This window comes from Talpa europaea (assembly GCF_964194135.1).
Source record: "Talpa europaea genome assembly, chromosome: 4".
Taxonomy (NCBI): Eukaryota; Metazoa; Chordata; class Mammalia; order Eulipotyphla; family Talpidae; genus Talpa; species Talpa europaea.
In genome coordinates, this window is record NC_140070.1 from 33,845,349 (window position 1) to 33,989,527 (window position 144,179).

The 144,179-nt window shown below is 44.2% G+C and overlaps 2 protein-coding genes across 7 annotated transcripts; one reads left to right on the forward strand and one right to left on the reverse strand.

Moving 5' to 3' along the window:
* Positions 1 to 58,347: 58,347 nt before the first annotated feature.
* FGFR1 (fibroblast growth factor receptor 1) lies at positions 58,348 to 96,636 on the forward strand (the record flags this gene model as incomplete). Of its 5 annotated transcripts, none has more annotated exons than XM_084232457.1 (17): positions 58,348 to 58,458; positions 81,461 to 81,722; positions 82,896 to 82,985; positions 83,238 to 83,410; positions 85,951 to 86,074; positions 87,368 to 87,558; positions 89,462 to 89,606; positions 91,552 to 91,748; positions 92,512 to 92,657; positions 93,180 to 93,301; positions 93,749 to 93,859; positions 94,364 to 94,554; positions 95,217 to 95,339; positions 95,578 to 95,648; positions 95,948 to 96,085; positions 96,237 to 96,342; positions 96,460 to 96,636. In XM_084232457.1, 17 exons carry the CDS (start codon positions 58,348 to 58,350, stop codon positions 96,634 to 96,636), a joined length of 2,478 nt encoding a protein of 825 aa, XP_084088583.1. The 5 variants fall into 5 exon arrangements, with proteins under 5 accessions (XP_084088583.1, XP_084088584.1, XP_084088585.1 ...); XM_084232458.1 differs by having other exon boundaries at positions 58,348 to 58,441; positions 81,456 to 81,722; XM_084232459.1 differs by having other exon boundaries at positions 58,348 to 58,441; positions 81,456 to 81,722; positions 82,896 to 82,979.
* A 4,989-nt stretch (positions 96,637 to 101,625) lies between these two features.
* LETM2 (leucine zipper and EF-hand containing transmembrane protein 2) lies at positions 101,626 to 118,769 on the reverse strand (the record flags this gene model as incomplete). 2 transcript variants are annotated; one of them, XM_084232181.1, is made up of 10 exons in its annotated part: positions 101,626 to 101,688; positions 102,391 to 102,492; positions 102,802 to 102,894; positions 104,907 to 105,020; positions 108,321 to 108,440; positions 109,599 to 109,799; positions 110,845 to 110,982; positions 115,846 to 115,989; positions 116,927 to 117,380; positions 118,723 to 118,769. In XM_084232181.1, the coding sequence occupies 10 exons, from the start codon at positions 118,767 to 118,769 to the stop codon at positions 101,626 to 101,628; spliced, it is 1,476 nt and encodes a 491-aa protein (XP_084088307.1). The 2 variants fall into 2 exon arrangements, with proteins under 2 accessions (XP_084088307.1, XP_084088308.1); XM_084232182.1 differs by lacking the exon at positions 115,846 to 115,989.
* Between the last annotated feature and the right edge of the window lie 25,410 nt (positions 118,770 to 144,179).

Here is a 144,179-nt window from a genome sequence, read left to right on the forward strand (position 1 = left end):
TATGGCTCTTCTTCATTCCACCCTTTGTAGTTTAGCCAGAGAAATATTTCTAAAATGCCTATGTGAAAAATCATTTCACTTGCCTGCATGCAATTTTCATTGTCCATTCACTCCCCAGAGGACAAAGTCTGGTGCGTGAGTGTGCAAAGCTTTCCATCAGCTGAACCCAGCCTGTCTACTCTCATTTCACTGGTCTCCAGCCAGAACTAGTGACAGTTCCCTAAACAGGTACTGCTAGACTTCGAGTCGAGATGGAAGGACATGATTGGTGAAGTCATTATGGAAAACAGTATAGCGATTTCTCAAAAAAAATAAAAATAGAACTACCATATGATCCACCAATTCCACTTCTGGATATATATCTAAAGGAAACAAAAGGTCTCTCTTTATCTGCTCTCCTCATATTCATTATAACACTATTTACAATAGCCAAGACATGGAAGCAACCTAAATGTTGACCAACAAATGACTAGTTTAAAAAAAAAGTGATATATATGTAAATATAAAGACATGTAAATTGGAATATTTTTCAGTCACAAAAAAAAAAAAAAACATTTAAGACAGCATGGTTAGACCTAGAGCAAGTACCTTGAATGAAATAAATCAAACAAAGACAAATACCATATGATCTCACTTGTATGTGTGGAATCTAAAAAAAAAAATTGAACTCATACATACAAGAACAGATTAGCAGTTGTCATCAGCAGATGGAGGGGGTAAGCAAAATGGGTGAAGATGGTCAAAAAGAGAAACTTCCAGCTATAAGATAAGAAATCCTGGAGATATAATGTATAGCATGGTGCCTGTAATTAGCAATATTGTATATTTGAAAATGCTAAAAGAGTAGATCTTAGAAATTCTCATCATAAGAGAAAATGTAGTTCTATGATGTGGTAGATGTTAAATAGACTTCTGGTGATCCTTTCTTTATATATAAATATCAAGTTATTATGTTATACACCTGAAACTAACATAATGTTATATGTCAAATACGTTTCCATTTGAAAAATAAAGAACTCAGAAACCCATGTATCTTTGGAAATTTGCTATATGACAAAGATACCCCTATCAGTAGGGAAAGAATGAATTATTTGGTAAATGATGCTAGAACACTGGCTATTTGCCCAGAAAAAAATTAGAGGTCCACTTTATACCACATAGAAATCACAAACTTTTGGTGTTCAGAGATATAAATATATTTTAAAAAACTTTTGGAAGAAAATGTAAAGGGGGGAGAAAATATAGGAGGATACCTTTATGACTTCAAGGTTGAAAATAGCTTAATCCATAAGGAAATGATTGAAAAATCTGACTGTTATACAATGTAAAACTTCAGCTTAAATAAGAGATAACTTCTAAAAATATAAAGACAAGGACCAGGAGAAGATCTATGCAGCATACACAATGACAAAGAGATTAGTATCCATATTTTATAAGGCCCTCTTAAGAATCAATTTAAGAAATGTTCCAGTTTCAGCAAGACAGAATAAGCATCCCTGCCTGTCTCTCGCATTGAATGTGACTATAAATCCTACACAAACTGTGTAAAGCAGCTAGTGTCCTATCTGAGGACACTGAAAGGAAGATGGTAAAAGGCTGACTAGGGAAAGATATCAGAAGTCAAAGATCTACCCAACCAGAGGTGAGGTCGCCATTGTTTTCCCTTCAATATCACATGGCCTGAAGGAAAACCAAAACCCAGAATTACACATCAGGTGAGCAAGAAAAAACCAAGAGAAACCTTCTTTTTGTGGTTTGAAGAAGGGAAAAGCTAGAAAGAGTTCCCTATTTTGTTGTTGTTGTTGTTTTGGGGGGGGGTTTTAAAGACTTATTTTTATTTATACATACAAGAACTGGGGTGTAGGCCAGAGGTGGAGAGGGGAGTGAGGATTCACCAGAGATAGAGTGGGGAACAGAACAGGCAGATTGACTGAAATACACTGCTGAGGGGAGCAGTGAGCTAGACAGGGGATGTCTGCTACACCATGTGGCTTAGCTCCCTGGCTGGGTTAGCTCCCTGGTGATAGTTTGATAGTGCTGAGACTTTAACCCCTGTGCTACCAGGGAGAACCAAACGTTCCCTATTTTGCTTTTTATTTTGTTCTCATTTTTTGCATGTTTCCACTCCTGCCCCCAGGCAATACCAAAGTGGAGTCACACATTGACAGGTGCCAAACCTGTGCATTGCTGGTGGGAATGCAAAGTGTTGCAATGTTATAATGTAACTAACATTATGAATATACTAAAAACCACTGTATACTTTAAAATGGTTACAATGGAAAATTATATATTATGTGAATTTTACTTCAATTTTTTAAAAAAGAATTCTTCATCCAGTGAATATATTCTTTCGTACTGATAGTGAAATAAAGATATTCTCAAATAAGGAAAAATGAAGAATATTTGTCATCTATAGACTTGTTCTAAAATAGATGTTAAAGAAAGTTCTTCAGATGGAAAGAAAAATGATACCTTAAAGAAACTTTGAACATCAGGAATAAAGAAAGAGACACCAAAAAATGGTAAAAATATAAGACTATTCTCCTTGAGTTCTTTAAAATATGTGTAACAATTGAAAGCAAAAGTATAATATGTCTCAGTGAATTTTCAGTGTATATAGATATAATACATATGACAACTACAAAATGAAGGAAAGGGTGGTAAAGTTTCTACATTCTACTTAAAGTAGTAAAATATTAATTCTAAGTAGACTGTGAAATTATTTATATATATATATATATTATAATCCCTGGAGAAACCACTGAATCTTTTTTTCACATATTAAGAGATACAGTTAAAAACTCAACAGATAAATAGGGATACAAAATGCTAAAAAAAAAAAAAAATAAGTAGATCTAATTTAAAACATACCAATACTTTTATGAAAGTATTCTAAAAGACAGGAAATTGACAAATTAGATTTAAAAACAAACAATAAGACCTATATGCTGTCTATACTTTAAAAAAAAAAAAAAAAGATTTATTTATTTATTTATACAAGCACTGGGTACAGTCAGAAGCGCGGGAGGGTGAGAGAATTCACCAGAGCCAGAGCGGGGAGCAGAACAGGCAGAAGGACCAAAGGACACTGCTGAGGGGAGCAGCGGTAGCAGCAGGAGAGGTCTGCGCGCCATATGGGACCCTCGCCGGTGTCCGGGGATGGAACCGGTGCTGCAGAGGCTGCAGGCAGCTTCGCAGCCCAGCGCTCAAACGCTGCGCCAAGGGGGAGGCCCTGCTGTCTATACTTTTATGATTAAAAGTAGATTAAAAGAATGGAAAAATATATACCATGTGAAAACTAATCAAAAGAAAGCTAGAGTTTATATAGTAATATTAAACAAAAGAGGCCGCATAAAGGGAATAATTTCTTAGAATAAAGAGGGAGCAATACATGATAATAACAGTCAATTCACTAAGAAAACCTGAAACTTTTAAATGTCTATGCATCTAACTAAAAAAGCTTCAAAACACATTCAGCAAATGCTGATAGGACTGAAAAGAAATTGGAAAAATCCACAATTGTAGTTGGAGACTTTAATACTCTTTTCTCAGTAACTGATAGGATAACCCAACAGAAAATCATCAAATATATGGAAGAACTGAGGTATTCAATCCACCAACTGGATTCGATTAACATTTACAGAAACTCCACGTAGCAAGAACAAAATATACATTCTTTTCAACTGTACATAGAACATTCACTATGATAGATTATAACCAGAGTCATAAAACAAACCTTAATAAATTTAATAGACTTGAAATCATACAACGTATGTTCTCTGACCATAATGGAATTAAACTAGTAATCAATAACAGAAAGATAACTGGAAAACCTCCAAACACTTGGAAATTAAACATCATAATAATCTATAGGTCAAAGAGGAAGTCACAAAGGAAATTAGAAAAAACTTTGAACTGAATGAAAAAAATACAACAGATCAAAACTTGTGGAATGCAGCTAAATAAAGTAGTGCTTAAAGGAAAATATATACTATTAAACTTATATTTGAAATGAAGAAAGATCCCAAGTTAATAATCTAAGCTCCCACTTAAAGAAACTAGAAAAAGAGAGTAAAGTAAATCCAAAACAATCAGGACAGACTAGAAAGAAACTAAATGAAATTTAAAATAAAAATAATGGAGACTCTCCATGGGCCTCCCTGGAGGCGCAAGGGGTTAAGCGCAGCGCTGTGAAGCTTTTCACAGTCTCTGCAGCACAAGTTCGATCTGGGTGGGCGAGGTAGCTACCCACAAGGCACAGCAGACCTCTCCTGCCTCGCCTGCTGCTCCACTCAGCAGTGTATTTCAGCCAGTCTGCCTGTTCTTTTACCTGCTGTGTCTCTGCAACTCTAGCCTGTACCCCAGTTCTTATATGCATAAATAAATAAATCTTTGAAAAAAATAAAGACTATCAATTATAAAACTGAAACCTAAATTTTTGAAAATTTCCATAAAATTAATCTCTAGCCAAGCTAACAAAAAAGTAGGGGAGGGGTGAAAGAGAGGACACGAATTGCCAGCATTGGAGTAAAAGAGGATATCACTATAGACCTCACAGATATTAAGAGAATCCTATGAACAACTCTACACAAATACAATTTTTGACCTATATAAAATGAACTAATTCCTTAAAAGCCAGGAACTACCTAAGAAGAGATAAATAACCCAAACAGTTCCATATCTATAAAGAAATTGAATTCACTCCTAAAGTACTTTGATTTTGGGATGATGAAACTGTGTTGTACCCCAATTGTGGTGGTGCTTACTTGTATCTACACGTGTGTTAAAACTCAGAACTGCAAACCTCCTTACTCAAAAAAGGAAATTTTACTTTGCTAATTCTTAAAATAATCATTTAAGAAAAAGTCAAATGAATCCATATCAAAGTAGACAAAAATAAATAGGAAATTCACAGAAGAAACAAATGAAAATAATAAAGATGTTCAACTTTCCTAGTAATTGGGTGGAAGGTAGGGGAGGATGCAACTGACATAACAAGAAGTTTTTGGTACCCAATTTTGATCATAGAAATATTGAAGTCTGTCAATCAACAGGACTCTCACAACTGGTAGTGGTTCAGCTGGCCAGTCACTCTACAGTGGAATTCATAAAATGACACTAACCTGTCCTTCCTCCTAGCGATACCCCTTCTAAAATTCTCACAGGAGCACAGAAAAGGAGAGGTACAGGAAAACACATTGCAGCATGTCTATAATAGCAAAACATTTTTTAAAACTAGAGAATTAATACATGGTGTAGTATTCATACAATGAAATCCTATATGACATTTTAATATTTTATAATATGCTATTTTAAATAAATAAACTAAGACCTATGTGGAACCAACATAGATAAAATCTCAAAGATAGAAGGTTGAATGCAAAAGCAAGTTGTAATATGACATTATATAAAGTTTGAAGACATGCTAAACAATGTTATATTTTATTCATGGATATATACAAATGCTTTAATAGTATAAAAACATGCCTGGGGAAAATAAACACAAATTCAGGATAGGTACTACTTCAAGGAAAGGAGGAGGAAGTGTTCAGGGTAGAAGGCACAAGGGGACTTCAACAGTATCTGTAATTTTTCTTATTTTAAGAAAAATGAATATGTTGCAAATTAGGCAAAATGTTGGAGTTGAATGGAGATAGATGTTGGACTGATGCAACTTCAGTATGCTATTCTTTGTGTTTTTCTACCTATTTGAAATAGTTCCTAATCTAAATAATTACTGCTGCTTACAGCAAGACATCTTGGTGGTTAGAGCCACAGCCATGAGCACTGCAGGCTGCCTCCTGGGCTCTGATCCCACTTCTACTGCTTTCTAGCTTGGAGCTTAGAAAAATTACTTAACTTCTCTGAGCTTCAGTCTCCTTACCAGTAAAATAAGGATGATGATGACAACAATACTTTCCTTACAGTGTTTTTTGTGTTACATGAGTTAAAATCTAAGATGTTTAATAAAACTTGGCACATAACAAACACACTGTGTTAGTTATTTATTATTCTTCCTTTGAAACTCAACTGTCATCTCTCTGTGAAAGCTTCCCCAGCAGTGACTCCGTGTCTAATCCATCTATCAAGCCTGGTCCAAGAAGAACTGGTCATGCCATCTTCTTGTGAATTCTTTATTAAAGACTGTATAGCTTAATTATTTGTCTTTCCAACTATATTATTTTTTTCCTTTGTGTCCTCAATATTTGGTAATGGTAGGAATATAAGAATCACTCTATGATTAAAAGAACAAACATATGAACAAGTGACTATCCCTCCTGTCTTCCAATAGACCCACTAGTGTTTTCTTCCCTCTCTTCCCCGTCTCCCACTTCCCAAGAATTCTGAACTTTTTAGAGACCGGCTCAAGTCTTTCTAATTACAGGGGGAAAAACAAAGAGTCATTACTCTGAACAAATATTCCTCTTGGGTTTTACAGGAAACCTATACGTAGAAGCAAACTTACGGAGTCCAAATTCTAGTACACACACACACACACACACACACACACAATCTCTGTTCAGAGAGGGACTGTGTCGACGAGTGAGAAATAATGAAAGATAATATGAGAACAGAGCTCCCAGAAAAAAAATTGTGAATGTTCTCTTGAAAAATTGTGAGTCATATTTTTTAAAATCACAAATCATATTCTTAGTGAATAAGAGAATGTTTTTCATTTACTGAAGAAACTGGTTAGTTAGATCTTCTTGTGAATTCTTTATTAAAGACTGGAGTGAGGAATTCTTTTGTTAAGTAAATATTCAGGCCCTTCCTTGCCAAATAGCTTTTGAAATCTTTGCTGTAATTATGCTGATGTTTTCTGTGTTTATATGTTAAATGCTTAGAGCTTAATTGTTAATGGGTAAGTAAGAGAAGCCGCAGGGTCGTTGCCAAAAGAGGCCCAAGGGCTGGGACTGGGTAACAGTGACTCCACCGCTCCCCAGTGAGTAGAGGCTGTTAGGAAAAAACAGCAGACTGTGTTCTAGCTCTGTAGAGGCAGCTCCTGGTGGAGTCAAGGGAGGTCAGTGACAGGCCTGGGGGTGGGAACAAGGGTGACCAGTCGTGGACCCGGACCTGAACAAAGGTGCTGCTGGGGCTCTATTCTTAGTCTGTTTTTTCCTCACCGCTAATAAGTCAAGAATTTCTGCTGCTTGCAAGAAACCAACCTGAGTATTAGGGTGCTGTCAGCATACCAGTCTACCAAACAGTGAGGCCAGAGCTAGGGTCACGGGTTTATTTCCCAAGGCAGGTGACCTGGGCTGGAATTCCTCACCCACCACTAGCAACCCATATTATTTAAGCTTAGACACATTGTTTAACCTCTTTTCTCAGGGTCCCCATCAGCAAAATGGGGAGAGGAGTACCTACCTCATAGAGTTTAATGATAAATAAATTAATATCATAGAAATTGCTTAGGACTATGTCTGACCCAGATATGAGTGCTATGTTAGTTAAATACTTAACTGAGAGTTAAATAAACATAGATTTTGGTTTCCACATATCAAATTTATCAGGAACAGAGGTGCACGTAACACCTTACAGTGTGGATCTGTCACCATGTCACCTGACTTGCCATGCATATTTGATTGGTCCTCTATATCAATGCATATTTAAATATAGTGTAGTCTTTCTAGTGACTGCTACATATCCTCTGGAAGATTATATGCTTCTGTTGAAAATCCACTATGGCAGCATCTCTGTTCTGGGAATTGGGGTCTTGGTTGAATCAGTGAGCTTCTGAGCCTGCCAGGGTAGCTCCAAGACAATCTTAGATATTCCAGACAAAGTAAAGCAGATCAGTTGTAAGGAAGGAGTTCAGTGGAAATGTCTCTAGGTATGTTTGCTGAGTGCCTTTTCCAGCATTGAAGTGGGGAGTGGAAGCTATGGGCTTGTGGGAAGGTACAGGCTTAAGGCAGACTAGGTCAGGTAAGACAAGGTAGATCCCTCCAGAATCTAGTCTTTCAGATAGATAGAATGTGGTCAGAAACAAGGTTATCATACAAGTAAAAGGAAAATATGCTCTCAAGGCTTACCAAACTCAAAATGCCAGAGATGCAAAGGAGTATCCACCATCAGTTAGAAGCAGCTGACAGGAGCCTAAGTTTTCCCTGTTTTGAGGCACAGAATGTCCCTCAATTCTCAACATCACAGAACGAGCACCAACTTGGGTATGAGCTCCTCAGAGCACAACTACCTAGATCAGTCACATGGAAGGACCCTCCTGTACACTCACTGGAAGGGAGGACATCGTCAGAGCAAGTCAAAACTGCAATCTCACCATATCCCACAGCACTTCTTTGGAGGAGACAGAGAAGTGTGGTGAGGATACTGGTCAGGTGAGTACATAAATGCACCCAGAGGTTAATGACGCACCTAGGGAGATATAGCTACAGGCCATGACAGGTGCCAGAGGTCCTGCTGTGTTCCTCACTGAACTCTACTATACTCCTTGGTTTTTTGAGGGATCTTCTAAGGGAAAGAGGGAAAACAAGTCTCTCTCCTGGTGGAACACCCAGGCTTGTTCCCCTACCTTCCCATTAGAACTATGGCCATTCAAGTGAAGGCAGGTGCCCTTTGGTGTCCTTTTGCACACACCCCCCCCCCCACACACACTTGTTTCCACATATCTAGGGGAGGTCGAAAAGTCAAGCCCTAGCAGCCCCAGTATCTGCCTTCAGGTGTGCAGCACCTTCTTTTCTCTGCATCTTCAGAAACAGCTGGTTCTGCTCACATCCCATAGATGGGCTCTCCAGGTGTCCCAACATTTCCATTTGTCCAAGTGCTGGGAAGAGAGAGTATGCTCACATAGGGGTGTGCTCACATAGATGTGAAGGTCACACTTCAGAAGGTGCCAGCATGTTCTATCTTGTGACCATCGCTCAGTTGCAGTTCCCTTTGTCTTAAGAAGTCTGGTTCAAATGGCGCAGGCATTGGAGACCTTCCTGCCAAGACCCCCTAAGAAAGTCAGGAAGCTATCTCCAGGTCAGAGAGGGGATGAGACCCTGAGGGGAGAGGACTCTTCATGCTAAGGGGGTTATTAGAAACAAAGAATCTTGGACTGGGAAGGGGCCTTGGAGATGGTGGGGTTCAGTCCAAGAAATTAGCTGAAGAGTATTGGAGCAAGAACCCAAAACCAGCCAAGTAGGGGACAGAAGGGAAGGAAAGGGTTGAAGAGCAAACAAAAAGACAAAGAACAGGCCATTCCAAAGAGCCAAGAACGCAAATCATTTGCAGACGCCGGTGCAATGCTCAACCATGGCTCCTGTGGGAGGCCTGTCACTGTGGGCTCAGACCCGTCCACACGTCACAGTGAGTGTGAGCCTGTGTGTGCAAGCATCCCGAATGAATCATCCCGTGTGTGTAATGATCATGTCAGTCGGTGAATCACTCTGTGAGTGTGTATGTGTGTGTGTGTTTTCCAGTGCCCAAGCCTGTGAAGACTGCCCAGGCCTGTGTGACTCCGGAATGTGAATGAAAGCCAGAGCTCAGCGGCGTGCAGAGAGCTCCCAGGGTGAAGCTGTGTTTAAAGGGCACCACGCTTCATTCACACCGTACATCACACACCACATTTCTGAACTTGTTCCAGAGAAAGCCATCTGTCCCCCCTTCCTGCTGAAACCCCCCCATGGAGCAGCAGTGTTAAATTCTACAGGCTTTTGGGGTTGTTTTCAGAGTCAGAGATGGCCACGATCTTAGGATCCTAAATTTCAACCCCTTTGTTTTAAAGAAGGGGACTGTGGCAGGTAAAACAGATACGGTGGTCCCAGAGTCACTGAACTGTCTTGTGGCAAAGGCAGCTGCCAACCCAGGTGTCCTGACCACTGTCCCCACCTGCTGCCCAGTCTTTGGTCCACCTGCGCAGAGTGGGTCTTTTTTTCTTTTCCCTCAGGGATGCGATGAGATCACTTCTTTCTATTAAATACACATGAACTCTCCCATGGAATGAAACACTGATGTTATGTCCTAGAGGCTGGAGTCCTCAAGTAACCTCAGAACAAAGTTGGGCATCTCTGGCCAGTGGCCATTACACTCAGAATCTTTTGACCGCTCCTCCACCAGCCTCATTCTCATCCCACCCAGGTCAGCAGGAGCTCTTAGGTCTCCGTGTCCGTAACTGGCAAGGCCCTTTGGCAGCTATGACACCTTGTGATTCAGAAGTTGCTTATGAGACATCTATGAATATCTCACTCAGGATTCCTTATTCCTTCTCCTTTCACCTTCCTGGTAGCCATTTCAAGACAAAATTTTATTTGCCCCACAAGAATGAAAAATAAAGGAGAAGATTTATTTTACCAGTTCTGAGGAAGGGTTTAATAGGTAAAGAACCTGGACCTATTAACTATTAAGATGAGGTTTGGGAATTATCTATGAATTTCAATTATCCATTCCATTCATTCTTGTCAGATGGCTCAGAGCTGACCTGAACTTCAAAGGGATCACTTCAGCCACTGGATTTATTGTTCTTATTTCATATTAATTAAGTACTTACTATATACACAGTGTTGCTGAGGCCATTCAGCAAATGCAGGCGCTGCCCCACATCCCTAGAGAGTAGAGATTGATTATCTCATTTATCCAAACTTCAAAGGCCTTTAACTCCAATAGCATCTTGTCACTGACTGTGGAGGCAGCCAGGGCACAGCAGGGCAGGAAAGGGACAGAAAAATCACTGCAGCAGGACAGGTCTGGAGTGAGGCTGGCTTACATCTGGGTCTAGGTCCTGCCTTCATGGAGTGATGTCTTCCAAACAGGTTTCTGCCAAAAATATCCCATGGGATGACTTCTTGTAGCGGACAGATTGACACAGCAAGTAAATGTTCATAGTTAGTATCGCTCAATGTAGCACATGGGTCACAAGAGAATAACCAAATATTCTCTTGATATATATATATATACACACAAGGGTATTCATGTCAGCATTTTATGTAATAACCGAAAGCTGTAAGCAATCTGAAAATACATTAGTAGTATATTTGTTAAATAGATCATTTCCGGGCCTCCCTGGTGGCACAAGGGGTTAAGATGCAACCTACCAAGCTATCCAACCTATAAGGCTGTCTGTGGCCGCTGCAGAGTGAGTTCAATTCCCGGGCAGGGAGCTGCCCACGTGATGCAGCAGACCTCTCCAGTTTCACATGCTGCTCCCCTCAGCGGTGTATTTCAATCTGCCTAGTCTGTTCCCCACTCTGTCTCTGGTGAATCCTCTCACCCCACCACACCTCTGGTCTGTACTCTAGTTCTTGTACGCATAAATAAATAAATCTTTAAAAAAAAAAAACTAAAGATCATCATTTCCATCATTCAATGGAAAACAATGCAACTGTGAAGAAGAATGAGTTATATCTGCATATATTGACCTGAAAAGAGATTTATGGTCATTAAATTAAAAAAAAAGTAAGTTACAGAATATAATCTTTTATTATAAAAAATTAAAATGAGTATGCTATAAGTAATGTTGTATGTGTAAAAGAATGTGGGGGAAATGTATATGGAAAACATGTGGAAGGATATACACGTGAATCTGGTTACCTTGTTCACTTCAAAGGGTTAAGTTGGAATGGATAAGAAAATTAATTTTTATATACTCTGTTTGATTTGTTGTATTAATTATTTTGCTACTTTAATAAAGTAGAATCAAATGTATTACAAAAATAAAGAATAAAAAAGGACTTGTCAATGATAACCGACCATACCCAGCATTGGAGCTTGCCCCTATGTGTAGTGCCTCATCTATTATGACATTTGGAGAGCTGGCAGCCATCACTTGGGAAAACATGCCACATTTGGCCTCCGCTGCAACATCATGGAACAAAACAAGGACGTCAGCTGTCAGCTCAAAAGAAAAATACTGATTTGCATAAACATATGTGACATAAATTTATTCAATGACTTTGAGACATCTCACTCTAAACAGATAAAATTAATTAAAACTAGTGCAAGTTTCTGGCAACTATATTCTAACTTCCCATTTTTTATCCAGGACATTGAATACTGGAATACATCACAGATTCTTAAATCACATCCTGAATCAGGAGGAGGGAAGGGGAAGGGAAAGAGGACTTGCTGTATGTGCCAGACACTGGGTTGGGCACCATGCCTATATCATACCATTTGGTCCCTACAAAATCCAGCAAGGTAGGAGGAAAGGACACACACACTCACGCATACACACACACGTGCACACACACACATTCAAGCATACACTAGAAACTATATAAAACAGGCAAGAGGAGGAGACCAACAGGGAGAATGTAAGACTCAGAGAAGCACAATCCTATGACCTTCCAGCAGGCAGGGGACAGGTTATTCGTCAGCATAGGGTAGTAGTATTTCTGGTGTCCCTTGGACACCGTGGCCAGGAGACTAACTTTATGTTGTCTGGGTCCACTTTATCTCCCTGGAGGATCTGAAATTCCGGGGGCTGGAGCCTAAGCATGAAAGGAAGCTGTATTAGTCAGGACTCTTTTTATTGTTAAGTGACTAAAACCTAACTCAAAACAGCTTAAGCAAAACATTGACTTATTTGGCTCTCACACTAAAAATGTCCATGAGTAGATTGCTCAGTGGAACTGAGATTCAACTGTGTCAGTTGGGGCTCATTCTCTCTCTTTATTTTCTTGGTTTTGTTTTCCCATGTTTGGGTTCCATTTTTCAGCAAAATTTCTTGTAATATGGCAGCAAGTATGGGCCCATAATCTACATCTTACTTGGTTCTTTCCAACTTGCTATTCCAATGAAAATAAAGGACTTTTCTCACAAGTTTCAGCAAAAGTGCCAGAGATGACACTAGGGTCCCATGCCCATTCCTGATTTAATTACTACAGTAACCTGACAGTCCAGACTGAGCCAACACTTCTCAGATAGCATGGACTAGGAATGGGGCAGTGGTTTCTCTCTCCAAAATTGGAGGGATATCCCCAAAGAAAGAAGGCAGGCAAGTTGGACAGCTATCTATCACAACTTTATGTAAAATCTTACCCAAAAAATTATAAACTGAGAGGTATTGATAGGTGTTGGTTATTTTTATAACTCTCCTCTCTTGGCAACCACAAATTGCTATCAGAATTTGCTCCACAGCTCATGGAAATTGCTTACTACAATGAAAACATCCTGAAGATTCTAAGGACCCTATCCTCCCATTGCCAAGCTTAAGGGCTTGGGAAAATGACCAAGAGTTCTCTGATAACTCTATTTTGTCAGTCAGCACTGGAACCATCAGGTCCTAAAGCTCTACACAGATTGTGGGGAATCAGTTGTCTAAAGAACTGTAATGACAGAAAGCCCTGATGATAAGGAAGCTGGAAATGTCCTGGGAAAAGCTTTGGCCTAGTCACTAGGTGCCCAGGTTCTCACCCAACGTCTGCTTCTAATAAGACATATGTCCTGGAATACATGCCCTAAGTTCTCTGATGTCAGAATCTCATAGGTAAAATACAGAACAAAGCAAAATGACATCTAAAGTTATTTACAACTTTAAAATTTTGATTCCAGGTCAGGGTTACAACTTGGAATAAACTTATGGGTGTCCATGAATAAATGAGGTAATACTAGGCTGAAAAAACTTACCACGCCCATGGGTCAAATCTGTGACAATTTGAACAACAAAATAAATGATGATAGTAATGGAATATAACTCATAAACAAAATTAGAAGACATGAGTTCATAGTGATATCCATCCATCCATCCATCCATCCATCCATCCATCCATCCATCCATCCATGAGAAAGAAAACTCCCTTCTTTACAGTAAAATGTCCACTAGAAGGAGTAAGGAAGTTAGAAAAACATCAATGGGTGTCAAAACTAGCAGGTAGAAGTTTAAAGAGAAACAGAATATTTAAAGTCTCAAGACAGGGCCTCTCTGGTGGCACAGGGCTTAAGTCTCAGTCCTATGAAGCTATTGTCAGTCACTGCAGCATGAGTTTGATCCCCAGCCAGAGTTCTACCCACATGGTGGAGCAGACCTCTTCTGTTTCATCTGATACTCTCTTCAGCAGTATATTTCAGTAGATCTATCTGTTCTGCTCCCCAGTCTGTCTCTGGGGTGTCCTCTCACCCCCCATACCTCTGGCCTATACCCCAGTTCTTGTATGCATAAATAAATAAATCTTTAAAAAATAAAGGCTCAAGATATCTCTCCATAGATTACTTATTAATTACAAAGGAGAAAAATAGTAACTTTATAGTAATAAAATTTGGAGATTACCACATTAACCAATAATCAAAGTTAGCATCATCAGTTTTGGAGCAAACCAACTTTTCTTTCTGACATGGTGTGCTGAGAAGGCCATAGCACCCCTTTGGTGTCTTTCTGCCCAAAATGCATAATCTGAATCTAATCATGAAAAGCAACAGAAAAATAGATTTGAAGTCAATTTTACTTAATGATAGACTAGCTTAAAATGCCAAGGTTTCATTTGAACTCCTTTAAAAACAAAAGTCAAGGTCATACAACTCAAAGTCTAAGGAACTGTCCAGTATAAGAGACTAGAGAGATAATATATTGGAAAAAAATAGCCTTAATTATCTCTCCCATGTTATATAGAGTCTTGAACAAGGTCCTCTTGGATGGAGGACAGGGGAAGGGTAATTTGAGAATTTTAATGATTTTCTGTGATTGGAAGGGGAGTAGGAAATGCCAGTTTGCAAGGTGGTGTTTCAACAGGGTCATGAAGGATGAGTAGGAGTTCCCAGAGCCAAAAAAAGTAACAGCATTATCAGCAATGGAAAACAATGGAAGAAGCCACTTTCAGTGGTAAATGTTAGCTCAAACATAAGCACCTTCTTGCACATAACTCTGATTTACAGCAACAGCCAGGGAAAAGACCCCAAATCAAAAATAGTAGGTTAGAAGAGAGAAAGGTGCACAGGTCTGGGCATCCATCAGTCTCTCATACTTGGGCTCTGACACTAGCGTTTACATACTGTTCATTTAAGGGTATTTGGAGATTTTAAAATTATGCATATTATTATTTTCCATTATCTATTCAGGAACTGTTTTTAAAGCTAAAGACCAAAAGTTATAAACGCCCCTCCCTGCCCCCCAAATCCCTGCCCTCTGCCCCAGGAACTTCTTTGAAACCTAGGAATTTCCCCAAAGCCTGGAATTTGGTGTCTGGGTTCCAGATTTTGGGGTAATTTTTGGACTCCTTCCTCAGACCCATGTGTGTCTTCTGGCTTCCCCACCCCCTCCCACACCATCTGCTCAGCAGGGCACAGCTTCCCAAAGCCCCAGGTCAGACCTCTTTTGGTAACTCTACCTGGGGAGAAAAGAAACTCTGATGACCCACCAGATCAAAGATAAAACTCAAAGTGTTTACAGTATCCACTTTCACTCCCTGGAGAGAAGGACTATATCTTTCTCTATGACTGAAAAACTGAACTGTAGCTTTTTGAATGACTGACCCTCTTGGCACCTCCAGGGCCAGGAACCCAGCTGCTGCCCTAGCACAGTCCAGAGAGAGGGAAAGATAGAAGGGGATGGAGGCCACTGACAGGACACCCATGATGAGAACAAAGCTATCAACCCCATCTTTGCAGGGTACCAGCCTGGCCCTCACACCTGCCAGGCGGAACATTCTCTTTCTTGGCAGACTTCTTTGTCCACCTAGTTCAGCACCGGGCACAAGGGAGAATCTCAATGAAGGTTTGTGGTTCACTAGCAGCCCAGTTTTGTGACAAGAATTTGAGATCTGGAATCAGGAGATCTAAGTCACACTCTTCTTCCACCTGCGACCAGTTACCACATTCTGAGCCTTGTTTTGCTCATTTTAAAATGGCACTGATAAACATGTTTGACCTAGCTGTCCATCAAGGTTATTTACTCACTTATAAAAATGACAGCATGGAGCAGAGGAGACAAAGGCCTCAGGTCTGGCCTTAGCAGCCAGGCTGTTATTGCCTAGTTATGTAACTCTAGGCAAGCTACATTACTTTTCTGATGACTTAGTGTTGCTCATCTGTAAAGTGGGATTATAATAGTTACTACTTGACAGGGTCGTTAGGAGGAATAAATGAGTTAATACTTATAAGGAGCTTAGTACAGTGTTGGGTACATAATAAAGTTTATCCAGTGCTGATTTTGGTCTCAGTGCCGTGGAAAGTGCTGGGGTTCTAAGCTTCAAAGACTTGCACTGTGATCACTAATGTGAAGGCAAATCAAGTCATCAGTCTGTGTGTGTGCCCTCACTACATGACCTCAGCCTGCAGACTCCATTCTCATCCTTCAACCTATCACCTATCACACTCTTTCTGTTTCTTCCCTCTGCCTTGAACAGTGGTCTCTCATCTGGAAACATCAGTGTCTTCTGGAAACTTTTTGGAAAAGCAAATACTTCAACTTCATGTGGGGCCCTCAGGAATCAGTGTGTTCTGGTGCACATGAAATTCTAGAAGTCACTAGACTAGAATATTCTTCTTTCTGTTCTTCTTGGACTGGCCCCTTCTCTGGAGGAATTCCTCATTATTCCTCACAGAAGACCACCTGCAGCCAGCGAGGTTGTTGAGGTAGCTGTGGCTTTGTTTTCTTTGTTGATTTATCATTTACTTTAGAGGAAATTAGAAGTCTCTTTAAGAAGCCAGTTTGGTACATCCACCCCATGGGAACAGTTCTGGATGGATGAAGTCAATTGCTGGGGGCAGGTGCAATGACACATGTTGATTTCCTGACCATACCACGCATTTCAGAAAAAGGGCAGAGGCCTGGAACAGGTGAACTGGCTTAAGTGGAGAGAAATGAAGTCACTTGGGGATCTTTAGCACCTAGTGTAAAAGCGGAAATGTTAAAGAGGTAATTAACACCTATGTTCTAGTCTCAGTGGTAGCTAAGTACAGACTTAAACATGAGCTTGAAAATAACAAAATAGTCCCAGGAGAACAAAAGAAAATCTAGAAGGATGTTGCTAAAAACAGTGATGTTAGTGATACCTACAAAATGGGGATTTTTTTCCCATTTTAATATAGCATCTCATTGTGATTTCCCCAAAAGATCAAAGTTCACCAACAGTCTATGTTGTTATCTAAATACTTCTAGATACATTTTCTTAACATATCTTGGGTCTGCGGGCACCTCCACACTCACCTGACAAATGGCAGCTCCCTCACTGCAAAAGTAGGGAGAGGCTCTGGAAGGACTGGGAAGCCCTGTCCAACCCCCTCAACCTCCCCTCCCCCATGCTGTTTCAGCATGGAGAAGCAAGGAGGTGGTGGGCAGAAGAACTGCACAGGCCAGTGAGCACAGAGCAGGGACCTGCCGCTGGTGTGCACGCACTGACCTCCTCATCCAGTGCACTTCTGAAGAAATAATGCAATTGTGAGAGGCCAAGAAGCCGCAAATAGAACAAAGGAAGGAAAGGAAAAATCAATACGCAGTAAAGGAGGAAGGGAGCCAGGCGTGATGTCTGAATCTTCTGGCAAGAAAGGGAACAGGCAGTCCAGGTCTGCTCCTCACCCCACATCACAGAGCCTGGACAGAACGCTGTGGACAGCGTTCCCAGGTCATTGACAGGACAACTGCACAAACCCCCTCAAAGAGGACACAAGTGACCATCTTCCACACAAGGAGAACTGAGAGTCAGAAAGATTGCATAACATGTTCAAATTCACATTATGAATAAAAGCATTGAGATTTGAATCCAGGATCCCAACCCCTGATCCCAAGTTCTTTCTTAGCAACCCCAGCAATTCAGTCTATGAGGGCACTCAGGAAACATGAGCTAAAGTGAATTTGGAAGGAAAGAGGGCCACTTTATCTGGGTTTATGGAGCTGGCTTCCCAAGGCTGATTCACCTGGGAAACAGCCTCTGGGGAAATTTGATTCCTTCCCTCCCTCTGCGCTGTGTAAACCGATGTCTATCTCTGAAATCAGCCAGTGTGAGACTTCGCCAGGGCCTCAGCAGAGGCACACCTTGCTCCTTGGAAGTGGCAACTTACACACACACACACCCCACCCCCACCACCACCTCCTAGAGGAGATATAACAGAGACAGGGACACTCAGAGAAGGGGGAAGGCATGGGGCTCCAGAAACTGAATTTGCCATACTTTCCTGGTCAGGCTTTCCCCAGGGGGATGTAGAGACTTCCCTTCACTGAGCCACACCCTGAGCCTCCCGGACCTGGGATCATCCGCGCCATCCCTCCCACTCTGTGGTGTTTTAGTTCGAGAGTCAGACAGAACTGGCTAAATCAAAGTGGTTTCCCCAGCAACTGTAGGAGAAGCAGGTTTACTTATGCCAGGTAAATAATGCATGAGCTCAGGCTGAGAAATACGGCAACCAAGTTCATGTTACTAACAGGTTCACTGAACCTGGAGGGTTGGCTCCTGAGCCAGAGTCCCAGGGGATAAGGTTGCAATTCCCCGCCTGCCCCTCCTTTCCAAAGGAATCTTTTCTGCATTCACATTGTATTTTAGTGCCCCCACCCCTGCTATTTCCCTAAATCAAACCGCCTTTCCTTCAAGAACCAAGGGACTAGGCACCCATCCTCCATGTGCTTTCTCCCATCTTTAAAGACAGGATGTTGGCAAAGGCTCCATTTTGCAAAGTCAGGCAAGGCAGCACAGACCTGGGCTCCCCAGCCTGCCAGAAGGTAGTTCATTTTCAAATTCAGTCAGTATACCTGACAGGTCTGCCAGGTCCCCACGCTCCCTGGTACAGATGCACCCTGCCAAGAAGAAATGTAAACGGAACCAAATTGTGAAAGAACAACTTGTGATAAAGACCAAGTTCTCCTCCCTCCCCCTGAGAATAACTGACACTGAGCTACATCCCTCCACCCTCCTGGGAGATGTGCTTTCTCTGGTTTGCTCTCTGAAAGTAGCGAGTTCCTTTTTTTATTTTACAAATAGGAAATGACAGTATAATACAGGAAAATCTTTTCCCAATTACACAGAACCCTCCCAATGTGACATCCCCATACCCTCACTCCAAAGAGAATCTACTCATTCAATCATTTAGATGATTGGAAATTCAGTAAAAGAAGTAATTTTTAAAAAAGATTTATTTATTTATGCATACAAGAGCTGGGGTGTAGGCCAGAGGAGGTGGGGGGTGGAGGTTTGAGAGGATTCACGGGAGAAAGTGGGGAGCAGAACAGGCAGATCTACGGAAATACACTGCTGAGGGGATTAGTGGGTGAGACAGGGGAGGTCTGCTGGGTCATGTGGGTTAGCTCCCTGGCCAGGGATCAAACTAGTGCTGCAATGGCTGGCAAACGCTTGAGAATGCTGTGTTTAACCCCTGCCACCAGGGAGGCCCCTATAAGAAGACATTTTAAGACACCAATCATGGGCCTCCCTGGTGGCACAAGAGGTTAAGACACAACCTATGAAGCAATCCACAGGTTCTGCAGCACAAGTTTGATCCCCAGCCGACCAGGGAGCAAACCACATGGCGCAGTAGACCTCTCCTGACTTGCCCGCTGCTCCCCTCAACAGTGTATTTCAGTCAATCTACCTGTTCTGTTCCCCACTTTGTCTCTGGTGAATTCTCTCACCTCCCCCTCACACCTCTGGCCTGTACCCCAGCTCTTGTATGCATAAATAAATATATCTTTAAAAAAAAAAAGACACCAATCATAACAAAGTAAGAGGTTTTATTGGGGGGGGGAGTGAAAATTTAGCCAGTACCCAAAAGGACATATGGGGTTCCCAAATGACAGTTACTGGGACTCCAAATTTGGGTAAGATGCACTGCTTGCAGGTGTGTATAGCAACTGACATGTCGTATCCATTTTCCTCAGGAGATAATGAGAAAGGAGCTGGACTCTATTTTCTTTATATTCTTGGCACTTGGCATTCTGCCTTGCACACTACAGGTCCTATCTAGATGAGTATGAGTAAAAAAAAAAAGGTTGATGACAGCATCTATTTCCCATAAAAAAAAATTAAGAACTTGCCTCAACACAAGCCAGAAGAGTTTGGCAACTGTTGCCATTTGCTGTGTCTGTTCTAACATAGTCATGGTACTATAAAATGGTCTGATGCAGGGACCTCCTTGGTGGTGCAAGGGGTTAAGTTTCAGCACTATAAATCTATCTGTAGCCACTGCAGCACAAGTTCGATCCCCAGCCAGTAAGCTAAACCACATGGCCCAGCAGACCTCTCCTGTCTCTCCTGCTGCTCCCCTCAGCAGTGTATTTCAGTCAATCGGCCTGTTCTGTTCCCTACTCTATCTCTGGTGAATCCTCTCACTTACCCCCACATCTTTGGCCTACACCCCAGCTCTCGTGTGCATAAATAAATAAATCTTTAAAATAAAAAGTTCTGATGCAGACATTGTATAGAACATCAGAGTGTTAAAGAATAACTATCTGTAGAAAAGCCCCTATGGAAAGCCTCCCTGTTTCTCAGGTGGAAGGAAGTAATTCACACTGACAATAGATTCCGCTCTGTGATTGCAAAATGAGGCAAGTCTTCAGTGAGTATCATAGCAACCTAGTTGGTCTGTGAAAATTATGGCAGCTTTGCATTAAAACCTGAAAACTGAACATCCAGCTCTGTTAGAAAACTATTTTTTAAAGAAGATCCAGGAGGAAGGAAATGTGACATATGCTGCAATGTGGATGAACCTTGAGGACATTATGCTAAGTGAAATGTCAGTCACAAAAAGACAAATACTGTATGATTGCACATATATAAGGTACTCAGAGTTGTCAAATTCAAAGAGTCAGGAAGTAAAATGGTGGTTGCCATGCATGGGGGAAGGAGTAAATGAGTAGTGTTTAATGAATATAGATTTTCAGTTTTAGATGATGAAAAGAATTATGGACATGGATGGTGGTGTCCACAGAACATTACAAATGTACTTAATACCATTAATGGGCCTCTCTGGTGGTGCAAAGAGTTAAGTCGCAGCGCTGTGAAGCTATCTGCAGTCACTGCAGCACAAGTTCGATCCCCAGCTGGCCAGGGAGCTGCCCACATGGGGCAACAGACCTCTCCTGTCTTTCCCGCTGTTACCCTCAGCAGTGTATTTCAATCAATCCACCTGTTCTGTTCCCCACTCTGTCTCTGGTAAATCCTTTCACTCCTGCACCTCTGGCCTGTACCCCAGTTCTATGCATAAATCAATAAACCTTTAAAAAAATACCATTGAACTGAATACTTAAAAGTGGCTAATATGTGACATTTTATATTATGCATATTTTTATCATAATTTTTAAATGAGGGGAGATCAAATAGCAAATGTAAACAGGACAACTGAAACACCTTCCAGTAACTATTGAAGTAGCTTAGGCAAAAATCATACAGATAAAAGCAGTTTGACTTGTTATTGAAATAAAGTGAGGTGTTTGGTCTGGACTGAAAATTTGTTTAGTTGATCCGGGATCATGCATTCACTAAACATTATGACAGGTAAATCAAAAATGAAAACTTGCTCAATAACAACCAACTGAGGAAATGATTGAAGGTATAATTGGAGGGCAGGCACCTTGTCTGCCGCAGATCATGCAACAGGTATATAATGATTACACAGCAGCCGTCAGCCTCAAATGTGGGCTGATAAATGGATTGTGCAATACGATAGCACACACTGAAGAATGCTTTGGAAAATAACCACCACAAAATGTACTGGAATTGGGCTGTAACAGCACATCAACAAATCCTGTCCAACTGAGCAAACAGTCTGTCTGTTGGAGAAAATGAATAATCACTGTGGAAGTTATTGACAGAAGCACAAAAGTCTTGGTGGAAACATCACAAAACCTATTTAAAAGAGAAAACAATGTGTGTCCCTGGCAGAAGCACTCTGGAGGAACTGTGGAACCTGAGAAACTCGGGTATAAAATCTGCACTCTTTTAGGAGACTGGGGAGGCATTCAGACACTCTGCCCATCTTTCAAGTATCAGGACCTTACATGCTTTGGCATCAATTCAAAAGGCAGCACATCGAAACAACTGCCACCTCAGTATGACATCCCTGTCCCAACAACAGATTATTTTCACAACGGGGACTGGCTAATACAGCGGGGTCTGTTAGATTAAGTTATATAAACATGTTTATAGAATGTTATACTTTACATTTCACACTGTATCATACTTTCAAAGCACCATTGGGCCTTTGATCAAATTTATATTTTTGTTTTTTATCTCCCTATTTTATTAAGAGAAATTCTTCCATTTCTCTCAAGGAAACTGTGGGACTCAAAGTAGCATTTTATAAAAAAGAAAACTAAAGTCCAGCTGGGTCTTCCAGCGCTCTTTGTGCCAGGTCCATCATGCTAGCTACACTGGAACATTCAGCCCCCCGTTGGCATGTCCCTCCAGGTCAGGGTATATTGATTATGATTGTCCAGATGATATCCTTCAACACTTCACATGCCTCCCCCTGTGCTATGCACATCGCTGAGAGGAAAACACACAAGTGTTTGGGGCTCTATGTCACCAGACAATTGCCAAACCTCCATCTACCCCACTCAGTGTCGTGCACCCTGAACAATGTGCATGGTTCTGAAAGTTGAGAGGTGAGGCACTCCCTTGCACCCCATGCTCTCCTTGCCACATCACCAATGGCACGAACATCCCTCCTGATGACCCTGCCCTGGGCTCTGACTCACCTAATCACAGCCCTGTGCCTCTCCATGAACTATAGGGAGTAATTTAGGAGCTTGGATCTACAGCGTGCCAATCAACCGGCCACCCAGAGGGGAGGGCCCACAGAACCCCTGAGGCCTCAATTCAGGACAGCAGTAGCTTGTGGAGAAAAGGGAACGCCATGGCCAGCTAAGCTGAGGGTCAAACAGGAACTGCGCAGTGCTCACACCAGGACTCTATCCTGTGGCACAGAGACCCCAGCCCACAAGTACATTCCTTTCACGGTTAAGGACCAGGGGGAGACCTCTTTGGAAGACAATGGGTGTGGCCTGTGTCCTAAGCCATTGATGCCTTTCCAGGGGTTCTGGGGAATCCCCAGTTACTGTCAGAAGGAATGCCCACTTTGCTGTATGGCCATAGAGCTCAGGCCTTCCTCTACTGGACCAGAGTTCATTCTGCCCACCCTCAAGTCTGGTCTTTTGCCAGTTTTTCCAGAATTCTTTTCAGCTCTTAAAATATCTTTAAAAGAGCTCCAATTTAACTGCACTAACTCCCCTTCCTCCTTCCCCCATGATCCTCCTTTGTCTCTGAAAGGAAAACCAAACCACAATGTCAGATTAGGTTGCCATTCCTTAGACTCACACTGCCTGCACCTAGCCTGCCCCCCAACCTTCAGAGGAAGCCTGAGGCCTGATGGGAAGAGGATGCAGGAGACTGAGATTTCTAGACTCCAGGGCGAGGAATTATATTCCATCTTTCCCAACCCCTTCCAATTCCAACACATTTTCACACACACTCTCATATCCCACTCCTGCTGCAGCTGGTAGTGTAGAAAGCACCCCCAGTTCTGTGGACCTGTGAAGTCTCAAGTGTACTTTTCCATACTCACAAAAGCCCTGCAGGGCAGGTAATAGTATCTCATCCACAGATAAAGAAATTGAGGCTCAAAGGGGTTAAGTGCATGGGAAGACAAACACAAAACCACTAATTCCAAGGGAAACCTGCACTATGGTCGTTGCAGCACTGTTTGCAATAGCCAAGAGATAGAAACAGCCTAAATCCCTCAAAGCAGAGGAGTGGATCGAGGAATACTACTCAGCAATCAAAAATGATGAACTCGTGCCATTGCAGCAACACAGATGGAGCTGGAAGGGATTACACTAAGTGAAATAAGCCAGAAAGAGAAAGATAAATGCTGGATGGTGTTACTTGTATGTGGGATAGAGGGAAACCAAACAAAGGGTTAAACTAAGACAGACTTTAAAACTAACCCTTGAAAACTGACAGGAGATCAGAGGAATCCAAGAGGGGAGGCATGAAAAATGAAGGACGGGATGGAGAGAGTGCAAAGGACGATGGGTGCTTTGGTGGTGGGAGAGCTGCAGTGACTAACACCTAAGGGGAGATATCTTATATTGCTGCAATATTAACAAGATGTAAAAGTGCATGTGTAGAAAGGTGGTTGCAGAGCAGGAACTGAGGTGGGTTCACAGAGCTGCAGCTGAGAGCCCTCTGTGACATCATCAGAACCACCAGAGCTCCTCTCACTGCCTTTGCCAGGTGGGCCCCTGTTCATCTTCAAGCTTCTTTTATCCTTTGGAAACTGGGGCCCTCTATACTTCCCTCCATATTCTTGGCTTACAGCAGTGCAGTGACTGTAAATTACAGCAATCCCAGGAAACCAGCTCTCCTCTGATCATGCTTGTAAAGAGCATAGGGAGACACAGACTATCAGAAGAGCTGCGCAGAGCTCTTGGCCTAGGGACATCACCCAGGGACAGCACTGGGGTGGGAGCAACCCCTTCCATGATGTCAGGTCCTATGATTAGGGCCCTGTGGCCCTGACGGAATCCCACCCCTGCTGGCAGGGCACCCATGCTCTGAGTTCCTTAGGAAGGAAGGTTGGAGAGGCACTCCAGGGCCTTTGAGACTTCCGTGGCCTAATGGGATGCAAATTGGAATTTGCTCCCATAAAGATGTATTATGCATGGACTTTCTATTAGATTTCACTTGGAAACTCGTCATCCATCACCCCAGCAGGGCCTGCACAACCTCGGGCCTGTGTCAGCAGTTTCTTGTCATCTGGTGTCTGATGCCAAATTCATCTCCTTCTAGGGGGCCTGGGGGAAATCCAAAGATTTGGAACATGGCCTAGGTGCAGCAGGAAAACATTGCCTGTCATCCTTTGAGGTTGTCCTGCCCTTGCTAGAAGAGGGCGGACCAAGAAGAGGAGGGTCCTGACCGGCACAAGCAGGGCTATGGAGTCTGGAGCAACTTAACCTCCTGTAAAAATGCCCCAGGGACCACTGGAGCACAGAGTATTCTTGGGAGAGTTTCAGGCTGGGAGGAAAAGAGGGACTGCAGGTGCTCGTCAACCTCAGGCAAGAAAGGCCAGAACTATAGTCTTTGATCGTGGGGGTAAATAAAGTCCTGAGTCTCCCAGCAGGATTAGTCTGGAAAACTCACACATACGTGCTCACATATATACACACAATCCACATTTCTATGCCTCTCCCAATACACTCTCACAATCTCCACGCATACACATATCAACCTATCTATGCCCCCCACATTCATCATATATGTACCACATACAACCCAGACCCATACAAATGCTCACTCTCATTCACATACGTAAATGCACACACATACTTGCACACTGTGTTCATAAGGCACACGTAGATGCTCACAGACCCCATTCCCACACACACACACACATACAAACATGCAACACAGCCCATACATACCTACAATCACATACATATAACAAACAACCCCCTAACTCACTGCCCACATACACACATGCAACAACCACACCCTCACACACTCACACACTCTTTTACACATAGTTATGCACACACATACATATTCACATCCTGTATTGCCTCTGAAGCCACAGAAGGGAGTTTTTCCTCATTCATGAATGGCTGGGGATGCAACTTTCCAGAGTTGCTAGGATACAGACTCTGTGGGTGTGAGCAGAGCAACGGCAGACAAGTTCCCAGGCTCCTGAGGAGCAATGACTGAGGAAGTGGGAGTCCCGTGCCTTTCTGTAGTGTCTTCCTTCCCATGCAAGAGCAGATGGGTAATGAGGCCCAACAAACCCAAAAGGAGGAATCAACGGGGCACTGGAGATTGATAAACCGCTGGATGAGAAGGAAAGGTCTCAGCCCCTGAAGACTGTGAAAACAATAAACTCAGCAGCCACTGTTGAAGAGCATCTACTATGTGCCAGGGGTGAGCTAGGGAGCCTGAGACCCAGACTCAGCTTGCCAGGAGAAGATAACAGGTGAACCCATAATCCTGGGCAGTCTGCCATATGCCAAGCAAAGGTTTTGGTGTCACAAGTGCTAGTCTGGAGTCACTGAAGGGACTAAGTCACTGTAGGCTGGAGTGATCAGGGAAGGAAAAGAAAAGAATATTTCAGGTAGAGAGACAGGTGGGAGCTAAAACTTAAAGGTAGGGCTATGGAAAATCTTCAATGAGAAGGCAGCCTTGAAAAATTGCTTGTTATGGGGGACTCCCTGGTGGCACAAGGAGTTAAACACCACACTATGAAGCGATCTGCAGCCTCTGCAGCACGAGTTCAATCCCCAGCTGGGCAGGGAACAACCCACATGGTGCAGCAGACCTCTCCAGTCTCACATGCTGCTCCCCTCAGCAGTGTATTTCAGCCAGTCTGCCTGTTCTGTTCCCCACTCTGTCTCTGGTGAATCCTCTCACCCCCTGCACCTCTCACCCCCTGCACCTCCCAGCTCCTGTATGCATAAATAAATAAATCTTTTTTTAAAAAATTGCTTGTTATGGGTCTGGTCCCAGGGTTGCATTGAGGTTAGGAGCCTGATTTTAAAGTCACTCTTGCCGCTACTTGTCCTTAAATGATGCTTCCAGGCTCACTTCCTCCAGGAAGCTGCCCAAATCTCTCCCTTCTAAGGGTCCAGCAAATCTGTTGTCTCTATAACTTTAATTTTAAGGTCTCAGATTTAGACCTGTTTACTTACATAGTTGGTGAGATTTCCTGATAACACCCTGATGTAAAAAATAGAATCCCTGTCTACCAGGGTAAGTCATATAAACTAACAGCTATACTAGCAATCTCTTGGAGGCAAATGTCATTTCTTAACATAGACTCTTAGATGGGTTCAAAGCAGGGAGACCAAAAATTCAGGTAGGGCAATCAGATAAGGCCTTAGGGAGGAAATTATGTTCAAGGACAGGCTGAATATGTAATTTCATTATTCATCAATTTACATCTTGTCCCGCACACTAAAGTTTGCTTATTATGTCTTATACCACTTTATCCCCTATCATGCCTAGCACAGAACTAGACATTAAATTTCTTAATACATTTATTATGTTGTTCAGCCTATCAACATTTGCTTGCTTATAAGTAGAGCTTCTGGAATGCTAGAAAAGTGGGGTTCCAAGTCCAGTCTGCTCTCAGCTATATGAGGGTGACATTTCTAGGGAAGGTTGAATGCTACCCTTGTCAGTCTTGTGGCTGCTGCCTCTAGCCTGTAGCTCAGAATGTAGCAAGAGAGTAAAACAGAATCCTGGAACTAGGACCTCAGAGATGCCAAGGTCTAGAGATACTTAGTGTTGTGCAAAGATCCAAAGGTGATTAGATGAGATACCTACATTTTAAAATGTGTTTCAAAGCAACTTGACTGTGGAGCATCCTAACAAATACTATCCCAGTCAGGTGATCAAGGTCAACACCAGCAGTGATAAGTCATGTTGATAGCATATATCTTGATATCATGTGCTAAAAATGGCACTTGGCTTCTGTGTTCTTCCTCCCCAAACTCATAACTTCACTCTAATCATAAGAAAAACTTCAGCCAAATGCCCGTGGAGAACCTGCTATAAAATACCTGGCCAATATTCACAAAACTGCCCAAGTCATCAAAAACAAGGATAGTCTGAGAAAATTATCACAGTCAAGAGGAGGTTAAGGAGACATCAGAACCCAAATGTAATATGGGATCCTGGAACAGAAAAAGAACTTGAAGGAAATCTGAATAAAGTTTAGACCTTAAATAATAAGAATGTGTCAATATTGACTTATTAACAAATGTAACCAATGTAAAATGTTAATGGTAGGGGACAGAGTAAGGATATATGGGCATTTCCTCTATTCATTTGCATTTTTCTGTCAGTCTAAAACTGTTCTAAAAAATTTTTTTATTGAAAGAAAATTGTGCTTCTGTTAATGCTTTCTGCCATCTTGGTTCTTGCTAGTGTTAATAATACGCCCTCAGGCCAGGGTTCATCCTAAACAGGACATGGTTGCTGAACATATTAATGTCTTTTTAGGCTCCTCTTGGCTATAATAGTTTCTCCAACTGTCCCTGTGCTTGATGACGTTGACAGTGTTGACCAGTACTGGTCAGGTATTTTGTAGAATCCCTCGGTTATGATTTGCCTGCTGTTTTTCTCTCAGCTTCATTTCAGGTCATTAGAGCCATGCAGCTGAAACCACGTCTTTTTCCTACTCACGTAAGAGAATGTGGCACCGCGGCCTTTTCTATTATGAAAACTCTGTGTTCAGGGTGACCAAGGGGTCAGTGCATGTGGGTAAAACCACCTGCAGGGAAGCACGTGGGCTGTTCAGAAACCACCCTGGCATCCTCACCCCAGAAGCACTGGGCCTAATGTTCCAGCCTGGCTTCATGTGGGAGGTTCAGCAAGGGTGGGTCCAAGAGGGCAGAGTCTTCCTGAAGGCTGGCTATTCCAGAGGTTAGTCTCTGCTTCTTTCTTTCCGGAGCCAGTCCAAGAGACAGACTTCTTCAGTGGACCTCAGGGGGTCCACGGGGACTGATGGACCTGTGGATACTGGCGCCCACAAGAAGTTGCCTTGACAACCCATTCCTTCCAGGTGTGGGGGAGAGAGGGAGAGTGCCTGTGTGAGCTCTGAAAGGACAGGATTCCAGGATGCTGAGCTGCCTTGAAGGGCGTTGTCATTTTTATCCTCCCCTGGGTCCTTTCATTATACAATTTCTTAGCCTCAATCCTCCTCAGACTCAGTGCTGGTGAGGAGGAGGCAGTCACCGGGCATTGAACTGTGTGGGCTTGACAGAGCTGGCAGGCAAACTCAGCATGCTAAATCCAGTGGACCATTCGAGATGTCTAGACAGGAAGCCAGACTGAGAGAAAAGCAAGGACACTCCCCTCACACCAGAGCCCAGGGGCTGCCAGGCAGGCTGCTGTCACCACTCACAAGCCTGGAGGGCCAGTCCTCTGGGGTCTGGGTGCCAGTTCAGGGCACTGCCTTGTGAAAGTAAATGCTGTGTCTTTCCCAGATCAAGTGCAGCAGGGAAATGTCAGGCGCAGCAGTGGGTGGCACCGAGGTGGAAATGACCCAGCATGATCTTGAAGTTGAAGCTGGGAAGGTGGACCTGTCATTCCCTGATGCCAGCATGGGGCATGCTCTGATCATCACTCAACATCCAAGTGAGGGTAGCAGAGATAATAGAGAGCCCCAGAGATTTAGCTCAGCTCATCCAGTGCCAGCCAGTAGCTAGTACTGGGAGCTCAAACAAGTTAATCCGTCTCTGTTTCCCTACTTGTAAAATGGGGTTAATTGTATACCTACCCAAACTGTCGCATAGCTCATTGTGAGGTGCAGATGAAATGGCATGGAAAAGACCTGTGTGTAAAGTACGTGGAGGCATGATTATTTAAAATGGTGTTTATATATTTGAAGCTATTGAGTTATTCAATTCCATTGAACTGGGAGACTTGGCTTCTTCAGGTTGTCAGTCACCAAGTTGCTTAGACCAGTAAGTCTTACAGGTCATTAAGCCCAACTCACCCAGCTTGTCCTTGAGAAAAGCTAGTGCATGTGATTCTGTGACCTTCCCAGCTCCCAGAGCAGGTTAGTATCAGAGCTGGGCCTACAGCCCAGTGCTGCTGATTCCCATACAGGGATTGTGCATCAAGCTCCTCAGCTCTGTCGCTGCCAGACTGATTCTCTGGAGCTAAACATCTACATCTCACCCTGGCACCAAGAACTCGTCCCAGTAGCCTTCATTTGCATTTCAGTGCATACCCACTTTCACAGCTTATCATATAACCAACCCTCACCTCCCCTCTACCCCCGCCCGCCCCACCTCCCAGATTCTGGGATCTTTAAGGAAATACAAGAGAGTGGAAGACACAACAGAAAGATGATAACCAAGTGTTCTTTTGGAGCTTTGCCAGTGTTGGTCGGCAGTATGCCTGAAACTCCCGCCCTCAATCTGTTCACCAACCTGTTTCTCTCCTCATTCAAGCTGTTCCTGAAAGCCTTTTCCTCTGGGAAGTCTTCCCAGATCAACTAAGCTACTGGCAGCTTCCGTAGGTTGGCCCCATCTGAACCTAGTACTTCCCTGGTGTCCCTCACCCACCTTCCACCTCAGTGGGCACTTTGTCCTCCACTCCCAGCTGCAGGCCAAGCTTTCACCTCTTCTCTTGGCGCCTGTGCAGGAACACTTCCCAATCACTCCCGCTCTCCAGGCTGTCCGCATTCCTGCCATGCGCTTGACATATATTTGATGTTGATGCTTTATTGCCTCTTGATGTATTCACTTCCTGCTTTGATTTGGTCATTAGCCTGCCCTCTTCTCATTCTTTCCATCTCTGTTGTTTGTCTGAGACACTGATAAGTCAGAGGGTCTCATTGTCAAGGGAGAATTGCTTGCCTCTGCCCTTTTGTTGAGTCAATTGGGGCACTAGCCTCCATTCCTCAGGTCCAAATTCCATGTCTCATCAGCCTCAGCTATGTATCTGAATTCCTTCTATTCAGACACTCTCTTGAGTCCTTGTGACAATTGTGTCTCTGGGTTTTATTATTATTATTATTATTATTATTATTATCTAATTTATAGGATAGAGAAGTTTATCTTTTTCTTTCTCAGACTTTCTACTTACCCTGACCTTTTATTATCTAATGATAGTGCTTTTTGAAAAGGGTCTGCAGAAATGCTTCCATTGCCAAAAAGGAAGGGTGGTCACATACAAACACATACCCGTGTGTGTGCATATATGTATGCACGCTTTGTTGTCAAATATAATTTATCTCTGAATGGCGCCAGTATAAATTGCTTCTATCAGTTTATATTATCTCTGAATAATGCACAAAACCCTAAAAATATGAGTTGCCTTTTGTTATATACCTCTTTCTACCTTTAGAATTTTCAAACTTTTAAAATATGAATTATTTCATAGAGACCAAAAAATAACTGAAATGAATTATAAATTGAAGTATAATAATAAATCAGTCTCCCCTGTGGATCCACCATTGAAAATAAGACATCAACCATTACCAGAGTTGTAACTACCTGCACGATCTTCTTGATTCTACGGAGGTGGTTGCTGCCCTCACTCTTAGGGCCCTGCAGGCCTCTCGAGTTTTCACACAGATGTCTGCAGCCCTAAACAATACATTATTTCATTTGACTTGTTTTGAACTTTTAGTGGGGCCATACTATATGCAATTTTCTGTGGCTAACAACCTAGTTCTCAGAATCATCCATGCTGATGCTTACAATTTTAACTCAAGTGTTTTTATTGTTACTTACCATTCCATTGTATAACATTGAGTATAACCATTCCAGTGATAAACATTGAGTTATTTCCCATTTTTGTACCTCTAAATTTCCTTATGCCTGTTTCCAGGTACACATGTATACAAATACCACTGGTCTAGAAGGCAGACACAACTTCAGTCCAAAAACCATTTGCTAAATGGTTTCCAAATTACATTCACCAATTTACATTCCCAACAGCTGCTTGAAGGGCTTTTGTTCTTCAAAGTTCTCACCATCACTGGATAGTAATTGACTTTTGTGGGTCTGCTAGACTTAAGCGGCCTGTTCGGCTACTATTATTGTTACCTGCAGTTCTGCATTCCTATACAAAGGTCACTACTGCCCTTCAGAAACCAGTCAACCAGTCATAGGAGCCAAACCTTACAAGGTGCCTTTCAAGTCAATCAAGAGCAGAAAGCTTGATCACCCTGGGAAGGGTATGCATCAAGAGATATGACTGGGGGGTAGGGGTGAGAATTGTATGGGGACTATAATCAAGATGAAAATGCATACATTGTGCAAAAATGAAAAATGATGTAGCAAATATAGAAAATAAAATTTTTAAAAAAGAGAGAGAGATGACTGGGAACACCCAGTGGGGCGAGGGGAGTGTGGGGGAGTGGTGGTGCTGATGACAGAATGGGTAAACTTACTCCTGACTCATACATCACATCACGAGGTATGGTCGGGAACGCCCAGGGGGCTGAGAACTGATGTATGACAAAGGACCCCAGAAGTTGATCAGAGGAATGCCTTGTTGATAAGATTAAAACCATGGCCTGGGGTTTGGGGTATGGTTTCAATTACAACACTTGGTCATCAAGCAGATAAGAATTATCTGGTCAGCAAACTCATGTCCTCCCGAAGCCCTAGATGACAAAAACACATTCTTTAGTTTCACCCATCTTTTTCTCCTTGTCCTCCTACCCCACATAACTGATGTTGTACGACTATTCTATCAATAAGGCCAGGATCTTGCTTGTTCAATAGCATCCTGCATTGCACAGCCTGCTCCATGACTCCTATTTCTTTATCAGTATGATGTTGCCGATGCAACAGACTTTATTGTTTGCCAATCTAGTGGGTATAAAATTATGTGATATAGTTCGAGCTTAACTTACATTTGTTTGGTTACTTATAACATCAAGAACATCCACTTAGGTTTATTGTTCAATCAGGTTTCCACTCCTTTGAATTTTTTTTTTTTTTAAAGATTTATTTATTTATTTATACAAGCACTGGGTACAGTCAGAGACACAGGAGGGTGAGAGAATTCACCAGAGCCAGAGCGGAGAGTAGAACAGGCAGAATGACGAAGTACACTGCTGAGGGCAGCAGCGGGCGGCTGGAGAGGTCTGCTGGCCATGTGGGACCCTCACCCGGCGGCTGGGGATCCAACCGGTGCTGCAGAGGCTGCGGACAGCTTAGGAACCCAGCGCTCAACCTCTGCGCCACCAGGGAGGCCCTCCTTTGAATTTTGTTTTTTGAAAAATGTAATTTGAAACATATTGCCTACACAAGAATATATATTTACTAAAACTGGTCTACACTATCTCATTTCTCATACACAAAAGACCCTCCTACTCTTCCCTAAAGCACACAAATACCATCTCTAAAGAGTTTACAATAAATGCAATTGCTAACAATACATGGGTGAGTATTTGTAAAGGGCAGGACTGGCCACTGAGCAGGTTTTCTGATCCAGCAGACCGGGTAATGGAGGAGTCAGAGTCCTCAGTGGTTTTGCAGGCTTTTATTGGGATTACCAGGTACAGGGCAGGCAGGGGTGCTGGGGGGCCGGGAGGCTGGCAGTCCTCCCAGCCCCCAGCAAATCCGCACTCTCTCTGGGCTCTCCGGAGTTCTCTGCTTCTGCTTCTGCTTCTTGGCTTCTCTTCGGCTTCTCCTGGCATCCCTGTGATGCTGCCCTTAAAAAGCACAGTCTTAGCCCAGGTGAATCCCATCTACCTATGCCCACACCCTATTCCAGGTGCCCCCCATCAGGCATGCATTCAGGACCTCAAGGATCCATCATCTATCCTGATGGCGGGAGGGCAGAAAAGCCTGACATTTTCTTTACCCTACAGTATTATTGACTAAATTGTGTCACCCCCAAAATTCATAACTCCCAGTACCTCAGAATGTAACCATATTTGGAGATAAGGTCTTGGAAGAGGTGATTAAGTTAAAATGGCATCTTTGGATGCTATCTAATCCCATATGACGGTTGTCCTTGTAAGACTAGGAGATTAAGCACAAAGGGTCGACCATGTGAGGACACAGTGAAAAGGTAGCCATCTGCCGGCCCAAGGGATGAGGCCTCAGAAGAAATTCACCTGCCAACATCATGATCTTAGATTTCCAGCCTCCAGAACAATGAGAAAAGACATTTCCGTTGCTTAACCAGCAGCCCTTCCCCTCCTTTCCCCTACCCCTGCCCCAGGACTTTATTATAGTGACCCAAGTTGACTCCTACAGTTTACACAGAGCTGCTTCATCTACTCATTCACCATCAAATATTAATCAAGCACATCCTGGGTCCACGAACGCATTTCATTATGAAACCTTCACTGCAATCTCATAAGTCAGGAATAACTATTAAAATGAGGGAAGGAAGGCTCACTGTATTGGGGTGAGTTCAGAAAAGGATAGCTAGGATGGCAAAGGAACTGAAGACCGGAGAAAGACTGGAGAAGAGGAAATGTAGGCGTCATATTTAAATGAGAGCAAACCATTCTGTGGGAGAGGGACCCATTCTCCCTTATGGTTCTCAGGGTCAGAATTTTGATGAATAGGAGGAAATATCAGAAGACATATTTTGCTGGCGTTTAATAAAAAAAACCACTGTTACAGTCAAAATTGTCTAAAGGGGTAGTGAGATGATTTGGATATAGTGAGTTGTCCCTATAGAAGCTAGACAGCCACCTTGTGAAGGATGTGTGTATATGGGGGAGAGAGAGAGAGAGAGAGAGAGGACGGTTCAGATGTGTGGTTAGAGGACACAACATTGAAAGTCCCTCCCTATCCAGAGAATCAATGATATGTCCAAGACCAGGAACAGAACCTGTCTTGATTCTGATCCTCTAGTCTCCCCACCAGGCCAAGCTGCCTCTAAACAGATTAGTGGCTGGAGTCCTAATGGTGACTGCATTCACGCAGCTGCCTGGGGACTGCACACAGTGACAGGGAGTCTATATAGCTTTTAAAAGCAGAGAATTAATTGCTTGCTTTTCCCACTCCAGAAGTCTGATTATAGCCAAGTAGGTAACAGAAAACAGGAGGGAGCAGGCAATTTTGAGAACCTACTAAGCACTGTGCCTTATCATGATTTAATCCTTTTCATTAGCTCCAGCTGTAATATTATTCTTCATCTCCATTTTAAATACATCGAAGCTGAGTCTCAAAGAGACTAGGCAATTGTCTAAGCTCATGAAGCTAAATCACAGCAGTGACCTTGACCATATTCCCTCAGAATGTGAGCCAACGACTGCCTGATTCCAAAACCCATTGCATCTTGTTACCTAATGGCCAGTGGAATGCAAAAAATTTGGTTTTTATTTCTGTAAATCCAGACTACTGTCCTTTAGTACTAAACCCAGGATAAATAAATGTCTTGAATAGGACTTACATGCCAGGGAGGGGATAGGGGGCGGGACAACTTTTATATTCTTGGATTTGGACACATGACATTTTCTCAGCCTCATATAATGCTGCAAGCCCTGACTTCTGACCAAATTGCAGCCTTTGTGTTCCTCCAAAATTAAGCTCATTTCTGATATAATGAATGTTTTCCTTCTGCAGTGGGTATTCTCTCATTCTTCCCTCTCGGAACCCTTTTTTTTTTTTAAGATTTATTTATATATGCATACAAGTACTGGGGTGTAAGCCAGAGGTGGAGGGAGGGGTGAAAGGATTCACCAGAAATAGAGTGGGGAGCAGAACAGGCAGATCTACTGAAATACACTGCTGAGGGGAGCAGCAGGGGAGGCAGGAGAGGTCTGCTGGGCCATGTGGGTAGCTCCCTGGCCGGGGATCCAACTCGTGCTGTGGTGGCTGGCAGTAGCTTGATAGTGCTATCTTTAACCTCTGCACCAACAGGGAGACCCTCTGAACACTTTTATACCAGGAGATAGCAAGGACTGCATCTAGCATAATCTCTCCACAGAAAAAGGAGAGATTACCACTGGCAAAAAGGCCTGAATGGGCCTCATTTCAAGCTGAATGATCTATTCAGTACTCATTGATCTGCAAACTGGGCTGAGAGCCCTTTAAGCTGGCCAGGAATGAGGCCTCAGAGCTGGGAGTGCTCTGTGTTCATCTTTACAAAAAAAAAATTTGTTGCCCATGGCAAAATGTAACTTCTGTTTTAGACTGAGCCCCACCTTCCTTGGTTAGGACTCATAAACAGACAGCTGGTGGTGGTTACTCCAGACAGTAACAATGATGAGGGGGGCAGAACAGGATCATTGCTTTTGCTTAGGAGCTGGAGCACTGGATGAATCCGCTCCTCTTTTCAGTAGTCTGCCAGAGGGGAAAAACTGGGGAAGTTCCAGAATACAAAGGAACTCTCTCCACTCTCAACCAACCTTTGTCGGACTTGTGGACACTTCAAACAGCCTCCTCCATGTCCAGTTGCATTAGAACCTGGGTCTTTCCCAATGCGACCCTAACCTGGAACTGAAGAATGGGGTCTCCTTAAACTCCGAGATTTGCTAGGACTGGGCTTTCCTCTCATCTCAAGCATTGACTCCAGAATCCCTCCCTGTACTATCCGCTTCTACTTTCCCCCATCCACCTTCTATCCCTGCCCCCTCCATTTCTAATCCAGCATATTATTCAATCCATCTGACCTTTATGGAACTGAGAACTGAGTACACAGCATTGTTATAGATAATAGGCCCAAAGGGGTGGAGAGTCACAGAACAAAGAGAAGAAATGGGTTTTTCCCCTCAGGAAGTTTAATTAGATCAGATGAACACAAAGTTAAGCTGGTTAAATACAGAATTTATGAGCCAGTGCATGGCACAGCACACACCCAAAGCAGGTTAGCCCAAGGACTGCTGTTGAGTATGACTTTCATTCCTGCTTTTTGGGATAAATTTGCAGAAGAGGCCAGCTATTAGCTGTCGTAAAGGGAAGCACCAGGTTGATGTCTAGTTTACAAGGAGAGAAGAGGCACACCCTGCCTGGGGGCCCCAGAAGCAAATGCAGAGAGCTGGTGCAGCTGGTTAAAAGAGAGAAACTGAGGTTCTGAAACCAGACCCATAGAGAGAAGAGGAGGTCATCATATTGTCAGGGAACATTTCCGTGTTCCAGGGAACAGACAGTATTTGTCATACACTCAACAGGCTCAGTTACACAAAATTCCCAGTGTAGCAAAGACTGCATGTACCTGCCATGTGATCCTGCATAAATCCCTGAGCTTGTTGGGCCTCGGTTTTTGTTTTCTCACCTACGTTAGGGAAGGTTTGGATCTGATCAATGATTCCTAAATTTTCAACCAGTCCAACTTTCAAAAAGTTTTGGGGACAAACTTTATATTGCTGAATAATAGTGTTGTGTGTTTTTTTTTTAAATACTGCCATCAATTTAAAAAATAAAAGCACATTTCAGTGTTAAGAACATAGACAAGACATAACTTAGAATACTAAGGACAATCCCATAAGGAAATATGGAAAATCTACTATGATATTACTTTTCCCTTCTCATTGCAGACTGTTGAAAAACTTCATCAGGGAAGGAAAGGAATTCTAGAATTTGGAAATTAAGAGATGACTCCAAAGGTGTTTTCTAGCTCCTAAGATTTTATGATTTGAATCTGAAACTGGGCCAGTTTCCTAACCCCACTTTGATCCACATTTGGTACTTTCTAGACTCAGAAGCATCGTGATGCTAAGTGAATGCTGGCCTCCTCGGTGATCTGTGCAAGTGACTGATACCTGCAATGCAAATCACCATTCCCTTTCAATTTTCTCCTGTTTCCTGTGATACAGAAGATGTTGCCTGTTGAGGTTTTGTCACTGGCACATGACTTGGTGGGGTGTTGCAGGCAGAAAACTAAGAGGTGCTTCTTTCCCTCTTCTATTACAGGCAACAGGTCACTCAGGAGAGAAATGTACTCACCCATTTTGGGCATCCTCGCAGCACTTGAACATAAAGTCCTTGCATTAATATAACACTGAGGTTAACTTCCATACTCCAAGGTCCAGAGAATCTAGGGTCCACACAAATGAGAGCAGATTGTATGTGCACAATTTTAAAAGACACCCCCACTCCCTTAAGGTGGCTACAAGTTCTGGAATTTAGCACCAGATCAGCCTGGGCTAAGGGAGGTTCTCTTCTGCAGATGTATAATTTTGGTAACAGAAACAACTTGGGGAGCAACTCCCCACACAGCCCCCAGAGTCTGGAACCAGAAAATGGACAGCTGCCCTGGCTGCACAGTCCTTGGTGGGACTGCCTAGCACAACTGCTGTCTGGAGACAATGCAGCCCATGTGACAGGCCCTAATGAGGCCCTTCTGGAATCCCACAATGGCCAAGCGCAGAGGCTCCCTGAATAGGTCTCTCTTTTCCTGGAATAACAGTGGCTCCTTTCTCATTCTCCTCCCATGTTTCTCTCCCTTCTTTTCCTTTCTTGTCACCTTTTTTCTCTTAGTTCCTTTAACTCCCCTGTTCCCTTTTGACCTTTTTCTCCTCCTCCACACACCCCATCTCTTTTCTTTCTTCTGGCATACCCTCTTAGTCACAAAATCACCCCTCACTCTGCCATGGGGCACCCCACTCCAGGATCTCAGAGCTGAACAGCCCCTCCTCCATGCCATGCTCTTCCTCTCCACCCCAAGAAGGCTACTTTTAAATCACGTTTCCCCTGCTGCTGCTGTGAGTTTGGGGGAGTTGGCAAGGTTTAGCGATTGAAAACAAAAATTATCTGTAATGTAAATTAATTGTAAGTACTGCCATTCTTCCCAGTTATTTTAAAGTTCCTGCCTGCACAAGACAGCTTCTTTTTCTCTGCCATTCAGAAAAATTGGGAAGGGGGCCTCCCTGGTGGTGCAAGGGGTTAAGCACCGCACTATGTAGCAGTCCGCAGCCTCTGCAGCAAGAGTTCGATTCCAGGCCCGCCAGGGAGCAGCCCACATGGCGCAGCAGACCTCTCCTGTCTCACCGGCTGCTCCCCTCAGCGGTGTATTTCAGTCAGTCTGCCTGTTCTGTTCCCCACTCTGTCTCTGGTGAATCCTCTCACCCCCCCACCCCCAACCCCACCCCGCATCTCTGGTCTGTACTCCAGCTCTTGTATGCATAAATAAATAAATCTTTTTAAAAAAGAAAAAGAAAAAATGGGAAGGTCAGATCCAGAAGGAGCATAGAGGAGTGTGTTTGCTTCCCTCTCTCACTTTCTCACATACACTGAAAGGAGCCATGTTCAGCTGCCCAACTTACAGCTCGACTGGCTGGCTTGGGGCTGCCCAACAGTTGGTAAGAGATCCTGTTAGTGAGGTTGGAGGGTGCCCCTGTCAGGCTATGTTGCCCTCAGCCCTCACTCCCACCAGGACACCCCACTCCATGGGGACCAGAGCTGACAGAAGGTGGGCCAGAGCTGACGGAAGGGAGATGGTGGAGCTCTGGTTTTTACAAGATGTGGTCAGGAAGTACTCAGGGGCCTTCCTAGCTCACTACTAGAACTCTGAAAAAAGGGTAATACAATAGAGGAAGGCTTGAAAGGGGTCTTCTGAAAGAAGAAAGATAGTAATTTATCTCCAGGAGGAGAGAGGTGAGCAGAGGGCAGAAACCAGGGCTGGGAACATTGTGGACACTCCATAAATCATTAGTTTTACAGTGTTCATTTAAAATCTAACTGTGAAGCACAAAGAAGGAGAATCTGAGGGGCGGGAGGAGAGAGAGGTTGCCAAGGAGGTTATAGAGAAAGAGGAATTCGAGACTCACCGATCTGTTTCATTCACCTTGATTGCTCACCATTTATTCTCTGTCACAATCACTTTTTCTTTGATATCTGTTTTTCCGAAACTTGTATGTTGTGAGAAGCAGCATTTTAGCATAAACTGCTGGGGGGGAGTTGAGGGAGGAGAGGGGAGTGTGGCGTTGAAGACCACTGATAGTGATAAATAAGAATTGGAAAGCCTTTGCTTCTTTAGACACTCCCTGGGATAAATCTTGGTGATGTGCTAGCTCTAGAATAGTTCCCTGGGGTGGTAAGCCTAACACCACCACCATCCCTCTACCTATTCCCCCTGCCACACCCCCACCACCACCACATACACACAAATGTCTGAATTTCAAGCTAGAACATTGTTCAGGCCTTCTTGTCAATTGTGACTTCTGGACATGGTCCAGTAGCTCAGGTAAAGGCAGCCCACATTAAATGAGTACCTACTATGTGTCAGACACTAGGCACAAAGCATAAAATGGACTATTTTTTTACATCCTCACATCCCTGTATGCCCACTTCACAGTTCAGGAAATTGAGGGACAGAGAGGCTGCTAAACTTGCTAAGGTAACAAAAGAAAATCATATGCTGGTCAGATTAATGCTTACCTAGACCCCAGGGAACGTTGGAAAGTCAGTGAAACCAATGATGCTAAAGGGGTCTTTGGTCTGTAATTTTTATCAAAGTTAAGGAACGTTACACTTAAATGCAGTGAGCTTTACAGTTTAAACAAAAGGCCTCTGGAAGCAGAAACAGAAAAAGGAGGGTAGGCAGAGGACATAACTGCTCACCCATCCCAGGACTGAGCACCTCCTGCCAGACTCGGGCAAAGCATACCACTGTCTGGATGAAGTCAGCCTTGTGTTCATTGTCCCAGTGTGTTTCCCAACAACATCCTCCCTCCTAACAAACCAATAGTCTGTTTTTGATGCCAACAACCCATGATAATCTGATCTGGAAGGAAAAAAAGGGAGTGAAGTATCTATAGAAATAAACATCATCAAATGTCCTGGCTCCCTTCCCAGAGCATCACTAGAAATGCAGGAAGGAAGAAGCCACAGAGCAGAGCTACAGCAGGTCTTCCGGAGCCTCCATTAAGTCACTGAGAGAGGACTTGGCATCTTCTATGCTGATTGCCAGGTGACGGATAAGGATGTGAAGTATGAGCCAGGTGCTAATCTTCTGGTTTATTCTCTTCCTTCACCTCCATATTCAACTTTTTGCCATGACAAACTTTCTCCTGATGGTTTAGTGCATTTAAAACCTTGGTTTAGAATCATAGTACTAAGCACAGCACTGATTTGAGCATCTAGTGACCAACATACTCACGGGAAGAAGGAGGTGATGGATGGGAGGGCTGGTTCTGGGCTCCTTCACAGAGGTACAAATAATAAGGTTTCTTTTCTTTTTTTTTTTAAGATTTATTTATTTATGCATACAAGAACTGGGGTGTAAGCCAGAGGTGTGGGGGAGTGAGAGGATTCACCAGAGACAGAGTGGGGAGCAGAACAGGCAGACTGACTGAAATACACTGCTGAGGGGAGCAGCAGGTGAGGCAGGAGAGATCTGCTGAGCCATGTGTGCTGCTCCCTGGCCAGCTGTGGATCGAACTCATGCTGCAGTGGCTGGTGACAGCTTAATAGCGGTGTCTTTAACCCCTGTGCCACCAGGGAGGCCCCACAAATAATAAGGTTTCTGGTGAAGGAAAGCTGACAGTGAAATAAAAGAGCAAATCATTTCACTCATCAGAATACAGTCCCTTACATCTCTCTTCAAAACTCTGAAGACAGAAGGAGATGATATTATAAGGGGGGTGGGGGGGAGGGTAAGGGAAGGACATGTAATGGAAAAAGATAAAAGTGAAAAATAAACTTGAAACATACCTGGCAGAAAGCACATTTGATTTGAATGATTCTTTCCATCTCAATTCTCTGTGGGCCTGTTCATAACAGAGATATGGTTACTTAAAATACAGTTTCTGCACTGAATGGTTGAGTCTCCTGAAAAATGCCTTTCATGTTTTTACTAGCCCCTGCATTAACTCATAATTCCTGAACACCACCTCCAACAGGACCAGTTGAACTTGAGCAGACAGAGTGATTCTGAAACCTAGTGACACCTCGAAGTGACACTGAGTCTTAAGCCCAAAGGTGTCATATTTCAGCTCTTTTTTCTACCAGCCCACTCTCTACCTTCAACACACACGCACACAGTGTCAAGATCCAAGGCAGAACTATTTTAGAAAAATGGCACTGCTGTTGATTCAAGCAGAGTAGTAACAAGTTCTCTTTAAAACACACACTCAGACTGTTCCAATTCTGTTTAGTATGGCTTAAACTTTCTTTGAATAATTGAATTTTTAAAGAAGCAGTGGTTTTAAATTCTCTTCTGCAGACACCATTAATCAAGAGCAGCCTCTTTTCCTGAAGTAAAATGGCTGGCAATGAAGGTTCCGAATCAGACTTTTTGGATTTGTGGACTTCCTTCCTTCCTCACTTTTGAGTCTATGTAACTTCTTTAAGCCTCAGTTTCCTCACCTCTGACATGAGGGCTAACAATGGTATCTATCTCATTGTCGCGAGGTTTAAATAAGATAACCCGTCTTAAAGTGTTTAGCACGGTGCCTGCTCACAGTAAGCTTTCATTAAATATTAGCTATTATGGCCTCAAAAGAAAACATCTTTTTAAAAAGGCTTTAATCCAAGAGATCAAATCTAACACTGCTATTTGTATTTTCTAAATATTTCTTAGAAAATAAGCTCACATGCTCGGACGCCTATCAGAGTCAATCAGCGGCTTTAGGAACACAACAGTGAATTATTAGGCACTATTTAGCCTTAGTAAAACTTCCTGGAAGATGAAGACATAAGCAAACCTGACACCCATTGAGATTGCTTTTTAAAAAGAAAATCTACCCCAGCTGATCTGGCAAAGAAATGCCTTCAGAACCCCTGCAGCTGCTGCCCAAACCACACACGGGTTACAGGGCACTTGTGGCTTCTGGCTGGGGTAGGCCTCACAGATGTGCTTTGTGGGACTCTGCACTGACCAGTATGGAAGAAGGCAGGTTTCAGTAAAGACTTAAGGTCAGAAGGATCTCCAACCTTTCCTGAACCCAAAGCACCATCATCTGAGATTTCCGATAGGTTTTCATGTTGTCTCTCTTTCTCTTCAGATGAGGGGTCATTTCTCTTCAGATGGTTGGGTTTATGGTCACGATGTGTCTTGGGTTTAGGAGTGTCTTGTGAAGGTCTTAGAGTGGACACTTAAACGTTGTGCAAATGGTCTTGGATCTGGCAGGGTATTTCTTCATGATCTCTCTTCTAAAGATAAAAATCTTGGGGCCTCCCTGGTCATGCAAGGGGATAGGTCTGAAGCTGTCCACAGCCACTGCAGCATGAGTTCAATCCCTGGCCAGGGAGCTGACCCACATGGCGCAGCAGACCTCTCCTGCCTCTCCTGCTGCTCCCCTCAGCAGTGTATTTCAGTCAGTCCACCTGTTCTGTTCCCCACTCTGTCTCTGGTGAATCCTCCTACCCCACACCTCTAGCCTGTACCCCAGTTCTTATATGCATAAATAAATCTTTAAAAAAAAACGATAAAATCATCACACTAAGTATGTGTTTGCTTTTCTAAATATGACTTCTTGTTATTAATATTATGACTATTAATAATATTATTTTGCTGGGCCTCCCCTGGTGGTGCAGCGGTAGAGTGCTGGGCTTTGAAGCTGCCCGCAGCCTCTGCAGCGCCAGTTCAATCCTGGCTGCCAGCAAGGGTCCCACATGGCGCAGACCTCTCCTGCTGCCCGCTGCTCCCCTCAGCGGTGTATTTCATCGTCTGCCTGTTCTGTTCCCCGCTATGGCTCTGGTGAATTCTTTCACCCTCCCACGCTTCTGACTGTACCCAGTGCTTGTATAAATAAATAAATAAATCTTTAAAAAAATAATAATATTATTATTTTGCTGACTGTTAAAGTAGGACATGATCAGGGCCAAGGTACTTTTGTGCAAGCTATGAAGACGGTGGTGTCCTAGTTTAAATCTCCCCTTTTCATCCCTGTTGCCCTAGTCATTTAATTCACCAGTTGTGTATATATGTTTCCTTCCTGATAATCTACATACAGATTAGCATATATGCATAATGATATCTGTACATGTGTATATGTGGCCTAATTTTTTTAATACAAATGATCTCTTAAATACACAGTACAAAACTTCTTACTCTTTCCTCTTCATATTAGTGCATACAGAGCCATTTTATTCCTTTTAACAGATGTGCAATTTTGCAATTACCCATGTACCATGATTTATTTCACCAAATCCCCCATGGACCAGTAAGATAATGAAAAGTAGTACATTGTTTTCAGTGTTTTTCAACCACAGACAATGCTGCAATGATTGTCATTGTAGATAGAGTCTCTCTGTGTCCATATGTGTTTAAAATACACATACAGTCTCTACACATATGTAAAGACATCTCTTAAATTAAGTTTCTAGAGGAAGAATTATTGGGTCTAAGAGTATGTAAGGTACCTATCAAATGTTGATAAATATTATCAAATGGCCCCCAAGAGGCTCTCTGACCAGCCCTCCCACCACTTATCGTTTTGGGTGTTTATTTTCCCACACTCTCACAAACACCTTTTTCTTTCCTATATTCATCCTTCAGAGAAAAATAATACAGAAGTCTTTTAAAATGTACATCCATCTTTCCTAATCTGAGAGAAAACTATCTTTAAATTCTTTTTATCTCTGATATGGTCCATCCTTGTATCACCACAAGTTTGTGATAACCCAGGAGAAGTCATCTGCACCTTTGTTAGCATATCCTTGGATGAAATCCACTTCAAAGTTGAGTCCTCAAGAATCCCAGTCTAACTCTGAAACTTTGATCTTTGCCCCTAGCAGGGCAGCAGCCTAAAGAACCAGGTCCTCTATCCTGGGGAGACCTCAGAAATGCAAATAGTTCACTGTTCTGCTCCTACCACCACTGCCACCTCCCAGTCCCCAGCACAGTACTTTGGATGAGTGATTTTTACTGGGAGAAGACTTGTAAGTGGGGGCCAGAAAGAAGAGTTTTGGGAGCTCCAAATTAAATGGACAAAAGAAGGCCTGCTAGTCGGCAATGAGCATTTTGAAGGGAGTCTGAAATCTAGACCAGGGACCATGGTTGTTAGGATCCGCTGGGGTTTTATAAGCCTTGTTAGCTTCTCCATTTGTGGTCTTGTGGTTTTCTTTTGATTTCACAGTAAAACCTATCACAAAAAGGGTTTCTTGTCTTGGGGGGCAAGGGGAAAGGGGGGGGCAGGGAGATTGCATAACAGCAAGGAAGGAAGAAATTAATGAGGAAAAGATATCCTTTTCTGCAACTGGTCTTGGGAGACAGAGATTCTGAAGGATGGTGATGGTGAATGGATAGCAACACTATGAAAAAAAAAAAAAAACCTAGAAAATAGGCAACAAAAATAGCGTCTTTAGACAATGGAGTGTTCCTTGGCTAAAATATAACAACTACCCTTTGAGTACATACTATGTGTCAAGTGCTTTACATGCATGATGAACTCATTTAATCCTTTCTTTTAAAAAAAAGATTTATTTTATTTATTTATGCATACAAGAGCTGGGGTGTAGACCAGCGGTGTGGGGGTGAGGGGTGGGTCTGAGAGGATTCATGAGAGACAGAGTGGAGAGCAGAACAGGCAGATTGAAATACACTGCTGAGGGGAGCAGCGGGTGAGACAGGAGAGGTCTGCTGCGCCATGTGGGTAGCTCCCTGGCCAGGACTTGAACTTGTGCTGCAGTAGCTGCTATCTTCATACTACTGAGACTTAACCCCTTGCGCCACTAGAGAGGCCCCTCATTTGACCCTTTAAATAGTGCTGCGAAAAACACATACTATTGTTATCTTTATTTTATGACCCACATGGCATAAAATATTATTTATTTTATCAGTGAAGAAATGGATAGTTAAGGGACTTGTCCAAGATCAAGGTCAGAAAGAAGTGGCCAAATAAGGACCAACCTCCAGATCTGTTTGAGCCCAGAGGTTATGTTCATCCCTTCAGATCAAGATAATACAGAACCTTCAAAGTATCCTCCCACCACCACCACCCTCCTGCTCCCCCCCACCCCAGCCCTCTGTACTCTCCAGCCTTGCTTTCCTCGAGTATCCCAGAAGAGTGTGCAGATTTTCACATGTTGTTCATGGTTTTAGATTTAGGCATCACATTCACCAAGTGGTCTCCTTTCCTGGTTTCTACTCTCCAGACAACTTGCAGGTACCCCTGGTATGACACTACTTATAATGTTTGGTCTCCCCCAAATGGTTGTGAGCTCCTCCCAGAGACTGAGCCTCATCTCTTTGTTCTTCAGACCCACTGTGCCCAGTCCAGTGCTCATCTCATAAGCAGTACCCCACCCTCTATGCTCAATGCATACATTGAGCCCACAAGCTGAGCTGGCACTACTGTCAGCTCCCTTCCCACTCCCAGTTGGTAAGAGAGTGAAATGCTATTTACAAAAACACTGAGCCAAATAAGACCCTCCCTTCCTTGATATGCTGAAGTTGTGCTGAGAACAGCCAGGGGTCACCAAATGGCAGCCAGATGGTAACTGACTGCTGTTCCCTAACTCCGGGGGCCTGGGGCAAAAGGCTTGGTTTCCCACCTGCTCCCAGGGACCTGTGAACAGCCACTCTGTAAGGAAAACCCAGTCAGTTCCCTCCTCTGGATCCCCTCCAGGACCAGTGCTCAGTCAGCATCAAGCCTCTGAGAGGGACTCCCAAAGGCCCTGGGGCAGCGCCAGGACCAAATTTAAAGTCAGTATATATGAGGCCTCCTTCTCCCCTCACCCCCTTTCTATAACAGGGAGGTGTTAACTTTGTAGTACCACCCCAGTGTGGTAGGGGTGTTGCTGCCTGTGGGAACAGCTGAGCCCTGAAATCAGTAGACTCAGATAGAGCAAAGGAGCGCTAGGGAAGTAGCACAGGGAGAAGTTCCTTTCTGGGTGAACTCTGAGGACACAAGTGGCTGGAGGAAGAGGGAAGGGATTTTCTGCAGTGTTTCAAACAAAGAGAAATGATGGGGCTTTAGGGAGAGCTCTGTTTCCCTCTCTTTCATTCGGCACCAGTTCCCTCCTCCCACTGCTCCATGAGGCAACAGGCCCCCAACTGGTTATCAAATCCTGGAGCGTAAGGGCCTTTGTCTCCCCTTCAGACATCTAGCTGGCAGGGCAAGGGGCCTACAAATCCTCCCTGACCCTCCCAGCTCTTTGTTATCTCTGAGGGAAGATAACATTTCTGTGTGGGGCGGCAAGGTGCCAGAAGTCCTCAGAGCAGGACAGAAGCAGGCAGGACAGTCTCCGACCCTGTTGCCAGGAGCTGCTCAGGGCTACACTGGAGATGCGCTCTCTCTCCACTGGGGAGCCCTCCTCCTGGGGGCTGTCCTGGAGTGGAGGGTCTGCATTTCGGGAAGAGGAGGGGAAGGAGAAGCACGGAAGGAGAGCTGACTGGGAGGATAAAAGCAGCCGGCTCTCAATTATTCAGGAGCCAAGTCTGTGGTCTGTGGATGGCCCATTCGGTGTCTGGGTTTCTCACCTTCCCTATTACACACTGCCTCTGGCTGTTTCCCTGAAAACTGGGTGAGAGGGAGCTATGAAGTTGGCCGCTTGCTTTCATTTTGGTTTCTTGCTAAATCTACAGAGAAGTATGTTCAACAGCAGGTCTACGCCCTTGATGTCAACAGCACTGGGGTCATTTTCTTTCTGCTTAAATCAAGGACATATTCTTCAGCTTCTTCTTTTGGGTTCAAACTATGTCTACCATAGTTCCAAATCAAAAGATTAAAAAGCTAGATTTAAAACTCCTGTCTTAAAAGAATCATAGAGAGGAAGGGTGGTATGTCCTCTTTTAGTAGTGATAAAATGAGGAAGTAGTTGGGTGTTAAAATTAAGTGCTGAATTTTCCGTGACTAATCTTCCCAGTCATATTGCCTTCTGTTGTATGTCTTCCTCTGGTCCCATATGCTAGTTACCCTCATCAAGTCCATCCATCAACAAGATGCATGGACAAAACACCTGTGAGTGGCGTCCTGCGTGAGATCAGATATGTAGATAGGATCCTTGCCCTAGAACAGTTTAGAAGTTAGCTAGAGAAAAAGAATGAGAGAGACAACTAACAAAGCTATGTTAAGCCTCAAATTGAGGTCAATAGGAGTTCCAGAGACTGACAGGGCTGAGATTGGCAAGGAAGAGCTCTCCAAGGGAGAGCCAAGTGAGTTGCGCCTTCTTGTGGGCCTCAAATGAACATTATTTTAATCGAAGATAACCTGATATGGAGGCAGCTTTGAGGGGAGGATAAACAGAGGATAAAACAGAGAGGAGGAGGAGCTGAAGGGCTGAAAGGTAGAGAGAGAGACTTGTAGGGGAATAATGCTATTTTAAAATGGCAGAAGTTCATTTATTCACACTTTCTACTTCACTTTAATTTGCTCATTTGCACTTCAAATATTCATTTAATATTTACTCTTCAGTCAACAGACATTTACTGAGATCCTGCTATTCACTATTCTTGCACTGATGGTCAAATAAAGAACTAACTTAAGACACTCCTTAAGTTGGGGAGTGGCATAATCTTCTTCAGTATTCATGCATCCCACATCAGATGACCCTCAGTGTGGATGTGGAGAACATACCCTACCATTAACTGACATAGTGACTTCTATTTGTCTAGCACTTTTGGTGCACTAGACATGCGTTATTTTATTTGATCCTCAACCTTGTGAGGGAGTCCCAAGCAACTGGAGAGTGATAGGTAAACAAGTCCCCATTTTTCAATCACATGACTTGTCCAAAATACAGGTCCTAACTGGGGGACCAGAAAGGGCTTGTCCTTCAAAACTAGTGTGGCTTATATTTCCTCTTACCGGTGGCCCCAACCTGGTCTCACCTCACCTTTAAGGTCTCATGGGAACCTTAGAACAAATATACATTCTCGACTCTTTCCTGAGACAGCCTGATTCCTAAATCTGAGTAGGTCCACTATTTTGTGTTTTTCAGTCGATCCCCCACAGGACTCATGTTCATTTGGATTAAGGTATCACTAGACTAAAGCACTCTGTGGAAGGACCTGTGGAAAGACCTAAAAAAAAAGGACTTCTTGGCCACTTTGGTAGGCTCTGGTTAATTTCCAGGCAAATAACAATGCCCAGCTCCCATCACGCTCTTTGCTTCTTAACCATTCCCTGCAGGCTGGAGACTTCTGGAGGCCAAGAATGGTTCCCTAGACTTTACAGTGCCTGGCTACCTGTGGCCCTCAAAACCTAAACTCCAGGGCTGGAAAAATTGAGATGGAAGGGGAAGATCTGGGAAGGGGGAGGGTGGTGTCCATCTTCTCATGGATAAAATCATCTTGTATTTATTGAGTGTTAACTAAGTGCTGGGCCTTCATATAATCCTCAACTCTATATGCAAAGTACTGTCACCCCCCCCCCCCCTTTACAGACCAGAAAACTGAGATTCAGCGTGAGAAAATCAATTCCCCCAAGCCACATAGACGCTGAAGTCCACGTTACCGCGTGCAATCTCAGGGCCACGGCTTTTCCCTACTTCACCCCCCAATCTGCTAATCTGCCCGGGACTGAAATTCCGGCGCCTCCCAGGAGGTAACCCTGAGGGGCACGCGCGCCCAGGGGGACCAGACCTCCCGAAAGGAGCGGCTGAGCGCCGGGCACTTCAGCCCTCTCCCGGCTTCTCCGGGCCGCGGCTCGGGAACTACAAGGCCCAGCAGGCAGCTGCAGGGGGAGGAGGCGGGGGAGGGCCCGGGCGGGTGGGAGTGAGCGCGAGTCCTCGCGCCTCGCCGGCGCACAGCGCTCGGAGCGCTCCTGCGGGCACTAGTGCGGTGGCCTCGGCGGCGGGCGGCGGCGAGCGGGACCCGTCCCCCGGTCCGGCGGCAGCGCGCGGAGGCGCCCCGGCTGTGCCTGGAGCAGGGCGGCCGCGTCGGGACCGGACTGAGATTCTGCTTAGCGCATTGCGGCGACCTCGCCTTCCCCGGCCGCGAGCGCGCGCCGCAGCTGGAAGAGCCGCGGAGACCCGGGACTTTTCTCCGGTCCGAGGGGCGCCCCGCGGGCGCACGGTGCCAGCGCTGCAGTCGGACACGCCGAGGCGCCGGGGACCCCCCAGCACGATGGAGTCCAGTCGACTAGAAGCTTGAGGCGCCGCCGCCCGGTTCTGGAGCGGGGGGGCCACAGGGTCTGGAGACCCCGGGCGGCGGACGGGAGCCCTCCCCCCGCCCCGCCTCCGGGGCACCAGCTTCGGCTCCATTGTTCCCGCCCGGGCTGGAGGCGCCGAACCCCGAGCGCCACCGGGAGTCGAGCGCCGGCCGCGGGGCTCTCGCAGCCCCGCTAGAATCCGAGTGGAGCCGGGTGGCGGCGGGCCGGAGCCGGGGACGCGGGCGCCCGCCCGCCGGCTCGAGCCACGGCGGACTCTCCAGAGGCGGAATCGCAGCGCCAAGCGAGGTAAGAGCCGCGGCGCCCCCAGATCCGGGGCGGGCTTGGCGTCCCGAGCGGCCCCCGGCGCTGGAGCCTCCCGGCTGCGCGCTTCCCCTGCCGCAGCCCTGTCGGGTCCGGCGCCTCCCTGGTTACCCGCCCCCCTCCACCTCCCGACTCCCTCCCCGACGCTCTGCGCCCCCCTTTTGTCTCCCCCCTCCCTTCCCTCCGCTCGCGTTGTCTTCTGCGCCCCCTCCCAGCGCTGGTCTTGCCGCTTCTCCTGCCGCCCAACTTTTCCGCCAACTCCGCTGGGGAGCCGGGGAGCCGGGGAGCCGGGGAGCCGGGGAGCTGGCGGCGGCGCGCGGTGAGTCCCGGGAGGGGACAGGGCCGGGGCGAAGGCGGCAGCGGCCTCGGTGTCTTCAGACCAGGAGGAGCCGGGAGTGGGCTTCGAAGTGGGGTGTGTGTGTGTGTGTGTGTGTGTGTGTGTGTGTGGCACTCACTCCAATCTTTTTAATCTACTCTTGGGGACTCACCCCAATTCAGCAGGTAGCTTTGGGTGGAACTCTCAAAATGCGGGGGGCATTTCCCAGTCTTTCCCCACCTCCGGGAAACTCAGGGATCGGGGTGGGGGGTGGGGGGTGGGGATGGGGGGTCATGAGGAGCGAAGGAAGTAGAGGGTTAGGTTAGATTCTCTTCGAATAGGTTTTAAGGAGATGTCGTCACCAAATGGCTGAATCTGCTCAGGCTGAGAGTCAGAAAGGAATTCCCTTTTCCAGAGGGACTTATCTTTTACTTTGTCTATCTCGGAAAGGAAAGGGTCGGAAGTTTGGGGAAGGGGGGTGTGATGTTAAGCCCCATTATGGGGGTGGGGGGTGAAGAACGTTCAGTTCCTAGGAGGCTCTAGATGGTGGGGGAAGGGATGAGGGTTTTGTCCGGTGCGGTTCACTCGGCAGCTCTGCTTGTTGCTTATGGGGCCCAGACCCCTCTCTGCCCCCCACCCCGCTCCTCCCTCCCGTTATGTTTGGGGTTGGGAGAAGAGAGGCTGACCCTTATTTGCAGAGGAATTTATTGACGTTGTAGACAGAGTTCATTTAGCACCATCCTATGAAGGCAGTCAAGACACCTTTTTGGAGGGTGGGGTGACTCCTGCTTCTCCTTTCTAGGCCCAGGAGCTATTAACCCATTTAGATTTTTCTGCGGCGTCTTTCTCTCCCAACACCCCCCTCCCCCATTTTCCAGATGTATCAGCCGCATCTGGTTCCGTTTCACCCCACACGGGTACACCGCAGCCACATTATTAACATCCTCCTCCCTTCCCCCTACCCCAAATTAAAACTGGGATTTTGAAACTTGTCCTGAAGGACCACCTCTCGCTTTTAGATTGGAGCCTTGGAGATGAGGCTTTGGGATTTGGGGAGAAAGGAAAGTTACCCTGGATCCCAAGTTATGTAGGAGCTGATGGTTGTTGCTTCTTTCCAGATTGTGCAGAAAAGAGGCACAGCTGGAGATGGGGCCGAGGTTTTAGGGGGTGGCATTTTCCAACCGTTCTGCTGGAAGTGGCCTCTTGGGCCCCGGGTCTGACCCAGAACTGGCCCAGACGGAAATTTCTGGAACCAAAGCCTGGCCTTTCTGCCCCCCTGAGTTACAGCTGGAGCAGCCGGAGCATCTGACTCCGTCTGAGGCCCGCCGTCCGGTCTGGGGCCGCCCCGCGGTGGCGTCATGCGTCCCCTTTCCACCCTCCTTGGCCCGAGCCCGGGGACGTTGCGTGGGGCGGGGGAGGGGGTGCGCCGCTGCTGCCGCAGGCGCTCCCTGCGCGTTTTTTAAGGAGTTATTTGGGCTGCAGCGCCGGAAACTACCGTGGGACATGTTGCCATTTAAGTAACGGCTACAGGTTTGAAAACGGAGCTTGGCTTGGGGACGGGCTATGGTCATATCCTTTGAGGTGGGAAAACACCTTCTGGTCCAAAGTTGCGGGAGGATGGGTAGAGTTGGGTCGCTCTCACCCTCTCCTTTCCAGTCTCTTTCAAATTGAAAACACTTCTCTGCTTTCCTTCTTTGGGCGGTAGTTTTGGAGGCTGTAATGAAATCGCACTTTCCCTAGACATGGTAATTAAGGTGACTATTTCCTCTGCAGATGTGCCCTGCCCTTTGCACCTCCGGACCAGCGCTTTTTTTGGAATACCCTCTAAATGGTAGACCTTAGCCTTGAGACTGTTTAGCACAAAGTGGCCATTTTCCCCTTTGGCACAGGCCACCGTTTCCTTTTTGCGCTTGTTTGAAAGCTAAGTAGCAGGACCCCGTGGGATATGCCTCGTCTGGCTAACTACCCCCAAGCCTGGGTCATCTCCCTTTCTTTCAGTGACGGAGGGAGGGGAGAGCCATCGCCGACTGTCTGTCCTGATGGTCTGACTCCCTAATGATTTGTTTACATATCCCCTCACCCCCACATTTTGGTAGGGAGAAGCTCCAGGGCTGCTGCTGGACCACCCCACCACCACCAATCCCCGCAAGGCAGGCACGGGGTGTTTGGGGACCAGGAGGTTGCTGGGGCCTGGCTCCAGCTGGGGTAGTTGTGTTCTGCATCTGAAGGGAGCTCCTTGAAATATCTGTTGCATTTACTCTTAATCATAGTGGAGTGTCAGCTTTTAAAAGAGGCCCCATGAATGGAGAGCCACCAGACTTGTGTGCTTGCACTCCTTGCTTTTTACTATGCCTGTAGAATTGTCCATTTTTTGAGGCATTTTTCACAGATGGGATTGGGGTACCACTTGCTTCGGTTCCAAAGTAGACAGTCTTGGGTACTTCTTATCCTTGGCCTCTAGCCCTGGAGAATGTTAGGAAGTGTTCTGTAAGGCACTCTGAAGTGAAGCAAAAGCAATGAAAAAATGGAGCCAGGAACATAGCAGGTGCTTTTGGGCCACCCCTGTGGAGGGAGAAGGTTAGAGTACAGTGTCTAGCTTTACTCCTGGTGGACTCCAGAGGGCAGGAAGATTCAGCATTGAGCATTGAATAGAGTCACACTTCTTCAGTCTTGGAAACCAAGGAAAGGCCTTGAGTTTTGCCTTTTAGTTATATGCTTTCTGTTTGTTTGGGCCATTGACCTGAAACATGACTCCTAAAATAGGAGATTTGCTCCCCTGAGCTTTGGGTTTTAGCAGCCAGCTTCTCTGAATGCTTTCTTCTGGCCTCCATTTTTAAATCTTTCATCAAAATGGCTGTTAGTTAAGAGCTTCTTAGGAGTTTGAGTCTTTTGCTGCTGAAGGAAAAGACAGTAGAGAGAACTAATTCAAATGTCTTGTTCTGAAAAGGCCTCACATCTTTTAAGATGAGTTTAATTTCCTCTTGGGGAATTTGCCTTGAATTTATCTTCCCAAGAGCTTAGCAAAAAGTCCGAATGCTCCAAGGATTGTTGCGAGCCGTGAAGTCGAGCTTTAGAGAAGATTCTGGAGTTTCCAAAGAAGATTAAACATCAGAGTTGGGCCAAGATATTTGCTTTTCCACTTAAGGTTGATAACAGAAATTCTCTCCCCACCACCATTGCGCCCTGCAGTTAAAGAAACTGTTTTTCTCGCCCACCTCCCCCCACAGGTAAATAGACCTCTTGAACAACTCAAGAGAATGGTGGTGTTCCACTAGTCCATCCTGCCTTGGACAGCAGGGTCCCCTAGATTATGGTGGAGCAGTTAGTGTGTCATTTATTGTTACAAATTTTTTATACATCTCACTCCCAAGGACAGACACTCAAAATTTAAAAATTAGCATTTCCTTTGGACCAAATAAAATATTAAAAACTGAGCTGCATAACTTTTTTTCCCTCCCCAAATGTTTATTAAGTACTTGCCCTGCCATTTTCAACAGTGAGTAAAGAATGTTCCCTTTTGGGAATGTGATCATTTTTGTGAAAAAGTCTTATTCTCATGTAATGGAGTTACTGCCTTAATTCTGAGGAATCAAGGTGTTTAGAAAATGTCCTAGTTGCTATGCTTTGGAATAGTACTTGGCTGGCTAACAAGGAGTACTTGAGTATTTCTTTCCTAACCTTTCTGCAAGAATATCTGTGTCCATTTCTTTTCAATCAGTCTGTCTTTTACTCACTTGTTTACCCAGTTAACAAATGTGTCCACATCTGCGGTGTGCATGTTAGGATGTTAGGTGCTGTAGGTATTAACAAAAGTTGGACATAGGCACGGCTCTAAGGGAATCTGTGATCCCACAAGGAGGGGAGAGAAGGGAGAGACTAAGCCACAATCATGAGATAAACGAAGTGCTGCACGAGAGAGAGGGCCTAAGAACGTGTCTTGGAAATTCAGAGGAATGAAGTTGGGCTCGATGGCCCAACTAAGACTTGTGGGAGGAGGTGCCTTTTTCAGCAGGGCTCAGAGTAGCAAAGCTTGTCTTGTTGGACATGGGAGAAGGACAGAAAAGAGACACTAGGGCAGGGCATGGGGGTTGCCTGCATGTGTACCATCCGGCCACATGGAATCTTAGATTTTCTGGTAGCTCTGTTTAAATGTAAATAAATAGAAACAGGTAAAATTCACGTTTTATTGATGAATTCATTTTTAAAAAATTTTAATAATATATTTGCTTTAACCCCATACATCTAAAATATTATCAGTTGAACATGTGGTCAATACAAAATTTATTAGTAAGATTTTACATTGTTATAACAAATTTTCAAAATCATTTCTAGTACATCCTACTTCACACTAGTCACATTTTACGCACTCAGAGCTGGATTGGTTAGGGGACACCAAATGCACCAGCTCTGTCTAGGGGCTACAGTTTGAAAATGAATAGTGACAAACACCTTTGTAAAGGTGGTAAGTTTGATCCTCCTGCCATCAGTTACCAAGATCTCCTGGGAGTGTGAACTAGGAACAGCCAAAACTTTTATCCATGCTGCCCATTTGATCCTCATAACTACCTGCTCAAATAGTTTTTTCCCCTTTGACAAGTGAGAAAACAGATTCAGAAAGATTAAGTGACTGTCCTAGGGTGACAGGGGTCACAAATGGAAGGGCAAGAATTTATTACTTTTTTTTTTTTTCTTTTATAGAGGCATGTTTTTATTTATTTATTTGTTTGTTCGTCTGTTTCGTTTATACATGCACTGGGTACAGTCAGAAGCGCGGGAGGGTGAGAGAATTCACCAGAGCCAGAGCAGGGAGCAGAGCAGGCAGAAGGACCGAAGTACACTGCTGAGGGGAGCAGCGGGCGGCAGGAGAGGTCTGCGCGCCATGTGGGACCCTCCTCCGGTGGCCGGGGAGCAGCCGGGGATCGAACCGGCACCGCAGAGGCTGCGGGCAGCTTCGCAACCCAGCGCACAACCACTGCGCCACCGGGGAGGCCCAAGAATTTATTACTTTTACCAGAAAGCAGAAAGAAAAAAGATTTGCCCTGGGCTTCCTTGGTGGTGCAGCGGGTTGAGCGCTACGCTGTGAAACTGTCCGCAGCCTCAGCAGTGTGGGTTTGATCAGGCCTGCCAGCCGAGATGAATCCGGTTTGGTTCAGCAGACCTCCCCTGTCATGCCCGCTGCTCCCCTCAGCAGTATATTTCTCTCGTCTGCCTGTTCTGCTCCCTGCTCTGTCTCTGGTGAATCCTTTCACCCTCCCATACCTCTGGCCTGTATTCCAGCTCTTATATAAAAATAAATAAATCTTTAAAAAAAAAAAAAAAAAGGAAAGAAAGAAAAAGACTTGCCCTAAATCACATCAGCTAGTTTTCCTGACGTGGCAGTTGGAAGGCCATGGAATCTTTACTCTTTGACTTTGGGAGAAATGTGAGGTCTTGTTGTTCAGCCCTGCTTGCTCTCCAGACGTGATCCCATCTGACACTGGATTAGTGCTTAGAGAGGGGAGCAGGCACCAAACCATGCTGCCCATTTCATTCTCAGCCACCTGTGATGTAGGCCCCCTCTGACAAGTGGGAAAACTGAGATGTTGTGTCTGGATCCCCTAGTGAAGACTTCTGCACCCAGGTGGAGTTGGACTTTGAGTCCCAGGGGACCTGAGTGAATGGAAGAGGCTGAGGTGGAACAGCTGCAGGGTCTCTGAGGATCCTGCTGTGTACACCTGTGAGGCTACAGGTCACATCTGTGAAGCAGTGAAGGAAGGAGACTGGTCCCAAGGGATTTTAAGAATTCATTAATTAGTAAAATGGGGGGGGGGGGAGGTGGCTCCCTGGTGGCTCAAGGGGTTAAGACACAGCACTGTGAAGCTATCTGCAGCATGAGTTCGATCCCTGGCCAAGGAGACACCCATATGTCGCAGCAGACCTCTCCAGTCTAGCCCGCTGCTCCCCTCAGCAATGTATTTCAGTGAATCCGCCTGTTCTGTTCCCCATTCTGTCTCTGGTGAGTCCTCTCATCCCCCACACCTCTGGCCTGCACTCCAGTTCTTGTATGCATAAATAAATCTTTTTTAAAAAATTAATAAAATGGGAAGAATGTGAGGGGTAGGAAGAGGTGGCCGTCCCTAGAGTCCTAGACAGCATGTGGAATAGTGGTTTGCGTCACTGTGTTAGCTGCAGATTTGTGAAGTGGGATATGTGCCCATTTCTCTTCTCATTCCGAGAGTTGGTACCCAGGAGACTGGGTTTTCTTAACATTCTTTGTTTTACAGATGTGGGGCTTGAGGCCCAGGAGACTTGCAAAGAAGCTGCCATGCAGATTAGTTTGAAATGTTTTGTTGACAGAGCCTGCAACCAGCTCCCACCTATGATGGACGGGCAGGCTTTTTAGGAGTAGTAGCCTAGTAGTGCCTGCTGCTCTATTTGAAAACAAGATTAACTATCTAGAAGTGACACCACCCCTTTCCTTTGGATACTGAAAATTCTTTCATTATTCTGGCAGTTCCTTAGGACTTACATTCTTATCAGGCGTACCTTTGGATCACAGGCCTGCATCCTGTAGATGTGGATTATGGTTTAGAGAGGGTCTCTGGCAAGTGTAGCTTCTGTCTCTGGCCAGGGATCATTCACTGTCCTTTGTCCTATCTGGCAGCTTCTGAGGGTTTTTCTTTCCAGCAGAGGAAGTGAAAATGGAGGTTCTCCTATTCCCAGGCTTACCTTGGATCTGTCCTTACCTACCTGGGTGTTCTTTTATGGTACAGGGATGCCCTTTGTGGAGAGTTTCCATCAGATAGAGCCAGATTTGATCACCCCCCCTCATTTGCTTCCTCTGCTCTGTCCCCTGGCACCCCAAACCCCAGGCCATGAGAGTACTGGTGTAGCTGCTTACCGGCGGTGTGTCCTTGGGCAAAAGAATGAACTCCCTTGAGTTTCTGCTTCCCCATTGCTTTAAAGGAGAATAATAATTCCTGTCCCCCCCTAATTTATAGTGAGAAATAAATGAAGTTTTATAGTTAACAAGTTTTACCTAGTTCATGCTCGGTAGGTAGTAGGTATTCAGTAAATATTTGTTCTGTTCAGTTTCTAGTCCCTTTCCTAAACTTAGAAAAATAAAAGAAATGTTTATTTCTCCTTTGACTTGAAGTCATTAAGAAATTTTAGTAGAACCTTGGGAGGGAGCAATGTACGTGTACTCCCACTGGCAAGCACATGTGAAGGAAGCCAAGAATCCAGGGGGGGGGGTTCTGCCAGCCTGGACTGACTCACTCATGAGGGGCCCTGTCTGGCTCAGGGGGAGAGGGGACTGAAGCACCACTTTAGGGCATGTTCCGGGGAAGTGGATTCTCAGAATAACTCGAAGGGTTCCCTGGAGTATTTAGGACAAAAGCCACCTGGAGAACAGACATGGTCATCCCCACATAGCACAAGAAGTCCCCAGAAAGTCTTGTCACTTGGTAAATGTTTAGCGACAATCTGTTGTTTCTTAAGCCCCTAGGAAGTTGTCTGGGTGGTAGAGCTTCCGGACCTGAGAAGGGTGAAGGGTGGCAGCCTGTGTTTTAACTGGGACTGGCAGGAGCCACCAGGGAGTCAGCCCTTTCAAGGGACCTTGGAGTCCCCACTTCTGTATTCATTTCTGTATGATATCAGCAATCACCCCTTTGATACTGGGTAAGAGAATTGGTTCTACCTTGTGGTTCTGCATCCTGAAGCCCCTTTTAAGTACTTGGTGAGAGCTGTGTACTGTCAGTGAGGGAAGCTGGAAGAACCCAAGATATAAGTGCTGCAGACAGTTCTAGAAAAAAAAGAAGAAAGGACCCTGGAGATACATTCATTCAACTTTCTCAGTGCTTAGGTCCAGCGAGGTTCAGATGCTTATATGACTATTTCCTTGCTCTTGGCTTGTTCCTTGTCCATCTCTATTCCTCACCAGAGGGGTTGGTTTGCCCTAGAGGGAGCCATTGGCATACTTTACTCACCTCAGTTCCTCCACACTCTCAGAAGCCCTTGCCCATGAAGTGACAGAACTATCTGGGACTTTCGTGAGTGATATGCTTTTCTGACACAAAAAAAATCTCAGCACTTAGGCCTTGCAGAACTTCTTGACAGTTTTCCCAGCAAGTCTTGCACATAGTCCACACTCAATAATAGTTGTAGGACAGAATTAAAATACTGCTTTGCTAATTAAGGCCTCTCACCTCAAATTCAGCCATGGGGCAGCACCACAATTCTCTTCTTTGCGCCTGAAGGACTAAGTTCTTGTTTCAAGCTCCCTTCCAAACAGTATGATTAGGTGGCATGCTTTACCTGCTCCCCCACCCCACCCCCAGCCCTCTCCACCTTGCAATCCCTCCTAACTTTTGGTTTTCCTTTTTCCCAGAGTCAGCTTCAAAGGGAGGATTGAGCTCAAGCCGGAGTCTCCATGGAGGGGTGGAGCCTTGTCACCAATCTCTAACTGCAGAACTGGGATGTGGAGCTGGAAGTGCCTCCTCTTCTGGGCTGTGCTGGTCACAGCCACATTCTGCTGCACCGCCAGGCCGGCCCCAACCTTGCCTGAACAAGGTAAGGCTGGGGCTGAGGGGCAGCTTGGACTCCTGGCCCTGAGAAATAGGGTGGGCTGGGCCAAAGGTGATGTGGTCAACTGGGAAGGCTCCAACCTCGGTGGAGCAAGGGCTCCTTTCCTATAGGAGAGATTCCCAAGATACCTGGGCTGGTGTGTGGTTATAAACATAATCAACTTCATCAGATTTTGGGTTGTGTAGGCTGATAATACCCATTTACTAAAAATGAATGATTTGCTCTGGGTGGGTTTATCTTTTTTTTTTTTTTTTTCCCCTGAAAAAAGAACTTTTGCTTAGGATCCAAGAACCAGCTCCCTAACTTATTATAATAGATGATACATAAAATGAAGTTATTGAGGCAGTGGGGAATAAGTGGTCAGTGAATTTGGGCTTAGTACTTGGTCAGACTATGGGGAATGTTGAGGGGTGTGGGAACTTGATAAAGACTTCTGACTTCTAGGGCCTCCCCTGGTGGCACAGTGGTTGAGCGCTGGCCTACGAGGCTGCCTGCAGCCTCTGCAGCGCCAGTTGGTTCCCCGGCCGCCAGTGAGGGTCCCACCAAAAGAAAAAAAAAAAAAAAAAAAAGACTTCTGACTTCTAGAAGATTTGTTCCAAAGACATATGTTCTATAAAGGCTGACCATGCCTGCCATTTGCTTTCCTTGACATTGTCTTTGGAGGCCTACTAAGCAATTTGCTTTGGATATAGACTGTCAGAGGGATTTTGAAGAAATTGAGAACCAAGGCACATTATAGGGCTTGGGTGGAGACCTCAGCATGTTGGAAATTCAGAGAGGTTATTGGTAACAGGAACAACTTGTCCCACTGCTCATAGAATTTGCTGAAATTATGAAAATACTTCATAGAGATGACAGGTACAGCATACTTGGCTTTTGAGGGTCTTTGAAAAATAATATTTGGGTGTTTCTGCTGCCAATGGGTAGTGTGGCTTGTAACTCAGTGGTGGTCTCATCAAGAGAGTGGGAAGGCTGTGGGCGAGATACTCAGATGTGCATGTGACATAGCTGCATTTAAAGGGCCGTCATCTCAGCAGTCAGGACCTGTTAAATGATGCATGAGTGAGATACACTGTATGGGGAAGGAAGAAGGGAGGGTATGGGAGGCTTTTTAGGAAGTGCACTGGCTGGAGCCCAAAGGTTAATGTTGGATTTGGTAACAGAACTGAAGGTAAGACCTGAGCTAGAGCATGCAGGAGACCCAAAGTGTGAGAGACCATCTCTACCCATGAGCAGTTCATTGTGAGGGAAGGAGGAGGGGAAGGAGGAGACGAGAGCACAGATAAATAAATAAGGGTAGACTGTTTAAACCTCATAGTGGAGTCATAACAAAATGCAGTGGGAATACAGAAGCAGACAGGAGCAGGGAGCATCTAAGATGTGTCTAGAGGGGTGGGCAGGGGTTGGAAGAAGAGTATGAAGGGCATTTTAGGTGGAAGAGCGTGAGCAGAGTTGTGTATAAATTGTAGAGAGAACAAGTAGATAAGTGTAGGAAAAGCTGGAAGAAGTTAGCATTGTTCCCTGCTAGGAAACTATACTTAAATGGGTAGATACTGGGACTCTTGAAAAGTTTTGAGCAGGTCCAGCTTTTAGAAAATTGATCTGGCAGATGAATATGGGTGGGTGGGAGGAACAAGTGAGAGGGACTCTATTCAAATCCTTTTCCATCACTTAATGACGTCATTACTTGCTTTGACATATTTTCAACCAAACTGAGCCTTTGTTTGCTCATCTTTAAAATGCGGCCATTAATAAAGGATTAGAGGAGATAATCCTGATAAAGCACTTACAGGTAAAGTGTTAGTAGTTATTACTGCTGCTATTGCTGTTGCCAAAAAGACAAGTGGGACAGTTGCTTTGAATCTCTAGCTAGAAGTAAGGGTGTCGATGAAGTGGGCAGGAGGGGAGACATACAGGTCATAAAGGAAGGAAAAATGGTAGAGACACTGTAGAAATAACCTTGGGTTAGGGTTTGACATCAACTCTGGGTGACTGCAGACAAAGGCAAGATGAGATGAGAAAAAGGGAATGAGTTAGGGGGAGGCTTGGGTGAGGAGCAGAGAAGATTCGCATCACCTACACCACAAACTTTGATAAGGGAGTTCTAAAGCAATGGGGGCTTGGATGTGGTTTGAGAATATAAATTTATAATAGCCCATAGGGTACTTTTTTCTTTTTTAAACTTTCTCCAACTCTTTTGCAGCCTAAGGATGGATCTCAAGCCTGGGGACTTAAAAAGCAGGAAGGGGTGCCCAACGTATAAGCTTAAGCTTTAGGAATTTCAGGGGGGCAGCAGTGAGGGGATGGGGTATTGTCATTGAAGCTGCTGGTAAGTGACTCTATACGGGGAAAGGAAGTTACAGCAGTGTAGGAGGATGAGCTGCAGAGTGATGATTTTGATGAGGACAAAGTACAGGCTCCATGAGGGAGAGAGAGTAGGAGAGCTGGCGGGCTGTTAGGAGGCTCTGTAGTGGTAAAGACAGAAATTAGGCTGCCATTTTTAAAAAGAAGTGTCATTGAGGTATAATTTACATTCTGTAATGTACACTAATTTTAAGTGTACATTTCAACACATTTTCATAAATGTAACATTTCCGGAAACTTCCATACGAATCAAGATATCTCCCTGGGCCCTCCCTCTTGCCCCTTTGCAGTCAGTCCCCTTGCAGCACTAACCTCAGGCATCCACTGATCTGCTCACTGTCTCTGTAGGTTAGTTTCATGAACTATTCCAGAATGTCATATAATGGAATAATATGGTGAATGTGTATCCATTTACCTAGTTATTGGCCATTTGGGTTGTTAACAATTTTGGCTGTTATTACAAAAATTCCTGTGAACATTTGTATACCGTATACCTCTCTTACCCTGGACTGCCTTGGTTTTGATTTTGGCTCCACTTCTTACTGACTGTTTACTGTTAGGAAAGGTTCTCTTTGTGTCTCTAAAATATATTGAGGGCCTCCCTGGTGGCACAGCGTGTTAAGCACAGTGCTGTGAAGCTGTTCGCAGCCTCTGCAGCGCGGGTTCAACTCCCAGCCCGGCAGGGAGATACCCACATGGCACAGCAGACCTCTCCTGTCTCGCCCGCTGTTCCCCTCAGCAGTGTATTTCAGTCCGTCTGCCTGTTCTGCTCTCCACTCTGTCTCTGTTGAATCCTCTCACCCTCCCATGCCTCTAGCCTGTACCCCAGTTCTTGTATAAATAAATCTTTTAAAAAACTAAAAATATATTGATGATGGGCCTCCCTGGTAGCGCAAGGGGTTAAGCACCACACTGTGGAACAATCCTCATCCTCTGCAGCATAAGTTCTATCCCCAGCTGGGGAGGTGACCCACATAGCAAGGCAGACTTCTCTTGGCTCACCTGCTGCTCCCCTCAGCAGTGTATTTCAGTCAGTCTGCCTGTTCTGCTCCCCACTCTGTCTCTGGTGAATCCTCTCACCCCTCCCTCCACCCCCGCATCTCTGACCTGTACCCCAGCTCTTATGTGTATAAATAAATAAATCTTAAAAAAAAAAAATTGATGATGAACATCTGCCCCTGAATTCACTGGGAACACCAGTGCGGTGCTCTTCAAACAGTGCCCAGTACCTAGTCAGTGAGCAGAGTAATCAGTGGCAGTGTGGGTGCCTTTTCCTGGAACCCCACAGGAGACACCACACAGGGAAGGGCTTATTTCATAGGTAGACATGGGAAGTCTTAGGGCACAGAAGTGGAAACACTCTGGACTTGGAGAATAAGTCCCAGTTCACTATTGGTTGAGTAGGTCCCTTTCGAGGTAGCACCTTCACATCACTTACCCTTCTGAGCTGTCTGATAGCCAAACTTGGGCCTGTTGATTATTCAATAATGTTGTCCTCAAAAAAGACTGTCATCTGTATATATAAAATATTTGTCCCAGAAAGTTTTAAACAGATTACCCAAACCCTGTTCACATGGAGAGATTTTCTGCTTTAGAAAGGCTTTGCTGTGACTGGGAGGAGAGGGATTGGGGAGCCCCTCCCCCAGACTGCAAATACTCCTGAGGGATGGGGAGGGCCTGGAGTTTCTGGCTGTCCTTGGAAAGTTGATTTAATAAGGGTTCCAGGAAAACCAGTCCCCCTCCTTCCCTCCCTCTCCTTTCCCTTCTCTTACTCTGGATATTGAAGAGGCTGCCCTTGTTTCAGATCAGGCTTTGGGGGGATTTAGGGGGCCCCTTGTGGATGGGCTGAAGCTGGGTTATGTATGGAGGGGTAGAATGCCCTTTTCAAAAAATAAGCATCAACTTGAAAGACATTTGGAGCTTGAGGAGGGTTGTTTCTGTGTATTTTTCTGTCTTTTGGAATAAGACGGGAAAAATCAAGTGACGGAATCCAAAACTGCTTGTAAGACCCCTTCATACAGTTGGGAGTAGGGATGCTGCCCCCTTTTCAGCCATATCATGGGCTAAACACCACAGATCCCATGATTGGGGGATAGTATAAGATTTGCAGTCTCAAAATACTTTGCCTACATGCTCAGAAACCTGCAACTAATAAGCGATTTAATGGGCTAGGGTTTTACAGCTCCTCCCACCTACCCAGATTTGAAGGAGTCTGGTGGCCAGTTGAAGGGGGAGAGGTTACATTTAATGGAAAAGCCGCACGTTTCCATTTCTGGCTGCAAGCCCCCTGGAAGCCGGGCTTCACAAAGCAAGGCTTTGTCTTTGTGTTCCACAGAAACCTGCACCCATGGGGGAGAGGCTGCGAGTGACACTGCCTCAGCTTCAAGTTGTAGGGTCCTGGCCACCCCACCTTAACCTCCTAGGGATCCTGTAGCTGCCTTTGCCCGAAGGGGTATGCATTTCAGCCTTGCAGCAAAGAGAACCCCCGAACAGGTACCAAAGGGTATTCCACTACCGGCCTCAAACAACCTGTGGTCCTACTGTCAACAGCCAAACGGTGATTGGAGGGCAGCGTCTGGTGCTGCCCGTTTACAAGTAGGAGCACTCTTTAGCCCACCTGTGCTCAACTAATTTCTACCAGTGAAAAACCTGTTTACTTCTGCTTCTCACTGGATTTACCCTCTGCCAGAAGGCGAGTGGAATTACATGGAACAAAACTTAGTGTTGGAAGACCCACTTGAGAACAAGGGTGGAGGATTTGGGTCTGCAAAAGTCTGCAGGGTGCTTAGATGCGGGGTTCCCCCAGATGATCTACTCTGTTCCAGATTCTCCTCCCCAGAGGTGACTGGAGTGCCTTGAAAAAGGGTGTGTTCACAAGTGTTCCAGGGCTGAGCTGATCAGAACTGGGCATGGGTGGGGGCAGGAAGGACCCAGCGCTCTCTGCATGTGAGAGAATGTGAGGGAGGAGTGCTCACGTGTCCGACTTGACCACACTGGGCAAGTGCAGCAGAGCCACTCCAGGGCTGTGTTCTTGGCTCTGGCTTCTGCATTGCTACACCATTAGCTTCACTGATTTTCCACTCTGGCTTTGCCAGCCAGCTCCCCGAAGTCAGGGAGGAGGAATTTCTCAGGGAAGAACAAATGGCTGTCCAGAGATCTCTGCCATGGGTGGGGGAGGGGAGGGTGCCCAAACAAAGAATCAGGCCTGCAGTCTGTCACCTGGTTTCTGGGGCTCCCTGGAGTCTGGGGTAGGCAGGAACTGGAGAGAGTGTGGCAGGGATTCTTCTGAAGCCAGTGGCCCCAGCACCAGGGTGGGTCAGCCAGGCTGGGTAGACTGCTTGCTTGGCTCCAGCAGAGCAGTGAGTGATGGTTGATGTCTTGGTGGTGATGGACAGATAGCCTTGGGAGAAGTGAGTTCTGGAGAGTCGTTATCCGGGACAGTGAGGTATGGGGTCATAGAGCCTGACCCTTAGCTCCACCCTGTTTTTTACAGTGCTTCACTCCTCTGGGGTCGCTGGGGTCTCTGGCTCCCTGTGTGGACACTATCTTTGCCTCTCTCTTCTTTTCTTCCCTGAAACCTGGAAACTGGACAACTGTTCCCTGCTGACTGGGGAAAGTCCAGTCACTCTGGCGCTCTGGTCTCCAAGTTCAGCTGCTCAGGCCTTCCTGTTCTCTCAAGAGACAGCCCAGTCACAGATTTAGTGTCAGCATTCTGTTCTCTGCCCACCTACCCCCCGTCTCAGTCTTGGCCTCAGCAAGGGACTAGAACAGTGACTGCCCTACCTGGACTCTGAAGGGCCTGGAGTGAATGCCAAACTTTCCTGTTTGGGAGAAGCCTTCTGGAGTTGGGGCTGCTCCTAAACTTTCAGGGATGCTCTGACTTTCAACTGGTGATGGCCAAATAAGGGGTACAGTTACTTGTTGCCTCTTAGTGGTACCACAGTATGGCAATACAACTTGAGCCCCTACCCTCAAAGCTCCCCTCTCCTAGTGCTGGGTTCATGCTGACTCATTTTTTCAGTGCCCGCCCTCTTCATTTAAAGGCTTTGCCCCAGACTTCCCTCGTGTCCAGGGGTTTAAGTCTTAGCACTATCACTAGGGCCTGAGTTAGCTCCCCCACCCCCGACCAAGGAGCTAACCCACATGGTGCAACAGACCTCTCCTGTCTCGCCCACCACTCCCCTCAGTAGTGTATTTCAGTAGAATCACCTGCGTGTGTTTTTTTAAAAAGATTTATTTCTTTATGCATATAAGAACTGGGGTACAGGCAGAGGTGTGGGGGCTGAGAGGATTCACCAGAGATAGAGTGGGGAACAGAACAGGCAGACTAAAGTATGCTGCTGAGGGGAGCAGCGAGCAAGTCAGGAGAGGTCTGCTGCACCATGTGGGTTCACTCCCTGGCTAGGGATTGAACTCATGCTGCAGTGGCTGCAGATAGCTTGATAGTGCTGAGACTTAACCTCTTGTGCCACCATAGAGGCCCAGAATCGCCTGTTCTGCTCCCCACTCTGTCTCTGGTGAATCTTCTCACTCCCCACACCCCCACACCTCTGGTCTGCACCCCAGTTCTTCTATGCAAAATAAATGACCCCCCTCCCCGAAAACTGGGGAGTGCTGGGGGTAAGGGGTTTGTCCATTTAGTTCCAGCACTGAGAAAGATCCATCCAGGCAGAGCTTGAAACCCAACGCCCAGTGCTTATCCCATGTGTTGTGCGTGGTTCCTGCGGTGGGTTGTGTAAAAGGAGGTGAATGTTAGGGCAGCGGGCCCTGCCATTCCAGTGAATGCGGCTGTGTTTCCCGGGCCCTGGATGTGTAGGCGCATTGAGCCTCAAGTGGGTGAGAGGGTCAAGGAGTTCGGCAAAGAGTGGATCTTAGTGGTTTGGAACCCTGGCAGGGAAAGAGGTTAAAAACCATCAACACTGAAGTTTCAAATACTTATCAACAACAACAAAAAAAAAGTTGAATTTAGAGCTTAGCCTTTCCTCAGATTTTTCCAGGATTGAAAACTAGCCTCTGGCTAATGACCCATTCATCATTCATTCACTGATTTAATTTGCTTCCTCCCTTTGCTTCCTCCCTCCTACACTCCCTCCCTTCCTTCCTCTCCCGTCCTTATTTCTTAATTTCTGTCTCATTCCTTCATCCGTCTATCCACTTATATACCCATCTGGCCAAGTATCATTTCTATTTCGTTGTCATCGAACACTTTATAACCATTGTTTTTCCTGTTCTTTAGACGGATATAGCCATCCCCGCTTGTCTGTTCTTTCGTTTTGTAGTTCCTACTCAATTCTTAGCTTAAAGTTTATCTTGGGTTTAGCTTAAGGGTCACCACCCTCTTGGTGATAGTCTTACTCCGTCTAAAATTAATCACTCTCTCCCCGCCCTTTCTGTTTAACTTTCAATCCAGCACTTCTTCTGCCTTACATTATATGGCGTTTTTAATATATAACTGTGTCCTCCAGTAAAGTAAAGTTCTGTTTCATTAGAGAGAATAATTGTATTGCTCTTTTAAAACATGTTTTTTTGCTCATTGTAAAATTTAGAAATTCTAGACCTGTAAAGAGAGAAAAAAGTCTTATAGTTCCATCCAAAATTTACCACCGTTAACTGTGACTTAGACTTTTTTTTCCTTGCATTTGTATACTGGATTGTAGCATAAACATGTATTTATTGCCATGCAGGGAATTTTTTTTCTTCATCTTTAATAACTACATAGTATTCTATAATGTGATTGTGCAAATTTTATATATTTACCCCATTGTTGGGCATTTAGGTTATTTTTAATAATTGGCACTTGAGTGAGGAGCACTCAAGTAGGAGCTGCTCCTACTATTTTTAATAATTGGCACTTTTACAAATAAAATTTACCCAAGTATCCAAGGTATTTATAACCTAAAAGTTTTGACTACACTGTGTCAGATTTCCCCATAAAGGTTATACCAGTAAGGATCTTTTGAAGTAATAGTAACTATTTCTTCACATTCTGGGTGCTTTACATTTTTACATCTTTATACCAGCCCTGTTGCCATAGGTTGTTTTCCCACAATCAAATGAGGAAACTGAGATTCAGGGAGTTAAGTCACTTACCTGAGTCATTAGTTGGTGGGATGTGAAAATAGGATTCATGTTCAGGTAGGTATGGCACCTGTTTTTTTCCAGTGTGTTATACTATGTACCTATATCAAACTGGGTTCCCCACAAAATTCTGACAGACCAACCTTTGAATTTAAACATTGGTGGGTCAGTCCCCTTTATTCTCACAGGAAGCTTGTCCCCCCCCCCCCCCTTTCTGAGGTGGTGTGGAAATGGGTGTGACTGGGGTATGAGCCTCTGGAGACACTTGCCCAGTGACATTCTGCTCTCTTGACTGGAGGTTACACATCCCTCATTGCCTATAAGGGGCCTAATGAAGGTGGTTCCCTAACTTAGAATAGTCAAAGAACAAAAACCCCATAGAGTCTGCTTTTTGCACTGCAGCTGAGCCCTCCTGCTTGGAGAAGATCTAGGATCAGGGGTATGGTAAGTCTCAGGTGCCGAACCTGGGTAATCTTGGTATTCTACACTTGTGTTTGAATTCCGTGGTATCTCAGGGTGACACAAAATAAGCATCTAGATTGCTTCCAAAATGGTTATAGTCCAGCACCATCAGATGGATAGAAATAAACATGTCAGAAGATTCAGAGAGGCTAGAACACTAGCATTGTTTTTAAGATAGAGTATTTTTTTTTTAAATGGAGAAATGCAAAAAGAGGAGGGAAGATCCTCAAGTTTTGTTAGTATTTACATTGAACAAGTTGTTTCAAGCAAACACACAGCAATATTATTAGGCTAGTCAGAATAATTATAGAATTTAAAAATACATTATTAATTTGTGGTATGCTATCTAAAGTGTAATTTAGGAATAGAACACAGATTTATTGAAAATTGTTGGCAAATATTTTCTGCCAGTTCTGTCATTAACTATCTGTGTAACCTTTAGGGGAAAACATCAAAAGTTGCAGAGACCCTTCTTGAAAGGGTGGCCAAGGGGCCTCTCTGGTGGCCTAGGGGTTAAGTCTCAGCACTATCACCTCTAAGGCCTGAGTTTGATCCCTGAACAGGGAACTAACCCACATACAGCACAACAGACCACTCCCTGTCTCACCCACTGTTCCCCTTAGCAGTCAGTGTATTTCAGTAGATCTGCCTGTTCTGCTCCCCACTCTGTCTCTGGTGTATCCTTTCACCCTGCCCTAAACCCCAGTTCTTCTACACTAGATAAATAAATCCCAACTATCAGAAAAGATAGAAAAGGAAGGAAGCCAAAAACAAATGCCGGTCCTACCCCCTAGGCCAGTCCTGGCCAACGTTACTCTCATTCGACATAGGTTAATACAGTAAGAGTCTCTTTTAAGAAGTGTCATCCACTATATCAAACAAGAACATAAACCTAGGTTATGAGGACATTTGAAACCACACGGGAGATGACCTCTTTCCAAAGGGAAGGGACTAACTGACCCTTATTTATGGAGGTGAGGAGCTAGAGGGGAGGGTCCGAGGTTTTATCTATGGAGCTCTTACATCATCTAACTCAATCTAACCAGCACTGCTCATGGCATCCTGTCACCTGGCAGTCTTGTTCAAAGCTATTGCCATGCTCCACTCCCAGACATCTTGATTCTAACAAGAACAAGGATGTTGATATTGCTTTTCCAGGGACCATAATTTGAGAATTTCTGATATTAATTTCTTATCCCAAAACTCTATAGGAGTAGGTGTTATTTCCATTTTCTAGGTTGGGAAATTGGCTCAGAGAGGTAAAACACAAAAACACTTGCCAAGGTTAAACTGCTAATCATTGGTGAAGCTGGAGCTCAGCCTTGGGTCTGTTAATGCTGACAGCTTTAACCCCTGTGCTGGAGGGTGGGAAGTCAAGGGGTCTAGGAAGAGGAAGACAAAACTGGCAGGGAGGGAGGTGGGGAAGGTGGAAGCGGACCCAGTTGGTTTGTTTGGAGGTGGAGCTTAGGGAGGAGAAAGGACAGAGAATAGGAAAAAGTGGTCTGAAAGCTTTGCTCCGAGGGAAGGAGACCCTCTTCCTGGACCGCCCTCCTGCTTCGCCTGAAGCTTCCGGGGCTTTAAGTCAATTATCACCGCCTTTGGAATGTTGATCAGCTTTCCAGCAGGCTGTAGGCATCCCTTTGCATTCAGAAATCTCTGCCCCTTTATTGTAAAACTTCAGAATTGACTTTGGAATTAAGATTTATTTTCTTTAGGTTTTAGGAATTAGCTTTTGAACCTTAGGAGAGTCAGGTTCATCTACTAACTGCTAAATGAAGTTCTCTTTGGCATTCACAACTTGTCTTGTTATTTGAGCGATCACGACTATATGAATGCCTGAAGAGTATGTTTGGAAGCAGCATTTTAGAATTGTAATCCTTCTCCACTACGTAGTGCTTCAGACTCCCAATCCACTTTTACATTTACTTGCCTAGCTAGTTCTTATGGGATAATACAGCATCTGAGTTTCTAGAATCTGGGCTCATAGTTTTCTGCCAGTCTCTCAGCTACTCCTTATCTCCCCTTCCGAGGCTGCTGCTACTGAGAATACCAGAGAGAGGAGATGAAGAACAGAAGCCTGTATGGAAGATGCTGGTAGCCTCAGCTCTGGACCAAAGCAGAATGCCCTCTTATGGAAAGTTAACTCCTGGTCTCTTGCCTCCCCACACACCAAAGGCTGCTTGTGCTTGTGAGGGCAGGAAGGATGGTTTTCAGTGGGGGAAGTTCTCACTGTAACAGAATATTGGTCAGAGCTGGAAGGGGCTAGAACTTGTCAAGACAGCCTACCCCACCTGAGAAGGGACATGACTTACCTTGATTCACACAGAGTGGCTTCCACTCATCTATGCTCTTTCTGCTGCACCCAGCCATTTACAACTATTTGTCATTCAAGGAGTTTGGTACTAAATGTTTTCTATCAAGATTTCAAACCTGGCTCTCTCATTTGTGGGACATCGCAAATATTAACAATGCCCAGAGTAAGAATCTCTTTCCAAGGACTGTTCAGTATGCCCCCGGCCTTTTGAGAAGCAGGTTCCCCCATTGTAGATACTGGCATTTACCTTCACTTGCTTCTTTCAAGTGCTTTCTACCGGAGAGCCATATCATCTCCAATAGAAAGGTCCCTAAACCATGTTCTTTTAATTTCTTCAGAGTACTAAATCCCCAAATTACGGTGCATGTGAAGGAGAGAAAGAATGAACACATGGCTACACCAACAGTGGGTTATAAATGAAACAACGCCCTGCAAACCTGTGGAACAGACTCTTGGTGCCATTGTTAAAAGCATGGACCAGTAGAATTTTACCCCAACTTTTGGAGACCTGCGTAGGGTTGACAACTTATTTTATCACAAACATGCCATCTACTACCATTACCACGTGGTTTCTTTTTCTGTTTTCATGAAACACTTAAATGCCCATTCTCCTCACCCCAGTCCCTGGCAACTATTGTTCTACACTATTTTATTTTAAAAGGGTTTTTTTTGCCCCTACCTTTCCCCAGATCCAGACCCACTATAGCAGCTTTGGGAGGACTCTTTGGGGTGTTGAGATCCCCTGTGAATTGTGCTCTCAAGCACCCATTGTCCTTTTGGAGGGCCAAAAAGGCAAATTCTGAAACAGCTGAGGTTTCTGCTAATTCATCAGCGAGTTTAGGGAGCAGCAACTTTTTCCTGCCCAGCTGCTGGCGTTTCCTTTCCCTAAATAAGCTCTGTTTGATTGTGGGGGAGGGGAGGCCTCCCAGAGGCTTTGCTAGGGGGTGGAATGGAGGGGGGAATAGGAGGGTGGGTGGGGTGGGAAGGCAATACATTCTTTTCTTTTAGGAACCTGACCTGACTGTAAGGTCAGAGTACAGCGGAGTAGAAGCTGCAGGGTTACCTCTTCTCCGTTGATTCATCTCACTCTCCTCCCCTCCCCTCCCCCACTCTTAATGATCTTTCCATTACAGAGCCCAGACCAGGAAGTGCATGACAGGTCGCAGCTGCAGACACATGGCTGGGAGGCCTGGGCTCCAGGCCAGTGGTGGGAGGGTCTGAACTCCCCTTCTAGCAGAGGGACCCCCCCACACACACACAGACACACACCAGCTAATTGTCCAGCTTTTCCCTCAACTTAATGGAAAGTGTTCTTCTATATTATAACAGTTGGTGACCAGTACTTTTGCTTTGATTTTAGGATGTGATTTTGAATAAAGGCAGGAAAAGACCCCACCTGTGTGTCTGTTAGGGGGAAAGAATGTCCTTCTGCCCTGTAACATGTCTAGATACTTACAGCCTACAACTCACGTAAATGGTCCTTACTGAATTTGGGTTCATTGTGGGGAGTAGTCTGTCATCTAGCAAAGGCTTTCTAAATGCTTTTCCAAAAACAGGGCCCACCTAATATGGCCTTGGAAACTTCCCAGATGTCCAGAGGAGTCATTGGACACAGTCTAAATGCCACTGAAATGATCGCTATTCCTTTATTAAATATTCTATCAAAATGCCATTTTCAAAACATGTTTTGGAAAAAAGGTCTAGAAGCATGGACTTTGCAAATACGTTTTTGTGATTTGGGTCTAAATCCTGATTGAACGCGTTGAGATCGCCTTCATTTTTCCATCTTCTTAGGGGATGGCTCTTTCCACATACAAGCTTGCTCAGGAAGTGTTAATTTACCCTAAACTGTGTCCTAGAGGGGGCAGTTGTCACACAGAAGTTTCTGTCTCCACCGCCAGCTGTGTTGTTGGCTTTCTTCCCTGAATCTGCCAAGGCCGGATTCCTCTGGTGCCAAATGTGAGCCAGTGACACAAACTTCTAGGAACTGTGAGTTTAGCCTGCCCGCCCTTAACTGCAGGCCATCTCCCCTGGCTCCTCTTGGGTGAGTGGGCCCTAGGCTTCCTGCACGTTGCCAGGGAACGTTCCTCTTCCCTGAGCAACTTTTTCCTGGTAAGGTAGGAAGGAGAGGAGTGTACTGGGAATCGCTTTGGAAAAATGGATGCAATGAAAGTTTTCTGTTCAGTCCACGGTGTGTCAGCAAACAATTGAGGTGAGAGCTTTTGATGGGGAGAGAGGAAGAAAGGAAATTTCTTTTAAAACAACTCCTGGGCACATTCCTTTGTTAATCACTTAATTATAGCCCCAGAGTGCTTTCCCCGCTGGCGGGAGGTGGGTGGGGGGGGGGATGCTGGTGCTGATTTAGAGACAAGAAGGGGAAAAAATGCAGGTACCAAGGAGGCATCAGATAGAGCCCACACTGGAGGTAAGAGGTGGGGGGCTCGGTGGGTTGAACCCGACTCCATTCTGACGCCTTGTTAACCCTCAAAACATCTGTCAAAAGGTTTACACAAACTCTGTGCTGAGGGTACTTTTGGCCTGGGTCTCCTAAGTGGACTTCTCCGTGACAGGGCCTCCAACTTCTCAGCTCTTGGAACCTGTCTTTAGGGGGTCCTGGGACAGCACAGGGACCTGGCTGCGCCTTTGGCCAGTGCAGGCGGCTCAGCACTAAATTACAGTGACGAGGTGGGACACACAAAAGGCCGAAATCTTTTTTTAATAAAAACAAAACAAAACTCCGGCTCCAAGCCCCTGGGCTGCTGAATGGCGATGGCTTCCTGTCAGGATTAGCCGGACTGCCTGGGCATGTGTGCGCTGCCTTTCTCCTCAGGAAATACCTTTAGTAAGCCCCGGTGGGGTCCCCATGGCAACGCGCGAGGGGACCTGCTGACAGAGGCCATTCAGCCCGCCATTGTTCTGTAGGCCCTTTGTCGGGAGCTGTATTGCTGCCCCTCTGGCAAACACAGCAGTTTGCACCGTTTTGTCAGGCTGAATGTGGAGTTTTTACATTTTAATGGGCTCTTCTGGCAGTGGTCCATTTGCATGCAAAATGTTCCTTCTTCTTTCCCTTTTTCTATTAAAAAAAAAAAAAAAAAACCAACCCTACACTCCAAATCCCCTGGATTGGGGAACTGGTGAATGCTACGGGATCAGGGTGTCAGGCCCCACCAATTGATTTGGTGTTCTTGTCTCCCCTACCACACATGCCTGTGCCCCCCATTTTCACCCGGTTCCCCTGGTTCTTGGGGACCTCATGAGTTCAGGGAATCATATATATTTAGGGTTTCCTCTCTACATCCCAACTCTTGTAGGACGATCGTTGTTCCCTGGGATTTCGGTGAGATTCCCCCCTTCTGGTCTGGCCTTGCCATACTAAAGTAAGTTTTCAGTTCCATTTCAAAGCCAAAATAACGTAATAAAAACCCTCTGCAGAGGGCTCCCGGAGCCCCGCTGTGCTGTTCTGTGTTCCTTTTAAGTTGCTTTCAAAGCCACCCTGAGTTCCTCCCCCACCCACAATTGCCCCCTCATTTATCTCTGGGGAGTTTGTGCCAAGACTGTAAACATTCTTGGACCACCAGTTCCCCATGTTACTGAAGAGGATGACCATGCGCCCCTAATTTTCTTAACCCAGAAGTCCAAAATCAAAAGGATTTCAAAGGGACAACAGAAATTGCTGCCCGGAGACATCCTGCCTGAATTTGGTTGGGCCCTAAGCCCCTTGGTGTATAGAATATAGATGATATTACAGCTTACCTTAGAGGGTAGATAAAAACATATGCTTGTGGACCAACCCACAGCCAAGCAACATAAATAAGCACAAGATAAAGCCCTGGAAATGTGTAAGTTTCTGGGAAGACACTTTGAGATAAAGAATAGTTGGGGAAGTCTCAGAAGAGTGAGTTTTAGGGAAATGAGATAAGAGGAGAACGGCGGCGTCTTAGGAGAGGGGAAGTCCATTGGGTGGGAGAAAGCAAAATAAAAGCAGTGATGAGGGCACAGACTTGGCTGGAGAGGGAGATTGGACAGCTGAGGTGGGGGAGGGAAGGTTACTGAGGGGCTTTGGGTTCTGGAGGGGAGGAAATAAATGAAAGCTCCCCCAGAGTGTGAGGGGATGAGAAGCCGAACGCCCAGGTGGAGAGGTCAGGACTTTTGAGCTGGTTCAGTTTGCGGATGTGTGATCAGGAGCCCTGCCCGAAGGGAGGGCAAGGAGGGCCAGATCCCTTTGCCTAATGTTCTTAATCTTCTCAATGGAGTCAGGCAGGGGTCATCGGAGGTCATCAGCTGTAAGCGGTAATCAAGGGTGAGGGACTGGGGTCAGAAGAAGCTATCAGGTGACTGATGTAGAATTGAGCCAAGGATGCAGGGAGGGCTGGAGGGCCGGGCTGTCCACCTGTGGCCAAAGCAGAGCTCTGACTACCTTGTTGGGCCACCTCCCTCTCCTGTGCCCAGTAGAAGCATGGTCTGTGGAGGAGCCCAGGACCTAGTGGCCCAAGCATTTGGAGCCTGTGCTGACCCTTTTTGTGACTTGGGGTTAAGTCCCCGCCCCCATTTTCTATGTCTAAATGGAAAAGAGCATCAATAGCATGAACATGAGTATAAACATACCTTGTAAATTCTCAAGTGCCATATAATACAAATTGTTATTATTTCTGGGTATGCCATTATCACAGTGCCCGCCCCCAATTTCTCCAATTGCCGAATGTGCAGTCATACCATCTCAACTTTCAGGGGTACGTGCGCATGGACAGGAAATTGCACTTATAAACTAAAAGCAGCAAATTATTAAAAAGGTTAATTTATAATGATGTGTGGTGACCAATGTTAATTAGATGCATTGTGGTTATTTTGAAATTTATATAAATATCATTTGATGATTCATGATAGATTAATATTGATGAATCATGATATCTGACACTAGTGCTATATGTCAATGATATCTCAAAAAAAATTTTTTTAAGCACTTAATTATAAGGTAGTCCTTGTGGGGCTTGAGAATATTGAGGGAATGAGGAAGAATAAGGCCAAAGAACCAACTACACAATCCAACTCGAGGTAGGAATATGGGTGAGGTTAGACAGCACTGATGAACATCACTAAGGGTTTCAGTCACTTCTGGAGATCAAGGATTATAAAAGCACAGTGAAGGTAGAGACTGCCTTTCAAAGCCAGAGGATGTGTGTGGATTCTGGAAAACCAGGCTACCTGGGTTTGAATCCTGGCTCTGCTGCTTACTAACTAGGTGGATCATCTTGGACGAATGCTGAAACTTTCTGTGCATCATTGTCTCCTTGTAGGGTCAGGAATGGGCCACTGAGCAGGTTTTCTGATCCAGCAGACCAGGTAAAGGAGGAGGAGTCAGAGTCCTCAGTGGTTTTGCAGGTTTTTATTGGGATTTACCCGGTACACAGGCAAGGATGCTGGGGGTCCGGGAGGCTGGCAGTCCTCCTAGCCCCCAGCAAGTCTTCACTCTATCTGGGGGCTCTGCAGCCTTCTCTGCTTCTCTTTTGGCTTCTTCTGGCGTCCCCGTGACGCCGCCCTTAAAAGCCCAGTCTTGGCCCAGGTGAATCCTATCTTCCTATGCCCACACCCTACTCCAGGTGCCCGCCATCAGGCATGCATTCAGGACCGCAAAGATCCATCATCTATCCTGATGGCGGGAGGGCAGAAAAGCCTGACATTTTTCCTTACTCTACACCCCTCCTTAAAATAAGGGTAAATCCTATCAAACCTCACAGGGTTGTGTGAGGATTAAATGATTGTCTGTGTTAAGCATCTCAGTTTATGGGATATAGTAAGCACACAGTAAATACGGACCAGTATTAGTACTATCGTTTTCAGAGTTGTTTAGGGATCCCAAGATAATATATGGGAAAACACAAGGTGAACTGCAGAGTACTATGCAAATATGTTATTCTTCAGCATGTGGGGCTTGGGCATAGGTAACTTCCCAAGGCCCATTTGCCTGTTTAGGCACTAGGACTGGTAACTTGCAGGTATATTTGTCCATGTGGCACAGCATTCATCATCTCTACAGAGAAATGTGTTCCCTGGGACTTCCTTAGTTCTATTCCCTACCTTACAAATTAAAATCATTATTATTTTTTTACTATTTTCTATTAGAAATCTTCCATTCCAAGCTGGTTATACAACCTGGTCTCGTCTTCCACTACTCCTCAGCCCAAGGCACAACCATGTTCATAAGCACCTCATTCTTTCCTGCTCCCCCCAAAATTTTCACTTTCAATCAAATTCCTTATTTGCTTCCCCCTGCTTTCCCGCCATTATATTCAACCTCTGCTGCAAACACTACTGTTCACTCTGACCACTGATACTTTTCTGTAACCTGAGAGCCAGTGTTGGCTTGCCTGTGCGGGGTTCTTATATTCTTTTCCAGTTGTCTCATGTTGCAATACAAAGTGTTTCATACATGTCAAGGACTAGTGTAAATCTTATCACCCTGGTTAGGACAAGGCATAGGTCTTCTGCTCCTTTGTCTAAACTATTTCTTCTTGCACAGAAGAACCTCATGATAGCTATTTTAAAGAAAGTACCCTGTCAGCTAACCCACATGGCGCAGCAGACTACTCCTGCCTCACACGCTGCTCCCCTCAGCAGTGTATTTTAGCCTTTCTGCTTGTTCTGTTCCCCACTCTGTCTCTGGTGAATCCTCTCCCCTCATCTCCCGCACCTATGACCTACACCCCAGCTCTTGTATGCATAAATAAATAAACTAAATCTTCAAAAAAAGAAAGTTCCCTGTCTTCTCCTTGGACTTTAGGGAACAGCAGGGCCATGAATGGAGGTTCTTATTGAGACTCCATTCCCCTGACCTACACAATGCCTGAAGCTGGTGGAAGACACAGATTCAGAATCAAGAACTTGGGTCTGGGGCCTCCCCGGTGGCGCAGCGGTTGAGCGCTGGGTTGCGAAGCTGCCCGCAGCCTCTGCAGCGCTGGTTCGATCCCCGGCTGCTCCCCGGCCACCGGAGGAGGGTCCCACATGGCGCCCAGACCTCTCCTGCCGCCCGCTGCTCCCCTCAGCAGTGTACTTCGGTCCTTCTGCCTGCTCTGCTCCCCGCTCTGGCTCTGGTGAATTCTCTCACCCTCCCGCGCTTCTGACTGTACCCAGTGCTTGTATAAAACCAACCAACCAAATAAATAAATAAATAAATAAGACATGCCTCTAGAAAATTAAAAAAAAAAAAAAAAAGAACTTGGGTCTGTTCCCAGGGCAGACCCACCTGCTAGATGACTCGCAGGTTTCTGGACAGACCTGCCATAAGCAAAATCTGCATCCTGTTGACCTGGTGGTAATTATATATAAAGCCTTGCTATTTTGGAGAAAAGTAGGAAAGGGGAGGGATTCTATGGGGCTCCATTAACATTGTGCTTCTGGATACCAAGGCAAGCACAGCTCCTCACCATACTGTTTTTTCTAGCTGCTTTCTTCAGCATTACTGAAAAGCATCCCAGATCTGCTACTTGTATTCCTTGAGAGAATAGAGAGGCTCCTTTAGAGAGGCAGGAAGGGATGGGTGAATTGCATGAGAATCCTTTCCACTTCCACTAAAGGGGATATGGGATCCAATCTGCTTGGCCTTCCACAGTTCTTCTGCCACCTGTCCCAGGGACCTGCCTCAGAGCCAGCACCTCCTCAGCCTCAGATTCAGGCTGCTGAGCAGGAACCTTTGTCCTCTTCTGTTTCCTGGATTTTTGTTCAAGCTGTGGCGGCCTTAATCCTCTAAGCATGTCCAAGTCAGTCCTAACCTTAACCCCGATTTTCCTGTTCCTGGTGATGATAGTAGTATATATGTGCTGGGGGTATCGAAGCACAGTGCACCTTTTTTCCACAAAGCTCTTTGAACACGTTGCACCTAAGCAGCTAAGAGAAAAACCTGGTAATTTGACTTGCAGCCAAACATTTTCAGCATCAGACTAGGTCTCCATGGAACCCAGATACCAAATATCCTTCAACCTCCATTCCTCACCTCATCTCTTAGGAAACAAGATGCAAAAAGCAAGTGTTTTGGTCTGCTACTTCCTCACAGCATCCCATTCCAATTAAATCAGGTTCTCCAAGAGTTCAACCGTTGGTTTCAAGTGGCTGAGCCATAAACTGGTTTTCTTTTTTCATCTTTCGTTTCCAACCCCAATAAAGGTCTCAGCTCCTTTCTTATTAACTAATACCAACAAATATAACCCTGGTCTGTTGATTGTGGCCAGAGGAAGACCAGCTCAAAGGAGATGGACCCACAGATGCAAGGGTCTTTCCAATGTCCTCATTGAGATGGAGAGTGACTTGTGACTTGTTAGTTATAGGCGATTAGTGAGTAGTGATGTTCTTGAATCTGCTTCCTTACCTAGGATTTCCCAAGATTAGGACTGCTATTCACAATTGATGCAGAAGGGCAGGCTACTATAAACCAGCAAGAGGTTAGTTTCCTTACCATCACCTCCCAGATGAAGAAAGTGGCATTATCCTTGCTTTGTAAATGGAGACCTTGATAACATCCAAGGGTACTACTGGCCCTGAGAAAATCTATTATAACTCAAGATCTGAAGGTTGCTTTTTGGTTCCCTTAAAAATTAGCCTTTGCCAGATGACAAATTCAGTTCAAGACCTATTGAGTATTTTGTTTCTGACATTGTTATGTTCTGTGGGAAAATTACAATAGGTCAATTATGCCCAGAGTTGCTTGCTGTTTTCTAGGAGAGGCGAGACATGATTGCTTTTGACAGTTTGAAAACCAAGTGATGACTCGATAAATAAAATGTGATATCCATACAATGAAATAATACCTGAGAGTTAAAAGAAATGAAGTACTGATGGGTGCTACAACATGAAAGAACCCTTGAAAACATTAAGTGAAAGAAGCCCGTTAAAAAAGATTGTAATCGTTGAATTCCACTGATGTGAAGTGTTCAATGTAGGCAAATCTATAGAGACAGAAAGTGGTTTCCCTAGCCAGAAGATGGAGGATGGAGAGCACAGCGTTTCTTTGTGGGGTGAAAAAAAGTTCTGACATGAGATTGTGGTCCTTAACTTTGAATATACTAAAATTCATTGAATTGTACGCTTAAACGAGTGGATTTATGATATGTGAATTATATCTTAATAAAGATGTTGAAGTAATCCAAGAATGTATGTAATTGAGTGTGAATTTGTGTGGTTCAGACATAGCTATACAGAAAATTAGGGCAGCATAGAGACACTAGTGCAAACAGAAGCTTCCTGGACATTTTTCATGGTGCATGTTGAGAGTAGTCCTGGGTTATTAGGACTCTAGAAAGGACCCAACAGTCTTGGGCAGAAGTAAGTTTTGCTGTGGGGGGAGGATGCAATTGATGCAGAGAACAGCCAAACTTGGAGGGAAGACAGGGAGAAAAAGGCAGCATAGAAAGGTAGGCAGAGATTATGAGAAGCCTAAACAGTCGAGCAGGACTGTAGATTTTTTTCTGTGCACATTCTGGATCTTGATTAGGAGAATAATGGGACAAAGTGCACCAAGCCTGGAGCATCAGGGACAGGGGGAAAATAAACTTGGTTCTTGAGCCTTCCTACAACTCATGTAGAAGAGTTTCATTTGAGTGTCCTGGTTGGAATGAGTGAGACGTTTTGGATCCAAGCTAGAAGTAGCGGGAGCTGGTCTTAACTGTTTTCTCTTGGGGAAATGTCCAGGTTCTCTTTGCTGCCACATTTTTGTCTCTAAGACCTGTTGAAATGGGCTGTATGATGCCAGAGGCTAAGAATTTGAATTTACTGAATTTACTGTTTGACCAACGGCTGGTACAGATCACGAGTTGCAAAATATTTAATCAGTGAGGTCACTGGAGGGAAATGAGATTTGATCAATAGGAGTGTCTGCTATTTTCCTTAAGGCTCAAATCTGAACTGCTTTTGTTTTGCCTTCTTTGCTCAAAACCACAAATATTAAAAATGGAAAGAATAACTTTTCTTTAAGACCCACAAAAACTTATTTTTGATGGCTTGTGCGGTCGACTCACCTTTGTGGTATTTCTCTTGACCCGATTTCACAAAAATAAATGAGTGCTAGCTGCTGGTTTCTAAACCCTTTTAAAGCAGCACCCCCTTTTTGATGACTCAGTATTTACCCAGTATTGACAACAGAGCCCTTGGATTACAGGGCCAGGCTAGCCTTCATCAAGGCCCCTCTGAAGAAAACTCTTAGTCCTTGGTACCTGGTGCCTTCCTCTGCCTAGGACACCATTTCTAGTGGACACCTATTGAATGCTTCAGCGTCTGTGGAAATGCAAGTAGTAAAGGAGAACAGGGTGTTCACAAGGGAGACAATGAAGAGGTAGTGTGATTGTGCATGTGAGTATCACATTATTCAGCAAGCTTTCATTGGGCAACTCTTGTGTGCCATGTACTGTTCTGAGTGCTGGAGATTTGAAGGTAAATATGATATGTTCCCACCCTCAGGACCCATTTGAGAATGAAGACTTCCTGCAGTGCAACAGGAAGTATGGTTGGGTGGTAGAAGGTCACCTGACCCAAAGGCTTCAAGGGGGGATTCCCAGCAAGGCAGGGCTTATGGGTGGACACTGCAGCACGGGGGGACTGCTGCCTTCCAGAACATGTATTTCAGAGCCTCATAGATCAGGAACCTACAGGGAGTCCCAGGTGAGCCTCTGGTGAACAGATGGTGAGAAATCAGGCTCCAGAAGTCAGGAGGTGGTTGTGAGCTACAACAAGCTCATTGTTTTCTTGGGAGGAGGACAGTGGCTGAAGATGCGCAGAGCACCTTTGAATATACTGAAAAGACATAGAATCTGCATCCCCTTGTGAGTGAAGAGGGAGACACCCCTTCAGGGTGTCCATCTCCAGGCCTTTTTGTGAACGCCAGAGCAGAGCCGGCGAGGAGACCATGGGTGTGGGAACGGGTCCCATCAGATCTTGTGAGCTGTGGACCACCAGGTCTGGGGACAGAGGTGAAGGGGAAGGACTGTGTGTGCCAGGCCCCTAGGGAAGAAGGTGGGGAACTTGAGCGGGGGACCCTGCCGTGCGATGAGGAGAAAGAAGCTTTGTGTGCAACAGCTCATGCTGCCAGAGCAAGTGTGGGTTTGTGGCAGCTGCAGGCTCCGTTCCTAATATAGTCAAAGGCTCCCAGGCCGCTGGTCCACACCTGTTTGCTAGAGGTTCCCCTGAGCTGACCTCTCCTTGGGCTGCCTTTCTCTATACATCTCATGGATCTGACTCATGGGGGGCCAGACACCACCACCCCCAACACTTGAACCAAGAGCCTTCATCGACAAATTGCCTTCTCACGTGGATGGGGACTGCTGGATCTTTGAGGGGTGGGGTTTGTTCAGCTGTTCCTAGGAGGAGGGTAAGGCTGACCTAACCAGAAGGAAATGGGGTATTCTACTGGAAACTGGCCATTTTGGGCAACAAGCTGAGTGTGTGGGGTGGGGGCACTCTGGATACAGAAAAGTTGCTGGGAAGGGCCAGCCTTCCCCCCCACGATGGAGGGAAATGAAACTCGAACCGCTTAATGCTGCTGCAGCTGCTTCCTAACTTTGCCTCTTTCTTCCTTTGGCCTTTGGAGGAGTGGAATAGAGAAGAAGAGTTGGGGGTTCCCAGATAGCAGTCACTTCCAACTGAGCCATATTTCAGTTCCTCCCTCCCCAGCTCTGTAGCCTCCTGGGATGTGTAGCTCAGTGCATCTAGCATAAATCCCTTTATCTCTCTCCTCCTTCCCTCTCTTTCTTCCTCTCCCATCCCTTGGTTCCTCTTCCTGGCCCCTGTGGGTGGCAGCAGCCCAGCCCTGGGGAGCCCCTGTGGAAGTGGAGTCCTTCCTGGTCCACCCTGGTGACCTGCTGCAGCTTCGCTGTCGGCTGCGGGAAGATGTCCAGAGCATCAACTGGCTGCGGGACGGGGTACAGCTGGTGGAAAGCAACCGTACCCGCATCACAGGGGAGGAGGTGGAGGTGCGGGATTCCGTGCCTGCCGACTCTGGCCTCTACGCTTGCGTGACCAGCAGCCCCTCGGGCAGTGACACCACCTACTTCTCCGTCAATGTTTCAGGTTGGTAGCAAAGCCCTGCCCTCACCCCATCCTGGACCTACCCCTCCCTCCAACCCTTTCTGCTAGTTTCAGGGGGAGGTGAACCTCCTCCCCCTCCATGATCTGCCCCCACTCTGCTTCAGAAACTGCTGCCCACTAACATTGCTCCCTGCCAGCCGCGTGGCTTAGCTCTCAGAGGGGGAACTGGTGGTGTGGGCCCCAGTCCATCTGGGACTTCCCAAGTCTGCCTCAAAAGTGGTTGCTGATCCTCTGGGGGGGGGGGGGCGGGAGGGAGCAATAAAGCTTGCCCAGATCTCTAGGGTGCTAGGTAGGGCGCCATCCTCTCACTCCCTTCCCGTTTGGACTTGGTACTCCGCTTAGTAATCAGAGCCCGAAAATACACAGTGAGGTCCCTCCCCTCCTGTGATAGGTAAGGGTCCAGGTGCACTGCACTAGCCCAGGCTTTATGGAAAACATCTGTCCTCCAGCTTCCAGAGCTAGAGGGATCTGCCACTTCTAAAATGCCACTCACAAAACTAAGATTAAACTAAGTAGAGCTGAAATTTTCTTTTGCCATGTGTGCATCCCAGGTTTCGGACTTGGCACCTCCTCCCCATCATTTAACACGCCACGAACTGAGGAAACTGCCTCCTTTATTTCCCTCCTCTAGATCCTGAAAGCACTAGGAAGGACTGGGGAAAGGTCTGGTCTGAACCATGATTGGTGACCACATGTGTGTCAAGCCTCTTAAAGGGGGTGGATCCTTGTTGGGGAGAGCTGTTGGCAGCTGTGGATTGTGTGGTGGGCTGCCTATCTGCTCAGGTGAAGAAGGGCAGCTCCCAAACCTTAGCAGATGCGTGCTAGAAAAATTCTAACTGGGGGTTGTTCAGCCCATGGCTTTGGAAATTGCTTCTGGCAGCAGTGTGCCTAGATCTGTCTGGATTTCCTGATGGTTGGCATTCCAAAGGAGAATACAGTTCTCTGGGTTCTAGTTCCAAAACCTAGCCTGTCCAGAGGCTACCATGAGTTGAGGAATCCTTTGGAGAGAGAGTGACCGGGGGAGAGTCAGTATGGGGAGCAGTGTCTGTTCTGTAACTGTATTGGGCCACCCCCGGGGTGGCTGTTCAGCGATAGAAATCAAGAGAGCCCCCTTTCCCTTGGAGGGACCTCATCGCCCCTTTGTCCTTTCCATAGATGCCCTCCCTTCCTCAGAGGACGACGATGACGATGATGACTCCTCTTCAGAGGAGAAAGAGACAGATAACACCAAACCAAACCGTATGCGTGAGACACTGTTTCCTACCTTACTGCCTTTTGGCGCTGGGCACTGGGTTTGGGTGGGACAGGGGGAGCTTGGTTGCTTGGTTGGAGAGCAGGAGGAAAGGCCATGTGGGTTCACGATGCTTGGTCCCCCAGGCATTCATTATTTACAGGTGTTAGGCAGGCAGGTGGGGCCCTTCCAGGTGTTGGCCTTGGCCCCTTGCTCCTAAGCCTAACCTGCCACCCTGCGTGTCCCTCTTGGCTTTCCCTGGGCAGCCGTGGCTCCATACTGGACGTCCCCAGAAAAGATGGAAAAGAAATTACATGCAGTGCCAGCTGCCAAGACAGTGAAGTTCAAATGCCCTTCCAGTGGGACTCCTAATCCCACCCTTCGCTGGTTGAAAAATGGCAAAGAATTCAAACCTGACCACAGGATTGGAGGCTACAAGGTAGGTGTGTGTATACAAAAGTTGGAATATAAAGAACTGGAGAACGTGACTTAAAACATTCTTACTGTATGCCTTTAATTGTTTAAAATAATGTGTGCTAATTATATAAGTAAAACACTGTAGAAAAAATTCAAATATAAAATACAAATAGGGCCTCCCTGGTGGCGCAGTGGATTGAGCATCGCACTATGAGGCAATCCGCAGCCTCTGCAGTAGAAGTTCGATCTCTGGCTGACTAGGGAACAATCCACATGGCACAGCAGACCTCGCCTGTCGCGCCCGATGCTCCCCTCAGCAGTGTATTTCACTCAGTCTGCCTGTTCTGTTCCCCGCACTGTCTCTGGAGTCCTCTCACCCCCCGCGTCTTTGGCCTGTACCCCAGCTCTTGTATGCATAAATAAATAAATCTAAAAATAATAATAAGGGCCTCCCCGGTGGTGCAGCGGTTGAGCGCTGGGTTGCGAAGCTGCCCGCAGAGTCTGCAGCGCCGGTTCGATCCCCGGCTGCTCCCCGGCCACCGGAGGAGGGTCCCACATGGCGCGCAGACCTCTCCTGCCGCCCGCTGCTCCCCTCAGCAGTGTGCTTCGGTCCTTCTGCCTGCTCTGCTCCCCGCTCTGGCTCTGGTGAGTTCTCTCACCCTCCCGCGCTTCTGACTGTGCCCAGTGCTTGTATAAATAAATAAATCTTAAAAAAAAAATTATTTAAAAATAATAATAATAATAATAAAATACAAATAAAGGTAAAAAATCTTTTCAATCTTTTTTTTCTATGTAGATGATTTTCACATAGTTGATCACATTATTTTTAGATAATTCCTTGTCATTTATTACCATTGTAGCCTGAACTCTTTACCATGTGTTTGAATAATTTTTCACCACAGCATAATATTCCACTATTAAAATATCCCATAATTTATCAAACAATTATGTAGTATGAGTTACTTTTTGGGTTGTTTTTTTTTTTTTTCCTATTTAAATAATGTTACAGGAAATGTTTTTGTGCTCAAATCTTTATCAGCATCTTTAAATGTTTTTCCTTGGGACAGATCACTGAAAGTGAAGTTAACTCATTCCAAGTATAAGCTTTTTTTTTTTTTTTTTAAGATTTATTTATTTATTTATACAAGCACTGGGTACAGTCAGAAGCACGGGAGGGTGAGAGAATTCACCAGAACCAGAGCGGGGAGCAGAACAGGCAGACTGATGAAATATATTGCTGAGGGGAACAGCGGGCACCGCAGGAGAGGTTGGCCAGGGGTCGAACTGGCGCTACAGAGGCTGCAGGCAGCTTCGCAGTCCAGCGCTCAACCACTGCGCCACCAGGGGAGACCCCAAGTATAAGCATTTTTAAGCCCTTGGTGCAAATTACCCAATTACTTATTTTCCTGGTAATTAGGGAATTTCATTCATTCACTTATTTATTACATGGACATTTCTTGAACACATGTCTTTCAAGAAAATACACTAGGCAATAGAGGGTTCAGAGTCCAAAAAGTCATAAAATTTTACTATGATAATTGTTCAAATAAAGGACAGATGATGTAGATTATGAGTTGGGGTGAGATTTTATTTTTAAGTTTTATGTTATTGTTATAACAATTACTTTCTTAAAAGGGAAAATTAATTTACCCTCCCATAACAAGGTCTGAGAATGACAAGATCACTATATTCTGCCAATAGATTTCATAGATGCAAGTATCTCATTGTTCTGTCATGCATCCTTTTGCTTATTAGTGAACTTAGAATTTTCATATGTTAATACATGATTTCCATTTCTTGTTGTATAAATTATTTGTGTCCTTTTGCCAACTTAAATTTCTAAGGAGACCATCTTCATTGTAATCTTTTCTTTAAAGATTTTGATCATCCGTAGCTTCCTGTTTTCTCTCACATCTCACCTAGGCATTCATTTCTCTTTAATCTTGTTAAGAAAAGCAGAAGTCATTAAGAAATAGGGGGGAAAAGTAGGGAAGCCTTTTAAATCCTCTCCAAATACTTTTGTGTACAAGGCACTGTGCTATGGGTGATACTGATGGCACTTCTGCCCATAAAGAATTGCTAGTGTGCTGTGAAGGCAGACATCCATGAGCACCAACTAAAAAACAGAGGTAAAAACAATTCTAACTCGAGATTTGGCTGGAGGTGGTGGCTTTGGGGATGAGCTGTCAAGGGCAGAGAGGCCTGGACTAAGCAGGATGCTGTGGCACAGCAATGGCATGGACAGAGGCACAGTTGGGAAATTTCCCCGGTGTTTGGGAGAGTGAAAAAGTCACTTTTGTACCCATCATGAACACCTTGGTTATTTTGGGTAGATTTCTAGAGTTCCTCACTTCTGTCGCCAGTTAGCCTGATGTGTTCTTTCAGGATATAAATAGGCAGGGATGGACAGCCCATGCCTTATCCTGGCTCACTGCAAGCATGAGCTATGTGCTCTGTGCTCTGATTGAAGGGTAAGTACCACGTGGCATCAATGCCACCAAGTGGCTCTGCCTTCATTTTCCTCCAGACCCTCAGTGGAGCCTTTTGGCATGTTCCCCTCAGGTCCGTTATGCCACCTGGAGCATCATAATGGACTCCGTGGTGCCTTCAGACAAGGGCAACTATACCTGTATCGTGGAGAATGAGTATGGCAGCATTAATCACACCTACCAGCTGGATGTTGTGGGTAAGAAGAAACATGGTCATGGGAGTATATTGCTGACAGCGGAAGAGAAAAGGTGCTTGAGAAATGGTCACGGAGTCCAGGGCTACATAGGGACAGAGTCCACATAGTATTGGCACTTGTCAGGTCTGTCACCTCAAACAGATGACTTTCCCCTTATGACTTTCAATTTTCTGAACTGTAAAACTTAGCATAAAAGTCGTGGGGGCCTCCCCCTCCCCAGTGGTGCAGGAGTTAAAGTCTCAGTGTTATCAGGCTGTTGCCAGCCACTGCAGCATGAGTTCGATCCCCAACCAAGGAGCTAACCCACATGGCACAGCAGACTTCTCCTGTCTCACCTGCTGCTCCTCTCAGCAGTGTATTTCTGTAGATCTGCCTGTTATGCTCCCCACTCTGTTTCTGGTGAATCCTCTCAACCCCTACCCCCCACCCCCGCACCTCTGGCCTAGACCCCAGTTCTTAAATGTGTAAATAAAAAAATAAATCTTAAAAAAAAAAGTCACTGTTGGTTCCTGAGAATCAGCAACATGCTAGGTATCTTAAATACATCACGTGCCATTCTCATGGCACCCCTGCACAGTGGGCACTGTTGTTCCCAGTATATAGAAGAGCAAACTTGAGGTTCAGAGAGGTCAGACATCTAGTTAATGCAGAACTAAGGCCTGTGCTGACTCCAGGGCATCCTACAAGATACTAGGGAGAATGTCCTGCTCTGAGTGCTGTCATTGTAACCTGTTTCTTCTGGAGGTTCTCAATCTCATTCTCTGGAGATCCTAAGGTAATGAGTTTCACAGCCAGCATTCTGTCTTGGTTTTGAGGCTGTGGTCCAAAAAGAAACATGTGCTCCAGGAGGTCTGGGGGAGGATTTGAGACTCAGCATTTCCAACAGTCTCCTCAGTGGTGCTGGAGTGCCAGGACCGTACTTTGAACAGCAGGCATCTAAATGACTATGATTTTAGTCTAAGAGAAGTAAGGTTAGGCTGTGCTGAAGTCCAGGAGTGTGCTACAGGCTTCTCATTAAGGCAAAAGAGACTTCTTAGTCCTGTGAATATGGATGCATTACTTTGGGGAGAAGGTTCCCAGTAGTCTTGGACCTGAGGAAAAGGTGTTTTCCCTCAGCTCAAGTTCATGGGGTCGGGGCTCATTAGAGACTCTGGGAGGTACACTGCCTGTCACTAGTTGAGTCTCTGGGGAGTACACTTCACTTTGGTGGTCTTTGGATACCATCTGTCAGCATACCAGCCAGGAACAGGCCAAGAACAGTCTGATGAGCCTCTCCTCTCCCTTCCTCCACAGAGCGGTCCCCTCACCGACCCATCCTGCAAGCAGGGCTGCCTGCCAACAAGACAGTGGCCCTGGGCAGCAATGTGGAGTTCATGTGTAAGGTGTACAGTGACCCACAGCCCCACATCCAGTGGCTAAAGCACATCGAGGTGAATGGGAGTAAGATTGGTCCGGACAACCTGCCTTATGTTCAGATCTTGAAGGTAATCTTGACCCTAGTCTCCGTGCGCTGAGTGCTGGGACACAGACCAGTATGTCCCAGGACCCAAGTTGCTGTGGTCAGGGTCAGTGCCCACAATTGGCACACATCCCTTGCCCTCAGGCACATGCGCCACCTTAATTCTGGAGCTAGCCAGTTCCCCAGGACTACTGACTGGTCACAGAGTAAAGCTGTGATGGGAACAGAGGACTCTGGGGTTGGTAGGCAGTGCTGGTTTCTAAAGAGCTATAAGAGTGACTTTGCTTGGGCCTTTGGGTTGACTAGTCAAGGGAGACCTTTGAAATACTTTTTTACTGCCCAGGGCCAAAAGCTTTGCAGCAAGCATTTCCCAGTCTCTGCTTTGTTTCCCAAGTCACATTCTTTCTGGCAAGTGGGCAGATGAGAAGAACATAGCTTAGGTAGAGTTGGAAAAACAAATGCCACAGGTAAATTCTAAGTCATATCAGGAGTAATGGCATTTTCTTCCTTTTTCCTCTCACTCCCAGACTTTCATTGTCCCTGAATGCTCCATTAATCCAGGGAAGGTAATTGCCTAATTTTCTAGTGGATCTTGCAGCAGGAAGTAACCAGAGCTGGGAAAGTGGTTTATCTCCTGGTCCCAGAGTTAGACCTTCATCCTCCCCCAGCTTGGCTGCCCCAAAGACTTGCTGACCATCCCTTCTCTTCGCTATGGTGTTGAAACTACTATGTAGGAACTGGCCCATGCCTTGGGCCTTGGCTACTGTCTCCATTCATAATCTGCCTTCATTCCAAAGGAGTGGGTTCCACACAAGCAGCATTTGATTGGGGGCAGGGGGTGGGAGCAGTGATTTTTTTTCATTTTTTTAGTTTATTTTTTGCTCACATGCTTTGGACTTTTGAAGTCAATTTGTTTTTAAGAAGGAAAGGCTAAGTGTCACTGAATATCTCCCTTGCCTTAGCTCCCTGAGCCTGCCTTAAAGTTACATGGGAGCAAAGTACAACCACATCTCAGTGTTTGCCCAACTGACTGGCGTGTCGTTGGTTTGTTCCAGCATTCGGGGATTAATAGCTCGGATGCGGAGGTGCTGACCCTGTTCAATGTGACAGAGGCCCAGAGCGGGGAGTATGTGTGTAAGGTTTCCAATTATATTGGTGAAGCTAACCAGTCTGCGTGGCTCACTGTCACCAGACCTGTGGCAAAAGGTAATGGGGAGATGGATGGGGCCCTGTGCTGGGAGTTTGATTTAGGCCCCAAGCTGCTGGGGCAGGTGGGGAGCCAGCACCGAACTCTCCCTGTTATCCTGCTGTTTTCCTTGTGCCCACAGCCATGGAAAAATACCTGGCCTGGGAGGCTGGTTTGGTTTGGTACTGTGTTGGTGTCTCTCCCTCTGTGCCTTCTGTGTGGTCCTTGGCTGTGTGTGGATTTGTGGGGAGTCTTGCTGCCTTGTGAGTGATTCTGCAGACTGAAGATTTACATGGTGGAGGAGAGAAGGGTCAAGCGTGACCTTGCAGACCAGCGTCCACAGGCTGTGCGTGCGTGTGGCCGTAGCATCCTTCCATTCCTCTTGTGTGTGCCCTCTGGCTTTCTTTACCTGAAACCAAACAGCCCCCCTTCCGCCGGGCCCCATTTCTCCATGCTGCCCACTGCCCGCATGCTTGGATGGGCCAGGGGCTGCAGCATCTGGTGAAGGGTCGTAACCAGCGTCGTCATCTCAGGCGTGCCAGAGTGCCTCCCTGAGGGTCTCACACTCTTCCTCTAACAGGTCTCGCTGCCTGGTGGTTTTTGTTTGTTGTTGTTGCAAAGGAAACGCTGGGGAGCATTCCTTCCTCTGGTTCCCCCCTTCTCTTTCTCCCTCCCTCTCTCTGTGTCTTTTGGAGGTCTCATGCCCTGTGCTTGTCCATTTTGCTTCCGTTGTCTCTTCTAGACTGCCGGAGTTAATACCACCGACAAAGAGATGGAGGTGCTTCACTTAAGGAATGTCTCCTTTGAGGACGCGGGGGAGTATACGTGCTTGGCGGGTAACTCTATCGGACTCTCCCATCACTCTGCATGGTTGACCGTTCTGGAAGGTATACACTGTACTTCTCCTCTCGATGTCCTGCCCTTGCGATGGGCACGGGGGGAGCATGCATTGCTGGGCTGGGGGAGACTCAGAGCCGGGACAGGGAGCTGCAGCAGTTTGATCAACCTTGAGGGTGAAATCTACTTGGCTCACACAGGAGCTGTCCTCCTTTTGCAGGACTGTGGGGACCTCCCCCGGTACACCTGTGTCTGGCTCTCCCCTTTGCCAGTGCAATGCATGCATGGGATCTGGATTTAACCTGTAGCTGAGCTCTTCTCCAGGGCAGCCTCCTTCCATCCTTGGGCACAGCAGCCTTCCCTCGTCCACTCTGTACTGAGTGTCAGTCAGCCCCAAAAGTTTCAGAAAGGGCTCCACTCCTCCCCTAACTAAATGTAGCCACTCTGTAAACTGGAATTTACAGCTTACAAGGAACAAAGCTGACCCAGCCTTCCATACTGCAGTCTTCCAGTTTTGAAGGAAGAGATGTCCTACCTGGATGTGTGAACTCAAACTACTCTTACATAATGCCTGTCTCAAACACCCTCCAGAGGCCTGATGATGCCCATTTACCCTCTTTGGCTACTGACTCTGCAGGACAGGAAGGAAGGAGCCTGCAGCCTGCTCGGGTGGTGGGCTGGTGACTGCAGGGCTGGAGCGTGGTGTTGCTGCTCTCTGAGCGTGCTGCACGTGGGTGTGGGTGTGGTGCTGTTCCTGTAACTGCTGACACTGCCCTTTCCTCTTCTCCCCACCCTTTCTCTTCTGCCCTGCCTGCCTCACAGGGTCTGATAACGCCCCTGTTGGAGGCAGAGAAGCGTTCTGTTTTTATCATTGTCACTGTCTGTCCTGCGTGTGCTCCCAGTTAGTTGTCTTCTCAACACTGGGGAAAGAGAAAAACAGAAACACTTCTTGTTATCAGCTTTGCTGTCCCCTGTTGGGCCTTGGGAAGTTCTCTTTAGGCTCAGTTTGGGGGCATACCTTGTGGCTCCCTGGGGAGGTCCCCTGGGTGCCTGCCCCTGTGGCTGGCTGGTGTCTTTGGGAGGTGTGGGGGAGCGCTGTGGAAGGAAGAAGGACAGTCCGGAGGAAGGAGTGTCTGTGAGGGCACTTGCTGCAGCCTTGGGGGCGGAGCGGGCAGAGGGAAGGTTTGAACTGATGGGCTTCCGTGGGAACTAAGTGAATTCTAAACAAAAGCTGAGAAAAAAGAAAACATGCCCTCCTTCCACTTTCTTTCTAAGTTGAAAGAGTTAGGGGCCCGTGAGTAGGATTCTTAAAAACTGTAGAAAAGTTTTAAGTTTTTATCTAGAGCTGTTCAGGCCTGTTTGGAAATTCAGTCAGTTTTACTTGTGGTCTGGCTAGTATTTACATGTCTGACCTGACACAGGTGACAGACAAACGGTGGGACATCTTGTCAGGATGCAAATTGGTTCTGCCCTCCCTACATTGGTCCTCATTTAGTGCCACTATATGCCACGTGCTGTGACAAAAATTTGCTAGGTACCTTCCTTGCCCTCCAGGCACTCATGGGCTCATTGGAACAAAAGACTCAGGCAGTTTACCTGTCCCCGTGTGTGAGGTGTGTGCATGCCATGCTGAGGTGCTGCAGAAAAGGGCATCTGGAGCAAGAGGCTTCTATCTCAACTGTCTTTGCAGGGTACTTGGTACCCATCTAGCCAAGCAGTCCAGCTGAGCAGTCCTGAGGTGATGGGGATGGGCCTCTTTAGGAATGTCTGGTCTAGTCTCTTTTGAGGCGTTTGACTCAGGGTCAGGAAGGCTCAACCATTCCCAGATGTCTGGTTTCTCAATGACAGAACCTCAGTTCTAGGTCAGACATGGTTTGGTTCTTCCTGCCCTAAGATTCTCAGAGGGAAGGAGATGGGTGGTATTTTTCTTATGAAACTGGGACCCCAGTGGACTGGGCCCCACAGCCTGCTAACTTTCTGTTCACACTAACTCAGCCCTTGAAGAGAGACCTGCAGTGATGACCTCGCCCTTGTACCTGGAGATCATCATCTATTGCACAGGGGCCTTCCTCATCTCCTGCATGGTGGGGTCTGTCATCATCTACAAGATGAAGAGCGGCACCAAGAAGAGTGACTTCCACAGCCAAATGGCTGTGCACAAGCTGGCCAAGAGCATCCCTCTGCGCAGACAGGTAACAGAAAGTAGATAGGGGATTTGCACGCTCCACATCACCTTCTTTCTTTGTGTCTGGGGCTTCTCCAAGGGCAACTCACACTTTACCCTCTTCTCTCTCCCTAAACTACACTCAGGCTTTGCTTTCTGGCTTCTGGGCCAGGGTCAGTGTAATGTCCTGACATAAGTGCTCCAGAGTTGGGTTTCCAGTTGTTCTAGCCCCTGAATACCCTCTCCCCACCAGACCCTGACTCGAGAGTGCTAACTAGGCTGAATGTGCCACTGGTATTGCACATTTGAACTGTCCTGGGGGTCAGTTAAGGGTATAGAGACTACAGAAGAGACCGGAGTGGGCCCCTGGGTGCCCTCTCTATCCAGTGTGCCCATGCCTGCTCATCAAAGGAAATGCATAGAGGTGAAAGTGTGTGAAAAGAGGGACTGCTAATTCCAGAAAGTACTTTGGGAGTTAGGAATCCATAATCTGAGGCAAGGTTTCACAAATAATCTGGACAGTAGAGTTGCAATGAGAAGTAATAAAATGTCAGTCCGAAAGAGGTACATTTGGTCTACCTATGTTAAAGGTGAATAAATCAATTTATTCAATTAGTGGTGAATATAAGTCAGTGTTAGACCTTTGGTCTTCCAATCTGCTGCTGTGTAGGGGCTATCAGATACCATACAAACACCTCTGTGACCTGTGAAAAGCCCTGACTAGTAATTGGAGGAATCTGCTGCCATTACCCCCCCTACTTGCTAGAAGGGTGACCCCACTCTTCCTGTAGGTGTCAGCTGACTCCAGTGCATCCATGAACTCTGGAGTTCTGCTGGTTCGGCCCTCACGTCTCTCCTCCAGCGGAACCCCCATGCTGGCTGGGGTTTCTGAATATGAACTTCCTGAAGACCCTCGCTGGGAACTACCTCGAGACAGGTTATTACTCTGACTCAATTTTTTTTTTTAAAGATTTATTTATTTGTTTGTTTGTTTGTTTATTTATACAAGCACTGGGTATAGTCAGAAGCGCCGGAGGGTGAGAGAATTCACCAGAGCCAGAGCAGGGAACAGAACAGGCAGACTGACGAAATACACTGCTGAGGGGAGCAGCGGGCGTGGCAGGAGAGATCTGTCACACCATGTGGGACCCTCACCGGTGGCCAGGGATCAAACCAGCGCTGCAGAAGCTGCGGGCAGCTTCACAGCCCAGCACTCAACTGCTGCGCCACCAGGGGAGGCCCCTCTAACTCAATTTTTTAAGGAAGCCCCCTGCTTGTTAGTCTAATGGTGGAAATTGTGTGTACTAAGATCTTCCAGGGGGTGAAAACACATGAAGCACCTGCAGAAATCATTTCTACTTTCTGCTCTCAATTAGTTGGAATATGGGCAGGTAGAGAAGGGGTATTCTGCCCTAGGTTTGAACTCAGCACCAACTTTACCACTCTGTTTCCCCAAAAGGCTGGTTTTAGGTAAACCTTTGGGAGAAGGCTGCTTTGGGCAAGTGGTATTGGCAGAAGCCATTGGGCTGGACAAGGACAAACCCAACCGTGTGACCAAAGTGGCTGTGAAGATGTTGAAATGTAAGTGATATTTCTGTCCTTGCAAAAGTGATTCCTTCTCTTTCTAAGCTAACTGTGAACTCTAGGCCACAAAGAACACTCTCTTTCACGCCCACAGCTGCTACACTGCCTACCCTGGGTTGCCTGGGTACGGAAGGAGCATTCTGGACCCTGAAATTGGCCATAAACTCACTTTGTTTCTTGAGACCAGCCTGGGTTGTGGTCAGGTGTTTATACTAGATCCCGCTGGGAGCTGACTTTCTGTCCCATAGCCCCTGCCTACTGGGTGCTATTTATTGCAACGAAAGTTCTTTTAAGAGGGAAAGAAATAAATTTGGTTGCACAAGGGGGGGGGGCAGGGAAGCAAGCCCTAGAGAGAAGGGGCTCCTTGGGCACACCTTCTCCTAAGCTGTCCTCTGTCAGCCCCACTTCCCAAGTCTCATCTCCGTCTCTGGTTTGTGTGCAAAGCCGATGCCACGGAAAAAGACCTGTCTGACCTGATATCAGAAATGGAGATGATGAAGATGATCGGGAAACACAAGAACATCATCAACCTGCTGGGGGCTTGCACGCAGGATGGTAGGTGCTGAGCAGGCTAACTCTGTGACCACATCTAAGGAAGGGTCTCAGACAGGAACCTGTCCTCCCACTCAAATAACAGTGCCTGTCATGGGGGAAGGCAATACTCTGGGGTTTCTATGCCAAGACATCTCTCAGCTCTGCATAAGGAAGGGGGCTGAGTTGGAATGTATTTCTCAGGATCAGGGCCAGTGCCCATTGGAGTTCATGAATACAGTTACCTAGATTAACACACACAGTGAGTGGATAGGAACAGGTGAGTAATTGTGGTCTAGATTAAAGCTCTTACTTCCATTTTTGCTTGGGAACTCTCTGGACTATGCCAGGAAGAATTATTTCCCTGACTTTAAGTAGTAGGCTAAGTTTCTTGGCTTCCCTAAAGGGGACGTTAGGATTAGGAAACAATTGCATGGTATGCCATTGAGGGTGGGGTTCCCTGGAAGTGAAGCTAAACTTGCTTACCTGCCTGCCTGCGCTGATGGCCCCTTTCATCTCTGCTCTCAGGTCCTTTGTATGTCATCGTGGAATATGCCTCCAAGGGCAACTTAAGAGAGTACCTGCAGGCCCGGAGGCCTCCTGGGTTAGAATACTGTTACAACCCCAGCCACAACCCCGAGGAGCAGCTCTCCTCCAAAGACCTGGTATCCTGCGCCTATCAAGTGGCCCGGGGCATGGAATATCTTGCCTCCAAGAAGGTATGGCGCCTGCCAGCTCCCCTGGGTGAAGTCGGGGGTGGGAACAGAGCCCTCAATCATATTCCAGCTTGTAGTGGAACTGTAGATGTGTTGGGCGTGGCCTGCCTGTGCTGAATTAGGCACTCTGGGGACCTCAGAGTTAAGAGCCAGTGTAGCCTTGTGGGCACTATTTACTATCTTACATTTCTTCAAAACTAAAGTAAGACTGTTAAGACCTCTGTTTTAGGATGGCTCTGGGGGTAAAATGAAGTCATGGGACAGGTACAGATGGCTTTGCTGGGGCCCCAATCCGTTGTGGCTGTGATACACCTCAGAGACAGGATTTGAGAGCACACACATCTTTGTTAGCATAAGGCTTCAACCTTTCTGGCTATGAATCCAGGACTTTGGGAAAACCAGGACAGGAAGCGAATACAAAGTGTTTGATGTAGTGATTGTGAGGCCTGGAGCCAGAGTAGCTGGATTTGAAGTGGAGGAAAAGGACTCTAGCAGGAAACTAGAATGTTCTGGAGGTGGAATGGTTTGGCTGGACAAGGCCTGTGGAGTCAGTGCAAGAGTAGACGGTCACTCAGACAGCTGGGTGCCGGTGCTTGTCACAGCTCTCGACTCCTCACCTGCCTCCTGTCCTCCTCTCTCCATCATTTGCCCACCTCTCTCCACAGTGCATACACCGAGACCTGGCCGCCAGGAATGTCCTGGTGACAGAGGACAATGTGATGAAGATCGCAGACTTCGGCTTAGCTCGGGACATTCACCACATTGACTACTATAAAAAGACGACCAACGTGAGTGCTGGCGATGCCACTGAGCACATGTGCTGTGCCTAAGACACTGCCCCACCAGCCTTTCTCCAGCTTGGGTTTCTCTGCTGTTAACCCAGCACAGGTTGCCTTACCTGAGAAACAGTGTGGTAGTATAAGCTGAAATGTGCATCCCCCCCACAAAGTCCAGTCCCCCTTGTACCCCTACTTGTCTCATTGCTTTTTGCTGGGCCATCCCCAATCTCCCCTGTGCTCCTTGCAGGGCCGACTGCCTGTGAAGTGGATGGCACCTGAGGCCTTGTTTGACCGGATCTATACCCACCAGAGTGATGTGTAAGTGCAAAAAGCAACTGTCAGGGATACTTGGGATAAGGATAGAGAATTTGCAGTAAAATAGTGTCCTGCACCCATCTCCAGATTGATGAGGGTCTCCTCAGTTGGGGAGAGAAAAAACAAAACATTGTATAGATATATTCACTTCGTTCCCAGAGCTTGAAAGGCCATTGGACTTTCAAGCACTGGAATTAAGGGTTTGTGTTGGAGGGGGCGGGTGGGTTCAGAATGAGTATCTGACCTGTGGGTGAAGGAAGGATGGAAGGACTAGATTGACCTGTCTCTGTACTCATCTACAGGTGGTCTTTCGGGGTGCTCCTGTGGGAAATCTTCACTCTGGGTGGCTCTCCATATCCTGGTGTGCCTGTGGAGGAGCTTTTCAAGCTGCTGAAGGAAGGTCATCGAATGGATAAACCCAGTAACTGCACCAATGAGCTGTAAGTATGAGAATATAGTTGAGGTCTGAACTAGCTGGTGGTTGGGGGAGAAAGGGAATGAGTTTGACAGGTAAAGGGAGAAAGAGGTGTGCGGCTAGGTCTAGCAGCCCTTCCTGGTTCTTCCTCCTCTGACTTGCTGGTCTTGCTACAGGTACATGATGATGCGTGATTGTTGGCATGCGGTACCTTCTCAAAGACCTACCTTCAAGCAGCTGGTAGAAGACCTGGACCGCATTGTGGCCTTGACCTCCAACCAGGTGAGGCTGTCCCATCCTAGACTGTCAGCTATCATCAGTAGCTACATCTCTGTGAATTGAAACTGCTGCGGGGAGTCGCATACTGGACCCATTGTTGTTTTGTCTCTCCTCTCAAAGGAGTATCTGGACCTGTCAATGCCCCTGGATCAGTACTCTCCCAGCTTTCCCGATACCCGGAGCTCAACCTGCTCCTCGGGGGAGGATTCCGTCTTCTCTCATGAGCCGTTGCCTGAGGAGCCTTGTCTGCCCCGACACCCAGCCCAGCTTGCCAATGGCGGACTCAAGCGACGCTGACTAGTACCCCAGCATTCCCCCTCCCTGAACGCCATCATCAGCTGTAACCCTCATCTACCACTCCCTGCTGGACTCACTGCCTTCCCCTTGGTCCCTTTCCTGCTGGCAGGAGCCAGCTGCCTACTTGAGGCCTTCCTGTGTGACCTACCTTCACCCCAATGAGCTCACTTCTCTTCCTTCTCCTCCTCTCAACCTGTGGGCAAGAGGGAGGAGCAGAGAAGCAGGTACTTGCTGTGGCCACTTTGTTCCCTCCCAGATATTGGACCAAGACCCCTCCCTGCACCTGGTACTGCCCGCAGGGATGGGGAGTGGGAGAAGAGCAGGCACGCAAGTGAGAGCACACCAAGCTTTCTCGTGTTGGTTTTGTCTGCTTTGCCATAAAGCCCCTGTGTTCTGGTGGCAGGCGGGAACCTCGTCCTCGGGGCTACAGCAGTAGTGAGGAGAGGTCAGTGCTTCGGGCCTCAGTGGAAGGTGACCTCTGCTCCAGATAGATGGTGCCAGTGGCTTATTAATTCTGATACTAATTTGCTTTGCTGACCAAATACCTGGTGCCAGAGGATGGGGAGGCAAAGGCTGGGAGCAGTGTTGTGGCCCTGGGGCCCAGCCCCGAACTGGGGGCTTTGTACATAGCTATGAAGAAAACACAAAGTGTATAAATCTGAGTATATATTTACATGTCTTTTTAAAAGGGTCGTTACCAGAGATTTACCCATTGGGTAAGATGCTCCTGGTGGCTGGGAGGCATCAGTTACTATATATTAAAAACAAAGAAAAAAGAAAAAAAAGGAAAATGTTTTTAAAAAGGTCATATATTTTTTGCTACTTTTGCTGTTTTATTTTTTTAAATTATGTTCTAAACCTATTTTCAGTTTAGGTCCCTCAATAAAAATTGCTGCTGCTTCATTTTTATATGGGCTGTGTGACAAGGGAGAGAATGTCAACAAAAAGGGAGATAAATGGGGTCCTGGAGTTGTCTGTCCAGGGAGTGTCGCATGCTCCCTGAAGTTTCCTCCTAACATCCTCTTATATCTGTACTAAGACCCTTAATTCAAACTTCTGTGATGCTTTTGGAAAGGCAGGAAAAGAAGTTGTCTGTCTTAGGGACACAAGCCTCCTGTCAGTGCACCCGAGGTGCTGGGCCCAGAGCCCAGTGCCCCTCCCCTAGCCCTCAACCACAGATTGTTTCCTCAGGAAACTGAGGGGAGGAGGGGAGGCATGGGGTTGGGGGTCAGAGAAAGTTGGGGGCCTACCTCAGAACAGCCAAGGGGTTGAGCTAAAGTGATTAAGAGGAAAGCTAAAGATTATCCAGCAAGGGCCTGCAGAAACTCAAACCCAGATATGCGTCTGCCCACTCTGGGTGTGTGTGGTTTTACCTTTGCTGCCATGTGAGGGCAAACATGTCACCTGAGACTATATTTGTGTTCAATTCAGGTCCCTTGCTTCTTGTTTCCCAGCCTGCTCTGTTCATAATCCTCCCCCACACCATTCTTCTGGTACCCATGTGACCAGGCTGCATTTGTTGGGAGTATCACAGATCTTGGCATCTTATAGTCCTTCCTGTACAGACTCCACCCCATCCCTCAGGATAGGGAAAAAATTCTCTGAATGTTTGTTTTTTTGGCTGCTTGGAAATTTTCTTCCTCTGCCACCTGCTGGTTACTGCTGTACTCACCAAATGGGTCCTGGTCCACAGAAGCTTAGTTTGCATGTTGATGAATATAGGCACCTAGGATCTGAGTACAGACCCTCAGTGGGTGGATCTGCTTCTGTACCTAAGACTTAATTTTTGCTGAATTACTGCTGAATGAATACAAAAGAAGGTTCAATACACTTTTCATTTCTAGAAGGAAAATGGGGTTGCTGCTTTACGTTTCCTTTCTAAGCTAGCTACTTTTAGCAGCTGTAGTGGCCACTATTGTAAAATTGTCTCTTGTCCTTGTGTCTCTCTGTAAATATGCAACTATCAACATATTACAGCTTGTTTTTATGTTGAATGAAGGTATAATTTGGTGAACAAAGCCAGGAAATGAATTTTAGCTCTTAAAGCCATTTGCTTCAAGATGTTATAATAGTGTATTTTGTTGTGAAAGTGATCCCTTAGCCCTCCCTTGAAAAAGTGTTGTGTGAATGAACGGAGGATCTGTAATGGGCTTTACAGGCCATCGGAAGAGGTACTAGAGAAATAGAAGGCACAATTATGATGACAGTGGTGTCCTTGCTCTTACTACTCAAATCATGCACGGATATCCCCAGAGACTGAGCTGGCTGTCAAATAAAAGATAGTGAAATTGACCTGAGAGAAAATGAAATGGCCATTTTACTTAGATGACCAGATTGAGTCTCTGGAGGAAAGGAAAATCCAGTTTATCTAATGAAGACATCGGGCTGTCAAGGCACTAAATCTGGTTTCCTGAGGGTTAAGAGATTAGGGCTTGGGATCACCACAGCATTAATCAATACTGCCTTTCCGCCTTTTCTAATTGCCATAGGCTGGGGATCATCAGTCCCTTGGCACTGCTAACGTAATATATTGATCTCAGGTAAGTAAGATTGAGCCTCTGATGAAACAAGAACTCTATCTCAATGACAATGAAGTTGCTTTGTATATCAGCTACCACTGGGAGGAGCCAGCACTCCAAAATCTCAATCAATAATGTGTCAGTCTGCTTTGAAGTCCTATTAGTCTGACTTTCCTTACAGAGGTATACTGGTCATGACTAGAAAATCTTTAGCCTAGGCGTTAGCATTATGGAGCATTTATCACCAGTGTGATTGAAGTATAGAATTAGACATGGCAGACGTGCAGGTCCATGGAAGACACAGGCCAAGTCTGACATCACTGAGGCTGGATTTTAAAAAAAGCTTAAAATTATACCCAATGAGAGTATTAATATCAGGTATAGCTAAGGTATATGCAGGGAAAGGAAAAAGCTGAAGCAACCTGGCACCACCTTCCTTTCCCTCATAAGAACCAAGGAGAGGGAAGGTTCAGTTTGGCACTTAACAGTATTCAGGGTGCTTGTATTCCACATAGAAGTGATATATTAGCATGTCACCCACTAAAGGTTTTATCGTCTCGTTTCTCAAAGAGAGGAGGGGTCAGCTGGGTACTAGAGGCAGCTCTTGAGCTAATTGTGCACATCTCTTCCCAACTCTGTGTGCTGTTTAGTGACCCTCCTACTGTGGCCTAAAATTAGCCATTGGGGTGGACTTACATCATTGAAACCAGCAAATGCTACAAATCAGCGTCCTCCACCGCCAGGCTTGGTTGTTAATCTTTTACCGGACCACCACTGGCTCAGTTTCAATGTGGGGCTAGCTCTAACAATCACCGAACCCAACAGCCAAGTACTTTAACTGATGAGAGCAAAAAAATAACCTGGGCTTCAATGAGCTACTGTAAGAAAAGGAAGAGAGGAATACTGTGTCTTAGATGTGCAGATGTAGCAAAAAATGGATGGAGGCCAGGTGGGGCCAAAAGTGACCAGGGGCTCCTTGACCTAACCATTTTCATTCTACTCATAGGGTAAGAATTACAGAGCAGCCCAGTAGTACGTATGAATCATTCACCTGTATCAGGATTGAGCAAGTAGCTAAATCCCTTTCCCACATTCAACACTTTGAAATGTGAACTAATTAAAATAAACACCCATCATTTTTAAAATGGGAAAATTTATTGTGAATCACCTTGCTCGGCCAATGGCAAGATCCGTGGAGTGCTACACAGTAGGGACTCATCCTCAAGGAAGTGGAGTTCATTAGCGGACGTGATGGGACTTGTCCTCTTGTAGAGAGGCGGTTTAGGAAGCTTTGAAAAGTGCATATTCTTGCTGCAAAGTGCTGATGACATTCCTCATTCGGGTGATCCCAGACAGGGAGATTTGAGTTTTACTTGGTTTAACTGACTCCCACCTAACTGCTTTTAATTTCTTAGCATCTGACTGGCAGTAAAGAAATCTAACTTCACCCGTAAGTCAAAATCTATTTTCCCTTCTAAGTGACACCCCCCCCCCCCCCGGAAAGAAAGCTGTTGGTCGGTTGCCTGGCAGTCTATTTGTTATCTTAAGTTTTCCAGTACTGACAATACTAAACATAAATGCCTGAACATAATACTTGTTACTGAGTAGCTTAGGGATTATATCAAACTTTAACAACTCCTATGACTAACAAATAGTCTTGTTTGTGAAAGACAAACAGACCAGAAAAAACACACACCCTGCACAGACAAATGGTTAAGCCTTAAGCCCTTAATTATGTCTCCTAGCAAAATGGTGGCTAATGAAAACCATATGTGCTAGAATAGTGGCAGCCTCCCAGATTCCTGCAGCTTCTGCAGGCCCAAGAGGGAGATGTCTCAGAACAGCCACGCAGCAGCCAACTCTCTGTGACTGCCAGTGTGCTTTACTCCCGGTTTTCTCCTCCAAAAAGTGTTTTCTTCTTTACATCCAGGAAAACCTTCCTGGGGAGTATATCCATTCTGTTTCACAGGGTACTTTGTTTCCAGGATACTTCCTACTGCTGGATCACTCTGAAAAAGCTGAAGAGGTGCTCTTGCAATGATCTTTGGAGTTTCCAAGTTCTTGCTTGGGCTACATGTTTACAAGCCAGAGGAGGCAGAGGTATCTAAGGTACCAGCCTGACTCCATTATGCAAAAAATTCCCTCCTTAAAGAACATGCACACAAATAGGAAGCTGTTTAAAAATAACATGGAGGTGAGGGTGAGGGGCTTTACACAAAATTTAGTGAGATGACATAATGAAACAGAAGAAGTGCACTTTGCAAATACATTTTTCTAAATGGTCTGACCTTGCTCTCACTGCTGACATCATCTGGAATGATTGGAAGGCCTCAACGGATGGCTCCAAGGACTAAATGGCTGATCCCCGATCTCAAACCAGACACAGACAGTCCTAGCTGGGAGGTCCTTTATGTATACTACTGCTGAGGGCAGGACGCTGGAAAGCGTGAGCTTCAGCCTCGAAGAGTCCTTAGGCTCCTTTTGAACTAGCCTTGCTGTTCTGGGTTGTCTTTTGTGATTTGGCTTGGTGTGTCTAGGTACAAAACAGAAGGGCTTGTTAAGTGTTGGTCACCATTTATTCTCTTAATCAAAATAATCACAGGCCACAGAGTGAAATCTGTTTAAAGTTTATCTTGGCAATAAATATAAAGAAGACAGGCAAAACAAGGCCCCTATGTGTTTGCTCCATCTGACTGTCCACAGGTTCTCTTTGGTCCTCAGGAGCCAGTAGGGCCACTCCATAGGTCAGCTCTCCCATGCTCCTCCTACTGTTTATGTGTTTCATGCATGCTTTGTGATCTCTCACCAGATTCCTCCACCCAAATGGAAAAGGTGAATAGATAAGTAATTTCTTATTTACATGCATTTCTCCTAAGACTTAAATTGCTTTCCTGCTAGTATTTCCTGACATCAGAAGCCTGTGTGAAATATAAAACATATGGGAACCATTTCCATCTGGCGCAAAAGAGAATAAGAATCTGCCTATATTGTAATTAGCTTCTAGACTTAACATGTTTAGGTCTAATCCACGATTGCATTGGTTGATTTTTTTCTTTGCTTTTGGATAATTGAGTTTAAAAAATGCAGTGGTTGTAAGATGACTAAAGTTCAGCCTACAACTTCCTGTTTGGACGACAGGAAGAACTATGCAGTGTTTTGCAATAGTTATAATTCTAGATTGTCACTGCCCTTTAAATTACTAGAGGAAAAGCATTTTCTTTTTTAACATACTTACAGCTTCTTTAGCAGAAGTAATGGGTTCCTTAGGTAATAAAATAGGTATTGATGGTGTTATGGGTGATGAGGTAACTGGTGGCAGCTGTATAAATTCTTCATCCTTAAACATCAAGAACTGGGTTACTGGGTTAAACATCAAGAGTTGGGTTACTGATTTAAAGCGAAATGTGTGTTTAGATCTACAGTAACAGCCACAACTACCAGGAACTTATAACAGCTAATTCATCCTGTGCTATTCTGGCACAGGATGAGAGAGACAAAATCTGGAGCCCAATTTTATATAATCAGTTCAATAAATATTCTTTATTAAAGAACACCATTATATTGAAATTCAGTGAAGGAGGTTAAAAAATAGAGAAATTATTTTCATTTATAACCTAATTAATCAAATGAAAAGTAATTATCTAACCTCAGTTCCCTTCAGTTGAGGGGCAATATCCACCATGTTCTCTTTAGATTTAGGGGAAGTAGTTGATTCCACAGGAATATTCGTCATTGGTGGCTAAGAAGAGAAATACTTTCTATAAGCATAAGCTTTCTGCTCCTCCTAAAACTCAGACACACTTCTATAGTAGTCAATACTAGTCAGCACAATTTGCTTCCCACTAAATCCCTGACTTCCTCCTATTATATCCCTTATGAGTAACATACAAAATATGTCCCTGAATTTACCTTTGAGTTTTGAGCACCCTATATGCAATAGTTGCACTCTAATCAGATTCTAGTGTTTAAGATCCTCAATAACAAGCCATTATTTTGTAAGTTCTGGTCCTGTTCTCAGTTTCAAGAAAACAACAAAAGGTACTATTTTTCAATTACTTCTGTTTGTAACTTAAGTCAAAATTGACAGCTTTATCACTTTTGGTATCTAATAATAAACAATGAATTTACCTGATTAAAATGGTAGGTGTTGTTTAACAGAAGCTCCAGCAACATGAGGAAATGGAGTAGGCTAGCTAAACTGTCTTCAAGAATTATATTAGATTTGAAAAATAAATATATCACTGTCTTTGGTAATACGTATTTTCTTTGTGTGGCTGGAAAACTATAATATATTCAATTTGATGACAGATACATGAATTCTAAAACAATTAAATTTCTAGGAGCTTGTCATTCTCAACCATTCCAGAAAGCAACATCTGACTGAAGAGTTTATGCCCATCTAGAATAATTCTGAGAACCCAAATTTAACTATGAGCCACTGTGCTGCTCCCAGAGTTCCTTGTTCCTGAGAGCCGTCTAAGAATGACAAATAACTTTGGTCTGTTTTAAAGACCAATGATAGAGTAAAAACCCACTAACCTGCCTTTTAGACCATAGTCTGTACTCCAAAATTGCTCCTACTCTCCTAGAATCCTTCCTGGACAAAGCCCAAATCCAGATTATCTCAGGAAATATAGAAAGGGAGAAAGCAAGATGGTGTTACCTGAAGCACAACCTTCATGTGGGAGTTCATATATTTTTTTCCTTGGCTTGTCCAAAAAGTCAACAGTATATGGTTAAAAATGCTTGTTTTTCCTCACTCCAGAGTACTTAGTCTAATCTCCTAAACCATACAAACAGCATCTATAATGATCTTTCCTTTCTCATGCAGGCTCTGAGTTAGACATGAAGCCACAAATAGAGAAATAAGAGACCATTTCTGATGACCAGTTATCTGCTCTGGTGACTACCAATCCTGGGTCAGAAAAATACCAGAACAAAAGGTGCTGGGTTAAAGGCAACAAAAAATGATTAAGGATGTGAGGTGAAGGAAGACATTAAGTTTACATTCAAGATTTATCCATCCATTGCTTAGAAATTAATAGGAATCTGGACAAATGAATCAGACATGAAAGAGCAAGCACCATTCAGTCTCAACGGAGGAGGAGTGTTTAAAAACAGTCTACCAGGGGCCTCCCTGGTGGGGCAAGGGGTTAAGACCCAGCCTGTGGAGCTGTCCGCAGCCACTGCAGCATGAGTTCGATTCCTGGCTGGCCAAGGAGCAACCCACATGTCACAGCAGACCTCTCAACCCACATATCACAGCAGACTTCTCCTGTCTCGCCTGCTGCTGCCCTCAGCAGTGTACTTCCATCAATCTGCCTGTTCTGTTCCCCTTGCTATCTCTGGTGAATCCTATCACACACACTCCCCCCCCACACACACACCCCTCTGGCCTGTACCCCAGCTCTTGAATGCATACATAAATAAATCTTTAAAAAATAATAAAAAATAAAAAACTGTCTGCCATTGATGCCTAGATAGTTAAGGGGAAAGAATAAACCAGAATTCTATCAGTAAAACTAAATCAAGATGGAATTAAAGATAATAACAGTGCCTTTAACTCAGCACCTTTTGTTCTTCTGGTAGTTTGAGGAGTTTTAATTTTTTAGGAACTTTTTAAAGGTTATAAAGCCATTTGAGCCAATTCCAAAAGATAATGTCTGTTCTGATTGTAAGAAGAAATAAGACACTTGTGGAGAGGCTCTGGTTTTAGACGTCCAGATTCCCCAGGAACCAGTAGTTACTCACCTCTTCACTTAATGGTATCTCGATTGGCTTTGGCTTCACATCTATTAGGTAGAAGGTTCGTGACAAGAGCAAAAGAGAAGGAGGGACATTCTCCTTCAGGTGGAGGTCCTGCCACTGGAGAAGGGGAGAGGAATAAAACATGATAGAATCATAGAATGTGAAAGCTAAACAGGGACCACGTACAGTCATCTACTGTTTCTTTGGGTTTAACCGCTTCCCCGGGTGTATGCTGACAACTAATGGAAGGACGGGGGTAAGAACTGGTTGTACCTGCAACCTCATTCACTACAGTGAGATTACTCTCAGGGGTGGAGAGGGAGTGTTCAACTAAATTCAACCAACTGTGGGTCAAAGTAGCTAACTATCTTCACTTAGATAAAAAGTAGATAATGTGAAAGAGTAAGTCAACCTTATTTAGAATCCAGAAAAGTAAACATTAAAATGAGAATGAGATGTAAGTTTTCAAGTACCAAATTGGCCAAGATTTTGAAAATATGTATTTTTAATTCAAAAATACACGCACAGGGTCTCCCTGTGGTGCAAGGCATTGAGACGAAACCTATGAAGCTATCCGCAGCCACTGCAGCACGAGTTCGATCCCTGGCCAGGGAGCTACCCACATGATGCAACAGACCTCTCCTGACCTGCTGTTCCCCTGAGCAGTGTATTTCTGTCAATCTGTCTGTTCTGTTCCCCACTCTGTCTCTGGTGAATTCTCTCACTCCCACACCTCTGACCTGTACCCCAGTTCTTGTATGCATAAATAAATAAATCTTTTAAAAAAATACATGCACAACAGTCAAAATTCAAAAGGTCAAATGTAGTCAATAAAAATAATCCCAACTTCTATCCCAGTTCTTCAGCTACCCTGTTTCCCTCCTTAGAGGCAACCACTGGTACCAGAGCCTTATGATTTTCCAGAGATATCCTATACATATACAGTATATGCATTTATATATTTTCTTATCTTTACACAAAAGAGTGACATACATACACTTTTGTTCTTTGCTTTTTTTTCCCACTGAAATATCTTAGAGATTGATTCATAGCAGTAGCTGCAGCACTGCTTCCTTTTTTTAAACATCTATAAAGCACTCCACTGTATGAAAATGCCGTAATTTGAGTATTCTACTTATGAACTTTAGGTGATCTCAAATCTTTTGCTATCATAAATGGTGCTGCAAAGGATAATCCTGTAGTTGTATCATTTTGCACATGTGCAAGAACCTAAATAAATTCCTAGAGGTGAAATTGCTAGATCAAAGAGTAAATGCATTTTTAAATTTTGGAAGATACTGCTATGAATTAATCTCTATGGGGGTTTTACCAACAGTGCACAAATGCCCCCACCTCACATCCTCACTTCGCAGTGTGTTATCAGAATCCGATCTTTGCTGGAGTCTAATAGCATAGGTAAAAATGCTGTCTCTCAAGTTTTAATTTATGTTATCATGAGGCTAAGACATCTCATGTGTTTCTCATACATAAACTTGAAATGTCTCCTCATATTCTAACACAGAATTTTTTGAATAACATAGTTTGAAAGAAAAAAAAAAGACTAAATAATTTAAAAATAAAATATATGGGGCCTCCCTGGTGGCACAAGGGGTTAACTCAGCCCTATCAAGCTACCAGCAGTCACCACAGCACCAAGTTCTATCCCCAGCCAGAGAGCTAACCCACATGGCGCAGCAGACCTCCCTTGTCTCATCCGCTGCTCCACTCAGCAGTGTATCTCAGTCAAGCCACCCATTTTGCTCCCCACTCTGTCTTTGGTGAATCCTCTCACACATACCCCCACACACATTTGGCTTACACCCCAGTTCTTGTATGCATAAATAAATAAAATAAAACTTAAAATATATATATATATATATATACATACATACATACTCTGACTGTAGACTAATAGAGGCTTGATACAAAAAAATCATAAAATACAGAAAGTATAGTTAGCAAATAAAGTCATTCACACCCCTACCACGTAAACATAATCAATGATAATATTTTGGTATATATACATGTTTTATTTAATGTGAAAAAGTACATAATATGAAATATCCTAATTAAATTGGTATCCTCACTCATTTATAGTGGGATTATAACTCTTTCAAGAAAGACTTGTATATATGTTCATCTTCCAACAAGAGTGACTCCAACATGTAAAAGGAAATAGCTACCCGACATGGTTTCAAAGTCACAGCAATAACTCCTATTACCAGATAATTTGTGTGTACTTTATAGCACTTTTTACACTTATAGGAATGAGAATTTGAATAGGCGTTATTTTTATTTTAAATTATTGGCACTGCTAGTTAAAAGAGGAATATATTATATGGGGGAAAATATTAAACATCTATAACCAAAGCTAACACTTCACGTTGGTATGGAGCACTGGTTGGGAAAGCAGTTCCACATGAGCGTGTTTAGACCATCTCAGGGATTTACTCAAATTACACACCTTGCATTAGATTTTGCCAAGCCCTTGCAGTACTTAAAGTAGGCAAAATTCTCAATTGGTCTTGAGATTCCTGTCCCTGATATACTCATGCCTTCTCCCAGTTATTCAAATACTAATCTAGGTGCTGCTAAAAAGGAATTTTGCTGATATAATTAAGGCCTCAAGGCAGTATACCTTGAGATATGAAGTTTAATATCCTGATAGGTCTCACCTAATTACACGAGATCTTTAAATCTGAGGCTAGAGGTCAAAAACGGGAATGCTGAGGTTTGCCATGTGAGAAGTTCTCCATGCTGGCCTCGTAGATGGAGGGACCTAAAGATAAGGAATGCAGGTGGCCTCCAGGATGGAGGTCAGCCTGGAGTTTACCACCAGTGAGGAAATAGGACCTCAGTTCTACAGTTTCAAGCAGCTAAATTCAGTTAAAGAAAGATGGCGCGCAGACCTCTCCTGCCGCCCGCTGCTCCCCTCAGCAGTGTACTTCGGTCCTTCTGCCTGCTCTGCTCCCCGCTCTGGCTCTGGTGAATTCTCTCACCCTCCCACGCTTCTGACTGTACCCAGTGCATGTATAAACAAAACAAACAAACAAGCAAACAAATAAATAAAGAAAAAAAATGCCTCTATTAAAAAAAAAAAAAAAAAGAAAGGACTGCGCATGGAATGGCGTCTTCCCAACATCTAGGGAGAAATACTGCCTGCACATTAAACGCAGAACTGAGAGGTAATAAATAGACGTTGCTTTAAGCCATTAAGATTGTTTTATGCAGCAATAGGAAATGAATACAGCACTGTCTCAGTCAAAAACAAATCTACCTTCTTCAGCAACACACTGCTCAATAAAATAAGACAAATTCGGTAAGACAGTTCACTGCAAAACAGAAATCACAAAATGAGTTTTGCAAATTGCAGGAGGGAGAGTTCTAATGAGAAGGCTCAGGAAAGCTGCTACTTGCCTCTGTCAGCTGTTGTCTCAGTTGTTCCTCAGTGAGACCCAGCGATCTCATCCCTCGGGCCCTACAGGCAGTTTGTAGTTCTGACACGCTCAAAGCACCCACTCCTTCTTTGGCAATTATCTGAAATAAACGTAAGGAATAGTATTAGATCTTTACCTAATCCCTAAATCCCCACAAATCAGAGAAAAGACAGAATCTAATGCTTTCTCATTTTGTCCCCTGCATGTCTGCTGCAAAGGCCAGGAACCTAAAAAACAAGGTGACTTCAGAAGGTATAGCAGTTGAGATGAAGGCAATTCTGCCACCAGGTATTTATTATATCAGAGATATTTACATAACTCCTCCTAACATTCAGTTACCAATGTAATTCTTTCCTGTCTTGATTTGCATTTCACCTGGTTATGACGCCTCCTCTTTCCTTTCTTGGCAGCTTCAGGATTCATAATAAAAATTTGCACTTGAAAAGCATTCAATGTAACATTTGCTGCATGTCCCAGAAGTGGTTTTCCCCTGCTATCTCCCAACTACCACCCCAGGAATGGCCCTAACTCTTTGGTTCACAAACCTCCCTCCATAAATAACTTAGTCGAGTTTCTGCTTAATGTGATCCAAAACTATTATTCTTCTGGGACCAGTATTGGTTATTCCAAAGTTCTGAAAGCAACAACTGAAATCTAAATGGGGCCAGTGGGATTATACTTTCTCAGTTCTGGGAATCCTGCTCCCTCAGGCAGAATGCTTTAAAGCAGCTGATTTGGATTCAAGAAACATTCTTCCCATTTTTTAAGAGATCTAATTAGTAGTTATAGTCCAACTGGTGCCTTTCTTCCACAAGATGGCTAGGCTCTGCTTTCTCTCTCTGCATTACACTTTGCCACCCCCTTCTTACCAAATCAACTCACCCAGCAGAATATTTACTTTGGTAAAAGCTTAGTGGGAGAGGAGTACAGGTGTTAGGATAGAACACTGTCCTTAGCAGAGGAAGACTCAGAAGTCCACTGAGCTGCTGTTCCTTCCTAGAGGGTCCTACTTCAGTGTCAGCTAAAAATCCAAATTACTAAGTGCTTATGATGACTTTCTCAAGAAAATGGGTCAGAGTACCACAGACAACTCTAAAATGAGTAGTCAAGGTTCCAGCTGTCATGGTAATGGTTGTTTAAACCACTCATTTTGGTAGAACCAGTCCATGAGCAGAAAATACCTCATTTAATCACAAAGTCACCCTATGATATCTCTCAATGCCTTGCTAATTTCCTAAAATAATAGTTAAGTTCTTACTTCATCATCTGCTTTTATAGACTTCAGTCTCTGCAGGAGTTGAAAGCGAAGCAGATTATTGGTTCCAAAGTATTGTAATTCTAGCAGTTTGCAAAGGGCAACCAGTTGCGGTCGGTCTAGGTGTTCCAGGGTTAGCTGATCCTCAAAGAGTTTGGAAAATTGAATTATCTCCTTTGTGCAGGGCTTGTGGCCTGTCTGGACCTTAACAGTGGGACAAAGAGGCTAATTAAAATGTGTTTCCTGGGCCTCCCCGGTGGCGCAGCGGTTGAGCGCTGGGTTGCGAAGCTGCCCGCGGCCTCTGCGGCGCCGGTTCGATCCCCGGCTGCTCCCTGGCCACTGGAGGAGGGTCCCACATGGCGCGCAGACCTCTCCTACCGCCCGCTGCTCCCCTCAGCAGTGTACTTCGGTCCTTCTGTCTGCTCTGCTCCCCGCTCTGGCTCTGGTGAATTCTCTCACCCTCCCGCGCTTCTGACTGTACCCAGTGCATGTATAAACAAAAACAAACAAACAAACAAATAAATAAATAAAAAAAAACATGCCTCTATTAAAAAAAAAATTCTTAAAAAAAAAATAAATAAAATGTGTTTCCTGGGCCTCCCAGGGTCAAGTCTCAGCACTATGAAGCTATCGGTAGCCACTGTAGTAACAAGTTCTATCCCTAATCAGGGAGCTACCTACATGGCGCAGCAGACCTCTCCTGTCTTGCCCGTTGCTTCCCTCAGCAGTGTATTTTGGTAGATATGCCTGTTTTACTCCCCACTCTGCCTCTGGTGAATCCTCTCACCCCTTCACCCCCACCTCTGGCCTGTACCCCAGCTCTTGTATGCATAAATAAATCTTTAGAAAAATAATAAAAAATAAATAAAATGTGTTTTCTATCTAATTTAATTTACTCTGTAAACTATTTGAAAGACAGGTCAAAGCATTTATGGACTCTGTCTTATGTCTGAAAATGGGCCTTATGGCCCATTTTATTCCTTAAAAAGGAATAAAAAATTCCGAAGTCAGTCTAAATTAACTGAAAAGAGTAGTTCAAAAGTTTGATTCGAGAAGCTACCAATGTCTCCCACATGTTGATTGTGTTAAGTTTTTCTGCAAACTACTATAATTGTTTGCAATATTTTATGTATATAACTTAGATATCTGCAAATTCAGGTTGTGCATAGTTTAGGAAGCCCACAATGATGTGAATTTTTCATATAGCTGCCATCCCAGGAGTTGTTTAGTTTATATAATAAACTGACACCTGTTCGACATAGTTTGAGAACTGTGTAGAGGCTTCTCCCAACTTGGTTCTGTTCCTCTTTGCCAATTCTGTAATAGTTTCTTGAAGAAATTTTGCTAGTTCCAACATTGCAGCCACTTTCTTTTTCTGTTTTTCTTCCTTAATAGTAGAAAAGGATTACATGATTACAGCTGATAAAGATGAGAGAATTACTGTCCCTTTGCTATTGCTTATCCCTATATTGTATTAAATATTACTTTCAGACCAAATTAGATGGGTTTTGTAAGAATTAGAACAAGTAAAAAGTAGCTTCCATTTGCAATTTATTTCTTTAATCTTACCTTTTCTTTTTTCTTTTCCATTGATATAATGGTCATAAATATTTGACAGATCCAAAATATCCCCCGGGGATTCCCTGATGACCTAGCTGTTAAGTCTTAGTGTTATCAAACTATTACCCTTACAACCTGAATTTGATTCTGGCCAGGGAGCTAACTCACATGGTGCAGCAGACCTCTCCTCTCTCGCCTGCTGTTCCCCTCAGCAGTGTATTTCAGCAAATCCACCTATTCTGCTCCCCACTCTGTCTCTGGTGACTCTTCTCACCTCCTACACGCTGCCTACACTCTAGTTCTTCTACACAAAAAATAAATTAAAAAATAAATATTTTCTTAAAAATGTCCCTTCAATGGGGAGGCTTTGTCATTACTTAAGATGAATTTGTTATCTCTTAACCTGGTAAAAACCACCTGGATTACTAGTCAAGTCAACCCCTGATCTGAGTATCCCTTAATTTTGTTTGACCCACAAACAAAACTAGAAAACTTACTTTATGCTAAAGTAGCTTACAGTTTAAGTAGAAAACAGATAAAATCAGTTACAATACAACGAATTAAGTGCTATACAAGATATGAACAAAGCACCACAAAAAAGAGAGTTAACTACACACTCTTAAAACACTATATTGACCAGTATTTCTAAATCCTTGATCATTACCAGAGTTTGAATGTGGTAGTGTTTTCAAAACAATCATGATCAGGACTGAGTAGGGTAGAGAGGAACAGAATCTACAGACCAACTTTTTTTTTTTTAAGTTACCCAAGAAATACTAATGATCAGTCAATCATAAGTCATTGATTATTAGAAACATCTTTTTTAAATTAATTTAGTTACTTTTTACATCATTGTTCAATTTTTAGAAAGCTCTTACAAGACTCAGTAAAAAAAAAAAAATTACACAATGGCAATATCGTCATTAGAACCCATTCATCCATTTCATTATTCCATATTCACCCATCCGTCCATTTATTAATTTATGGAGCAGCTATGTACTGGGGATAAAGTAGGCAAAAGCAAGTAAGAATTCCTACCCTTATAGAATTTCTAGTCTAATGGGTTACAAATACTAGTGACTAATGATAATGCAGTATTCCACAAATTAATGTAAAAGTATAATGCATAAGTGTTATGAAAGAGAAATGCATGGTACAGTGATCTGATGTAAACAGAAATTATGCCCTCTCTTTTCTTCACAGAATAAACAAGAAAGCATTTTCTAAGTCTAGCTCTGATGTGTACATAATGTGTATAGATGTGTTTTTGGAGAATACATGGTGCTGAAGAAAGCAGAAGATATAGACAAATCTTTTTCTCTATTCCCCCAACTTGCTGCATTCACTAACACTTTCCTTGGAATCCCCTAAGCATTAATTCTAGATGCTGACTACTTTAACTACCGTTAGGCAGTTAAATATTGAAATTTGATTCTACCCCTTTATGTATCTCAAATTTTCAAGATTTTATTCCTAATACCACTTTTTATAATTTAGGCTTGTCCTCTCTCTCTTATGATATTGCAACAGCACTCCAGGTGATTTCTCAGCTTGGTTCTGCTCTTTCAATCCTTCTTGCCAGCAAACTTATTTTTCTAAAACATGGATGTAATTATTATTTACTCCCTGCTTAAGTTCACTTTCCATGATACACCATTGTCAAAGCAAAGCCTGAATTTCTCAGAATGGTAGATACTATCCAAAATTGACACCAACATGACATCTCCTACCATGTCATCTATCTACCTTGGGGCCTCCCTGGTGGCACAAGGAGTTAAGTCTCAGCACTATGAAGCTATCAGCAGCCACTGCAGCATGAATTCCATCCTGGCCAGGGAGGTGCCACACATGGCTCAGCAGACATTTCCTATCTCACCTGCTGCTCCCCTCAGCAGTGTATTTCGATCAATCAGCCTGTTCTGCTCTCTACACTGTCTCTGGTGAATCCTTTCACCCCTCCCACCTCTGGCCTGCACCCCAGCTCTTATATGCATAAATATATCTTAAAAAAAACTAGTTAAAATTCAATGCAGAAGGGCCAGTGTTTCCAACAAATGGTACTTGAAAAACAAGATATCCACATGCAGAAGAATTAATTCTGACACTGAGGTTATAACTCTTACAAAAATAAATGCAAAATAGATTGCAGATGTAAATGTAAAACTCAAAACTATAAAACTTCTGAAAGAAAACATAGGAAAAAATCTAGGTAAGCTTGTGTTTGGCAATGAGTTTTTAGATAAAATACCAACAGCACAATCCAAAGTAAAATTAATAAATTTTACTTTATTGAAATTAAAGCATTTGATATGAAAAGACGAATCAAATTAAGAGAATGTAAAGACAAGTCACAGACTAAGAGAAAATATTTGCAAAAACATATCTGAAAAAGGACTTAGATCCAAAGTATACTAGGAATTCTTAAAACTTAACAATATGAAAAACAACCCCATTAAAAACTGGGCAGAAGAATTGAGCAAAAATCTCCCAAAGAAGGGCCTCCCCTGGTGGCGCAGTGGTTGAGTGCTGTGCTGCGAAGCTGCCTGCAGCCTGGGCAGCGCCGGTTCCATCCCTGGCTGCTGGCGAGGGTCCCACATGGCGCGCAAACCTCTCCTGCCGTGCCCACTGCTCCCATCAGCAGTGTATTTTGTCATTCTGCCTGTTCTGTTCCCCACTCTTGCTCTGGTGAATTCTCTCACCCTCCCGCACTTCTGACTGTACCCAGTGCTTGTATAAATAAATAAATAAATAAATCCTTAAAAAAAAAAAAAAAAACTCCCAAAGAAGACACATAGGTGGCAAATAAGCATGCGAAAAGATCAACATTATGTCGTTAGAGAATTATAAATTAAAATAACAGATTCCTGTGCCTTTCTGGTGGCGCAGGGGTTAAAGAGAGCACTATCAAGCTATCACCAGCCACTGCAGCACAAGTTGGATCCTTGATCCTTAGCCCTCCAGGGAGGTGACCCACATGGCGCAACAGACCTCTCCAGTCTCACCGGCTGCTCCCCTCAGCTGTGTATTTCAGTCAGCCTGCCTGTTCTTCTACCCACTCGGTCTCTGGTAAATCCTCTCACCACCCCCTTTCCTGTACCTCTGGCTTACACCCTAGTTCTCATATGCATAAATAAATAAATCTTTAAAAAATAATAATGGACACCTGAGAGGAGAAAGCAAACATTGTACAAAAATGAACAATGATGGGGCCTCCCTGGTGGCACAGCGGTTGAGCGCTGGGCTGCTAAGCTGCCCGCAGCCTCTCCCGCATGGCGCGCAGACCTCTCCTGCCGCCCACAGCTCCCCTCAGCAGTGTACTTCGTCACTCTGCCTGTTCTACTCTCCGCTCTGGCTCTTGTGAGTTCTCTCACCCTCCTGCGCTTCTAACTGTACCCAGAATAAAATAAATAAATAAATAAATAAATAAATAAATAAATAAATAAATAAATAATAAATAAATCTTTAAAAAAAATGAACAATGATGTAAAATATATATAAATAGAGATACCGCTATAGAATGAGATACCACTGTTAGAATGGCTAGTATTCAAAGCACTAACAACAGTAAATGCTGAAGAAGATATGGACAAGAGGAACTCTGGTTGCTGGTAGGGAATACAAAATATCACAACTACATTGGATGGCAGTTTAGTGACTACTGACAAAAGTAAACATAGTCTTACAAGATGATCTTGCAATTGTTCTCCCAGATATTTACCCAAGTGAGTTGAAAGTTTATGTCGATACAAAAACCTACACATGAATGTTTCATAGCAACTTTTACTCACAAGTGCCCCAAATTAGAAGCAACCAAGATATCCTTCACCTTGAATGGAAAATAAACATCTGTACAATGGAATATTGTGCAGTTATAGAAAGAATTGAGCCATAAAAAGATAAGGAGGAAATTTAATTGCATATTGCTAAGTGAAAGAAGTCAGTTTGAAAAGGCTATACAATACAACATATGGTTCCAATTCCATGATATTCTTGAAAATGCAAAATTATAGAAAGAGCAAAAAGATCAGTGGCTTCCATGGGTTGGAGGATGAAATAGGAAGGAAGAGGAACAAATAGGTGGAAAAAAGGGAATTTTTGGGTGGCAGTGAAACTATTCTGTATGATACTGTACTTAGATACATGACATTATATATTTGTCAAAACCCATAGAACTGTGTAACACAAAGATTGGATACTAACATAAAGTATGAGCTTTAATTAATAATAATATACAGGGCCTCCCTGGTGGTGCAAGGGGTTAAGACGCAACCTATGAAGCTATCCCTTGGCCAGGGAGCTACACATATGGCCAAGCAAATCTCTCCTGGCTCTCCTGCTGCTCCCCTTTCATCAGTGTATTTCAGTCAATCTGCCTGTTCTGTTCCCCACTCTGTCTCTGGTGAATCCTCTCACCTCCTGCCCCCACCCCCATCTCTGGCCTGTATCCCAGTTCTAAGTATGGATAAGTAAAAAAAAAAAATTTAAATAATAATATACAGCTATTGGTTCTTCAATTATTACAAATGTACCACACTAATGCAAGATGTTAATAAGAAAAATGGGGTAGTGGGGAGGGGATGGAAGAAGGTATCCAAGGAGTCTGTACTTTCTGCTGAATTATTCTGTAAATCTAAAGCTGCTCTTTAAAAAAAGGCTTATTAATAAGAACAAGTTTAGAAATCTTACATACCTTTTTGGATTGTCTTTCAAAAGTTGATGGCAACATCTCTGGGAAGAGTTTCACAAATACTGGTAATAAGAATTCCATGAAGGGTACAATTACGAACACCATAAATGGAACCAGGCGGAACAAATCAACACAAGTTCTCAAAAGCTAAAGAATTAAATGCATATGCAATATTCATTATTTTAGGACATGCCAAAAACAAAAACACAAAAACAAAAGAGCTTGTCTTGGATTTTAAAGTGTTAAAAACCAAAGACAGATTTTCTGCAGCTGTTTATAAAATAGAAAGGTAGCACTTTCCCCTTTACTATAGCTCTGAAGTAATATTTACAGGATATCTGCAAGGAAATCCATGACAATCAAAACATAGTATTGGCATCTGTTAGCTTTCATCTAAGTTAGGGGTTTTTACTCTAATAACATAGCAGTTTTCTAAATTGCTTTTTCAAATGCATATAGTTAATATATTAACAACAGTTTGTATTTCAGATGCACAGATCCAACCTGAAATCCCTCAATTACTTGGAGAGATTAGAAAACAATTGTAACCATTCTATAGGCAAATATCTACAAATTCTAAGAATCTTGCCTAAAACTGTATAGCAGGTCAGTGGCAATTAGTAAGTAATTCTGGTCCTCACCACCAGTTACTATTCCCACTTTGGAATTTTTAGGGTGAATTTTAACTTGATTTTAAAACTTGGTTCTAAAATATTTCATCTGGGCCTCCCCTGGTGGCGCAGTGGTTGAGCGCTGGGCTGCGAAGCTGCCTGCAGCCTCTGCAGGGCTGGTTCTATCCCCGGCTGCTCCCCGGCCACCGGAGGAGGGTCCCACATGGCACGCAGACCTCTCCTGCGGCCCGCTGCTCCCCTCAGCAGTGTACTTCATCAGTCTGCCTGTTCTGTTCCCCGCTCTGGCTCTGGTGAATTCTCTCACCCTCCCGCGCTTCTGACTATACCCAGTGCATGTATAAATAAATAAATAAATCTTTAAAAAAAAAAAATAAAATAAAATAAAATATTTCATCTAACCTTAAATATTTTTCTTTCTTAAATTTTCTTTTTTAAATAGGATTCTTGCCTACCCTTCTCCTATCTCGTCTGGTCAGCACCTGTCCATGCAACAGCCTCCAAATCATTCTGATGGCAATTTTGGTATCGATCCAAAGCAAATAGAATCCATTATAATAATATTTAAGTTCATCCACAATTTTTTGCCTGAAAGATCGCTTTTCTTCCTTAATCTTCGTGTCAGTTTCTTTTGTGGGCTGAGGACTTGTCACCTCTGGCTTTTTTGTGGTTTCCTCCTGTTGAGGTTTACCAGGGACCTCTTGTAGCCAGCAAGTTGATGTATGTAGCTTTTGTATTATCCTAGTTCGTACATGAAGTACTTTACTGCCTGGCTGACTATAATAAGAGAACTTCTTGCTTCCATAGTTCTTCATATATGTTTTATTTAAATAGAAATCTGGCAAGTGAAGAAGTGCAAGTGATGTGTGAGAACAAGCGCAGATAGGATGGACAAAATGGCTAGGGAATCTGGAAAAAAGAGCAACAACCTCTGAGTTGAGCACACACTGTGACACATTTAGAAGTTAAAGAATTAGGACCTCCCTGGTGGTGCAGGGGTTAAAGTCTCAGCGCTATCAAGCTATGGCCGGCCACTCACTGCAGCTTGAGTTCTGCTTCTCCTGTCTCACCAGCTCCCCTCAGCAGTATATTTCAGTAGATCTGCCTGTTCTGCTCCCCACTCTCTCTGGTGAATCCTCTCACCGCCACCAACTCTGGCCTACACCCCACTCTTGTATTCATAAATTAATAATTTTTTTTAAAGAAGCTCTGCAACTATTAATTAAAAAATCTAATAGCAGGGCCTCCCCAGTGGTGCAGCAGTTGAGCGCTGGGTTGCAAAGCTGCCCGCAGCCTCTGCAGCTCCCGGTTCGATCCCCAGCTGCTCCCCAGTCACCGGGTGAGGGTCCCACATGGCGCACAGACCTCTCCTGCCGCCTGCTGCTCCCCTCAGCAGTGTACTTCGGTCCTTCTGCCTGCTCTGCTCCCTGCTCTGGCTCGGTGAATTCTCTCACCCTCCTGCACTTCTGACTGTACTCAGTGCTTGTATAAATAAATAAATAAATCTTAAAAAAAAAAATCTAATAGCAAACATATTTCCACCAGAGGTTATGTCTCTAGCTACTATCATATAACAGGTAGAAAAATTTGTATCTTTAGCTATTTTACTGACAATTGGAATATTGTTTGAATGAAGCTTCATGGTGCCTGTGGGGATTAATCAATTACACAATTCTGCTTTGTCCTTGTAGTACCAATGGACTCTCTCAAAAGAAAGGCACTGATAGGGCCTCCCTGATGGCGCTCCTGGCAAAGGGACTTCTCTTGGCAAAGAGATGGCTTTTTCCATTTTTTTTCAGACTTTTTTTGAAACATGCCAAGATTAGATACTCTTTGAATGGCCAAAATGGAAAATGTAAAATATCTGGCACATGGTAAGCTCTCAGTGAATATTCTTTGGAATAAGTGATAAGAGATTTTACTGGGACAGGTAGGTTTATGTCTTAAAACTGGTTTGTTTGCCAGCCATTTTACTCCTTTTTCATATCTAATATTCATTGATTACAGAGGTGTCACTCTAAAACCATTACATCTTCTATCCTATCTATACCACAAGTCTACAAAATCAGCCAGAGTTCTAAAGCATATAGAAAAGTTGGGATAAGTTTAAATACATTAGAATGTCAGTTCCCTAAACCCCAAATCCATCCTTGGTTAGTCTAGTCCTTGCCTAATCCTAAGTCTATCCTTTTATATATCTTTTCCCTCTGGAAGAAAAAAGTTCATATATTGTGGGTGGAGGGTGGCTTACCTTGTTCCGGTAATAGCTAAGACTGTATTATAACTGTAGAAGGCCATATTTATATTTGTCTCAACTAGTCAACATAGAGACCTAGACAGGAGGAAGTAAGCAATTTATTATTTAAAAATATATCAGTTATAAAGATAACAGGATTAAAGTGTTTTTAACTATTGCAAGGGTAGAAAGTTTGCATATTCTATTCAAAGTATAAAATCTCCCTCAAGTTATTTCCAACAATCATGAATAATATTTTCTTAGCCCTTAATTTGAGAATGGTACTTTGATATCCCAACAAAAAGAAATGATATCTAATGTGATGATGCTCATAATGATGATATGGTCTTCAAACATATTTTGATTTCTGGTCAATAGTACATTGCAAACTATCTATTTGAATGGTTGCCCAGTATTTAAGAAACTGAACATGACACACTTATTTGTATCCTAAAAATACAAGTTGAAAATGGATACGGTGGATTTGTTTTCAATTAGTTCTTTTTCCATTCTGGGCCAAGCTGCCCCAAACTTTTAAGATTGAAAGGACTCACTAATCTCATTTATGTAGCGGTGAAAATATACACGGTACCTATTCAAGTTCAAGAACCGGTAAACCAGTTTCCTGGGCTAGTAAGTTTCCACTTTTAAAATAAGCTTTACCCAAAACCTTTCTCTCAACTCTAGTTTACACACAAAAAGGTCATTTGGAATAAAAACAAATAAATGATCTCCATCCTGAGGTGCTTTTCAGCCAGTGACAAGTAAGAAGCCTTGCTATCTCATGCTGTCAACTTTGCTTTCCTGCAAATGGGAAGGGAGTACTGCTGGGACGGAGACCTCACCCGCAGAGCTGACATTTTGAACCGGCAGCCAAGTAATACTTCAGCAGGTCTGAACCCAGCCTATGAGCGGGTGGGGTGGCCTCACGCTGGAGGCAGACCAGACCGGGTTTACGGGTGATCTGCCGTCTGGTCCCGGGCACTCCCGCTCTGGACTGTGAGCAACCACTTCCCAGGGGCCGGGCCTAGGCGAGGACCAGCTGCGCGCCCCGCCCGGGCTTTCGCGCCGCCCTCGCCCAAGTCAGAGCCCCGGGCTCTCGGGGTTACCTTTGCTTCTGGCATTTGACCCCCCGGGGGCAAGACGAGCCCTCGGCTTCCCCGCCCAGGGGCTTTTGTGCGCGCTGTGTGTTGGTGAACAGTGTGTGTTGTCTCGGGGTCGGGGCGAGGGGGTGGTGCAGGCACCGGAACGACGAACCAGGTTGGCGATCGGGGGTGAGGGAGGAAGGTGAAGGGAAGCTGGGCTCAGGGTACGGAAGAGAAAGACGCGAAACTCGGAAGCGGGGGGAAGGGAGGCTGAGCTCCAAGTCTGGGGGGACGAGGTCAGGGCTGAGGACCGCGCAGTGGGGAGCAACTGGAAGCTGCCGGGAAACTGGGCGCGACGGGAGAAGCAGAATGCGCGGACTCCGGAGGAGAGCAGGCAGGTACAGCCCCCCGAACTTGAAGGCCTCGGCCGGCTCACCCCGACCGCCTCCCGCCGGCTTCACGGAACGGCTGCCTCAGGACTCCAGGCCCCTTCCCAATTGCCCCTCGCCCTCAGCTCCCCAAGCTAGAAGGGCCCGAGGCCAAGTCTCTATGGCTCCACCTCTTTCCTCACCCGGTGACGTCACTCTGAGTGACGACACCACCCACCAATGAGCGCTCAAGCTCTGAGGAGGGCGGGCGTGCCTCGCCGAGGCCGCCCCCGAGGCCGCCAAGTCCGGTTCCTCCCCGCGAGAAGACTTCTCTGTTGTGTTTAGTTTCTGGAGACCCTGCGCGGGGAGGTCCGAGGCTGACGTCTCTCTGCAAGTCCACTCTCCGTAGGCTGTGGATTCACCTCCGCCCCCTCCCCAAAGCCCTTCATTGAAAGCTAGTATTAAAGAAGCACTTACCTTACCGATAGCGTAATACGCCAGATAGTCGCCATGGTAACCATCTTGGAACCACAAATTACATCACTTTGATGTTTTTCCTCCCCACCCTCCTCCCCCTCCATCTCGCCACAGCCGGGGTGGGGTGGGTTGGGTTGGGGTGGGGGGGTGGGGGGAGCAGTGGGAAGAGAGAGTGGCAGAAAGGGCGGGAATGGTTAAGGAAAAAACATCTCTGTTCCTTCTTCAGGGCCCACGATTGTGAAATTTTCCTGTGGAAATATGAGTTCCACTAAAGAAATTTGCTTTATAAAGGTTCTTTTAACGGGTGTTGTTCATGATCAATAGATTGTGTATAAATTCCAAAGAACATTTAAAATGTATAATATAGTTGGTGTGTGATGACACAGGCACTGCAGGTTTGCAAGCACTTCTAGGATGGGCTACTGAGTCATCTTCGGAAAGTGAAAGATCTAGAAACAGTCTCGCTCCCCAGTTATTTCTACCCATCCATTTTATCTGACTCTAGAAGGAAGACAACATTTTTATTGGCTCTGTTTTGACATAACACCAGACAGCAAGGAATCGCTTTCTCACGGAGAATAGTTTTCCTAACATGTGAGCTGACCACAGATGTTACTCATCTGGACTGCACATTTGTAAGAATGAAAAATAGTGGGTATTAAATTTCAGTTTTTAAAAAAATGCAGACTGCTTTTAATCCACAAAGCATTTTTCAGCTAATAACCAAATGGATCAACTATGTTAAATAAGCAAAAACATTCATTTTGGCCACTAGAGGTCCCTTTGTGAATGTTTGATGACCAACTTTCCACTTAAAGGTTTTCACGTGCTACGTTTACTAGAATTAAAATCTATAAAGCTTTGGCTTTATAGGCTTTCCTACTCTGAAAATTCTTATTGGCAAAATTTTGAGCTTTAAAACTATGTATAGCTTTCACACTAATTTTGTAAATTACTGCACAACCATGTATACATTTCTGGAAAAGAGCATTAAATGATGGACAAATATTCCTCTCAGTTCCCTGGGAGACAATTCATATTGTGAAATATTCTTATTGATGCATTGTATTGGCTTACAGCAAGGCATAGTGAACGTCATTAAGTATTCATAAACCAGATGAATGATTCCAAGCTCTGTATTTGAAAGATGAACTAGGTTTTCTACCATGGCCATATGTCAGCTATCCTATTCTGAAAGGGGAAGGGTTAAGAAAGTTTACAGAGGGGCCTCCCTGATGGCGCAAGGGGTTAAGCACCGCACCATGAAGCAATCTGCAGGCTCTGCAGCACTAGTTTGCTGCACAGGCTGGCCAGGGAGCAATCTACATGGCCCAGCAGACCTCTCCTGTCTCCCTGCTTCTCCCCTCAGTTTCAGTCTGTCTGCCTGTTCTGTTCCCCACTCTGTCTCTGGTGAATCCTCCCACCCCCCATCTTTGGCCTGTGCCCCAGTTCTTGTATGCATAAATAAATAAATCTTAAAAAAAAAAAGAAAGTTTACTGAAATCCATTTCGAAGCAATGTTTGCTTTCTGTTACCAGGCCTGGCAACTTTTTGACTTTAGGATGAGTGATTTATCTTGTAAGGAGTGTGGGGATAATATTAGAAGAGAAACAATTTTTTTTTCTCCATAACTTTGGCCCTAAGAATTGTTACATTGCTGTTTTAATGAGCTTGTTGCTCATTTACTATGGGGGAGAGAAAGCTCACTGAATCTCAGAAGATGTTAGATGCTAAAAATGTTTTTTTACTGTTTTTTTTCCCCTAAGTATGGCTGTAAATCAAATAGTATTAAGTGTATTTTCTAATGTTTTGCGTGAAGTGACTATGCACCTACTTCATATAACTTTAAACATTTGTCAACATATCTTTAGGAGCAGAGTGAAAGCAAATCTCTGGGGACAAGGTATCAGAGTTTTTTCCAAGGAAAAAACAGGTGTGAGGTGAAGGTGATGATCTATCAACAAAGCCATGAGGATACAGGAAGATGGGAAAAGAAGTATGAAAGTAATAATGACCACAAGAACGAAAAAGATGAAATTCACCTCTATGGGAAATAGAGTCAAACAAATAGGCTCAGATGGTCCCCTTTTGGACGTCTGTGTACTAAAAAAGACACTTATAACAAACAAAAATGTGCTTTTATTGATTCCTTTAACTTTTGGTACTCAAAGCATAGGTTCTACACAAGCATAAGTTTAGAAGTAGTTAATGATTATGTGAATATTTAATTCTGAGTATCATCCTTAGGATTTTTTTTAAAGGGTTGTTTTTATTTTTATTTAAATATTTATTTTTTATTTATTTATGCATATAAGAACTGGGGTGTAGGCCAGAGGTGAGGGTGGGTGGTATGAGAGAGGATTTGCTAGAGACAGAGTGGGGAGCAGAACAGGCGGATTTACTGAAATACACAGCTGAGGGGAGAAGCCCGAGATGGGAGAGGTCTGCTGTGCCATGTGGGTTGTCTTCCTGACTAGGGAATTGAACTCATGCCGCAATGGCTGGTGATGGCTTGATAGCGCTGAGACTTTAATCCCTATGCGACCAGGGAGGTCCCAGGGCTACGTTTTTAAAAGTGATAATCAGTAACATTAAAAGAATTGGTCGGTAGGAACCTTTTCGTTTCTGATTTAAGTGGTATTTAGAGATACCATGAATTTCTTGAAACGGCGTCAAATAGATCCAGCCCTGTAACATCTACTGAGAGATGAACCCCACGTGCTTGCAGTGCTACCACTCTACTATTCTGAGAGCAAAGCATTGGTTTCCTCATCTGATGGTTGCCCATGTTTCTTTTGTACATTCATATCTCTGCGTGGCAACCTTCTAAGTCATTCTCACCAGGTCCCGGGAATTACCACCAAATGCGCACGCTCCTGCAAGACAAGTTCAGCTTGTCCTAAATCTCGGACCTTCTATTGTTCGACATGAGTTTCCTCGGACGCGAGGGCAAAAAGCTTACAGCGATTTTTGACTCTCTTCCTCCTCTCATTTTGGCGCGAGATCTGTCCAAGACAAGTGCCCTCACATCCCTCGAAGCGAAGGTCTGGCCGCGAGCAGCTGAGGGCCCCGGCACGTGACGGATTCCGGCCCCTCGGGCCCCGGCGTCCCGGCGGCGGCAGGCGCTGACGTCCTCCTCTTTACCCACAAGCCTCCGGGCCGCACCGCGAGCAGGAAGCAGGCGCGCGGGCCCGGCGCCTGCTAGGATGTTGGTGCTTCCTAGACACTGAGAGGAGGCACCGCCTTCCAATGCTTGGCTTCTGGCCCTCTGGGGTGGGGTGGGGTGCGGTGCGGTGGGGTGGGGTGCGGTGGGGTGGGGTGCGGTGGGGTGGGGTGGGGTGGGGGGCCTGTGGCCCTCACATCCGCGACCGCGAGGGAGCCTGTCCCCCGAGGCCGAAGTCTGAAACTGCAGGCGCGGTTTCCAGACGCCGACACATGTGTAACAGGGGAGGCTTCCCTGGTTCCCTGACAGCTGTCGGACGGGGACAGACAGGGAGGCGCATAAACTGTCCCACTTTTCCCTGGTCATCGTGACAGGACACGCGTTTGTAGGTTATTTCTCACATCCAGGGCTGGCAGAGCAGAGCCCCTCCGAGGCGTGCCATATGGTACTGAATACGCGCTGTTATTTAATAAGTACCAAGAACACGCACAAGCTCAATTTTATCTCACAGGCCCAGCCAGCCTTTAACCTGTTTTCTAGTGTGTGTGTGTGTGTGTGTGTGTGTGTGTGTAACTCTTCTTCGCATCATTCCTTCCTGTCTCCCTGACTTTATCTCTTGCGGTCTCGTGTCTCATCTCGACGCTCCCCGACCGCTCGCGGTTCTGGTGACGCTCCCGCCCCTGCTCTCCGCCCCGCCGCCTCGCCTCTTCCTCCTCTCGCCCCTGCGCCCCAGCCGCGGACTGCATTTCCCGGCAGGCGCCGCGGCCGGCGGCCAATGAGGAGCTGAGGATTTGGCGGCGGCGCCGGCGGCGCTCCGCGAGTCGGGTGGGGGGGCTTTGTGCGCGGCGGCGGCGGCGGCGGCGGGAGCGGACGGCGGCGGCGGCCAGGACGGCGGCGCGGGCCGAGGGGGACGGTGCGCGGGTCGCCGCGAAGAGACGTGCGAAGGCCGCGTCGAGCGCCGAGGTCTCCGCTGCGCCGGCCCGGCCGCCGGCCACAGGCTGCTCTCCAGCGGCGGCAGCGGCTGCGCGGCGACCCCCATCCCTCCGGCAGCCCTTCCCCGCGCACCTCCGGCTGCCCTCCGCCTCGCCGCCCCGCCTCGCGCCCGGCCCGGCCCGGCCGTGGCCCTCCTTGGTGCTGGCCGCCATGGCAGAGGCGTCCGGCGCGGGGGAAATCTAGCCCGGGGATTTCATGCGGCCTAGCTTGGTTCCGTCTCCTTCCCCCGCGGCCCCGGCGGCTGCCCGCACCCCAGCCCCACTCCGGGCCTCCGTGTCTCTCCTGTTATCGTACTGACACGGCCGGGGGGTTAGAATGGAACAAACTGAAGGTAAAGTGAGCGCGCGCGCGCGCGTGTGTGTGTGCGTGTGTGTGTGTGTGTGTTGTGTCTCGGAAGGAAGGGCACCGGAGGGGGCGGCGAGGAGGGGCGACCTGTGATGGGACCCGGGTAGGGAGAGGGACCCTGGCTTGGAAGGAGAAGAGGGCGGCCTGGAAGGGCTCGGAGGGGGTCTGCAAGGAGGAGCAGATGGCAAGGTGGGGGTGTAGAGGGCTTGGGAGGTGGGGCAGGGGAGGTAGGGTTGGGGTAAGAGATGGGGTGGCTCTGAACTGGGAATTGGGAGTAGAGGTGGGATGGGGGCGGGGATAAGGATGAATCGGGGGAGGGGCAGGGGCAGAGAAGAGTTAGGTTTGGGAAACATCAGAGACCTGGGCGGACTGAGAAATAGGGGAGGTTTGGGGTTGGGGGTGGAGTGTGGGAACTGAAGAGTCTGGAGCAAGGGGATGGGTTTGATGGAGAAACGAGGCATCAAAGGAGAAACGAGGGAATGGAAGTGGAGGAAAAGGTGGATTAGAAAAAAGGATGAGAAATGATTGAGACGAGATGTAATAGGATAAGATTCAGGAAACTGAAAGGCAGGTTATTGGGATAGGGGGAGACGTGAAGCCTCCTCAAATGAATGTTGAGAAGGGTGAGAACTATCGATCAAACATCACAAAGTGGGAGGAAAAGAAGGGGGTGGGGGTTGTTAAAGTGTTAGGAAGGGAAAGCCTTTTGTTTCTACATTTGTGTGTATTTTGTACCTTTTCTTTAAAGGCTAAAGAATAGAGAAGCTAGTGGTTGTGGGGTTGTGATTGTTGTGAAAAGAGGTGTGGGTTTTACTGTTCTGAGGGAGGAGGAGATTTGTTTGTGTTATGGTAGCAAGACAGGGAGAGCCATGGCCATAATTTGATGTTTTTGGTGAGGGAGTGAAGACTATTCCGATTTAAAGGGGGCAGGGGCAGCCATGTTTGCTGCCAGGCACTGCAGTGTAAATAAATTTCTTCTCCGACATCACTATGATTCAGGAGGGCCAGTTCAGATTGTTAACCCCTTTTCTATTTGTGAACTCTTCCCTTACATCTTGGGGTCATTGAAAATTATTCACAACCACCAAAGGAGGTGGTGATGTTTTCCATCTTGTGTGTTTTGCTGCTCCCCCCACCCCCTTTCCCTCTTCCTTCTGGTTGCAAACAAGGCATGCTAATGAACTGCAGTGTAAAATTTAACCCTTTTTATAAAGTTAAAACTAGCTTTTTACTAGCCGAAGGAATCATTAATACTCTCATATTTTAAACATAATCATGAAAAGTCTTCTAAATAACGAAAATTCGTTTGTATTTGAAATCTCAGAAGCAGTTAACATGTTTTCTGCAATTCTTTAAGTAAACAAGGAAATTGCATTGGTTATTTTACTTGGGCTTGTGCTCTTGGCAAAACACTGTGGGGGTGAGAAGGGCTAGGGAGATCTGCTTACTGTATTTTGAATGTTGGAATATTACAAATGTGTGTATTTTAAAATGGTTGTTTCTGATTACTCTTGCCTGTAGATGATGGATGTTTTAAGTAGTAGTGTTTTGGATTTTTTTTTTTTTTTTTTTTTATAAACTCTCCTCTATCCCTTCTCTCTGCTTTCATGTGGCTAGGTCAATACAATTTCCAAATGCTAGTTCAGCACAGTGCAATCATCTATGAAGTAGGCATTCAGTTCTTAGATCCTCACTAAGAGGCCAGTTTTTTTGGTGGGAACTTCAAGTCACTCTCAGGAAAGCTACAGTAGCGCTTTAATGTAGTCAGATGTAAATACTTGTGTGATTTGAAATAGTTACTGTTCTAAAGGTTTAAACCCTAAGAAATTTACAGTAGATAAATTAAGTGGAGCTATTTTGTTTTCATATTGGAAATGATTAAATGTGTTATTTTGTTTGGTTTTATAACTGCAGTTGGAGTAATTGCAAACTTTAGCCCATCTTACTGATAGGGAAACTGTTCTCTAATACCAGGAAGGTCTGTCAAAATTGTAACATGAATTCAAACCATTTGTGCAACATGCTGATTTAATCGCCTTTAGTGCAGTGTCTTTTCAGGTTGTTTTAAAGTTTAGGATGTGTTCGTAGTCTGTTGGAAAAATTAAATTGAATAATGTGATTGGTGCTTTGTGAGAGTGCTTTTAGTCGAGATTTATAGCTTGCAGTATTTTGATTTGATAATATTTGGCCAGAATTTTTCTTTTTATTCTATGAAAAAAGTTCTACTTTTAAAAAGCCATTCAGAATGTTTCTCTGGAACTTCTTTTTATGGCGATTCCAATTTTATTATCTCCCAGTTGATTGATGTGTTATTTGTAATCTAGTAAACTGTGCAAATATCAGTGCCATAAATTTTTAGAAAATTTAGAAATAGTTTACTTAAAAAATCATGTTGGAAACTTGAATTACTAAAAAAAAAAGAGTATTCCTATGTATTCAGCATTATAAAGAGCAGGGTCCCCTACTCAGCTGTCTTGATTATTTTGACTCCTTGTATAGGTATCTATATGACGAACTAGGCTGTTCTAGTTGGATTATACTAATTAAAACCTAAATTTTGCTCTTAATTCTAGGTTCCTTAGCTCACCTGCTATCTGTGATAACTGAAAAAAACTCTCAGTTACTAAATATGTTCGTATACAATCAGTTGGATGAGTTTGGGGTGAAGGAAATTGGTTGCCTTTGAAATTGGTCATCCTTGAATTATCAAATCTCATTCTAAAGATCACACATTAAGTTACTGGAGTTTATAATAATCATAGTAATAGCTGCTAATCATTGTTGTCCTCTTAAAGTTGCTCTGCTATATCTTATATACATGATTTCCTTTTATCTTATTAATAGTTGTATGAGGTTAGTGGTAGTAATTCCCTTTTGCAAATAGAGAAATTGAGGTTAAGTAATCTCACAGATGGTAAATAGAAATCAGTATTTGAATCCAGATCTTTTCTAAGCATAGAACCTGTATCAGCAGACCTTTACTTTCAGATTTTTTTAAAAGTTCATAAAAATAAATAGTCACCATTTAAATTTTTTAAAATGTCCCAAGAGACTAAGGCTTTAAAAGAAGTTAACACAATTCCCATTGATAATCATTCTGAAGTTTCTTGTGTAGCCCTCTAGAAGATTTCTGTACATATATATGCACATTTCCAACTTAAAATGCACACAAATTGGATCATACTATCTGCATTTTGGTTTTTTTTTTTTTTTTTTTTTTTTTTTTGGTTTGTTTTAATAGGCTATCTGGGTCATCCTTTTAAATGAGCTCAGAAAACTGCAACTTTTTTTTTTAAGGACCAGATAGTATTCCATTGTTTGGAATACTGATTGTTAGGTTGTTAACAGGTTTTTGCCATTATCACTAATATAACCGGTCCTGAATTAAGTCCCTACCAGCCTATGTAAAGGGAAGAGATACAGTGCAACTACTAATACAAGAGACAGAACAGAGGCCTAAAGCAGATAAGTTCAAGTCTTTGGTGACCTGCTATCTCACTCTTTACACTGTATCACATTATTTTATTATGATGGATTTGAACTGTCTGTGAAAACTCAAGGTGAGGTAGAATTCTCAAACTTAGGCACATTTAGTATAATGAATGCATTAGACTTAAGTTACAGTGAGGCAAAGGATTTTCTCTTCATACATCATTTATATATTTAGCATATGCAAAAATTATTTTTACAATTATAAATTAATCATATACATGTATCTTGAAGTGTGTGTTTTGTGTAATGAAATGGTTGGGGCAAAATTTTCCCATTTTAATTAAATTATCAGTGAAATAAGATAGTGGAATGAAAAAATAAGAGTCCAACATCCTGGAAAATAACTTGGAAAGAAAATTGAGACACTGGTTAGTTTTTTAAAAATGAGCTAAGAATATCTAACTGGAAAACAAGTTTTTTTTTAAAAAAAAGACCTTAGAAGGCAACTGTTTGCTTTATCTTTAATTATTCTTGCCTATCAAGAAGAAAATAAGTTAGCCATGTTTCTTATTCACTCGACACTTTCAAAACTGTTTTAGGCACTCAAAAAGTAAAATAAATTTAAAATTTAGAATTTAGGTTTAGAATTTGTAATCTGTCCATAAAAATCTGTTTCTTGGTACAATGGTATTTTCAGTTTCACTTAAAAAACATCTTATTTTTTGAAAGAGCAATTAAAATACTTATTCCTTTGTTAATACACATGTCCAGCTTTTGAGTGTTTAAATGAATGGTGAGCTCTATTTTGTAAGCTAATTTTTTATAAGTACTAAGAAAGATAAATTGAAGAAATTTATTATTCTGCCACTGCCTAACACATTTCTTGAAAGCTTACAGAGTTTTGTTTTTGGCTCTTGTTAACTTTGCTAAGTACTTAATAAGGGCTTTCTATTAAATATTTCTGTATTGTGTTATGCCTAAGCAGTTTGGCCTGAAAAAAAAAAAATAGCATATTTCAAATTTTGTGGTGTAGAGAACGGAGGTGACAGATAGATAGGTAGATCCCTAGATGAATGTGTGTTATTACTTGTAATGTACCTCTGCTTACTGATAAGATTTTGAATTTGAAAAGCTCTCTGAAGGATTCTTGGCTAATTAAAAAATTTTAGATTTAGATCTGTCTTCATTAATCTACAGTGTGGTAACTTTTTTCTTACTAGGTTCTCTTTTTATCCAGATTTAGGATTACGCTAAGGTAAAAATGAAAATTTTTCATCGGATTTCATTTTAGCCATATAAATATATGATACTGTCACCTAATAATATATTTGTAGAAACTTTCAGAGGTGTTTCAATGGAATCCCTACACAATAACTGCCTTTTTAAATTTTTTATTTTTTTAAAGATTTATTTATGGGAAAAAAAGATTTATTTATGCATATGAGCTGGGGTGTGGGTCAGATGTGGCTGAGGGGGGTGAGAGGATTCACCAGAGACAGAGTAGGGAGCAGAACAGGTGGATTTACTGAAATACACTGCTGAGGGGAGCAGTGGCCAAGACTGGAAAGGTCTGGTATGCCATGTAGGTTAGTTCCCTGGTCAGCCTGGGGTCAGTCTTGGGGATCAAACTCTCATGCTGCAGTGTCTGGCAATAGCTTGCTAGTGCGGTGTCTTTAACCTCTGCGCCACCAGGGAGGCCCAGTAACTACCTTTTTTTAAAATGTGAAGTGGGAAAGCACAAGAATTGTTTAACTCAGTTAAAAGATGGGAAAATTTAAGATTTTGGGAATTCCTTAAGCCAAATAGTCTGCCAGCTAAGTACAATAAGGTTTTCAGATGTCTGATTACTGAAGAATTTTTCTACAAATATGTGTGTATGTGCCTTGATTTTTTTCCTTCATGTTCTGCATTATCTTTATTTTAGTAGACAATTAAAATATACAACAAAGAATTTTTCTATTATAGTATATGCTTTTTCTTATTTTGGTATAATTATTTCTATCCTGAAATATACAAATAGGTATTTCATATTTAAGAAATGTGTGGCTTCTTGGGGTTTTTTAGTAAAATAAAATTTAGTTCATAGACTAATTTAAGATTAAGAAGATTAAACACTCGCACAGTGGTGTTTTGGCCATAGCCAAGACAGTAGAATGTCTATTGAGTCTTGTGTTACTGACATCTCTTAACTGTGGAATCTTAAGAAAGAGATACAATAAAAAGAAGTAAGCATTTAAAAAGCCTTTAAGCTGTAAAATAGGATAAATATATATAAAAAGAGCATAAAACCTAAATGTACAGTATAAACAAATAATTAGAAAGTGAAAATCTTGTCGCCACCCACATAATAAGCTCTTTAAGAAAAGCTGCAGAAACAGTCTTGGTTTAGCTGGTGATGCTTTGGTGGGAATTGGACTTTTGGAGATAAAAATATGCTGAAAAGTAACATGAAAAATTAATAACCATGAAGAGTTAGCATATGTAAAAATGGAATCACCATTTTTAATTTTGTTATCAAAAGGGTTACCTAGACAATTGGGAAAAATAAAGTTTCCTAACATTTAGTATATTCCTTTAGTGCTTTGATATCTTGGTGCCTTATTAAGAATGTGAAACAAGAAACTATTGAATTCTGTAAGAATCATGGCATTTTATATAAACTTACTTATTCATTTTATTTCTGTTGTAACTTTTTGATAGGATTCAGTGACTTGATTTTGTTTTTATAAAGATTTTATTTTTTGCGTAGAACTGGGGTGTAGGCCAGAGTTGGTAGGGGGTGGTGAAAGGATTCACCAGAGACAAAGTGGGGAGCAGAACAGGCAGATCTACTGAAATACACTGCTGAGGGGAGCATCAGACAAAACAGGAGAGGTGTGCTGCGCCATATGGGTTAGCTCCCTGGCTGGGGATCAAATTCAGGCCTTGGCAGTGATAGTATTGAGACTTAACCCTTGGGGCACCAGGGAGGTCTGACTTGGTTTTTTTTTTTTTTTTAAAAAGATGTATTTATTTATACATACATACATACATACATACATACAAGCATGGGAGGATGAGAGAATTCACCAGAGCCAGAGCGGGGAGCAGAACAGGCAGAAGGACCGAAGTACACTGATGAGGGGAGCAGCGGGCGGCAGGAGAGGTCTGTGCGCCATGCAGGACCAGCCGGGGAGGGGAGGATCGAACCGACGCTGCAGAGGCTGCGGGCAGCTTCGCAACCCAGCGCTCAACCGCTGCGCCACTGGGGAGGCCCAGGTCTGACTTGTTTTTTTTTTTTTTTTTTTTTTTAAATAGAGGCATGTTTTTATTTATTTATTTGTTTGTTTGTTTTGTTTACACATGCACTGGGTATAGTCAGAAGCACGGGAGGGTGAGAGAATTCACCAGAGCTAGAGCGGGGAGCAGAGCAGGCAGAAGGACACTGCTGAGGGGAGCAGCGGGCGGCAGGAGAGGTCTGCGTGCCCTGTGGGACCCTCCTCCTGTGGCCAGGGAGCAGCTGGGGATCGAACCGGCACCACAGAGGCCGCGGACAGCTTCGCAACCCAGCGCTCAGCATGCAAACTGTAATGATGACTTTTGCTTGGAAAATGTCAATTTTACCTATTTTAATAACCTCTTAGGCATGTTTATTTTCTAAGTACAAAAATGTAGGTTTTATAATTTACAAAAATCAGTTTGATTCTCTTAGTTTCACATTAATGTAATCATTCAAAAAGTAAACTGATTGGTAATGACAGTCTCTATTTGACTCTTTACCCTTGGTGCCTCTGATTCTTACCTTTTCAGTATCTTGAGTAGGTGAATCAAATCTCTTTTCAGTCTGGAAAAACATACTTGTGTTTTCCCTGGCTTTCTAGGCTTTTTTCTTACATGTTTGGAAAGGTTAAGTGTTTACTTCTAAAGGTTTTGAGAGCAGAAAAAAATTGAATGCTTCCCTTTGATTACTTAACAAATGTATCTTTTTGCATAAAATGTAGATTCTGAAAAAGACATTTTTGTAACACATCTACATACATAAATGAAAGTTTTTATAATTTCGTCACTTTAAGCTGTCTCCAATTTTTAATTTTTACCCCTCTCCTGTCTCCATTTTTAAAAATACTATAGGATCCAAGTGCATTAGCAACTAGTGTTTAATATTTGATTGTAGTGAGAAACTTCTTGCTGGCTTTACTGTATCCTTGAATTTCTGTGATGCATTAGGATGTTATTCTTTTTTATTCTGGCTGAGGGTTAAATAATTTTTTTTCTAATTTTCCTCCTGCAAGGATAATAAATAATTAAGTCTTGAAATGAACATATATGTTGAGTTTTCCTAGATAAAGGTGTAAACATTAGTTGATATTTTTTAAGTCTAAATTAGCTAATTTGATTTTGTGTATGAAGTAGAGTTAATATGGTTTTTGCATATTTCATACATATTTTTTAACATTTTATTTATGCATACAAGAGCTGAGGTGTAGGCCAGAGGCGGGGGTTGGGGGGTGTTGCTAAGAGGATTCACCAGAGACAGAGTAAGGAACAGAACTGGCAGATTGACTGAAATACACTGCTGAGGGCAGTGTATCCCCTGGCTGGGGATCGAACTCCTGCTTCAATGGCTGCCTATAGCTTCATACTGCTGAGCCTAACCCCTTGTGCCATCAGGGAGGCCCCATTTTATAGTTTTTATGGTGCTGCCAGCTATACAGTTAAGCCTTAATCATTAGAATTTATCTTTCTGGGTGATAAAGTTAGTTGAGATATTTAAGTTACTAGTTTAGGTATTGCATACATATACATACATGGGTACACATATACACACATAATACCCTTAAGAAATGTTGATGACCCTGTCAGTTTTGAATTTTTATTGGAAAATTTTTACTTTCCAAAGTAGCTGCTAGTTTAAAAATAACATTTTGTTTAAGTTATGAAAGGATTGTATTGTAAAAAAAATTGAAATCGGTGGGTAGATTAAAATCTCATGAAATCTTATCTACTAAAAGTAACTACTCTTAACATTTTGTTCTATCACTTTCCAGTGTTTATTCTTATGCTGACATGTATTCTTTCTACAAATTGAAATCGTACATTTATATTTTATAGCATCCTTGATTGTGAAATGATTTTCTTTTTGACAATGTGATTTTTAAAATTGGCTTACAGTCTCACTATATGGATGTGCCATATCTGTTTACCATTCTTCTGTTGGTGGTGTTTTAGGCAGTTTGTATTTTTTTAATATTATAATTTGTTGATAAGACTTAGACAGTAACAATGCCTACATCTGTCTGACTGTGATTATTCTGCTATAGCAAACGTCTAGAAGTAGAATTACTTAAAAAAAAAACATTTCAAAAGCTTTGGACACATATTTCCGATTTGTTCTCCAGAGAGGTTTTTTTTCAATGAGTTTTATTGAGAAATACTTCACATACCACGTATTTCACCCATTTAATTGTACAATGCAGTGGTTTTTCTTATATTCACAGAATTGTGCAACCACCACCACAATCAGTTTTAGAATATTTCCAGAAAGGTTTCCAATGGTTTCCAATTTAGTCTCCCCTCAATATCAGAAAGCTTTGTTTTTAAAAATTGTATTTGTGGATTTTAAAGTATAATACAAATATACAAGAACACAACACCTTGATACTATTTCTTTATAACACTCATTTATTTTAAAAATAGTCAACTTTATTGAGATGTTAATTGATGTCTAGTTTATGTCCTTTTTTCGAGCGAGATTTTAGAAAGTCATCCATGAAAAGGTGTTGAGGTAGATTTTTTGAATTATAAAAATGCCAAGATGGGGCTTCCATGGTGGCCTAGGGGTTAAGTCTCAGAGCTATCACCACTAGGGCCTGAGTTCTAGCCCTAGCCTGTCTCTCCCGCTGCTCCCCTTAGCATTGTATTTCACTATATCCTCCTGTTCTACCCACTCTGTCTTTGGTGTATTCTCCATTCTTCACACCGCCTGCCCCCCCCCCACTTCCCTGCACCTCTGGCCTATACCCCAGTTCTTCTACGCAAACATAAATTAATTTAAAAAAATGTTAACAGCCTCCCTGGTGGCGCAGGGGCTAAAGACAGCGCTATCAGCTATTGCCAGGTACTGCAGCACAAGTTGGATCCCTGATCCCTAGCCATCCAGGGAGCAACCCATGTGGCGCAGCAGACCTCTCCTGCTTCTCCTGTCCCACTGCTCCCCTCAGCAGTGTATTTCAGTAGATCTGCCTGTTCTGCTCCCCACTCTCTGGTGAATCCTCTCACGCCCCCACACCTCTGGCTTACACCCCAGTTCTTGTATGCATCAATAGAACTTTTTAAAAAATGCCAAGATACCTTTATTGAGAATGGAATTAGGTTTTAGTTTCTTTTCATTCATAGTTTACTTAGAAACATTTTATGTCTTTAGAAAGTATGATACATAATTTTATAATTAACTGTGACAAATTTGTCTTATGGAAAGTATGGTTTTCTTTTTATTAATTTTTTTAAAAAGATTTATTTATATAAGAACTAGGGTAAAGGCCAGATGTGCGGGAGGGTGAGAGGATTCTCCAGAGCCAGAGCGGGGAACAGAACAGGCAGACTGATGAAATACACTGCTGAGGGGAGCAGCGGGCGAGACAGGAGAGGTCTGCTCACCATGTGGGTTTCTCTCTGGCTGGCCGGGATCGAACCTGCACTGCAGAGGCTGCGGACAGCTTCACAGTGTGGCGCTCATTAAGAAAGGTTTGCTTTGCTTTCACTGACCTTCACCCTAACAGTTATTCAGTTGTTTGTTTTAAGCCATTTAACAAAACACCTTTTTTTTTTTTTTTTAAACTCAGTGGACAGTGGAGTGTAGGTCAAGAGTCAAGGAGACCTGAGTTCCTATCCCCAATGTATTTCTTTCTTTTTTTTTTATTATTATTATTTTTTAATAGAGGCATGCTTTATTTATTTGTTTGTTTGTTTGTTTTGTTTATACATGCACTGGGTACAGTCAGAAGCGTGGGAGGGTGAGAGAATTCACCAGAGCCAGAGCGGGGAGCAGAGCAGGCAGAAGGACAGAAGGACACTGCTGAAGGGAGCAGCGGGCGGCAGGAGAGGTCTGTGCGCCATGTGGGACCCTCCTCCGGTAGCCGGGGAGCAGCCGGGGATGGAACTGGCGCCGCAGAGGCTGCGGGCAGCTTCGCAACCCAGCGTTCAACCGCTGCGCCACCGGGGAGGCCCCCCAATGTATTTCTTGCCATTGAGCCTTAATGTTCTTATCTCTGAAGTGGAGGTGAAAATTACTTTTTGGAGTAAGGTGCATCCAAATTAGAAGTACTAGAGTATGCCTAGAACTATACCAGGCATATGACTGATAATAAATTAAATGACCTTTTCATATAAGAAATATAACCTGCAAAAGGAACTAGCCTTTAGTTGCATATTTAGTGGACGAAGACATAAACTCAGTTCACCTAAACTCACTTTCATACAAGTTAAAAGTTGAATGTTAACTAAAGCTTGAACAGAACCTTTGCATGATTAGATGGCTGTTTGTCAGTTGGTGAGGAAATTCATGCTGGTGCAAGTATGAACATGAAGTTAACTTTCCTGTCCAAATTTACTTTCACTCTTGTTATTACAGCAGCATAATGGCCTTACCTTCAACACTTACTCTTCTGATTTAACAAATGGATGATAATACAACATTTAAATTAGTATTTTAAAGTTTTTTATGTTCTAACTTTTAATACTGATTTTGAAAACAAAGTTGAATACACTTGAACCTAAAATGCTAAAGTAATAAACCTAATGAACCAAAAACAAAACTCACTGATCTTTGTAGGAAAGATACACTTAGCAAACTGTTTTAGATATTGTGATAAATTACTTAGTACTTTAAAACCTTTACCTTGGGCCTACCCTGGTAGCGCAGGTGGTTGAGCACCGCACTGTGAAGCTGTCCACAGTCTCTGCAGTGCTGGTTTCATCCCGGCCGGCCAGCTGGCGAGGGTCCCACATGGCGCTGCAGATCTCTCCTGTCTTGCCTGCTGCTCCCCTCAGCAGTGTATTTCATCAGTCTGCCTGTTCTGTTCCCTGCTCTGTCTCTGGTGAATTCTCTCACCCTCCCACGCATCTGGACTGTACCCGCATTCTTGTATAAATAAGTAAATAAATCTAAAAAAAAAAAAAAAAACCCTACAGCTTATTTTTTAAATACATTATTTTTGCTTTGCTATGGGAATGCATAAGTAAAAGTAAAATTTAAACATTTGCAAAACTTTAAGACAATCTTAGTAACTACTGTAATTTGTTGGGAAAGAGGCAGGAAAATATGTGGATCAACATGTTTATTTACTAGATTTCATGGTGAATGGAACAAACAAGAAATGACTGTTTAAAATTACTTGGTTTATAGTAATTTTCAATATGAGCCACTATCTTTGAGGTAAGGGATTGGAAAATAATTTAATGTAAATTTTCTTCAAGTGGTAATACCATGTCTGTTGTTGCTGGGTGTGGTAAAGAACAAAGTGAAAACATTTGAGGTTAAACCAAATAGATAAGGGAAATGGGTGTTTTACGAGTACGTTTTGTATTGGTACAAGACAGTTCAATAGTAATGTGGTTTAATCAGGAAAAAATAAGAACTACAAAGCAGTCTGAAATGTATGACTATGGAATCACAGTCAAGTGAAAATTGTGTGATTGTAAATAGTGACAGGTTTTCTGGTTAAGTAAAACAAGATTTAAAAAAATTTAATTAACTTAATTGGGTTTCATTTCATTTAAGTCACTTCCTAAAATAAGATAATTTGTTTGTCCTTGACTTCATCCTTCAGGTAACACAGTCTTTCTTTTTTTATTTTTTTTAGCAGTCTGCTTTTTTTTTTTTTTTTAAGATTTATTTATTTATGCATATAGGAGCTGGGGTTTAGGCCAGAGGTACTGGGGCGGGTGTGTGTGTATGAGAGAGAGAGAGAGAGAGAGAGAGAGAACTCAGCAGAGACAGAATGGGGAGCAGAACAGGCAGATTAACTGAAATACACTGCTGAGAGGAGCAGCTGGGAGACAGGAGAGGTGGGCTGTGCCATATGTGGGTTAGTTCCCTGGCAGGGGGTTCAAACTCCTGCTGCAGTGGCTGCTGATTGCTTCACAGTCCTGAGACTTAACCCCTTGTGCCACCAGGCAGGCCCTCTTAACACATTCTTAATGTGAAATTTCAGAAAATATTTTGAGTGATAACAATAAATATATTGTAGATTAGTATAGTTATAAAGAATAGTGTTCTTCTCTGCCACACCTGGATTACTTAGAGAAAATTTTGTAGAAAGAAACATGATGGTCATGGGCCTCCCCTGGTGGCGCAGGTGGTTGAGCACTGCACTGTGAAGCTGTCCGCAGCCTCTGCAGCACAGGTTTGATCCCAGTCGGCCGGTGAGGGTCCCATATAGCACAGTAGACCTCTCCTGTCGCGCCTGCTGCTCCTCTCAGCAGTGTATTTCGTCAGTCTGCCTGTTCTGTTCCCTGCTCTGTCTCTGGTGAATCCTCTCACCCTCCTGTGCATCTGGCCTATACCCCAGTTCTTGTATAAATTAATAAATAAATCTTTAAAAAAAAAAGAGAGAGACATGATGGTCATGCTGATTTTACCCCCCCAAAGTTTTGTTTATGTATATAGGTATTGGTTGTGAATTTCATATAATTTTTGCTAATGGAAATAATGAAAATCTTTAAATAATGTTAATATGGCATCGACTTTAAAGCTAACCTTTTTTAACCACTTGTCAGAGTGAAAATCCAAACCGTACTTTTATGAATTTATAACTAGGAATAATCAAAGCCCATTTTCCCATTGTTTGGGATTATTTCAGGTTATGTGCATATTCTGATTTAATATCCAGTGTGGGCTATAAATAAAAGCTCAAAGATCTTTTCAAAATTTATGCAACTAAATTAGAGGTAGAGTGAGAACTAAAATTCAAGTCTAATGACTGTGAGACAGTGTCAGAGTACCTTTTTTTGCTTGTCCCCACATTTACTGGAATCGATCTTATTTTAGCATAAAGATCTGATTGTTAAGAGTTTTCTTGATGTGGTTCTTCATAGTACTACTGACCAGTTTCTTTAAAAAGTTTATTATTATAACTTTTTCCCCCCAAAGATTTATTTATGCAAGCACTGGGTACAGTCAGAAGCGCGGGAGGGTGAGAGAATTCACCAGAGCCAGAGCGGGGAGCAGAGCAGGCAGAAGGACCGAAGCACACTGCTGAGGGGAGCAGCGGGTGGCAGGAGAGGTCTGCACACCATGCGGGACCCTCCTCCGGTGGCCAGGGAGCAGCCGGGGATCGAACCAGCGCTGCAGAGGCTTCGGGCAGCTTCTCAACCCAGCGCTCTACCGCTGCGCCACCGGGGAGGCCCTAAAAAGTTTATTATTAACATTTTATAAACTTTTTTTAAGGTGTTTTTGTTTAGGTCAAATTTGAAAAATAATTTACAACAGCACTATCTGAAAATTTTCTGCAATTATGGAAGTGCTGTATATCTGTGCTTTCCAATATGGTGGCCACTAGCCACATGTGGTATTGAACATTTGAAATTTGGCTAGTGTACCTGAAAACTAATTATCTAATTTTGTTTAATTCATTAAAATGAAATAACCACATATGGCTAGCACTGATTTAGATATTTTTATTTTTATGAAAGATTTATTTATGCATACAAGAACTGAATGTAGGCCAGAGGTACATGGGGGGGAGGGGCGGGCGGTGAGAGGATTCACCAGAGACAGAATGGGAAGCAGAACAGGTGGATCTGCTGAAATGCACTGCTGAGGGGAGCAACAGGTGATCCGAGAGAGGTCTGCTGCTATGTGGGCTAGCTCCCTGGGCAAGGATTAAACTCATGCCACAGTGGCTGGTGATAACTTGAGTGCGCTGACACTTTAACCCCTGCACCCCCAGGGAGGCCCCAGATCTACATATTTTTAATGAAAGGGAAGAATTAAATAGAAGTGAACATATTTTCAGTGTTCTTTGCTTTTGTGATTACTGTATTTGTTTTGTGGAATTGTGTTTTTAAAATCTCATTTATCTAAAATGTGCACTTAGTCAATAAATCCATTCATAGGAAACAACTTCGTAACAGTTGTTTGAACACTAACGTGTTCTTTTTTTTTAAAAGATATATATATATATTTTAAGATATATTTATTTATGCATACAAGAGCATGCATCTCTGGGGTACAAGCCAGAGATGCAGGTGAGGGGGGCGCGGTGAGAGGATTCACCAGAAACAGCGGGGAACAGAACAGGCAGATTGACTGAAATACACTGCTGAGGGGAGCAACGGGCGAGACAGGAGAGGTCTGCTTCGGCATGTGGCTTGTTCTCTGGCTGGCTGCAGAGGCTGTGGATTGCTTCACAGTGTGGTGCTTAACCCGTTGTGCCACCAGGGAGGCCCCTGAACACTAACATATTCTTTAAAATTCTTTTAATCAATGAAGTTATTTACAGATTGTAGACTGCTAACCAACAAAATGATCTCATTTTAGTAGTATTTTGGAGTGGATATGGTTCCATAATATATATAGCTTAAATTTTATGTACATGGAATACATGACAAACTATTATTTAAGTCTTCTAACTATACGCATAGTAAGAAAGGACATATTTCAGAAAGGAAATAAAAGATATGCCAGATGATCATGTCTTCACTTGTCTTCATGACTAATTCCTGATTTTGATTCCATTTGCCCTTTTTTAATAACTATCTACTCTTGTGTTCACTGTAGGATATTATCCCATTTTGTTGTAACTTATCACATCTGAAATTTTCTTGTTTATTTGAGCTCTATAACACCAGAATCTTATTTTCTTTGATATTCCAGGACCCAGAACATGGTCTGTTTATTTGTCTGTGTGTGTGTGTGTGTGTGTGTGTGAGAAAATCAACTACAAAATCCATTATGACTCAAAGATTTTGATTGTCAGAAATTGAAAATCTTAAATACAGTGAGTATTTTAATAATAAAAGACCCAATAACATTACTGTGTCAATACTGTGTAATAGATTTACTGCCATTTCCTTATGTGTATCACAGCTATGAATAGAAAGTAAACTCTTGAGCATAGAAAGCAGCAATGATTGTGCCAACAAAATGGGAACAAGTCACTTCCATTTCATCTGCATATGTAAAAGGTGGCAGCAACACCCTACCAGCAATTATAAACTAATGGCTTTTTCTGGCTGTCTAGGGATAAATTGTAGGTCACATTAGCATATTTGTATCCATACATAGTACTATTTATGTTGTGATTGTGTAAGACAGCTTTAAAGTGGTATTTCTATTTCAGGTTCCTCAAATCTTTGATTAAGGAATCTAAGGAATTCCCCTCCCTGCTATATGCTTTATAGGGGTGTTAGTGGAACTGAAGAATACGAAGTGATTGTATGGAAATACTTTCAGAGAAGGTTCTGTTAGTTTCCTATTGCCTCTCTAACAAATGACATCTAATTTCGTGGCTTAAACACAACAAAATAAAAAACACAAGTTTATTATCTTACAGTTCTGTATGTCACAATCCCAGTGGGTCTTAGTAGGCTAACATGAAGGCATTGCGTTCCTTTGGAGGCTCTAAGGGAGAATCTGTTTCTTTACCTTTTCTAACGTCTAGAGGCCAGCTACAATCCTTGGCTCAGAGTTCTCTTCCTTTATTTTCAAAACCAGCAGCATAGCATCTTCAAATATCTTTAACTCTTCTCGCTCCCTTTTTAGTTTATAATGATCTTCCTGATGACCCACCTGGATAATCCAGGATAATCTCTCCATTGCAAGATTTTTGCCCACATCTGCAAAGTCCCTTTTGCTATATAAAATAATAATATCACAGATTCTAGGAATTAGGATGAAGGCATTTTGGTAGTGGGCATTATTTTGTCTCTCTCGATCTCTATACAAGTTGAAAATGCTGACTTTGTTAATTGTAAATAGGGATGTTTTCTGAAGCAGCAAGCATTGCCTTTTTGAATTAATGTAGACGTGACAGAAAAGTGGTTTAATGGTCAGTGGCAGTATAGCATGAGGTATAGAAAGCAGGTCCTGAAACAAGACTTCTTGGATTTGACTCCTGGTTCTACCACTTATTGTGTGTGTCACTTGGAACAAGCCAACTAATCTGTTTTTCAATTTTCTCATCTGTAAAATGGATGTACTAATATCTACCTTATAGGGTTTTTCTGAGGATTAAATGAGATGTTCTAAAGTTCTTGGAACATCACATAAGTGCTTGGTAAATGATACTGTTTTACTTGAAGCATCTTTAGAATATATTTCACTTGCAATTTTAGAGAGATTCTTATACAGATTAAAATTTGAATCTATTCTGAGTTGCTGCAGTGTTTTTTTTAAAAGTTTATTTATTTATGCATACAAGAATTGGAGTATAGGCCAGAGGTGCTGGGGATGAGAGGATTCACCAGAGACAGAGTTGGGAACAGGACAGGTGTATTGACTGAAATACACTGCTGAAGGGAGCAGCGGGTGAGACAGGAGAGGTCTCCTGCACCATATGGGTAGCTCCCTGGCTGGGGATAGAACTTGTGCTCTAGTGGCTGCTAATAACTTCACAGTGCTGCTACTTAACCCCTTGTGTCACCAGGGAGACCCTGTTGAAGTATTTTTTTTTAAACATTCTGAATACTCAAATATTTCATATTTAAGTATTTAAATATTTCATGTTTAACATTACTTGCTGAGCTGAGTCTTTAGTTTATAATTGTTTAGTTGTATTTTTCTCTTAAAAATTAAAAATTTTAGGGCCTCCCCGGTGGCGCAGCGGTTGAGCGCTGGGTTGCGAAGCTGCCCGCGGCCTCTGCGGCGCCGGTTCAATCACCGGCTGCTCCCCGGCCACCGGAGGAGGGTCCCGCACGGCGCGCAGACCTCTCCTGCTGCCCGCTGCTCCCCTCAGCAGTGTCCTTCGGCCCTTCTGCCTGCTCTGCTCCCCGCTCTGGCTCTGGTGAATTCTCTCACCCTCCCGCGCTTCTGACTGTACCCAGTGCATGTATAAACAAAAACAAAACAAACAAACCAGCAAACAAATAAATAAAGCATGCCTCTATTAAAAAAAAAATTAAAAATTTTATATGTTTATGTAAACCTATGTTTGGTAGTGTTTAGAGACTTTTGATTGTTAATTACTGGTAGGTGTTACTGCTGGCATCTGGTGAGTAGAGGTCAGGATCCTGCTAAACATCTTACCATGCATGTGGTAGCCCACCACAAATTATTTGGCTCAAAATGTTATTGGTGCTGAGGCTGAAAAATCTTGTTTAAGTGTGAACTCATTGGTAAATGTTTTGCTTCCTCAGTCTGATTCTCAGTTATATATTTGAATTTTGGATCACCTTTAATCAGTGGGTTACTTAAAATCCAGCTATTAAAGCCCAAACTTGATTTGGTAGCTCATACTTGGCTCTAGGGAAATGTTAGTAGCTGTAGAGATTAGTATAACACAGAAGTTTCATGTGGTTACCAAAAAAAAGTTATACCTTGAGATTATCTGAATAATTTATTTATTTATTTTTTTAAGATTTATTTATTTATACAAGAACTGAGGTACAGGTCAGAGGTGCGGGAGGGTAAGAGACTCCACCAGAGACAGCGGGGAGCAGAACAGACAAAGACACTGCTGAGGGGAGCAGTGGGCAAGGCAGGAGAGGTCTGCTGTGCCACGTGGGCAGCTCCCTGGCCAGGGATCGAACTGGTGTTGGCAGTGGCTGCGGAAGGCTTCATGGATTGCATCTTAACCCCTTACACCACCAGGGAGGCCCTGTTAACATATATTAAACTAAGTTGTTAGTCCAGTCCTTTCAACCTTTACTGTAATACTGCCTTCTGTTTACAGTTGAATTTTTTTTATTGATAATGTGCCAGGTACTGTAGTTAATTCTGAAGATTCAGAGGTGAAGTAGTCCCACATCCTCAACATAAACTTAGAGTCTTTCCTTATTCTTTGGCAACTAAATTGATTTTATTCCCCTGACTTACGTAATGTGCTTTCTTTAAATGCTTGTAATTTGGTTTTGCAACATATCAGTAAATGCCATTCTAGTAATCTAGATCATTTGGAAGCTGTGATATTGAGAAGCGAAGACATTTCTTAACTGAAACACTTTAGGTAATGGCTTATGTAGGTCTTTACAAAGGATCTCCTCTCTTTCAACCACAGGTGGGGATTTTGTGTTTCCAAGTCTGGAAATGTCTTTAGGTGTCCTATAACTTCTCTCTGTCCTAATATACTCCGATTTCTCAACACTGAATATTTTCCTTTGTCATCCAGGGCAGTAACTGTCAGCAGTAACTCTGTTTCGCTCATCTTTTATCTCTGGTACTCATGACTAAACATAATGTAAGTACTTAAAATGAAATAAATACATGAATTTTATCAGGAGCACTTTCTGAACCTCATCTCTGGCACTTTGCCTTTATGGATTTTATTTCTTTCTAGCAATTTTTTAATTGTGTAATTGCAGGAATTAGGTCTGAATTTTTATCTCTAGAACTTTAGTGCTTAGCTCAGTATCTGAAAATAGTAGGTCCCTAATAAATACTTGTTTTATTAGAGAAACCTGTGTAAGTTGGTT